The sequence below is a fragment of the Corvus hawaiiensis genome, chromosome 4 (assembly GCF_020740725.1).
Source record: "Corvus hawaiiensis isolate bCorHaw1 chromosome 4, bCorHaw1.pri.cur, whole genome shotgun sequence".
Taxonomy (NCBI): domain Eukaryota; kingdom Metazoa; phylum Chordata; class Aves; order Passeriformes; family Corvidae; genus Corvus; species Corvus hawaiiensis.
The window spans coordinates 43,668,515-43,812,693 of NC_063216.1; the positions used below are offsets into that span (position 1 = coordinate 43,668,515).

Sequence of the window (144,179 nt, forward strand, 5' to 3'; positions counted from 1 at the left end):
ATGAGCCTGCAGTAAACTCTCCTTCAGTTGTTACTGCAGAGAGCACTACATGTCTGTGGCACGAGTGCTTTCAGGGAGAAGTCCCCTGTGCATGTGTGATAGCACATTGCCCAGAACACTGAAGTTGTGACCTCAGGCACTACTGCTCACTATTCGGTACATAAATTAATACGAGTCTTTCTTCCATGTATCAAGATGTATAACCTTGGTGCCTGTTTTTCCCTTCTGCACTGAAGCTCTCATCAACCAGCTCATTCTTCCTTTGTAGGTATTCTCTTTCCCTTCATTATTCAAGTTGTAATATTTTCCTCCTAAAATAGCACAATTTCATTCTTCTTCCTTATGGTTCCTGGCTCTAATATTGCTTACCCTGTGGTGCACACATGCATGTAAAATCATCTTTACTTGCTTGTTTTCTCACCATTTCAATGTCCCAGCCATCACAATGCTTCCATCTTTTTGTATCCACTTCGAGCTCTCCACCCTTCACAAAACTCCATCACGCTTCTTAGTACCTCATAAAACTCAACCCATTTGCATCCTGTCTCTTGAAGCCCTCTGTTCTCCCTGAGTTATGCACTCCCCTATGCTTTGTCACGCTTCTGGTTTTTTCTCCTAAAGATAATTAATGGCTTTCTTATTCCTGTTCTCTGCTGGTCCTGTCCTACCTCAATAAGACTATTCTAAAACTCACCCAACAAACTTCTTCTCCACAGGCCCTTCTGGCAGAAATGATCTTCCCCAAACTAGCCTCCTCATCTACTCTGGGAACCTGCATGCTCCTTGCTAAAATCCATTTACATATAGGATAATTTTACTTTCTTTTTTTAAAATCTTTGTAATTTGTTACTTGCCATATGAAGTCCTGACTAAACAATTCCTTTCTGAGAGTTTTTGCTTCATTGGTATTTTACCTCTGTCTTTCAAGTACATCATAGAAATGAATTAAAATCCCCATCTCTGAAAAACCAAGCACATCTAACTGTCCTGTGCTGCAGAGCCTCTTAACAAGAATGCATGCACTGTTTCACCTCTCCCTGCTGCCTATAAAATGACAAGGCTGTGCTTAGCTGCTGCCTGCCTTTAATTCAACTGAGCTGGAAGTTCTGGTGCAGCCTGAGCAACCTGGCTCTTGCCAAGTCCTGTGTTTTAAGCCCCACCTTTCATTTGCCCTTAGCAACTGCATCCACTTCCAACCTGATGGTGCTACTGCCTCTCTGCCAAGATGAACTTTGCCAGCCTCTTTGGTTATCCCCTCACCTGCTTCACCTGCCAGATTAGGGGTCAGAGAGAAAATAAAGAAGGATGCAGGAGAATTTGCTGTCTCATTAGAAGCAGCAGCCTAGTGCAGTTGAATTGCACCTCTCATGTCTGTGGTCTGAAGGTTGTGGGTAACTTGTGCCTGACCTGATGCACACCCCTGTCACACAGCTGGAGATGCTGGTCTCACCTGTGGCAATTTTGAGAGGTCATCAGCGAGACACGGCAGCATGCACAGGGAGCAGGATCTGTTTGTAAGGGTCTGCGAGTGAAATTTTGGTAAAAGATTTAGTATGTGTTGAAATGAAACACTATTATTCTTTTGTTTTTTTTTTTTTTTTTTTTTTTTTTTTTTTACAGCACACAACCTGTAACTTATACTTTGTGAAGAATTTCAGACACCTAGGGAGGTTAGTGTAAGTATTACAATAACTCAGGAAGGATTAATTGAGAATGCACACCATTTTGTGAGGTGTTAGGTCAGGATTAAATGCTCTTTACTGTGGAGTCACATTTTATTACAACTTTCATATGTTCAGAACACATAGAAAAGAAAGCATGTCACCTATTTACAATCACTACACATTTACATTATATTATTTACAGATAATGAATTTAGTAACATATATGAGCAGAAAATATAGCAAATATCAATAAGAAACTGTACAGGGCTTAATCTCATGTCCTTTACTGTAGTTGCATTTCACTGTAATAATAAATACAGTTCTATATTTACACATTTTACTTTAAAAATCTATTAAATGAATTTTAACAATTTCAAGTTTAAAATATCTGATCAAAATATTTCAAACATGCTTATAAAAATAAGACACAAAGCCTTTAGGACCTTCTGCAAGCTATAAAAGTTCTGATAAAAGAAGCTTTCTTTAACTAGTCTTTAGAATTATAACATTATTTTGCTTCTCAAATTTCTTTACAAACTTCTTAAATATAGCAAGCTGAAAGGAACCTCACTGACATCAAGCAGAGCAGCACAGATGGACCCCAGTTAAATTAAAGCTAAGTAAACATGGTAATAGGTATTGTGCAATGGTTGACTGATCCTCTGTTTAATCCAAAGTGGTTTCAGGCATCATTTCTGCAGCTGTGTGCTGCACTGCTTCAAAAGCCACAACAGATAAGGATTAAGATAAGTACCCAGCTGACTTTATCATACACAATTCCAGAACTGGTTCATTTTTTTTCCCTGAAGGATGAATATGTCAGCCAAAGTCAACTGATGCCATCTGTAACTGCAAAACTAAAAATACGCCAGTGTGAATAGACAGGAAAATCAAGGCATATGCATTGTTGGCAGCAAATTCTTCATTGTGAAAATCCATCCTTGGAGTCCCAGTAATTTTTATATACAGGAACAGATGAACAACAGAGATCATCTGTAACTGATTACCTTAATTGCTGGGCCTAGCCTAACCTTCGTGATGTTAAAAAATTAGTCTCGTTCACCTGGAGGCTGAGTGGCCATTAACTGAGTAGTGAGTACTGGGTTATTAAATGTTACTCCTCAGGGAGCTCTTTCTAACAACAACAACAAAAGCTAAATTTGTGCATTTTTCTGTCTTAAATGATCAGCTTACTTAAGCAAAAGGTGCCAGCTCTGAGAAAAGAATATTGGAATATCTCCTGATGGCTTGGACAAGGTCAAAGAATTATATTCTAGGTGGCTCTGTTTGAGATATTTAAACAGTAGACTTGGCAAGGACGTGAAGTCTCTTCTTTCTAACTGGGATGCTTCTGATGTGTAAACATACATGCCTTGATTCAGCAAAGTATTAACAGATTCAAAGTCAGAGAACTCTGTTAATCTAATCAAGCCTTTTCCTAAACTGAAGCCATCAGAAGCCCCTGAATTTCAACAGCTGCTCCAGTATCTTTTTTGGCCATATATCCAATATGAATTTAGAGATTTTTGGTGACAGATAATTTCACTAGCTAATGACCATCTCTATCAACAACTTGCACCTTTATTTCTAGGCTGCTTATCCCTAATGTCAATTTCCAGTTGACCTTACCAGATTCTTCTCCTCTCAGATGAGCAGTCCTCTGCCTTCAAACTTCTGTATCCCAGAAGCAGCTACTTATAAACTGTGATCAAATCACTTATTTTTTAAGTTCCTTTAAATTTATGATATTCATACCCTTTTCAATTTCACAATGTTCTTTCCAGCATGCAAATGCAATAAGTGTTTGAAATATCCCAGGAGTGCTTTCATCAGTGCTAAGAAGACAGATCACACAACCTCTTCACTCCTACTTGATATTGCCTTAGCTAAGGATGTTGGCTATCCTTATCCAAAAAGACCCATGACCTCTAAATCTTCAACTGACTAGTGACTATGAACTAGCAGCTTTCTAGAATCATTGTTTCATGAGACAGACATCATTCCATGAGCAGGACTACAGTTTTTATTCCTGCACATACTACCTTAAATGAATGTTTCTGTCTGAGTGCCTTTGGTGTCCTTTAATAGTTCTCAGCATGCCAATTTTTTTATATCAATAACTTTCTATTTAGTATTTTCCACCTTCAAATTATATGAGTCATCTGCCAATTTTATCATCAGTAATTCCGGAAGTAATTCTACCGGCATGAAAGCAATTCAGGACCAAACTGTGCAGAACCTCATTAGAAAAATACCCATGTGACAATGCCTTGCCATTTACAATTACATTTTAAATGCTTAACAGGATTTTGACTACCTTCTTTCACATCATGCTAATTTTTAGCTTTCGCTGACAATTAAAAATGCTTTGTCAAGTTAGATGACTTCCAAAATCCAAACCCAATGCCAGTTAAACCCTTTAATCGGCTTTATCAAACATGGAACTTCATCAAAGGGTATTCTGCAGAAACCTTTAGGACTTCAACAGGATTACTCTTCCATTTAGATACATTGCTGAACAAAGGCCATACACAGATGCTTATAAAAACAACCATGGCACTGAAAAATTATTATTAAAACCAAATTGCAATAAACACGAAAAAAAATAACCCAACCCCTGAAAACATCAGGTGATGCTTTGAAAAAATGTTACAAATTTAATATGCTATTTTTGCTCTTGACCAACTGATGCCCTTTCTGAGTAGTGCTACTTTGAAAGAGAACAGCTGATACAACTGCACAAACTTCAACAGCTTTCTTTTCCTCTCTTCATCCCAGCATTCTGGGAGCAGGCTGAGCAGGCTCAAGTATTGGATTTTCAGCCTGTTGCAAGTTTTGTCATTGTCTGTTTTCTGATGCGTGTCACAATAATTTAGAGGCAGTCTCTAAACTCCTATGCACACATCCACACTTACTTTTGGGATTAAAACTTTTGTAAACAGAGATATTTTCTGTACTGCTACTGCAACTAGCGACAGGGAACAAATGCGACTGACGAAAGATTGCAGCCTTCTGTCATTTGATAAGATGGTGGCATTAATGAACTGCTGGTGGGCATATCATATGATATGCTGGCACTCGTGAAGGTTACCAATGCTTGTGTTGAGTCACAAGACTGTTTTTCTATGTCTTCTGAATTCACAGAGATCAGACTAGCATGTTTTGATCTCCTCCACATCAAAGTTTGCTTTCGCAGACTTCCCAAATCCTCCTTAAAATGTGGATTGAGAAGTATATAGAGCAGTGGGTTTAGACATGCTGGCAATGGGACAATCACTAGAAGTATTGACTTAATCACTTCTGGGCTGATAAAAGTGAGGTTTAGTAAAGAGGAAAAAGATAAGAAGGCCACAGGGCAATAAAGAATGCAATTAGTAAAAAGTAGCAGGGCTATATGTTTGACCATGGAGCAATCCCAAATGTTGTCTAGTTCTCCCTTTTCTAAACTACAGTAGAGCTTTGTATAAGCAACAGTCATTACCAGAAAACAAAGGGAGTTGAGCAGTACCAGTGCTACCATGTAGCCCATAGCAGTGGACTCTCCAAATGGGAGTGGCAAACAAAGTGGAGAAACTCCATACTCGCTTCCAGTGAGAAGGGGTATCACTGCAATGATTAGTGCCAACATAAAGCAAAAGGAAATGGCAATTTTTACACTGGCAATGGAGGATTTTGTTTCAAACTTTGAAGCATGCTTTACAGAGAATGCTCGTTCGAGTGCAGCTAGGGTGAGGAGGAATATGGAAGCCTCTGAAGCAAAAATGGAGAGAAGGCCTGTTATTTGGCAACCAATTCCACTTTCCCATTGTGCTCCGTACCGAGCAAAGCTACCAAAAGTGGATGCATCCACACTAGCCAGCACTCCGCTGGCCACACCCATCAAGGCATTTACAATAGCTATTAAACCAATCAGAAGTTTTATGGAGGACATATACAATGAAGATCTGAAAACTGTAGCAGACACCAGTGCATTGCAACTAAAGGTCAAACCCACTATGGTCCACACTCCAATTCTGATCAGCCAGCTACTAAACAGATGCTCACATGGTTTGAAGGGACCTGAAAAGACAAAATAAAAGGGTAAGGGGAACCTACGTAAACCAAAAAAGCCTCGTGCTTTCTAAGACACTAAAGTTCATGCTTCTTGCAGGTTCTCAGCACAGCCAAACAGTGGATGTTAGTCTAAAAAGTGAGCTGGAAATCTGCTCTTTCTTTGGAGTCTGAGACTTTGATAACACGTTGCTAAATGTGTGATGCATGTTGCATTACTGGTGCATGTAAGTCTTTGTCCTTCATCATGAGTAATCTGTGAGTTTCTTTTTGTGCCTGGCAGTACTGCTGCAAGTGTCAACTCCTGTAGTTTCAAGAAATGCTGTGATGTTTGTCAGTATGTGAAAAAAGCTGAAAACGTTACCTCTCACTAAATTAGAACAGGTTCCTAATGAGTCCTAGTGAAGTGTGATGGAATGAGTACAGACAGATGTATTTCGGCTACCTTACAACATGTCATTACACAGTCCAAGAAAATTGTGTCTCTCTTTGCATCTCTCTTAGAGTTGCTGTCTGGCAGTTTCATACCTGGAGAAGGTGAGCATTGCACTGAATGATGGGATTTCAAATCTTCTTCAAAGTCAAGAAAAAAGTCCTCAAAATCACGTTCATCTATAGGGGAGAAAATACCCAGAATTGTTACTGCATGTTCAGGAAGAGTTTTCTTAGTAAAAGTTGCAAAAATGCCTGTGCTATTTAAGGCCTGGTCTTGTCCCTTTGCCAGGGATTGTCATCTTTACTCCTCTGAAAATAATCACTTACAGGTACATTCTCTATCGCCTAATTTGAGGTGTGATGATTGCCTAGGAAGGAGTTTAAAATGTGCATTCTGCTGTTGTGCCATGCTGCTAAGAATTAATCAAGTTATCTGTGTTTTTTATGTCATGACTCTACCATGTATTCTTGGCTCTATTCTTGCTGAACTCTTGAGACTGGTTTGCAGGAGCAGAGATAGCACAGAAAGCAACAGGGTGGTATAAATGTATGTGTGCACCTACATAACAGATCAAGTAACAGACCTAGTGCTGAAGGGGATGAAAAATACAATAGTCTTGTGTCCTAGAGAACAAACGCACTCTCTGGAAACCCTGGTTATGTGCATAGACTGGGGAATGAGATGCTGGAGAGCAGCCCTGCAGAAAGGGACCTGGGGGTCCTGGTCTATGGCAAGTTGAACATGAGTCAGCAGTGCCCTGGCAGCCAGGAGGGCCAACCCTGTCTGGGGTGCATCAGGCACAGCATCACCAGCTGCGCAAGGGAGGGGACTGTCCCGCTCTGCTCTGCACTGGGGCGGCCTCACCTTGAGTGCTGGGGGCAGTTTTGGGTGTCACAATATAAGAAAGATATACATCTATTGGAGACTGTCCAAAGGAGGGCTATGAGGATGATGAAGGGTCTGGAGGAGGTGTATGAGAAGCAGCTGAGGTTACTTGGTTTGTTCAGCCTGAAGAAGAGGAGACTGAGAGGAAACCTCATTCGAGTCTTCAACATCCTCATGAGGGGAAGCAGAGGGGCCGGTACAAAACTCTTCCTCTCACAATCAAGACCCAAGGAAATGTCATGAAGCTGAGCCAGGGGAGGTTTAGCTTGGATATCAAGAAAATGTTCTTCACCCAGAGGGTGGCTGGGCACTGGAACAGGCTCCCCAGAGAAGGGGTCACAGCACGAAGGCTGCCAGAGTTCAAGAAGTGTTTGGACAATGCGCATGGCGTGACTCTTGGGGCTGTCCTGTGCAGGGTCAGGTGATGAATTTGATGATCTTTGTGGGTCCCTTCCAACTCAGCATATTCTATGATTCTATGAAAAAATATGCCAAAGTAGCCACATACTTTGGCTATGACTCATCCTGAACTGTGTGGGTAAGCCAAGGATGTGTTCCATTCTGAGGCTGGCAAGAAACTACATCTTTGCTGGCCTGCTCTCATATGGAGTTACATACCAGCTGAACTACCCTGTCTCTCATATAAAGGCAAGATTTAATTTACCCCATTACTATAGCTATTATTTGGATGAAAAGATGAGTGCATGAGTGAGTGAGATTTTTGAATGGCAGACCTAAAATAATGAGTTTGCTAAGCACAGGAATGCTTAAGTAACATTACTGGGCAAGAGGGAGCGAGAGGTCACCTCTGTGACTGTAAAGAGTATTTGATTTATTTAACATCACAGGTTGCTCCCAGCCTTCAGGCAGACTTAAAAGCCTAAGATGATGGTTACCTTGAATTTGTAACAGTCCAGCATCCTTTCTATGAAAGTCATCAATGCTGCTATTCTCATCTTTACTCCACTGGCTGGAGATTCTGTAGTGGTTCTCACAAGCTCCAAAGGCACAGCACTGATAAGCATAAGGCATTTCCATAACCCTGCAGAAGAATAAGGAAGCATGCCATGATACTGGTTAAGCACCAGAGTTACTGGATTGTACTGCTCCTCTACAGTTAGCACAAAGGAAAGTAAAACTATCTCCAGGTAAAAATCCATCATGATAATACAAAATGAGGATTCACAAATAAAATTCCTCATCAGAAATGCCAATGGTTTTTAGGCTAATTTTAGGAAAGACACAATGAAGTTTTCTTATGTGTTTTCATAGGAGACATGAAAGTGGGAGATCTGTGTCTTGCTGTTGAGTGAATGTTACTCAGAGTTGTATTTCTATTTTTATGATTTTCAATGACTTTACTGTGTAAATCAACAGTTTCTCCAACAGTTACTTTCTACTTTCATAATGGTTTGTTTAAAAAAAAAACCAAACACATCCAAAGATAACAACCTGTCTACCGGGCAAAACCAAAACACTTCCCAAATTGAATTTCTCCACTTTAGGGAGAATGAGATCTTTTGGAAGTCAAGCTTTATTCACCTCCTTCCACATTCAACTCTTTTCACAGTAAGATGGCAAAAAGGAGATTGTTTCTTTGCAGAAGATCAAGAAAGCAGTGTTCTAAACCAAAAGTGAATCAGGCACTGTGTGTGAAATAGATGTCACTGAGAGAAAGGTTTTACTTTATTCATTGTCTTAAAAATGAGAACAATCATTGCAGGACACAGGATACTAATTCTTAATTCTTTTAAGATCATGGCTATTCCTAACATAACATTGACATAACAATATATGTCAGTGAGTTCCAATCATTATGAAGGCTTCTGTTGTCAAAAAATTGCATATTTCTGGTATGCTGTAAATTTAATTCCTTTGGGAATGTGCAAGTTTTGGGGGAGCATAGAAGAACTACTATCTGAGTTCTACAGACTACTTCTATTCCATAGATATATTTTATGCTTCGGAAGCAGAGAGATTTAATTTGCACAGTTCACCAATAGCACATAGTAAAACCTAACAACTCACCTTAATTCTGAAAGCCCAATAAACCAAAAAGTTCAAAGATAAAGAAGTGATTAGAAGTTATTCTGAGTTAACTTAAAAGGAATAAAGTAGAACTAGATCCTCCTATCAGATTACTTTCAACAGGTTAATCATGTAAATTAACATAATGAGTGTAATAAGCAACCTCTAACCCCCAGGAAATCAGAGAAACCAAGCTGAATCAGGCCCAGTGCCAACAAGACTTTAAACTTGTGCACTAGCCAAAAGCTTGGTACAAAGGGGAACAAATGGAATGTTAAGTTCTAAAGTGATTTTTAAATTAGTGCATTTGGGGGCATTTAGATTCTATGCCCTTACATTTCTGTTGGAAATTAACCACAATAATCTGTACCCTTGTACCCAATACAAAATTTTTAGGGTGCTCAATAAAAGTTCAAGATAACCAAGATCTAACTGTCAAGCAACCTCAGGCCAGCAGATTTAAATATTTAATTTCTAACTCATTCATCTGCATTCCATCTTTTAACATGAGATTATCTTGATTAAACATTTTTGAATGCATTTCCCAGAAGCCCTTCTTAAATAAACTACTATTAAACCCACCGATTACTAGACTAACCCATAGCTAATCATCTGGGATAAACCCAATCCCAATCTCCAAACAGAAATTTCCTTTTTTTGGAACAAAAAAAATTATCAAAAGTAACACTGACAGTTCTGTGAGGTAATCCCTGCAACTTGTGGCTTCAGACCTTTGGAAGGACATTGATATAGCTGAGGGAATGAACTGTTAATGGATATTTCAGGCACAAGAGACTAACAGAAATATATTCTATTCTCTGGTTATTCAAACAGCTCTATGTACTCAATAATGACCCATTTCCAGACCCTCTTGTGCTTCTACCAACCTGCTGGTCTGTCATACACTGGAAATGTGGATGTCCCACATTGTACTGGTCCACTACTTTGATGATGTAGCAAAAAATATTCATGGCTTTTAAATGATCTTTAAAGAGCAAGACTCCAATTTCTTATCCTCTCTGTAGGTATTTCTAGCATCCATTCTTAAATCTGAACAGTTTTTGTTTGTTTTTCCCCCTAGCCTGTGTTATTAGGATATACACATAATCCTTAAATTAACAAATGTTGCTTAATCTGTGTGCAAAGCCCAACTGCACACAGTGGCTGCAACCCAGAACACAGAGGACAAACCATACTTTGCAAAGTGGCTAATAAGTATCAGATCTTGGTGACAGAGGAGCTTTTTGTCGCAAAAGCTACATTTAACACAACAACAAAAAAAAAAAAAAAAAAAAAAAGAAGGAGCTCTCAGGCATACAGTGCTGAAGGCAGTCCTTTTTATGGCTGGTGCTTATTTGATGTGGGTGATTAGATTTGGACTTTGTCAAATTAAACTCTTAGAAATACTGGCAAACTTTATTTTTATATACTCCTTATCTTACTAATGATATCTGTATCCTTGATAATTTTTTTCCTCTAGCAAGGAATGCCTCTTTTTTCTGTTTTTAGATTAAGCAGCAGAGAACACAAGGTCGTGTCCTCCCTCACAAAGGTGTGGAGTTAATGGTGAACAGGAAGGCACAGTTATGATGAATGGAGCAAAGCACTGAGTTCTTTTCAGCGCTGAATCAAAGCATCAGATAAAGAAGGAAGGAGTGGCTGGCAGCCTGACTTTGCTTCCTCAAGGCTTGCTGTAATAGGCTGGGCTCAGCTCTGTAGAGTGTCCTAGTGCTATTGCTGATGATGGGGAAGGGGATGCTCAGCTCTTTGATGTGTCTCTATTGATGAATTTAGATGAGTAGGAAGTTTTTATACAGGAATTTGTCTTTAATGTAACCATTGGCTAGTTACAACAATTGCAAAGGGTGAAATTTCATTTTGTTTTAGATCTCTGTTCAAGTTTGGTGCTTTGTGCATTACCTGTGCAGTGATCCTGTGAAATCCTGACCTCATTTTGATTTACGGTAAAAGTCACACAGACTGTAGGTCAGGATTTTACCCTATTCTCTGCTGACTGGATATAATTTGTTCTTACAGATGTAATTGACTCTAGATATATTAATCATACTTTGAATAAATTTTTTAAAAGAATTAAGTTAGTTTGACACATCCTTGCTAACAATTGTTACACTGAAATACACTGTACTTTCATTTGAGCAATGTACACCATTTTACTGATGGGAAATTCATATAAAGTGTAATTTTGAGAAAAGAATTAAAAAAATCTTAGTTATACATAATTCAGTTGAATAATGGATTTTTCTAGGATTACTGCAGCACCTCTTATGCCTCTAGGTCATGGTATATACATCATTACATACTTGCCAGGTTGGAAGTAATCCATTTTCTTGTGTGTACATTCTTTTAAAGAAACTTCAGTTATTTTAGAATTGTCACCTGTCTTAGCATTTGGGCAAAGCCAGTGAGAGAAGAAAAAGTATGATATAAGCCCAGTCTCAACCAATCATGATTTTTATGGTACTTGCTCCTTGGCCTCTGAGACCTATCTCAAGATCTCTAATGTAAAAGAGACCACTAGTACCTTGAATGTTAACGTTATAGTTAACATAAAGTGCAACATTATCTTGCACTTGATGAAGTCATTGCCTAATCTCCTCTGTGACAAACTACCAATTTTGGGTTTATTAAGACTTTTAGGGCATTGTTTCCTAACCTTGGTACCATTTTTTGCAGCTCTTATCTCAGTTTGTATTAATGTGCCATCACAGAATTGTTCTAGGGTGGATCCCTCCAGTGCTGTACACAGAGCTTTAATCAGCTCCACACTTCTATTCATCATTCCCTTATTGATAACTCCAAACACTCCAGTCCTTGTCATTACTGGTCACATATTGAACTGTCTGCCTGCTAAGACTCTTGGGCCTTTTCCAGCGCAAAAGGCAAATCCAGTGAAAACATCATAAGGATGGACTCTCCATCTTTGGAGATACTCTAAAGCTGTCTGGATGTGGTCCCGAGCAACGGGCTCCAGGTGCCCCTGCCTGAGCAGGTGGTTGGAACAAGACAGCCTCAAAGGTCCCTTGCAACCTCAACCACTCTGAGATTTTGTAACTATGTGCACACTGTTTAGTTGTTTCATATTTTCTGATACCAAACTTTTTACAGTAAAACGTGATAAAATATATGTTGCACTTAGCATCTTCTAATTAAAATATAAAAATGAAAGGAGAGTTAGGGGACACTCCCAAATACCCTGAAGTCAGAGACAAAATCCTCTTTGCTGTAACCCTGAAATTAGTTCAGTTGGTTATAGCATGGTGCTAATAATGCCAAGGTCTTGGGTTCAATCCCCACATGGGCCATGGTCACCCAGTGACTGGCAGAGCTGCAAATGATCTTTAGAGGACGCTTCCTTCCCATATTGCAGAGGACCCGCAGAAATTATTAGTATCAAAATGTGTTAGTAATACTGGCAAAGTATTATCTGAATCTTAATCAAAAGATTACAGAAAAATCATGTTCAAACAAAAGAGGTCAAATCTTTTGGTCTTTCAGGAGTATATTCTTCCCTTGTATTTGCTGTGTTCTCATAACATATAATGGGAGTTCTGTAAGCACAGTCCAGTAGAAGAAGGACATATCACTAAGCTGCCAGTGATATTGTTTTAACAGCTTTTGAAACATATCACCAGGAAGCAGATGTGGCTCGTACTAAGCAAGTACTGGGGTTAATATTTCAAAACCTTCACAGTTTCTTCAGTTGAAAGTGAGCATAATAAAAGAAGTCTATCATTTTTATCATATTTGCTTTACTTTTAATGGCACAGATCAAAGACTGACAGTACGAAGTAACATGCGTTACACACTGACACACCTTCCATTGCACATGAACACAAATGTGGCTTATTAGTTTTAATGATATACTCACTTGAGTTCTGGAAAATTTTCAGATGTTATCAAACTTTGTAGGGCATGATTTCCTGTTAATTTTAAATGAGTTAAACCATGTAGCCCAGTCACAGGAAAAGACGACAAAAGGTTGGATGACACATCCCTGCGTAACAGCAAATAAAAATCAGCTTACAGTTTTCATTTTTTTTTCAGCACTAGAAGTGTCACATTGAAAAAACAGGTTAAAGTTTTTTAACTCAATAAAAAATGCCTGTATTAAACAGAGGCCCAGTGAACGCAGCAAAGCTGCAGCACTGCTCAGGAGTACTCACCTTTATGTCTAGCAGAAAGCTAACAGTAACATCTAGCAGTTGGTTGGGACTCTGTTCCCAGATTTTGACTCCATTCATACTGCCAGTTTTGAGACCAGCAAGTGAATTTAAAATCTTCTCACTTGACTGTTTGAACTCAAAGGAGCCAGAACAGCTTCCCACAATTTAAAAGGTTTAGTGGGATGCTACAGGGCATGGCTGCCCTGAAAGCTCCCCAAAGAGCAGGTCAGGTGTATGGGGAAGATGTGCGTTTCAGGAAAGGACAGGTCTGGGCTGGAGCAGAGGGAGATGACATTTCCAAACTGAGGTTTGTCTGAGTGGCTGAGGGAAGACAGAGCAGATGAACACAGATACATAACTTGAGGAAAGTAAAACAGGTGAATGAAAAAGTGGTAAGGGATCAAGGAGATATTGCAAAGCTGTGAAAGAAGGGGAGTCCAGAGGTACTGTTTTCTACTTTGCGCTCTCTCACTCTCTCGCTCTCTCTCCCATTTATTCAATGAGTCTTTTCAGTCCTCCTCAAAATTATCTACTCTGCAATATTCTAGATGGTCAACAGTCAAGGAGAAAGAAGTGGAGTCTGATGCAGTTGAAATGCTTTTATGTCCGAGGCTGAACAGCAAAGTCTGGACTATATACTGAAATCTAAGGCCTAGGCATAAAATAAGGTATGTTGATGGACTGGGCTTCTACCTATCTGATTTAGTGTGTGTCTTGCACACAGCACCATTAAACACCAAAGGTGAAATTCAGGTCCTGGTGCAATGGTAAAAATGATTGAGTCAGACCAAGGTTAGAGACTAGCATTTCAGGAAACACTGGTACACCGTGTTACTGTCTGTGTGTTTGAGGGCTTTTTTCTTTAACCCCCTCTGACTGTCATATGTTATTGTCCAAAGCTACAATTTACTGCTCACCTCACAAGGTAGGTAAGCTCTCAGGAGGGCCCCAAAAGGGATATTATAGACAAAATTGTCTGTGTGGACATTTGTCAGTGCACCATTCAGAGAGCTTTGCACATCAACAGAAATGATTACCTCTCCAAATTTAGGCTTTTTAGCAGTTACCAAATTATCTGAGAGCAAATGCCCAGCATCATATCTTTGTGACAACCATACAGCACAATGACTTCAGAGGAATTTCTTTTCACATCTTCCCCATACAGCCAATGCCTCAGGGATTCATATTAAAAAAGCATTACAGTGACAGTTGGAAGAAAGAAAAAAATTAAGCACTGAGAAGTGCTTGTGAACAAGGCCTGCAAAAATGGCTGCTGATGTTTTGACCACTAACTGCTCTGGCTGCACTAACTAAAGAAGGAAAACTATTTCATCAAATGAGGAACAATGAAATAAAGATGCATTCTAGAAAAAGTTATTTAATTTTTAATCCAATTCCTGAGGCCTGAAACACAACTAACAGGAAATATTTCCCACTGCTAAAACAGACTAAACTGCTAACAAATTGAATAAAAAGAGGCAGATGCACTGATAATCTTCATGGACCCCAAATCATTACACAGTGTTGGATGCAGCTTTGCTGTAATACCTACATGAATTGGGGAAGTACAAGAAAGCAGACATTTAGATATGGATTCAAGAGACCAGATGATTAGAACAGAGAAACCCTTCATTTCTGCTGGGGCACCCAAGTTACTAGATTTTTGTATACTCTTGCAAGAAAAATGGAAAAATTTGAATGTATAAGATATACAAATACTTACAGTTTGATCAGAGATGGTAAAGAGGAGAAGGCATTGGGGTGAATAATTTTAATTTTGTTCCAAGCTAAATCCCTACAAGAAAAGTGAGTAGAAAATTACATACCCACTGAGTGAATATGGAAGTTTTCAAACACTTGATTAGGAGGCCTAAATATAAAAACGGTATTAATTACATGCCAATATTTTCAATAAGCTCCTGCATACCTCACAGTGCAAAGTATTTTTTCCATTTTTTAATTGTTAGTCAGTTGTGGTGCTATTAAACTGACAACTTAAAATGTCTTAATGCTCACCACAGCCCAAGGCTTTTCAATCTCCTTCACTGCCTCTTAAGACAGCAGAAAGAAGGGTGGGTTATACGGACTAAGTCTTCTAAAATGTTCTCATGTGACTAAGAACAGCAAAACCATGGTCAATAGGCTTAACTTCCTAATCTCAATTTTCACCGCCCCTGAAAAGTCAAAAAGACTGAGAGCAACTCTTAAAAAAATGTATGGGTTCAATTCTGCAAAAAGTTACAACCATGAGTAATTTCTTGACAAAATTACTCCTCTAGCACATGTGTCTGTGTGAAAACTGGAAACCTGCACGTGACTGGACTCTATGTCTTAAGATGCTGTTCTCTGTAAAAAGATTTCCCACTCCCTAGAGCTGATTATAACGTGAACCTGCCAACAGATACCAGCTCTGGCTCAGTAACTTTCTCCACCTCCATTAGAAACATTTAGAAGTAACAGTTTTTATGGCTATAAGCTTACATATTTTCATTTGTTGCTGCAGATGCTAAACTTCACAATGTTTGCTCTCCTTTCACAGTTATGAACTCAGGCAAAAGATCATAGCGAGAAAAAACTGAAATAAGGATCCTTTGGGGTACATCACGAACAGACATTGTATACCCCATATTTTTGAGAACCTGTGTGAACGTCTGCTAGGGGGTACTCACAGAGACCGAAGAGCAGCCAGCTGCCGAAACGTGTCTGCTTTGATTTCAGCGATTTCATTGTGATGCAAGTCACTGAAACAGCAATAAGAATCTCCTCAGTTTCAAAGATACTTGGAGGGCACTTTGAGGTGTTTTAGATTGTGTTCATGATCCACTTCAGTAAAGTGTATCTGGGGTATGTCAAATCAGCCAGCAATAACCAAGTTAATTATACTCAAACACACATAGATGCTTCTTTTTAAGCTTCTTTGGGTGGTTTGACACTTACATTTTCTGGAGTTTTTTACATGCAGTAAAACAGGGTAAATCTTCCAGCAGGTTATAAGACAGATCCCTGAATTATACGAGAAACAAACAGATTAACATCAAAGGCATGTTAAAAGAAAAATAGCTTTCATTGTGTACTTTCATGGTCAATTAAAAATAATTTGTTTTTATCCACAGTCACAGAAGAATAGAGGTGTACAAACTCACTTATTTCTCATCTGTCACATTTTGATTTCTAACTGAAGAGGAGAGAGGAGGTGAAAAGGCAAGATACATTAACTCCATATCCACATTTGCAAATTCCTTGCATTGTCTGAAGATTTCCTGCCTGAATTGTAGAGCTCTGCTGAGTGTTTTACAGTAATGATATTGGCCATCTGGATTTATATCACAGACTTCATATTTATAATGTTTACATTCTGATAAATATTTAAACCATTTAAAATAATCTACTAAGCATATATACTCATATTTTTTCAGAGAAGATCCTGTATTTTTCTGGTAAGAATCACAATCAGCTTCCCACTACACTTTTAATTAAGCAGTATTGCCTCTGATCCTTAGACTGCTACATCTTAGAACTGAGGGAAATGGTCGAAAAAATATTGGAACTAACTTTGAAATCAATCACTACATGGGGGCAAAAAAAACCTTAAAAAGACTTGAGCCAAAACACAACAAATTACAGAATAACTGAAACATCTGGACTGATTTATAGTATAATATAACTAATCAAAACCAAGCTCAGGCAATTTGCAGAAACTGAAGGGGAAAAAAAAAATGAACCAAACATCAGCCCCCACCACCCAAGAGTCTCATCCAATATATATATATGTGTATGTGTGTGTGTGTGTGTGTGTGTTGCTCAGGGAAACCTAAATGGGAAATTTGCTTGTGAAAAGAATAGAGAAAAAAAGCTTATGCCTAGAATTAGAAAAAATGTCCTTTTTCACAGTTATCCAGTACTATCACATGAAAGAGTAATCACTTTTCACTTCTGAAATTCTTCTCACTTCTCCAATTCTCTAAAACTGGTTCATAACCACCTATTTAATTCCTTGGTAAAACTGTATTTTCACTGTTATTGTTCCAACAAGGGCATTTGGACTATTTTATATATGATTTGTGGAAGGAGTGCAAGTAATGACTGTGTGTGTCTTTAAGGTATTCTACTCTGATTTTACTCTGTGCAAAGGCAAACATCAACATCGTTCTGTTTTGGGAGGTTTTTTGTGTACAAAAAAAGGAGCACTGTGGTCCAAATCAGACATTACAGAGGAGGATTCAAGTGAGGTAGAAGCTTTCAGGCCAAGGTAAAGGATGTTTCGTATGTCTGGCAGACAGTGGCTATTCTGTCATCCACAGGTTTATCACTTAGGTCTTCTTAAAAATATGTTACCAGCTTGAATGTTGTACATACTGACACTCCCTCCTCACACACCGAAAAAACCCCTGAACTTGAGAGCAATCTCCCCTCAGTTTCTGTCAGAGTGCCAGGAAATATTTTACTTGTTTATTTTTAAGGTCTTTTTTCCCCACTTTCTTAATACATGAGGCTCTTGGCAGCAGCAGAGGGCATGTGGTTTTGTTTCCTGTGTTGAGGTGCATTCCCAGCTGTGCTGAGGGCAGTCTTTGGAGGACTGCTGGGACAGTGTTCTCACACACACCTTTACTGCAGGTGTGCACACATCCAGGAAGCCTCTGTGTACATTAATCCACACTTGGAAGTGTTGGTGGCTGGGTAGGATGCACACATTGCCTTTCAAAGCAGTGTTTGCACTTGTTGTGTTTGAGAGTGCATCTGAGCCAGGGAGCCCCTGCAAGGTCTCAGTCTCCAAGCAACATGTGGGTTCAGTGCACCATTATCCTCCATGGCACAGCCAAAACTGATGTGCAAACTGAAATGGGACTTGGCAGGCTTGTTCCAATCTGGCAGCAATGGGGAAAGAGCAGCTCCTGAGTACTTGAAATTGCTGATAAATCAGTTCCCTGCTCTTTTAAGAATCGGCTGTAATAATATAGGCTAATACTCAAAAATAAAAAATGTGAATTTCCAATGCACAGTCCTACTCTACTATGAACTCTGTAAGTTATTCATTGCTATATTATTTGTTTGTCCTCTGTTTTGAGGTTATTTATTGTTTTTGAATGATACAGGACATACTTAAACTTAATTCTGTGGGTAGACTTTCTTCTGGCAGCAGACTCTGTGTTTTATCACTCTGGAAATGATTATATTGAGTCCATCAACTAAAACTTAATTTTTTCTGGAAATGTTCTTGACATTCACTCTGGTATTCAAATAATGCATTATAATTAGTGCTATTTCAATGTTGGCCAGAGAATTAATACCAAATACATTCCTAGTGATGTAATACATAGAGGAAAGTGCTCTTGGCTCATTCTCAAAGAAGTGGACACAATGATTACTTTCCTTAGTGATTAAGCAAACTCCAAGGAAATTTCCAAGTTAAAATAATATTGTATATTTAGCATATCAAATATGCCCAACTATGTCAAGGAATAGTTTATTAAAATTTCAGTCAGCTACTTATGTCTGGTTGGGAAAGAAACTAAAAGAGGAGCATAACTCATAACTGCAGTCCTTAGTTATATTTTCTGTTCACTTCAATGAATTATTTGCCTTAGTGAGAAAAAAATTCCCAAAGTACTGTATGAGAGACAGAATGCATGAAAATAAGGTAGTTCTGTGTTTTTTCAAACAAAATCAAGAACCTTTTTATCCTTTCCTAAAAATATGCTAAGTAATCATCTTTCTCAACAATGTATGGGAAATCCTGATTGCTAGTGGGTTGTAAAGTTTTTAAATAACTCAGCGGCCAGCTCCCTGAGCTGAATTCCTAGGAAGTAATGTGATACACAGAAATAGCAGTAATCAGGTAATTTTGAAATCATAATAGTTTCATTTGTCTATTAATCTATTGCATTAATGTCATGTTAATAATCTTACTGAAACGTACAGCACTTGGAGATTAGGTAACTGGTCACAAGCTGATTTGGGGAGAGAGGTGATCTGTGCTCCTGTGAGTGTCCTGTTGAAAGAATTTATGAAAAAAAAGAACTTTTTAAAGATTGAAAAACAAAAAAAATTTTTAGGACTTTTTTTACAATAAGTAAGCATAGAAGGAAATAAAACAAATCAAAAATACATCTCTAGCACTTACAAACTCTCCAGACTTGTAGTCCCTGTCAGATCAGGAAACTCTGTTAACTGTGAAGCACCATTTAAGGTCCTAGAATTAAAAAAAAAAAAATTTCAATAAAATTATGGTGATGGATGTGTGGGACAACTCTAGTATTGCAATATAAAAAGACAACTAAAATAAAAAAGTAAACACATACAGAGTTCTTAGTTCTGGTAAGTGTTGAAAAGCAGATTTTCCAACGAGCTGGATAGGGTTATCATAAAAATGTCTGAAAAAAGAGGATAAAAAAACATTTAATGAAAAATATTTTAAAAGATTCTAAATATATTATATTGTTATACTATAAACAAATGAGTAAACTCTCTGTGATGAATCACAGACTCTGCCCCTCTGGTTGTAGCAGAGGTGAACTTCTGGGCTTTTCTCATCCTCTAATCTATATTCACCAGCCACATTTCACATTTTGAATATTCAAGTAGTCACTGTCTTCCTGTTTTAAAGCCAGAAGCTAGTCAACAAAATATTCCCTCTTCCTCACAGGTTTGCAAAGATAGAAATTCACATATGCAGAATTTTCCTATGATCTGAGACAAATTTAAGGATAGCACATGAAGAAGTCACTACTTCCCCTATTAGGAAGAGGTTCCTTTGCCCTTTTGAAGTCATGCTGCTTTTGCTCATAGAATATTACTCGAGATGAGTCATTATTTTTCTCACACTTATTTTGCAATTTCTTAATTTGAAGTTGTCCATTAAGTGCATTTTCATGTACGATGATTGGAATTCAGTCCAGAGTCCACCAAGAGCAATTTTTACCAGCTTTTACATGGCCAATAATGCTAAGAGATTTAGAAGAAACCATTTGAATAAAAGGTCAGAGCCAGATACCACTACTTGTTTCCCTTAAACAGGGCACACAAACTGCCATTCTTTCCATGAAGCTGGAAAGATATGAGCTTGTATGCTTGCATGGTGCTACAAAGTGTACTCACAAGAGAAGCTATTTGACAATTAGCTGCAAATATGATACTTAGTTCCATGTTCTCTAATACAAAGAGTCATTGAAAATATTCTTATCACTTACATTGTAATAAGTGATGGATTACCCACAAAAGCATGCTCAGGTATTGACTTGATGTTATTGCTATGAAATCCCCTACAAAAGAAAAAATCGATCATATGGTAAGGAAAAAAGAAAAGAGAAGAAGAAAAGCAGCAAAATTGCTGAAATTCTGCACTTTTCTAAATGAACAAAACCATTCAGATGAAGCAAATTTCAAAATGGCATTTTAAAATTCAGAGTATATGCATGTATGTATATAGATATAATGTAAATATACACATGTACATGAGCTAATAACATTAATAGTTAGATATTAATAATTAAGTAGCTAACAATATATTTCCCCCTGTGCTTGTTAAACTGCAACTACTTCTTTTGCTGGATGGCCCAAGTTGATCAAGTAAATTATTTATACACCATATTGTAATGTTGATCCCTGCACAACCACCTTCTTGTTGAGATATTTTAAATGCGGACACAAACAAAATGTAGTTGTGCTTGCTGGATAGGAAGCCAAATCTTTGTCTCATCATTAATTACTGGATTTCAATCATATGAGTAATTCTCCACTGTGAAAAACAAAAGGAACAACTAAGATTTCAAAAGAACAATGATGATTTGTGTGGGAAACTCCCATTAGTTCAGTCGGGTATGAAGAATGCTTCCCAGCTTAAATTTATGCATTACTAAGCCTCCAATTGTTCACTGATGCAAGCACGCTTGGCCATTACTTGAACAGGTCCCACATTATTGGCTTTACTTGTTTAGGCATTGAGCTACAGAGCAAGGCTTTACATCCCTACTTGCTTTGCATGCAGTAACAAGATGTAGATGCAGACTCTAAGCAGTAACAGCATCTCATGTAGAACCAGCAAACTGACTGGTTTTGAATGGGATTCCTTGCAAGGCAGAAAACAAGGAAATGCCATGACTAGCTCAGAGAGCAATATGTGCTACTATCTGTGGACAAAAAGGTCGCAGTTTGTGTTTTCAGCCCAGGCAGAAACTCTGAGAGAGACATGAGGTCCCACCCAGAAACACCCTTACTAAGGTGACCCTGCAATGAGCTGAGCCTCTGTGGGGCTGGGCTCCCACGTGGATCTGTGGAAGACATCCCACCCTTACAAGATCAGCTCCCAGGGCCCACACAAAGCACGGAACCACATGGTTTCATGATCTGTGCTGGATTTGGGATGTCAGGTTGCAATTTCAGCCCCCAAATGTTTCTTGCACATAGGAGGTTGGGTGGAACAGTTTGATCCTTGGAGGTGAAATCCTGTGGGGGCCAGCATGCAACCTCAGGCACATCAGGCACTTTGCTGGACCAAGCGCATTTGCCGCAAACTGAGTTATCCATTTGTGGCTACTGACTCCAGAGGTCATCGAAAAGGCAATCCCTTGAGGTCACTGGATTTCACATCAATTACTTTATGGCATAAACAGCAGTTGAGAACGTTTGGGCTGAGAGACTCACAGTCCCGCTGCCGCTTCCAGAGCTGCATTCTGGCAACACTGGAGGTGCTGAGCAGGAGTCCACAGTGGCCAGGGGTCCCTGCTCTGGGAAAAATCTCAGGTAGCTACTTAAAATTGGTTTTTACATCAGTTTGTGATGTAGCAGGAGTACAACCGTGTCCAACTAGTATGTGATTACTTATTTTTGTCAAAAATCTATGCTGATAGTACCACTAACTTGGTAAATTAGTCAAATGGAAAGAATTCTGAAAACATGCATTGATGTATACATTATGTGTATGATGTATAAATATGATTTAATTACTTTTAATTTTTAATAACTCAACTGTTTTTCAAAATAAATTTGATTAATTTCATTTAATTGTTGATTTTCTTAATGCACACTATACCTGCGCATACAAAAGTGTTTTATTCACAACATTACAAAGAAGTGACTATACATATTGAAAAGAAATTGCTTTAATTTAATGGAAATGAGGGAGAGAAGTTAGTAAAATTTAATTAAACCTGACGGACTGGTTTAATAAGGATGCCATGCCTTCTTAGCTAGAAGACTATTGGATTGTTTGCAAAATCTAACTGTTATGTTTGGCACTAAAAGTGAATTAATTGTGTTTATTATTTATTGAATTCCAAAGAGGAAGTGCCTGGAAAAAACCTGCTGCACAAGGCAGTATAAAAATAAAAGTTGTCAGAACTTGAATGGTCTAAGTTGAACATTGAAAATTATTTTTTATGTATGTTGGCATGTTTATTAGTTTTTCCTAGGATATCAGTTTTTAAGGATTGCTGATAAAATCACCAGCATTAAAAAAAAAAATCACATACTAGACAAAACATCCTTCTTCCTAATATGAGCTCTGTACTTACAGTTCTTTTAGGTTTGTTAGTGTCCTGATAGCAGTGGGGAACTCGTCCAGACCGTTGTAATTTAAATCTCTGCATAAAAATAAATTTTATTATTTCGGTTATGCACTGCATAACAGATAACATAGCATTGCTGGCATTTGTAATGAACTACCATCTTCTGTGCATTGAGTAAATACATACAGCAAAAAGACAGGAAATCCTCAAAAGCGTATGGATATTTTCCAAAAACCTTTATTTTAGAGCACATTATCATTCCTGTTTTTTATCAGCATTCTATTTTCAGTCACATTTTAGCTATTCTGTAATAAAGACAATGTACGTGAATTCAAGTACTACTAAGGGATTTTCTGTTTTATAAATTGCCCAAACTTTTCATTACATTAAAGTATTAAGAGGGAAAAAGTCTTTCAAAAGAATATTCAATTACTTTGGTGAGCTGTGCTTTACATGCCTAATACATCTCTCTATAAAGATTTCTAACTGAATTGTTAATTTTAAGACTTGTCAATAGTCAAGAGAATACTTCTAACCACACGAATTGTAAAAAGGTAGTGACCTCTGCTTTAACAAGTGCTCATCCTGCAGCAGAAATTAGATTTTATTCTGGTAGGCTGAATGGATTATAATCCTACTTCTGCCCTCAGCATGACATGTGTATCCTTTAGCATTTAGGAGATGGCTGAAACTAAAACTGAGGTATGCCAGTTTACTGTGGTGCTCTCTGGCAATGCTTTGTGAGGAAAACAGTCTGAAAAACTGGTGCAAAAGTCTTTTTAAACAGGCAAAACCCAAGCCACAGTTTACAATAGATTGAAATTGAAATAGTATCAGGCTGAAGTAATGCAGGCAGGAAACTGCTGTCTGAACTCAACAAGGCTTTCCTTCCTGCTTGTAAATCTCTCCTGCTTATTGACAAGAAGAGATTACAGGCATGTACGGTTTGGTTTTGCCCTCCAGTGATATGTGATTTCCAGACCTACGCCTCAATGCAAACAAATGATCTTAAAGCTGGCGTCCGTCATTTACACCAAGATCTCTTCAGATTATCTTGAGACTATCTGGAAACTGGTCTATACATTATGCAATTACTGTGCTTGAGGCAAGTGCTACACTGTCCTGTTGCAGGGAAATGGCTGCACCTACATTCATTCCCAGGTTTGTGACTGTCCTCTGTATTTTCATCTTGCTCATGCCAGGTGGCTGGGACTGGGCTTGCAATTATTTATTCCATTGTTCTGTTTTTCCCCATTTGTGACCAAGTGCCATGTGAATATCACTTAAATAAACAAACCAAACCATTAAATTTTCCTTCTTCCTTTCCTGTCCCCCTTTCCGGTGCTACACTAAGGGACTTCCCCTCAACTCACAGACTGCTAAAAGTCCAAACTGTAAAATTGCAATTCAGTGGCAAGGGATCAATGCAATCAAAACTGGGGATAAAAAAACCCAAGAAGCCCAAACCTTCTTGCTTCCTGATCTTAATAAAAGATGAAAGTGCTCAGTACACAGGTTTGTGGATGAGAAAGCAAACAGTCACTTTTAGACTAGCAATATCCATGTCTGAAACTATTTTTTTCTCATAACTGGGTTTTTAACCTCTGTCCTGGTTGGGTAAAACATCCAAAATCTCTAGAAATGATGCAGCTGACTGCAGCAGGTGCTGGGGGAAGCACACGCAAAGTTTTACTGTCCCTGTATCATTTCTGGGGTCTGTGGGTGACTCTAGCAGACAACATCTGTATTTGACTAACTGTAGCAAAATACTTTCTGCTAACCATCAACACTGCGTTCCTGTTCGGCATTTTATGGAGAATATTTTTTGCTAGAAAACTCAAGAAATTCTGAATTGGTCTAAAAAGAATTACAGCAAAAACTTGAGGAAGTTTCAGTCTTTACCAGCGCTATTCTTTATCAGAGCTCTCTAAAGACAAAAACTTGTATACAACTGAAACATTTCTCTTCTCTCACTTGTAAAGCACATGCATAATTTGACTACCTAGAACTTTTGCTTTTTCCAGGTATAAAAAAATAAACCCATCTAATTTTATAACTCTCCTCTATGATAAGAGTTTCTTAATGTTAAAGCTTTTCACTGTGACAATTTCCCAATCTCGCTATTTGCTTTATTGATTGAACAAGACAAATAGTACTAAACTAGGCAATCGTAAGTTCATGAATAGTCACTTCTTTTTCAATGCTCAACACAGTTGAAAACTGTCTTTCAAACAATTTATCAATTGACAATGCTTATTAAAAAGGCAAACTAATTTTATAGTCAAAAATAGGATTTACTACATAGAGTCATTGTGAACTATCACTTAGATCCTGTAGCGATTAGGCAAGCCAAACCCTGCATTTGGCTTTTGGGCTATTTTTATTCTTTCAGAATATTAATGAAAACACTCTAAAAAAGAAGAAACAAATAAGAGGTCAACTCACAATGTCTCTAGGTTGTGGAGCCCATCAAAGCATTTCTTTCCCAGGGAATAGATTCTATTGTTATGGAGATGTCTGCAGGGGAACATTAAGTACGCAGTCAGGAAAGCACACTGCACAAAGTGGACTAAAGCAAAACATTTTGATGGTTAAATCAAAAGAAACTTATTTTCAGGCATGCATTGATTATATGCAATCATGCTTTTGCAAGAGCATGTATAGAAGGCACCTCTACCACCCTCCACCCTTTCTTCCAATACCTCTCCACCCTTCGATTTGGTTTCACAGAGGGGATCTGTTTTAAAACCACCTAGATAGCTCAAAAGTGTTATACCCTGGAGTTCCAGGCTGGGGTTTGCATAATGAGTAGACATATTCAATGATAGCTAATTAGTTAATTAACATGTCTTAAAAACCATGTGTGGGGTGTGAGGTGTATATTTGGAAGATGTATATTTAGGGGGTGTTAAGGGTATGGCCCAAAAGAGCAGCCATTGAGGAGGTGGATAACACAGCAGACAGGTAAGGAGCATTAGGTGTGCAGAATGCAAAAAGACAAAAAGCCGTAACACAAAAAGTTGTAGCTTCCCCATGATGAGTAAACTAAGTAATCTTAGAAGCACTGTAACTTGCCTTTCTTTGAAATTATAAAAATTAGTAATGGCTTCCTAAAATATTTAGCAATTGAAAGTAATTTTATATATTTTAACCAATTCTGCCCCCTCACTCCCCACAACTCTGAATTCTGCCCGTTTTTGTCTTTTAGACTGACATGGAAAAAACACTCTGAGTAAAGCTCATTAATGTGAGTAGATTCAACTTGTAGCCACTTCAGGTCATTTAATTTAAAAAGTATGCCTTCTTCCCAGATTTTTCCTTTTATTTTGTCCTCAAAATCCTACACCTATGGTGGAGGGAAACCAAGGGAGTAGCTTTAAGAGAAAAGAAAGGCTGTGAATGAGTGGCTGCCAGGCCCCTTAAATATTTCATTCTACTCTGAAAATATTGTTAAAGATCAGAGGCTCTCTGACTGCTCTGCAGAACCTACAGAAATCGAGTCTACCTGTCCAGCAAAGGCAGGGATTCTGACAGCAAAATGAAAATGTTCTGTGGGGTTTTCCTTCCCTAGGAAGAAACCTAATCAACTCTATTTTTAATGATTACTCTGACCTTTAATGCTTTAGTTAGTATGAAGAGTGCATTTTCAAATTCCATTTGGATCTTTAATTATAAAGATTTTAACCTGCTCTAATTGACCATGCACTTTTGCACTGTGTTGAAAATTTGCCAGACTGTATAGAGCAGCAACCCAGTGAAAGTGGAACCACACACAAAGATTTTGATGAGCCAAAAAGATCAGATGTTGCAGGTCATGAGGAATGATTCAATTATTAATCACTATAAAGCCCAGAAGATTAGAAATAAGCAAGGCAGACCTCAAATAAAGAAACCTAACTGAGCAGAAGCAAGCATGGCATGAAAGGAAATTATTTTCTCCTGCATTTCTTAACTGTCCTCTTACCACTGCATTTCTGGTGGGGATCTAGAGAACAATGTTCAAGACAGCCTTTGTCTTTTCCATTGTTGACATAAGCCTAGAAGGTCAATCAAATGACAAGTCCATCCATTCTTTAACTTGAATGGGTTGATACTTAATGTAAAGAGAAGGCAAAGGTTTTGCAGCACAAGTCAGCTGTTAACCCCCATTTTTGGGGCCCCATGTAAGCAAAGACAGTGACTATAACTGTCAATAAAGAACCCTGATGTGTGCCTGGTTCAGTGCTTACACTAGGGCTAGAGTATGCTAAAACATGTTAAGTGTCTTACATAAGACTATGGTTTCTGACAGCCTGTAAACCTCAAATATATAATTCTCTCTTTAATAATGCTAACATTTTCCAAAGCATCCTGAAGTTACTTCTCCAGCCAGTCTAGATTTTTTCCACTTGGTACATTCCCAGAAGATAAAAAGCTGAAACCATGTGCTTCATAGTATACCTTCCAGATTTTGGTGCCAGCTGTGCATGTTTCAGTTAGTTGAACCGGTATGCAAACATAACCAAATACAAAACTACATAGACTTTCTATGAAGAGAAATGCATATTTTTTCTACTGGATGGCATTCTTTCCACGTCCCCCAGAAAGATTTCCGTTCATTTCCTGTTTCTAATCTTCCCTCATTCAATCTTAGAGAGCACATAATTCATCCCTTCCTTTTTGTTTTGCTGACCAGATAAGGTGATTTTTTAATTCCCTTGAATATTTTTTTATTAAGATGGAAAATTTTGAGCTAGATCAAAACAAGTGGTTTAGCAAATGTTAGTCAAACTGTAGGAAGGTGCAATAAAATCTGTTTCTCCAAGAGGCCAAGCCCTGCAAAAACACATTGTGTCTAAAAAGCAATCAATAAAACTTACAGAACTACCAAACTGGAGAGGTTTCCAAAAGCATAGTCTGGTATGTAATGAATTTTATTCAGTGCCAATGTCATTGCCTGAAGTGCTGGTAAACTCCTAAAAGCTTGGACAGGAATTTCTGTCAAGGAATTATCGTCTAGCCACAGGTGTCTAAGGGAGACCAAGCCATTGAAGCAGTTGGGGGGTACATAGTTGATGTGGTTGGCATCCAGACGTCTAGGAGAAAAAGAAACAGAGAAAACTGACTTCAAGAAAAGAACAGCAGCTTTGCACAACGGCTAGCAGAAGTTATCACCATAAACATAACCCCAAAGGATGGACATGGGTTGCCACTTCCAGTTTTCATTTCCTGGAGATTCTACATTTCCATCTTGCTTGCAGCCTCACCACTGAGATCTTGAATCATGTTTACATGTCTGCTTTTCAGCTGGGTCTGCACAGACACCTCTCCTTTGGGGCCATCAACTCACTGAGAGCACACACTGATAATTTTTGAGCAGTGTCTCTAAACACTGGGTATGACTTTGTTTCCCTTCCCAACTGTTTGAATGTATGGAACAAAAAAGTGCAAGAAACTCATCCAGAGATTCTCTTTCAGAACCTATAAATCACTGAGCTGCAAGATAATTTGGATTTCTATATGCTAAACATCCATTCCAAGACCCATAAATAGAACTCACTTCTGAGTCTCTGGAAGTTCCTGCTTTACCTTTTCATAAATATTACAGAGTTACAGAATCACAGAATAAGCTGTGCTGGAAGGGACCCACAAGGATCATTGAGTCCTGCTCCTGGCCCTGCACAGGACTGCTCCCAAGAGTGACTCCATGTGCCCAAGAGCACTGTCCAAACGCTTCTTGAACTTGGTCAGGCTTGCTGCAGTGAACACTTCACTGGGGAGCCTGTTCCAGCGCAAATATTGTTTATTCTAATGATTCTAATGAGAACTGAAGTTCACATTTTTTTAGTAGTGGAACATAATGTTTTTTACATTAGAGATTAGTGCTGCCAATGTGATTTATTTGTGTTGAGAAAGAAGTTACTGAATGCACTTTAGCTGCTGCAGAGCCAACAGAGGGAGCTCAACTGCACGCAGTACCTTTGCAGAATCTGCAGGTGATGCTTTGTTCTCACACTTGGGTAAGTAAGGATTAAATCTGCTGAAACTTTTTCAGATGTGGTGCTTCAAATATAATGCCATTTATTCACTGGCTTTTGCTTTTGCTGTGTTTTGCTTTTTCATTGTGATTCTTTCAGGGAAAGATTTAAAAGTGCACTTCAGATTTCTGAAACTTCGTGAAATATCCAGTTGGGCATATGGGCCCTGATACACTTTTTCTGCTTTTAATGTGTTGCAGTGACTTGTACCTTTTCCATAACATGAAAGCTGTGCTCTAAAAATTTTCATGAAATGTGTAGAGAGGAATAATTAAGTGAATGCTAAAACAGAAATAAATTTAAATAAATGTTTGAAAACACTACAGAACAAACAGCCACACCCAGGGTACAAAGAAGTAGTTCTGTACAACCTAAATTTGGTCTGTTTGAGAGAAATGCAATACTCTTTGTGGTGGGCATACTAATCTCTTTATTTAAAGCTGCTTCCTCATTTACAGTCGTGTAAAATGTCAGGTCCATTCTATCTCCTGTTCCATGCTGGCCCTACCTACTGCATGAGAACAAATAATGACTGCTAAGGCTTCGTGCCAGGCTGGCAAATAACTGAGACAAGGTCAGTTGGAACAAATTTATAAGGTTCAGTGTCAAAGCCCTTGTACAATTAAATTTTCAGTATAATAACTGACATGTCAGGCAGCAGAGACAGAGCTTCCAAAATAACTCAATGGTCTGTCAACAAATGGGTTAGGCTGGAAATGTTTAGAAATACTCATGTTGTTCCTCCCCCTTTCCCCAGGCAACAACCATGTTATGCCTGTGTTTTCAAATAAGGTATAATTTTAATGAGTAGATGAGGTTTCTTTGTGTTCAGTCAGAAGTAAATTTCTTCCCTGGGTGATGCTGGTATGTAAACTAAGAAGTTACAGTTGCCTTAGTTTGACAGTTTCACTGATTAAAGAATGGAGGCTTTATTCAAACTACATGTGTTGCAGTACTGCAGTCAACATCTTGTTCAATAGGAAGCCTGCCTGTGCAGCCCTGATGTCCCCACTGACTCCACAGGAGTTACTCACAGGATGCCTGGCTGTGTGGAGAAGCCAACAGTCACTTGTTTGTATGTGACCCTGTGGCTGAAATGGCAATATTTCTGCTGTCGTCAGTGAGACCAGGAATTTTATCTTACCAATATTTTGTAGCAAATGAAGGGACTGATTTTTTTTTTTAGTAGCTGAAGTTTCCAAATATAAACCCACCACTGGCTATGTAAACAAAACACACAGAACAGAAAGAAAAATAGAACTGCTGTACTGTAAATGAAATTCTAGATAGTTGAATTATTGTTTAAATAAAGCTTGGAAGAAACAAAAAAGCTGCAATGATTTGTGCTTCAGGTTCTGTAACTGGATTACGTATCCTGCAAGTAGTATAAGAAGTACTGCCTCAAGTGCTCTTTTGTTATCTAATCTTTTTTTAAATTTCCAAGCACCGTTTTCTCTCTTGCAGATATTAAAAGGTTTCAGTAGTGGTTATATTTCCTGTCATACTGCAGGTAATGCACACTGATGTATAAAACACTGATCAAAATCACCCTTTCCAGCCAATTGTTTTACATCTGTTGATCAAAGTTTTGGCACTTTCAGAACTAAACCCATTAACTCACACACATGACCCTATTTATAACTGAAAATATATATAGATAACATGTGGTGAGTTTGAAAGCTGCTATTATATTCCAGAGAGGGCTAATTTAGGGAAACAGAAATACTTGATCTCTTCTGATAGGCAGCATGTAAATAAAGCAGCCACTATGAAATTCACCATGAGCACACTTAAAATGTCTAAACCTTTCAAAGCAAATGCTTGAGCTGTGTGGACTGTAACCCACTAGAGCTTCCTGTGACACGCTGTGAATACTATGACCATGTGCACAAATCGTGAAAAGATATTGTTAATGTAGAATGAAAACTGGACTCGTTTACTGGTACAGACGAAGGGAGATGTTTGAAAAAGATTTGATTTGCATTTTTTAATCAATTTATTATGAATGGATCTAAGTTTCATGCCAGTAGTAGGTTTCTAAGGGAATATATATGTACTTCCCCCCCCCCCCCCCCCGCCCCCCCTGCCCCTTTTTGGTATCTTCTCTCAAAAACAGCTACAACCTGGGTGTATCTCAAGACCAAGAAATTCCTTAATGTCTTGTTGGAGTGCCTTGCTCATTCATTCAGGTTTAAATCAAATGCTAGATATGGGATCAGGAAGGAGATTTCTCCCAGGTTGTTTTTCCCTCTGAAATAAACAGTTATTACATGGATTGCCTCATCTTGAATGGACGAGGGCCAGAATATGAAAGGTCTGGAGAGGAGGGAAGCCACAAAGATGGATAGAGAAGCCAAGGATAAAATGTTTCTTCTGATGTTGAAAGTAGGACAGGTAAAACCAAAGGAAAATGGACTGTACGTAACAGGTAGGGGAGGCAGAGAAGTGGGAGCACAGGAGGACTGATTTTAGACATGGTGGATTAAAGAAGCTGTGCACTGCTCCCTCTCTTATCACCTTCCTCTTCTCCTGACTCAGCTCTGTCATTCAGGGAGCCTCAGTCAAGTCTCTCCACGAAGTATGGAGCACTGATGGACAGGGGTTGTAGACAGGGCCTGTCTGGGGAGGGCATAAAGGGCAGGAGAGGGTCACTTACAGCCCACCATCTTTGTTAGTGTGTGGGCACACAGACCCTCTTAAAGGTTTGTTCACATAGGGTTAACTAAAGTCTCATTTAAGTAATGGCAAGTGACATCTAAACTAGCTCTGAAAAGTGAATGTAATGAAAATATTGCTGGCTATTGTAAGCCATGTTTTTCAAACCTGGTCTTTTATGCAGGATATCCCCTTCAGTCCACAGGGGAAAACGCTAGGACTATTGTAAAAAGCTTAATTACAACACACCAGCCCAGCAGTTCTCACATCTCACTTTTACAGTATTGATACAAAGAATCCTGTATGGCAACAAGAAGACCAAAAAAGACAAATCACAAGTCACAGTTTAGGAGCATTTGTTTCTGTCCCAGTGCTCTGTTTAACATGAGGAGGTTTCTGCAGCCATGGGAGTTTCAATCTGTAGTGTTTCTCTTCACATCCAGATGTGCTGCTCAGGGGTTTTGTTAAACCTGCATTCAAGACGATGGATGCTAGCCCACTACATACAGACAAGAAGCCAACAGCACTGCTGGGTTTATACAAAGATTGGCTCTGATACTGGGTACTTTCAATCCCCACAACTGGGAAAAAGTGGGGACTAGCTGGAGTTGTTGGGTTCTCCCAGGAGTCTGGCTGCAGACTCACATCATGACCCCACAGCTAGGCAGGCATGTTTGGTGTGTCTGGGAACACTCACAGGTCCTCATCCAACTGGCTCCAAGTGACCTCTCCTAGCCTCCCAAGCAAGGTGTCACCTGCTGGAGACAGTCCCAGGGGCATGTGATTTACCAGATGAACCCCAGGAATACATTTCCCAGTTCAGGGGAATTTGGCATGGGTCAAACGTGTGCCAAGGACTCTGCCAATAGCGCAGCTGGGCGGGCGGCCGTGGCCAGAGCCCGGGAGTGCTCTGAAGCACTGCCTGCTGTGCTCGGCTGGGTGCGATCACCGCAGCGTGTCACTGCATGGCCCCCAGGACCTGACTGGAAATCTGCTGTAAAACACTGCCAAATACTGCCAAACACTCCAACAGCAGCTTCTTGGCCTCCCAGATGTGCTGTACGCTCTGGTGGGCTTCAGCCATGCAGAATGATTTCTGGCTAGCAGTTCTGAGGTTGAGAAATTTGTCTGTGTTAGAGATGAGATAAATCCCTCCTCTTTTGAGGTTACTCATAAGACAGGAAAAAGTCAGATGCCTAGTACCTTCTACTGGATGAAAGAAAACATCACCTGGTGGCCTGGAATTGCTAATCTAATACAGTCTCTTTGCACCCCCCTTTGAGAGCAACTGGCTGGTTGAGTTCGGCACATAAAAAAAATAGTAGCAAATGCATTTTAGGGAACCTTGCACCTCTACCTTCCTCCCCTTGGTTATCAATCCAGAAAAATATCTGTGACAGAGAGGGGTGGTCTGATACTGTACTACTGCTTGATGTTTCAGTCACTCTTCTGTTGCCCAGTGCCCTGGGGCTGTAGCAGCTCAGATGGTGAAGGTGTGCAATAGAACAAGGAGACTGCAACAGCGACTTTTGAGACGTCTTTGTGTATGTGTACAGACATCTGCATGGGTACAAACAACCTCAATTTAAAATGTGGGAAACTCCTCCTCTGGGAGTTTGTGGGTACCTGTTGAGGTACCAGCTTTCTTAAGAAGGATAATACCTTCTGTAGCCTTCATTATCATGGGTGTGACATGGAAAACCACAACTAAGGTTCCTGTCTTTTCATGAAAACAATTCTCTGGAGAGAATGTAATTTCATCAAAGTTGTTTGGTCTTTCAACTAAAAATCAGGATTATTAACAGAAGCATCAAATTGGAAAATAATTGTTCAAAGTTAACATTTCTGGGGGAAAAAGAAAAGTGGCTTTTTAATTTCAAGCCTGAACTGGAAGCACTTCAGAACCATGTGCCCTCAAAGTCCCATTCCTTTTTAGGCCAAGCATGGAAACTTCCCTTGAAATGTCAAATATTTGGGGGAGTAGGGGGCCAATGAAAAATCCATTTGCTGACCTGTTCCAGCAAAGCAACTACTGAGAACGTCTGAGATGAATTCTAGATAATATTTAGTGTAAAACCTTGTGTCACCATCAGGTGGTCTATAAATACTGAAATATTTTATAAATAAAATTTAAGAAACCTACAAATTATGTTGAAAAATTCTAAAAAATTTCATTGATACTACTTTGCTGTTACTTGTAAAGTCCAATTAATTTGCTTAACTAGATTGAAACTTTGCAAGTTGTTAAGGGAGAAAAGATGGGTTTATTTTTTCCCCCTGTCAACTGTTTAAAGTGCTTTGGAAAATGGGCTATATTGCATTCTCCCCTGTCTTTGCTATTAAAGTAGAAGTTCTTTAAATATCACAGGAATGAGAGCAGGTGATACAGTAAATAATGCTTGCATTTAAATGTCCTTCATGACTGGTTTGACATGGGCAGTGAGACAGATTAAGAATCCAACCTGTTCTTAATTTTGACTACTTCTGTGTGTGACAATGCAGCAGTAAGAGCTGCTTATTAACAATGATGTCTAAACAAGAAAATAAACAGGGAATGAAGTTTCATCTGTACTATTCACTGCAAAGGGTGGTGTTACAATAGTTCCAGTAAAAGAATAGCAGAAGCTTTGCTTTTCCATCTGCAATGCCAATTACCCTTTCCTCCTTTTTTTAGCAATATTTGCAAATGGAGATTTGCAACTTTTCAGTGGCTAGTAATATAATATATATATTAATATGTTCAGGAAAAAAGTAAAAATATTATTGATATATCATTGCCAGTTTTTGACCTATCCCTGATTCTTCAAAAATACTGAAATTATATGTCAATTCTGGTGTATAAGGGGTGTAATTAAAAACAAGATGATTACACTAGAGAAACAAAGATACCTATTTAAACAAATACATGCATTAAATGAAAAAAGTTTGACAGAAAATAAGCTGCTCATTAAAAGTGACACTTGAAAAACAAATCAATATTCATACATAAAAAGTTTTTGAACTATACGTATATATTAAAAATCACTAAAAGTTTTTTTGATTTAAACACAGAATGGAGATATTGGTGATGTGGGAAACACAAAATCCAGAGATTTCCTACTTATAGTCTGTTGTAAAGAAATACATTTGCTTAAGGTGACTAATAGGGATGAGAGCATTCGATTGACTCTTTGAACCCTGCTGCCAAGTACTGAGTTGTGACACATCAGAGACTGTGTGTTCCTCCCTTTCAATCAATTTGAATTGTTAGGACTAGTAATCTGGATAATTTGTGCTCACACTAGATTTCAGAGGAAAATTATAGCCTACACAATAATACAGACACCCTTCTGCTCAAAACCACATCTCAAAATCAACATGTGCCTTACTCCTCCTGCCACCAAGGGAACTTGAGTCCTATGCAAACATTGTCCAAGCTCTGGTAGCTGAACGCATTTATTAATCAAAGCAGCACATTCCTGGTTTTGACTATTAAACTACAAAGACTTTTATAAAATTGTAGAATATTTTAACATTGTTCAATCTTATTTTTTTTGCTTCAGTGACAGAAAAAAATTGTCATTCATTTGTTAAAGTTTTCTCAGATTTTTCCTGTCAAAGGTGAAATTCACAAATCTTACATGTTTTTGGTTAACTTTTGTGCCTATTTCTCATTTTATAGTAATTATTGAGTAATATCTGCTGTCTGAAGAAGACTGATTTGTTCTAGAGGTAGGTCAAGCCTTAAGAAATTTATGAATATTTGTCACTCAAACTTATCATACCATTCTGCATACTGGCAATAATACAACTTGGACAATAAAGTGGAATAAATTGTTGCTTGTTCCTGCAATACATCAGTTCTTGTTCTCTGTACCACAGTCCATTTAACATCAATTAACAGTTCTATTAATACTGACAGCTTTACTGTAATTTTTTTGCCTGGAACGAGATAATAGCAAGAGCATATCATCCAGAAATACCCCGGATGCAAAAATTTGTGAGGAATTTGCATTATGAGTGAACATGGAATATTAGAGTGTGCGTATGTATATATTGTGTACGCATGCACAATTATATATGGATACTTCTATAAAAACAATTTTAACATAATCCTCTTCACATTGATTAAGGTATCAAGGCAGCTGCTATGGTTTGCTCCTTTGCATGACTGCCTTTCTTGAGTAAAACCACAAAAGGCAGAGATCTGAGTCCTGTCACCAGCTTTTTTTTCCCCCGCATATATGCTAACCTAAAGCAAAGGGTTAATGAGGCTTTGAGAAATCATGCCACCTGCAGACCTAAACATAATAAATAGAACAAGTTGTTATCTTACAGAAACTGCTTTTGAGAAGGCTTTTAACCTCTTAATTACACTCTTGAAAAGACTCCTGCTATTTCAAAGGCTTCAAGAAATAATTCCTATTGTAAATCAGAAACCAATGCAAAACAACCTTGTGAACAGAAAATTCCTAGACTATACGAAACAAGAAACTGAATCTGTGCACACCTTTATCTGACAGGCACAACCCCTTTTAAGCAAACAAAAGAATAATAGTTTTCTTTTTCTCAAAGAGGTCTCTTTTACCAGTGATCAGGTGATAGTACAAACCCATATCATTCCATCTTGGGTCTGCTAGACAGCTGTCTAAAGGTTTCTACTGACCATTCCTATTCTCCCTCTGTTTTAATTCAGTCCTTTACATGGACTGCACAAACTCTGGTTTACTTCTTCAACTTCACCCAAGGAAAAAAAATATTTGCAACAAAGACGGAGTGAGACTGTCATTTTGTTTAGAAACTGTACTGAAAATTCAACAATCTCTTTCAGAGCAACAAAGGAACTCTTGTTGGCTTGGCTTATCATGTTTTGGTCCAGAATGTGTATAGAGTGATGTGATCTCAGCAAGATTTTTTTTATTTGTTTAGTACAAAGAAAATCTAATATAGTCACTAGATCAGCATTTTCTCATGACTTTTTCAAAGATCAAAGGAAAGAACTGTAACCTCAAAAGCATATGGCTGAGATATTTCTGTCTGTGTCTGGTCAATAAAGAAAAAAGGCACTGACCAAATAACAATTATAAGATAATTAATTCTTAGGGCTGCTTCACCTTTAGAAACCTTAACAAATGCTTTGTATATTAAGGAGGTACATGTAGTTCAAGACAGACATAAGAACATGGGAGCTATTACAGTACAATGTGTATCTGTGTAGTGCTAAGTTATACACAGATGACATGATTTTTCTGAAAATAAATGAATTTCATTAATTTTGGTCTTCAGATTGCAGCTGAACAAAATGTATGCAAAATATGTTAACCTTCTGGTGGAACTTCTTTACCTACACAAAAAAGAACAGTATATTCAACATAGCACATTTTTCAACCAACACACCTTAACTCTAACCAGATCGGTACAGATGCTCATTCTATCCTTGTCATTGTTAGACTTTTACCTGTGATGTTGGTGATCAGTGCACACTGTAGCAACATTTCTTGTGAAAGCTATTTGAACTTCTGGCTTGAATTCCCTATTTGGATCTTGTAACGTTTTAGGAAAATAATTTTATCTGAGAGTAATTCTGTGACAATATAAGGTGGGCAACTAAAGCATAGAGAAGAGTCAGCTGACATTTTGACATCTCTGACCAAAGAACTGCTTCTCTGTTTTCAATCGTCTAGATATTTTATGCTGCACATTCAAAATCAGTAGATCCTTTAGAAAATTTAGTAATTTTTTGTATCATGTGACAATACAATTTTGTGGATAATTCAGAAACTAACTCAATTTACTGCATCATGTGTTTAGACAGCAAAAATGTCTTTGTAGTTTCAAATATGAACTGCAAGTGCAGCAGAAGAAACTCCTGACACCAAATTGCCTAAACAAGAACATGGCCGATGAAGTTCAGTATAGATCAGTGTCAAGAGAGGTACTTAGGGAAAAGGCAATTCAAACTTTACAGGACAAGTTCTTGAGTAGCTACTAACATGCTAGAAAGAGGTCCTGCAGTTGCAGTACGTATGAAAATAACAGCTCAGCATTCAGTAAAGGTTAAAAAATTAAACAAAATAGAGTTTTGAATTAGTAGGAAAGCAAAAAAAAAAGCATCCATTTTTGCCCTCTATAAACCCATGGTGAGCAAGCACTTTAACCATGCTGTGCAAGACTTATCCCTCCTTCACTTGTCTCAGATCAAACACATGAGAACTGAAAAAAAGTTCAGTAACATGACAAGGATGACCAGAAGAATGGAATAGCTTCCACAGGAGAAACAATCCTAACAGACTACATCTGAAAAGTTGACTAATGGAGATAAAAGAGCAGTATATAAATCTGGTGTACATGAATACGGAACTGCTGCTTCCACTTTCTTCTGATGCTGCAGAGTACATCAAATGTGGTGAGGAGTTCCAAGTAAATACCAGGAGGTACCTCACCATGCTGCACAGGCTAGCTGATCACCAGACATGCTGCCACAAAAAAATCATGAGTGTTTCACTGGCTCAAAAGGGAATTGTACAAACTCATAGAAAAAGACCCTTTAGCTATATAGACTCAGTGACTCCCTGAGTGCAAATCTCTGGCAGCTGGAACAGTTTACCAAAGCAGTATTAAACTTTTAGCTGGACCTTCTAGTTTTCCTTTGGCATCTGTTGTTGCAGGTTGGATGCTGGGCTAGGTCAGCTTTTAGCACAACCTGGTACAACCATTTTTACAGGGTAGAAGCACATCAAATAATTTTATTCATACCACGAAAACAGCCAATCTTCACTCTTGGTCTAGCAGTTCTGGCAGGAGGTCTGTTAAAACTGAAGCTTGTGGACTGAGTCAGCATGGACAGTCAAGAACTATAAATACAGAGGCCTGCCTGAAGCACAGAATATAATTAAGCATCCTCTAGTACACTTTGTTTCATGAGTTATTAGTGTTTTCCATACTGCTTAAAAAGAAAAAATTACACCAAATGAAAAAAAAAGAAGGGAGTAATTTGGGATTCTGTCTCTTCCCTGGTAAAGAATACTAACAAGAAACCATGTTCGTGACAGAAAGCATTGCAGGCCAAGGAGTGTCTTCTCAGATGCTGAACCAGTCTATAACGCTGCAAAGAAGCTGCCAGTGTCATGAAATTACTGGAATGAAATCAGCCACTTTTGATGTTTAATTGAGAGTACAATTCTCTCCAAAAGCAGGTCAAAGACAATTAAAAGAAAAAGTTGATTCAGTACATTACAAAGTGATATTAACAGATAATTATTAGGTAATCGTACATTGCTGTTCATGCAAGGTTGCAAATTGATTAATCAGGTATACTCACAGAGACTGCAGGCTGCGCAAGTTCTGGAGTGCTTCGGTAGGAACCTGGCGTAGCTGGTTATTCTGCAGCATCCTACATTTTGAGTAGCACAAAGCCCAGAATCAACACAGTAAAGATAATTTCTTCCTACTGCAAATTTTCTTCCAAGCTTACCTTCTTTGTACTGGCTGTGCTTCAAGATTACAAAGAAAGTTACACAAATACTCCATCCCCCTGCCCCTGTCAAAAGCCCACTCTCTTCAAAGCAAACAAATACCTGAAGCATATTAGCTTTGTTAACAGCTAGACATCAGCTTTGAGCAGGATTTTCAAAGCAGCCAAGGAAGTTAAAAGGATAAATCCGATTTGCTTTCAATAGGGCTTATAACCTCCTAATTGCCTCCAGTGATTCCAAAATTTTCATTCTCGTGTACTGATTTTGTTTTCCTTCTGAAGTGATTCTATTCTGATAAAGCTGCGGAGGACTGACTCTTGAAATTCTTACTCAGGAAAATGCAACAATGGCAAATATAACTTTGACCTGTGTGAGGCATTTATGATTTAGTTTGAATAAAATTTTATCTTTATAAATAAACTGCTATTTTTTTTCAATGAAATAAATTTTCTCAAAACAAAGGTTGTTAGCAATGACTTGACTAAACTTTTTTCTGAAATATCACATCATTTAGCTTGCAAAGATTGAAAAATCACTTTCTATTCCTAAAGAATATTTTCAATATAGTTTCATTCATACTACCTAACATCCTTGTTTGGACCAGCTCCTACATATATAAATATTCTATGTGGATAACTCTGAAGTAGTACATGCTGCCTTCAAAAGGAGGCATATTTAATGGGACACTGTAAATTAAATAATTTCTGGCAGGCCTAAATCTGCTTGGGCCAACAAGAGCTAGAGCTTGCCAATTTAAAAGCAGATGGAATGGGAATTCCTTCATACTTCTTTTCCAGCTCAGTATTTTTTCAGTAGAGATTTGTAGAGTAGCTTCAGGCCTGGCTTGATTGGAGGTCGGTGTTCTTGCTAATAATACAGTTTCTGTGAACTTTACATGGGCAAAGATCCCCTCTAGTGTAAACACTGTGAGATGTGGCCTGCTAATAATTTTAGTAACTGTATGTAATGTCTTATTACTCCAAATAATCCAGGGTTTTGTAATGTTCTTATAATACATGTAATAGTCATTACATTGCAAAGAACAAGATAGGAAATGTGACCAGTGTTTTAAACTACATTGTGTTGTATACAATAATGTTTTTTCCCCCATGTCTCTCAAGAAAAGGAAAAGGCAATTTCCCCCCAGTTTTGTGTGACCATGAAAAGTTCAGCTTAAATCAGGATTTTTGAGATAATAAAGAAACTATTAACTGAACCAATTTTTACCTTTGATATTGTACAGAGACATCTACTTGATCAGCAAGTTGTTTTTAGAATGCCATTAATGTTTTCCAACTTTTTTTTAGGATACTTTCTATGTGAAAAAACAAAGATTTAATGATGTTCATATGTATCTTCAATTGAATTGTTCAAAATGAGCTGATCAAAATATGTAATTTACTTGATCAAAACTTCACGGGATAATTAGTTCCCTAGAGCTTTTAGGAAATCAGAAATATATCAAACAACACACAGTTTACTTACAGCACTTTAAGACTGAAAAGGCCAGCAAATGCTCCCTTAGGAATGTATGTCAAGCCATTTCCTGCAAGACGTCTGCAAAGTTTGAAAAAGGAAAAGAGTGAATACTTTTTCTCTTCATGTGGAATTAATTTGGTTGCTAAAAAGTGCAACACAGCTATGTTTGAGCAACTGATGCCAGAGGCAGTAGTTTAAGAGCCTAGCTTTGTCATTAATACACTTTTAAAAGTAAAAAAAAGAGAGAAGCCTGTAACTGCACAGTTGATCCACTGACAGCTGGACTGTAGAGAAAAAAATTCAATTTCACTGCAAATTTTGTTTATGGTTTAGAATGTACATTGAATTCTTCATATTCTTTTCAGGAATTAGACCAATCCCAGCAACTAAAATACAGACATACCAACAACTATTAGCGTCATAGGATTTACAGGCATGCAGTTTTGGAATTGTGCATGTATGATGTCTGTGAACATTTAATTAATTTGCACTAATATAAAAATATATCCACATAGCGATGATTACAGTTTATTTTGAAATAACTACACATAAAACTGCTGTAATGCTGGAATAATAGTTTGCCCTGTGAGCAGATATGGAACAGGTTGACAGAAAGTGTATTTGTTAAAATTTGTAGGGCTTGCATCTTGCTCTCAGATTGCCTGAAGACATTTTACAGACCTAGGTAAGTACACCAAACACCTCTGTAAAGCATGTTACTCTGATCAAAAAAACCCAACCAAACAAAATACCAAAAGCAAAAACCCCCAAACAAACAAACAAAAACCCCAAAACCAAACCAAAAAAACAACTGCATCATTCTGTAATGTTTGTGTCTAGGAAAGAAAGAATCTATTTGATATGAAATAATGGCATTTCCATGTTCCCCATCAGTGCAACTCCAGATGATCCTGGAAATGCTCAAGGCCAGGTTGGATGGGGCTTTGAGCAACCTGATTTAATGGAAGGTGTCCCTGCCCATGGCAGGGGATTGGAATTAGATTGTCTTTAAAGTCCCTTCCAACCCAACCCACTCTGATTTTGCATTTAGCCTTCTGACATGGCAACTCAGCCTGAATTTGCTGTGATACCTGTACCCTGCCTGGAAAACTGACTGGTAAGGGAGGGCTTCCCAGTCAAGTTACTTTGAGTCAGCAGGGCCACAGTGTGTGCTCCTAGCTGACAAAAAATGCAAATTGGTATGATGTAACCCCCTTTGCAGAACAAGTTAAGCCAAGTGGAATTGCATGTCCCATCAGCCAAGATATTGCACCGGAATTGCAGAGCCCATACCCCAGCTGATGTGGTAACAGAGCTGATATTTGATTTGGCCTCTGGCCCCTTAGGAAAGAACACAGGACTAGTTCCAGAGAATTCCTTAGGTGCCATGCTGCCACAGAGGAACCTAGAGCACTGAAATAGGCACCAGATTTGCCAATACTGATCATGGAAAAGGCCAAGTACTTTTGACTGGAGTCCCAGAGATCCAGCACGGACTGGCCCTTAAATGCTGTCTTATTTTGGGGTTGAGTGTTCCCTGAGCTAACTGCAGGGTCCTGTGCACACCTTGTTTTTAGTCACCACTTTCATACAGAAAATAACAAGATAAATTTGGTTACATATTAAAAAAAGAAAGAAAAAGAAAAAGAAAAAGAAAAAGAAAAAGAAAAAGAAAAAGAAAAAGAAAAAGAAAAAGAAAAAGAAAAAGAAAAAAAGGATGAATCTAGATCCTCGCTCCAAAGACTTTTCAGGAGTTTTCAGTTAGCGGAAAAGATTCTTTCCTGTACAGACATCCCTGCTGAGCTAGGCAACCCGTAACACTGAGCTACGCCTCCCTGTTACATGAATGTAATTGTGCTCTGCAATGACAATCAGCTTCAGACAGAGCTGCTGGGCTTGTCTCTCACTGCAGAGTGTACTGGAGTCCGATCTCCAGGCATCTGAGAATTGGGCACACGTAGCTGAATTCCTGCAGGCAGATGTGCAAACCAAACCTGGCTCACTCTTGTTGCAAGATGAGGCACTCACAGGCTCAGATGTGAGGGCCTTTTTTCAGATGTGTGAGGGCCTTCTGCAAGCTTCAGCTTTCATTCTGAACACAAATGGCATTGACTTCTGGGCTGTTACTGGATCAAGCAGGCAAGTGCTAGGTTAGGCACAACAGATTGTGTTCCTGAAAGTAAATGCCTTTTGTGAATCGCTAACCAGAAGGGGCTGAGAACCTGTCTAATTCTGATTTCAGTTTTTATGATATAATTTTTTAAAAGAAAACCTAAAGACTGCTTCACCCCCACAACACCCTTTTGCTCTGCCACTTTAATGACATGACCGGACACAATTCTGGACATGAGCTTGGCATGAACCAGGAAACAATGAGTTTGCAAAACCTTACTGGAAAAAAAAGAAGGTGCAGGTATTGGGATTTTCACTTCAGTTACTGCTGTAAGTGTCATATGGAAAAATTGATGAAGAGCAGAGCACTAAACCCACACGTCTGAAGACTCGAGTGCTCTTTCAGGCTGCTGTCCCTTCTTCATTCATGGTTGAGGCAATGCAAACTGCTGAATGCACTACATGTTAATATCCCCTGTTGGAACTGTAATACTCTTTATAAAGTGGGCTAGCTGAGAAAATCAAGCGTATTTAAGATCTCCTGGAGAAGGGCTGTGGCAATTACCAAGCATGCACTCACCACCTGGCTGCAAATGCAGGACGGAAGCAATATGACTGGGACACTGTGCAGATTTAAAGTTTCGTTTCAATGTCTAAGCACTCACTTTCCCCAGCTTCGGAGCATCTTTGTGGCTCTTTGTGGCAAGCCTAATGTTTGGAATTTTTTGAAAATGTACAGCCATGTCCCTGAGCTGTTCTGAGTGGTAGTTACCTGAACTGTTAAACTGAAATGTGATTTTTAATTCTTGGGTTTTTTTCAGATTCCAACCCTTTTAAAAAAATTTTGCTTCTTTTCCTTTTAGATCACAACTTCTTAATTATTAAAATTGTCTTGTACAAACACTTAAGATAGATCTAGAAACAACATGTTAAACTTTTACGTAGGCACAACTTCTGTATTTACTCCTTATGAGCTTTTTTTCAGTCTCAGGTAATTCTTGAAGTTCTGCTTTGCATATTTTTCAGTTTGGAAAGAGCTCTCACTAATTTTACAGACAGTGCTTAGAACTATCTTATATGATATTCCTCTGCTGATGCAGCAGCAGATCACGCTCTTCATGTACAGCCCTACATATTTCAGCACAGGGCTACATCAAGTATATCACAAATGCCAAAACGCAAGTATGTCCTTGTAGCTCTCTCACCAAGCAACCTGACAGTGTCAGGAAAAGGCAGACATCTGGCAACAATTATTTTTGATGTAATTATGTTGTCTGACTTTCATTTACCATACTAAATTCTTTCTCATGATGCACTTCTCATGATTTTCTCGGGAACAAGCTCAGCAAAAGCACCTACCTATTCCCAAGATGCTCTCTGAAACCACTTCTGGCACAATAGTGGCATCTTCCCAGCCCTTTAGAATTCCCCAGCACTGTAGTACTTGGTAAAAATCAGCAAAAATTATTCATTTGGATGGTTGTCTAATTCTTTTAACATTCTTGGATAAAAGTTAGCACATCAGTCCTTTATGGCATGCTGCAAAGCTCAGGAAATTCAGCTTATTTATTCCTGATAATTTTTAATGTCTTCTTTGCAACGTTTTTTTGCTATTACTGTGTTTCTATTCTCAACCTTGGCATAAGGGAAAATTCATCCCTTTGTTGACACTACAGTTTGTATCAAGTGTCTACCAGGGTTCACTCCTCCACTTCGGGGATTTTGTTTTCCATTACCCAAATTATTTGAGGGAAGCTTCCCAGTATTTTATTGAATTTTGGAGGTACTTTGGATAGTAATTTTAGCCTGAATGGGTAAGTATAATTTTCCCTGAAAAAATGAAAATGGACAAAGTACCTGTCTCTATAGTTGAGCATTTAGTTACTGATTTCTGAGAGCAGGAATGAAATTGCACTTACATAACCAAATGGTTGACTTTTATTGTTTGAACAATTTTGAATCTCCATTTTTAAAAGTACTTTTATCTTACGCATTTCTGACATTATTTTAAAAATCTCTGATATTAGAGGTATCTCATTAAGTACATTCAGGCTTATACGTATCACATCTCTTTAATGAAAAAGTAATCAAAAAGGATCCTTTTTCTGCGCTATATTATTTTAGATTTAGATTTTAATTCCACTGTTTTGAATAATCTTGCAAATAAATGGAGTCTGGAAAAGTTTACAGAGAAGTGCCACCACACATCTCCTTCAGCATTTGTTATTTGCTATGCTTGGTGTCAAGATGCTTTTGGCTTAGGCATAGTTTTTATACTACTGCAAGTTTCTTTCTAAAAGATGTAAAATAAATGAGCTGAGAGAAAAACAAGTGGCCTCCATACTTTAAGTAGCAGCAATTTATAAAATATCTTTCCATGCCATTAAGCCCCACTGGCAATCACTGCTCACTGCTGGAATAGGGTGTAGTGCTGCAGGTCAGGTTCATGGCCTATGGTCAGATCTAGGAAAAAAGGTGCCTGGGTTGTCCTTTGAGTGTTTCCCATCTGTTGACTCCTTTGACATATTCTGAGCTCTCCTGCAGTATCATAGTTCTGAGAAATGGTGGCTATCCAGTCAAAAGAACATTCCCAGACAAGAGAACTAAAGCTCCAAAAATTATCAGAAACTTTTTTGTTGTTTTCCTTTGATTGTCTGAAAAGAAAAACTTCATTCATCAGAAAGAAGCAAATAAATATCAGTTGTGACTGAGAACAGTCAACTATTTCCTTTACATTTCTAGTACAATAATTTTTCTTTGCCAACTCAAACAGCTTTTTTGTGTGGATGTTTTCTGCATCAGGACAAACCTTACCTCGTACCAAGCATCTCCTCTGTATCTGCTGGGATGGAAGGTGAACTTCAAACACTAAAAAGTCTTCTCTACAGACCAAAAACTGTGGCATTTAATAAATAAAACACATTTCCACTACTAACCCAGCTACTTCTCAGTCTGCAGCAGACAGTGACAGTACAACATGGGTAGTGGCTGCTTTCCTTCTCTGCTTAAGTAAGATCTAGTGCAGCAAAAGCTGATCAAGCATCTGTGAAGTGTATTTCCAAATCTAGTAGTATCAAAACTAAAGAAAAGACATGAAAGGGAGGTATTTGTCTCCTTGGGAAGAAGCATATGTTTACACTGATCAATACTCATGCTGTGATATAACAAGATTAGCACAATGGAATTTTCTGGAACAAGCTACTTATCAAATCTTGCAAGGTGCTAAAATGTTGGAGAATAGATGACACTCTGGATCTCAGTGTAGCTCAACATATAATGGGAATAAACAATGTGAAAGGAGTCAAGCTTCACTATTACAAAATGAAAATACAGTGATAGTGTTGTAATTGTATTTCAGAACAGATACAATTAAGTAGAAATTAATTACACTCATATTTCTGATAAATATATTGGACTCAGTATTTGCTAATAAACTATGATATGAATACCAGACTGTCTCAATGTTTCTAGACTAATGCCAGTGCATGCCCTTTAATACAGATTAAGTTATATATCATTGCATCACTTGTGTTGCATTATATTTAATCAGTTCCCATGTAGTGCAATATCCTATACAGAATGTAATTGTGAGTGCCATCTGAAATCATTCTTCCACTGTGCAAAGATACAGAGGGATTTCTACACCAATAATTCTGTGAACTAGTAGTCTTTCTTTACGTCTCCTTGACTCTGCATTTTACTTCTGTTCACTAACTGGTGTGCTGATTTTATTTAAGGAATGAGAGCAACAACTGCACATGCTGAGACAATGTTATCATGGATATGTTTATATCTATATATCTATATTTATATATATGAGTAGGTTAATACCAACAGAGTCACAATCCAGTCAGTTTTATATTTGTCTGTTTCTTTGGAAAAGATGTTCTAGTCATCATTTGCTACATTATATGCTACAGCTAACAAACTCTCCAGACAGAAAGTGAAAAGAAATTGTGTAGAAGAACCTAAAGACTGTAGAAAAAAAAAAAATCTGTTTTTGTGGATAGAAACTGAAGCCTGAGACAGTGAAAAACCCCACCAGCTGGGACTGTTCTGCTGTATGTGGTACCGTCCTGAATTTGGTGCTAAAACACTAGCATGCGACGCAGAAAGTTCCATTAAAATTAATGTAATCATGGACTGTGTCTTTTATACCTTGTGTACAGATAAGAGACTCTCTTTTGTAATTTGAAACTTCTTTTTTAAAAGCCTGATCTGCCTCCTCCAACTGCCCTAATTGTTCTGAATGCCTGATAAAGATCCATGGTGAAATATCAGTCTCATTGAAGTCTGGGGAAAAATTTGTGCTGACACAAGTAAATATGGGGCTCTCATTTGCATCCTACCACAGTATCACATTTGCCAGTAATTTACTTCTCTCTGAGGAGTGGCACCAATAACACTACTACCAATCCTAAACCTACTACCCCAATTTCTAATGGAGGAAATGGCTATTTGGGGAGGAACAACATAGAAGTATAACAAGAAAACATAAATTTACAAATTTTTTTCTAAAACAACTTGTTCTAGTATAAAAAATTGCCTTTGTTCAAGGAAGAATTTACCAATCTCAGATCTTGCCTCCATTTTGTTTCCTGTCAAACTTTGTTAAAAGTACACAAGCACACAACTACACACATATTTACTCCACTTATATAAATATATAGCCAATATATAATTCATATATTTTTATTTCTAATTTTCTTCAGCTTACATGTACATCAATAAAAAGGTAACATGAAATGTTCTGGCTTCTTACATCAAAAAAGCTTTGACAATATGGATACTTATATAGCACTTAACCAAAGTCAACTAAAATTTTGAGATAAGAGTTTAATTTTATATTTATTAATGATTATTCTCAGGCTAATGCAATAGAAAAGTATGAATTAATGGGTGATTAATTATAATGTTAATAATTCACGGATGACATCAACACATATTTCAAAATGTTTTTTCAGAATTACTTTGCTAGCCTAGGAATTTAAATATTAGTCTGTATTTTAATTATCTTTTTATATTTCAATCTGTCATGTTAATTAAAACTATAAAATTACAGTAATATGAAAAGAAGTGTGAGTCAAATGATCTATTAAAAAATCTGATGCTCAGAAAGATCAAAGAAGAAAATACTCTCTTTAAATAAGGGGAGGGGAGTGTGCAAGTCATAATTGTGCTGTATGTTATATTTATTGCTGCTTACAGTTTAGTTGGAAATTCAAATATAACACAGTCTGCTCTTGCTTTAGGGCCTAATTGCCTTTTAAAATGCTTGTGCCAAATTCTCATAGGGTGTAAACTGGAATAACTCCAAGTGACCTAAAGCAGTTGGAATGAAATCAGTGTGTATTTGATCTTGAACTGGCTTTGATGAAACAGATCATAGATTTTTGTCAGTTAAGAATATGGTCTAAACCGTACTGTTTCTTTCTCCACTTATAAAAGGCACAGACTCTTTCTGCATCTGGCATGGTTGTGATCCAATAACTGCTAAAGACAACTGATCTCTTCCTTTGTGAAGCTGTCCCTAGCCAGCGCTGACAACAAGTGGGTCCTTCTGCTGAACAGGTATCCAAGTACCCGCCTTCCAATTGCAGCAAGGACAACTTCAGGAGGGACTCCAGCATCAGCCAGGACATCCCACACTGATTCCCAGCAGTGGATCCCATGGATACAACCATTAAGAGGCACTGCTTCTGTGTTTGAAGAATGCTGCCACCAAATCACAACTCCCAGACCAATATTAACATTGTTAAAATTTCTTTCTCAGTATTTAAATGTTACAGCAAGATGGAGCAATAAATGGAGAATCATATACATAATATTTCCTAGGCTGGGTCTCCCAAGTATCATTTACACTTCTGATGCTGGTTTTGGTTTTATCCCAGTAGTGTCAGTATCATCCGAAAAGGCAGAAATTAATAATAATAATCATTAATAGCAGGAACTGGCTGAAGTGTACTGCAACACCACACACTGTGATCAAACTGAAAATAATGAAAAATGTGTTAGCTGTTTAGTCATTTCAGTGTGATAGGCAAAGAACACAAATTGTGTAGATCCAAGTTTTGAGGCAGCTGCTGTTTTCTGAGTGGTACAATGAGGCAACAGCAATGAATTACTGGAGGAATTATGGCTACTCCTCTTTGGGAATTCAAAAAAACAGAGGGAAGAAGTTGGTTCTACTGTGCTCGAGAACCTATTAGATATAAATCTGATGCGGTCTGAATTCCTTACCCATAATCCTAAGCAAGTGAAAAAAATTGACCCATGTAGGTACCAAAAGTTCTCACCACACTGAAATCAAGCAGTCTACAAACAGACTGAACTTCCACTGACAAAAAAAGGAAATTATTTCTGCATACTTGCTACTGCAGTATGCACAGAATGTGTAAGCCTTAAATTAAAATCCTGCCTCAGGATCTACAGATACATAGCATGCTTCACCCTAGTTTAATTAAGTGTAATGTCACTATCTGTATTGATCGCAAAACACAAAAAGCACTTCCAATGACTCTTTTTGATGTGCTAAACTAGTTCCTAATGAACATTGCTGGAAAATAAATTACAAGTTCCAGAAAGCATTTATAAGCTGCAAGCCACAAGCAAACTTCAACAGACACTCATAAGAGTAACGTAGCAGCATTGACAAGATTTCTTGGATATCAACCTAGAACATTTATTGCTTCTACTTGCAAGCATATCTGAACGTTTTCACTTCTCTTTTATCTTTTTCCTACCCCATCATCTCCCGTTCTTCCCCTTTACCGCACGGATGCACAGCAGTCCCAGTGTCAAGGCTGCTCCATGCAATTTGCATTAATATTTCCAGAATAATTATCTGTCAGCACAAGCTATTCAACAAGCAATGCAAGCAGCTCTGATTTAATAAGGCATTTGCTCTGTTGTTTCTCTCTCTCTCTCTTTTTTTTTCTGTTCCTCATCTTGTTATTCTTGATAAGATGGCAAAAAGGGCAGTTTGGAGGATGTCACTCTGACACATCCACATGGGCGAGTTCTTTGTTGTTACTCGCTTTGGTGGCATCAAAGGGACGGCATCAAAGGCAGTGACAGCTCCAGAACACCAGGGCTCTTGTTTTGTGGATGTAAAGGTTACAAGTTGTTAGCTCATACAGTAGGAATCTTCTGTGCTTGGGTTTGTTCTTTTCTAGTAAACCTGAACTGTGCATGTAAAAACTAGGGGAGGAAAGTGTTGTCATCGTTTCCAACTGATTAACTAGGTAAACATCTTCTTACTGTTTTTGCCAACATATTTCAAGACAACTGGTGCACTTCCCCCTCTGTCAGGACTTTGAGTACAGCCCTATATTAAAGCAAAGTTGGGAAACTACAGTCCTCAGGTATCAACAAAGTCTGTCTTACAGCAAGAGAATTCACAATGTGCCATGGGCCACTTGCTGGGCTGGTGACAGGTAATTCTGGCTGACAAACACCATGTATTAAACATAGAGACACAGTTTGATCCACTTGGATGCGCACACTAAGTGAAGAAGCCAAATTTGCAATTTATATGAAGAAACTGAACTCACAACTTAGGTGTTAGATTGTGCACCGCTCTGAAATTATCTAGGGGATCACAAGTCATTTTGCAGTGACAGTTCTTGAAACTTTAGCTGATGGAGGTGACACAAACCAATTTCCACCAGGACCAGCTAAACCCTGCTGTGCAGGAACTGTAAAACTGGTATTGAAGCGACATAGGAATGTGTGGGCAGTTTGAGACCACTAGATAATACTCTATTTTTATTTTAGTTCTGCTTGTCAGCTGCCAGCATTTTCTACTTTATTTCTTTAGAGGTTTTTAAATTTATGCAGATTAACCTTTAAGAAATATTTTAGTATTTAACGCTAATGTTCCAAGATTGTTGAAATAAATTACAAGATTCCCCCACTTTGTCAAAAAAGTTTTGGACTATGGTTGCAGCACTTTCATGTTTTCTACCAACTTACATTATAGTTAAAAATCCATTTTCAGTGCTAGTCACAATGTGTCTGCACCAGCACAAAAATAAAGACTGTACAGGACCCCAAGAGCAAATGCTCTCGGTTTTCAAAAATGTACATGACCAGAGATCTCAGTCCCACAACTCAGAGTCAATGGGGAACAGAACACCCAATTCCCATTAACACTTTGAAAACCTCTTTGCAGGGAGAAAAGCAAACAGAGAGAGAAATAAAAAGAAAATAAATAAATAAGAACAGCTGATAATGGATCATGCCTGGTAATTTAGAACCTCATTTTCATATATACAGTGGCCTCTTGACCACTTTTGCAGTGCAGAGGGATTTCAACAGATATAATGGTAAGATTCATATAATACACCACTTATGTATTGTATCTGCAATTCTGCACTTCTGTATTGCAGTAAAATGTGCTTTTAAAGGCACTTTTGCCTGAAAGACTACTGTAATAATGTTCAATCTGACAAGATCTGTAGATATATTTATTTGATTTTAGGATTGTTTTAAAATTATCATGCATGTCAGAAAACATTCTTGCACTTGTATGTAGATTGCAAATAACTTAGGGTGACTTCATTGCTTGATTTTGTAGCAAAGAGATTATTTAGGACTGTCCTGCTCTGTAGTAAAGTAATTGCAACACAGCAGTCTTTTGTTGCTGTTTTACTAAAACACCCAATTTAAGTTGCTGAAAAATAGCAACTTACTAAAAATCACTTGAAGCTTCACTTATCTGTGGAATGTTCCTATGTTTAAAATTAAAATGAAAGCCTTATATGTGTGCATACGTGGGTGTCTGTGCATATATTTATGCATATGTATGGCTATGTGGATATATATCTAGTTGGAGTGATTTTGTAGGTAGGTCTGATTCAAATAGTTTTAAATTATTATTGGCTTTCTTCCTCACTTTTCATTGAGACATTAATTTATAAAATAAAATAGTTTCAGGCACTGCTTTGAAGTGTATCTAATCACAAAATGTTAGGTCTGCACTCAGATGTAGTTGTCTCTAAAACTCTTAAGAGTCCCACCCTGAGTAAGTCTTTAGATTTTTTTAAAAACCCTTTTTTCCATGCATTACTCTAATTCACTTCTCCATTAGAACAGGCATTCTACACATCCTGTATAATGACAAACGTCTAGAAATAATCAAAATGAGAGCGAGTTTTGGACTTGGTCAGACTGATAAATATCTGCAGTTATTTTGAATTTATAATGAAGAATTTAACTTAATAGTGTTGTACAAGTTCATGCAGAGCAACTTGCTGATAATCAAGCAGCTGAAACATACTTTCTTGGTGGGAGTTCTGTCATATATGCTTTAAGAGAAAATAAATCTGAAAAGCCCATAATTTTTACAAATAAAAGATTTTGCTCAGAATTAATTTTTTTGACAGTTAGAAAGTTCCAAGTATTTCAGAGTTTTCCAAAATTTTCAGAGGAATATGCACCTCAAAACCACTTTCAATATATTTTACTTCAGTGATGATAGTCTTTGGTTAAGAATAAATACCAGGAATGATCATCAGGTTTGCAAGAATGCTGCAGTTAGAGGTGTCTAACCTTGGCTGTAAAAGTTGATCAGATTCACTCTGGAAGGTCAGAACTGGCTGAACAGACCTGTCTTATACACTTCTGCTTTGGAGACAAAACCATTAGTTTAACTGTTTTAATAAAATCTCAGTTCTTTCAGGGTAATCACTTACTAGTATTGCCAAACCAGGCATCAAGTACGTAACATCTAAGCTAAAATTCAGTGATTCAGTCATGAGCTTTTATCAGATGTTTGAACCAGATCTCTAATAAAGGGATTAGTAACAGTTTGTATGCTAATTAGTTTTTTCAACACTAAAAACCCCTAAAAGCTGCATTTCAAGCTCCTGCTGTTGTACTTCAAAGACCAGACAGACATTTCTAAGACGGATTTAATTTTATGAAACATTGCAAAGATCTCATAAGATTCTGTGATCTAACCATGAAATGAGAGTGAAGGTAACCTGGCTGTATTAGAATTTCCTTCCAGGAAAAGCCCAAACTTTAAAAAAAAATTCTTTTCTTTAATGGCTGGAGAGCAATTGGGTTGGCCAGTTTTAGAAGGGTTATTACAATTGACAGGAGATTGGACAAGAGAACATGAACATGACGAAGAACTTCACAAGCAGTGGCTTTGTGGCATGATTCACTCCATATGCACTTGATACTGTTAACACTTGGTGTGTGACATCTCTCTGTGTTATGTTCCTATCTGTTACATTATTTGGAAGTTGCACTAATGGCAAGACAGATATTGATAATCAAAGAAAAGGGGTAAGTAAAGGAAGAGAGAGAAAAGAAAATGAAAGAAAGCTTTCCAAATAGAAGTGCTGAGAGTAATAAAAATAATACAGGAAAAGAAAAACCTGCCTCCAAATAGAGTACTGTCCAAAGTTAGCATACAAAATGTTTTCAATTTATTTCTTTTGTTTTGTTTTGTTTGTTTGTCTGCTTTTGTAGATGCTGGCTGGAAAGGCCAGGTGGCAAAATTCAAATGAGCATTATTAGCAAGGACACCAAAAGTTGTCAGCACAATACACACCTAAATTGCAGAGGACTGTACACATTTCATAGCTTAAAACAGACCGTGTCTTTGCAAGAGGGGTAGGAACATGATTTTGCATGTCTTACATGGATTTTATGGTGTGTTAGCAGACAAGCATGCTAAAAAAACCCCAGGTTTTCACTTCTAAAAACTTAAAAGCCACATGTCATAAAAGGCTTTTAATCAATATTTAGAGGTACTCATGCAAATACAGGCACCATCTTTTTTCCACAAGATCTATGGTGCATCAGTTATAGAGTCTCCATCACTCCTCAGAAACATACATTTTCTTTTAAGCCTGGGCCATTATAACTAGAGTCACTGCCAAATCCAGGTCTCATGAATGCACAATACTTTTCACTTTTGGTTAGTCACCATCACTTCAAGCCAACATTCCTCTTTTGATGTTGTGCTTGATCAGCTAGTTTCCACAAGGCACTTTTTCCCCCCAGTGAATGTAGTAGATAGCGTAACTAAGCTTTTTGCAGGATTCTGCATTCTACGGTCAGCCTTCAGGGATGTTAAGAGTAAGGAAACAGTAATTGAAAGTGATTAGGACAAGAAGCCTCAATACTATGAAATGTGGACTCAATTGTCCTTGACACAGGCAGAACAAGGCAGCAGGTTTTGGTTTTGATTACAGCTTTACTTGGGATTTTAATAAACATGAGCCAGTATTCAAACTTTTAATATCCTGCTGCTTAACTATTTCCAAAAGAGCAATCCAGTTCTTTTAAACAGTCCTTGTTTAAAAATTTTAATTTGTTTGGCTCTGTCTCTGCTTAGAGAAGTTGTAGCCTCATGGTAACTCTTTTATAAGTTCATTTCCAGAATCACAAGCAATTGTTTTTTTTTTTAACTAAGTGTTTCCGCATGTGCCAAAAGTGTCAGGCTGACAGCTTTCCTGCACTGTTTTATCTGGTTCCCACAGTAAGTATGAGAGACAAACACAGGAATGTGTCTAGAGCTGACTATGCCCATCAAGGATACAATGATACTTACAGCTCTTCCAGGAAGCGGAGATTGTGCACAGGGTTTGAGGGCAGCTTAGTAATGTTGTTCATACTGAGATCACTGTAGGGGAAAACAGACAGAGACTTAATATGGCATGCCACAACTGTGGCATCCAGCTGTTCATTCCACACTTTTTTAAGCACTACATTAATAAAAATTAGTTCCTCTGCCAGAATTGATAAATCATTATCTAGTTAGCACGTTCAACATTCCTATTTCGTATGAGCACAGCTTTGTTAAACCAAATACAGGCTTGTAGCATGTTCCTCATTTCCAGGGATTTTGAAATGTTTTATCACGCTCTATAAATCAGCTGGAACACTAAACAACACTTCTAGTTGACATAATTTTAATAAACCACTGTACTGTATTAAAATTTACTTGGAGTAGTAAAGAAAACTATTATGATATTTGTTGTTGTAGCACTGTAGTACACTTGGTTTACTAAAGCAGACAGGCAAAAGCAAACAGATACAAAGTATCTGCATCATCCTTAAAATTTCATGAACATGGAAACACTTCACTTTTGCCGTACAGCCTGTTGCATGGTCATACTGATCTGCCTTGCCTCACACAGGCACATCAGGTGTCCCCAAAACCCAACCTGATTTATAGAAATGACATATTTTCGAATAATAAACATTCTCTTTTTGAGTGCTCTTTTGTTACAGGTACTCAAATTGCATTAAATAAGTGAAATGAACCATAAAACAAGAGTGTAATGCGATCCTGCTCTGTAGCACACTTCCTGGTGGGGTTCCACAGTAGTTCCTGGTACAGGAAACTACCAGCCATATCAGCTCTGTCAGAGCTCATTCAAGCTATGTTTTAGACTAAATTTCATATAATACCCTTTTATTCTTAACTTGCCTTTTCGTTGTTTTCCATTGTCTTCCCCATGCCCCACAGTATCATTATAATTGCTTTTCATTAAGTACCAAGACTGTAAACAAATTGCATAATAAAATTCTGTGTGGAAGATACAACTGTATCAAAATTTCTGTAGATTCTTAAAATAAAATTAAGAGCTGCATATTTTATGCAAGTGTTATACAGTAACTTAAAACTCCCCACTATTTAAACGTAACTTTGCATTTGTAGCAGCACTTATAGTTTCCAGCTACTTTGGGTACTATTTAGATAACTTTATTTCTTCCAGCTGTTGAGAGCTTACAAGGTAAATAAGTTATCTGTACTTTGGTGGGTAGGCATCCTATTCCTACTCCATCTAGTTCTTATTACTCACAGTCTGTTTCATATTACAGAATATATGCTTGTAGTCAGCATAGTTAATTTAGATGTTTGATCTTTTGGTGAATTTTAAAATGTATAATTTAAAAACATACTTCACATAGAGATTTTGAAATAAAGGAAATGTGTTAATACTTTACAACAATTATCAAATCACTGTTGAGTAACGTTTCTGCATTCACTTCAAAATCAAAGTATAATTTGAGAAATGTGTACTTATTAAATTCATTTTTTACTGTAATACTTTATCACCTAATTCTTTCATACTGTTTAGCAGGTTATTGCCCTTTCACTTTGATAAAGGCTCAAAGGATTTATTCTGGCAAAGGAACAAGAACATGGATTTATTTGGCAAAAGAAAAACTCATCCAGGTAGTGAATTATGTACTACTGAATATTAAGATAAGCCCAATATTTTAACAAGATCATTCTGATGATGATATTTTCAACACATGTCTTAATGGGTTTTTGGAAACATGCCAAATCACATTTTAGACTTAAAAAGCTAGCCCTGGTGGAAGATGGGAACGATTTATCTTCAGATACACACATATTTAGGGCATTCTACAAATCCAGAATTAACTAGTGCTCTGGCTGACTAGAAAAACCTGAAGTCTGCTTTTCTAGCCTATTAACTTCTATTACTAGTAGGCAGTACTTGTCTGCTTGTATCACCCGCAGGATCCCATGATGAACCAGTCAGAAGCAGTCTACTGACCAGACCCTAATATCTTAAGAGGATTAGAATAAGAGAAGGTGGCTTTCATTACGTGCTTTGATGCCCAAAGAAAAAATAAAAAATAAGTGTATTTTCCTTAAAAACATCTTTAGACCCCAGAGGTGGATTTGCCAACAGTGACCTGCTATGTCCTAGTGTCCTTTTTGGACTCCACTCATGTGGTAAAGTATGTGTACTGCATCATATGACAGAGGAGAACCTCTCCTTTTTCCAGTACACCACAGCAATTTCTAACTCTTTTTAAACCTACCAGTTAAATAATTTCCTTCTGCTAGATTGGTTGCTTTTTTTTCCAGACGATTCTCTTCTTGGAACGTAACATATAAAGGTGTTTTTGTGCAACAGAACTACTAAACATTATCTATGCATATTTCACAGAATCATGGAATTGTTTGGGTTGGAAAAGACCCTTCAGATCATCCAGTCCAATCGTTAACCCAGCACTGCCACGTGTTCATCACTAAACCATGTCCCTAAGTGCCACATCTATGCATCTTTTAAATACTTCCAGGGATGGTGGAGGTAACAGAAATTATTTCCCAAGCTCTTGCTGAATAATGTCTTTTTAAATTAGCTTTTAACATACCAGCAACTAATACACAGGATGTTCCAATCTATGTTGGCAATGTGCTATTCTTGTAGCTGTAAGGGTTTAAGAATATAAGGCAGACTACGGCAGGGAGGGGTAATATATTTGATGAGGCTAGCTGATACAGATGGAAAAACTGAGAAACTTTCAGGCACAAAAATCAAAACTCTCTATTTCTTCCAGCTGTACCAGTTGGCTAAATAGGTGACATTATTTCTGCCTAAAAAACCACACATCCTTTACACTGGCAAAGCAGTAGCTTGTCTGTGCTCACAGTTTTTAGATTCGGAATATTCTTTTGTTTCAGAATTACCATGGATGCATTGAATCAAATTTTTGTTCACTGGAATGACTGAGAGAAGCGCCGTGACCCAAAGCTACTTCAGGGGGGATGTTCAGAGAGGTGAGACAAACAAAAAGAGTTAATGTAATGCAATCAGTCACTGGGTCTCGTGTGAGCAATACCGCAAAATTTGGGCTTCTGAACAGAAATTCCTCACAGAGCTCTAGAGACAAATAAAGGAGTTTCTCAGCATCTTGGTTTGCTAGCATTTTGAACCATGCTGCCAAGAAGACATGGCTAGGATGAGATTTACAGCCATTAGCTAGAACAAGCACAGCTAACAGCAAGACACAGCTAGGTGGCAAACTCTAGGGTTACATATTATTACTATGAAAACCAATAACAATTGCAGTGGGTGTGTCTTATGTCCTGCACCTATGATGGTTTCTTTCCTTCAAATGGGTTTTCTGATTTCTCCTTTCAGTGCTAGCCTGTCAAAATAAGCAATTTTCTCTGTCTAGGAAAGAGAAGGGCATGAAAGATGGCTTGTGCATCAGCATTTGCAATGAAATTATAAAAAAAATTAAAATCAAGGTACTGGGTCTTTAACTATCCTCAGTGGAATGGTTCTGATTTTGTATCAAATCTTGGTAGACTCTTACAAACTACAGTGATGAAAAACTTAGAATTATTTGAATACTGAAACCCTTTAAATAACTCAGCGTAACAGAACTACTCCCATCTCCCAGCATCACAGCACATACAAAGCCCACTGATGTCAGTAGAAGCAACATGGCATGAATACACCCTGAGTTTACCAATGCTCCTAATAGAGACAGCGATAGTACCAGATCTACCTTGGTGAAAACCACCATGAGCTGCCATATTGTACTGAGAAGGTAATATGTTATTTTGAACAGTGAGATGAACACATTGTCCCTTCTCCCATCAGCATTCCTGCAGCCTGTTTCCAGCTGCTGACTATAAAAGCAACATAACAGCAAATGAAACTTTCATCTTTTCAAAAGATAAGAAGCTTTGCTTCAGCGACTGCATTGGCAACATGGCTCACTATAACAATATCTTAATTATACTCTGCGCCAATCAATCACCATGCTGTGCCTCTGGTGACTTGTTAAAGGAATCCTATCTCTGATGAAATCTTTGAAGACCAGAAAATATTGAAAACTCTACCATGCATCTGTTTTTTAATTGATGAGCAGATGAACAAATTCTGAGCATTTGCAAAACAGCATCCAAGAAGGCAAATGTGACAGGCCTTTGTTCCCCCCAGTTTTATTGTTCATGCATATACATACTGAAAAAATATCCAGTTACCATCTTAAAACTGAGTAGTTCACAATGAATTCCAGAAAGCCAGTAAAACAAGTTAAGTGAATTAGTTCTTAACATATAATAGATGAGTCTGCAGGCCACATTACCAACCTTCTATTAACTGGTATTACAAGAGATCTCTCAGTTATTACAAGTGATGTTTCATTACAAGATGATGTTTCATCTTGGAAGATCAGGTTTTCACATTATATTTATGTCTTTTAAAGGAGAACAAAAGTATGCCTAGGGATACATGCAAAACTTCTACTAGGCTAAATGTCTATTATACTGAATGGTACCAACTTGTCTACTCATTCCAGGTCTAATACAATAATCCAATATTGAAGATAATTTTGTAGTCTCTTTTTTTAAACAGTTGCAACCTGTTTGATTTTTAGAAAATTATCAAGACATTATTAGGATCATTAATTTTGATTCTTCTCAGCTTGTCTTATCCCAACAAGATGTGTTAACAACACTTTTTAATGGAAGTCTTTGAAAGATAAAGCACTTGCATGGAATACTGACAATAGACTGAATGTAGTCCCTTAGTTCTTACCAGCTGAGAACAGTTTCTAAACTAAGACAATTTCCTTAATTCATTTACAGCAAAATTTGACACTAGCTTCCATGTAGCAACACAAAATAACAGAAACAGGTGAATCCTACTTCTGCTTTTTCCTTGCTCTGCCTATCTTTTTAACATGGCACTCTTGTTTCTAGTACTGGCAGAATACTCCACTGCATGATGGAAGAATACATTGCCTATTAACTGCATGTCATCTATTAATGCAAATGCTTCATCTTTTACGGAAAACATCTTCATCTGCTACATCTGCTTTAAGGAGGTAAGTCTATTTGCCAACACTGTAGTAATAGTAGCTCATATTTCTTACAAATAAATAGCTATAGATGTTTTCATTTGAGGGTATCAATAAATAAATACAGTAAGAATTACCATCATTTTGCAGAAAGGAAACTAAGACACGTAATGGCTAAGTGACATGTTCATGGTCAAACAGATGTTTATACAACACAGAGGAAAATGACACTGATGATGATTTGTCCAGCACCCTTTTCATTAGATCACACTGTCCAACCATGGAATTTACACCAATTTACCAAAGTACAATGCATAAGCTGTCAACAGACTCAGAAAAAAAGACCGTATTTTCATTTTAATGTTCCTAGATTACATTATCTTTCAAAGTCAACATGAAAATTGCTAGTCATGTATTTGCATGTTTAATACACCCATGCAGAGCAGCACAGGGCAAAGTATGAGCATGAATAAATAAGCATTGTAAGTGCTTTCTGACAATTAAACCGTAGCACTTCTTGTCATAATTAGCTTCAAACTTTATCTGTGGTTTTTTGAATGATCCTGTAATAAACTATGATTAAGATATGAATTTCCACTAAATGATTCACATTTGAAGAGTACATCTTTGATACTGGAAAAATCTTCTGACGAAGAAGTAGTAGATTAGCAGGAAGAAGCAGTAGAGAGAGCTATTATAGACATTACACAGAGTAGGAAATCTCACCATCAAGGTATTCAAGGTAAACAACAAGTGGCAATAGCATGGACATTTCTGCCCTTCTTCATATTGAAAATGACAAATGCTAATATTAAGTATTTAAAAATTCATTATCCTATGTAATATTATTTGCAATAGCAAATGAACAACACCAGATCCTGTGCTACAGGTTTACATGGAAGGGGTGTAAGGCTAAAAGAGGATTGCTTGTTACACATTTGTTACAGAACATTTCTGTTACTTGACATTGAAGCTCACTCTTTCCAGAGACCCAACTCCTTTGTACTAAAACATGCCTTGCAAAAAGCAAATGACGGTGTGTGGTCATGTGAGAACAGCCCCTGCAGTGGGTCTGCGTGCCTGCACACCTCACAGAGGGTTTTGCTCCAGTAAATGGACAGTACTCCCTCTGTCCCTCTCACACCTTTCCTCGGCACACCAGTGGTGCTTGTTCCAGCCACTCCAATTGTAAATAAATATTTATGGTAAGGATCAAGCACCTTGAACTTAGGGACACCTCAAAGGTGATCCAGTAAGGTCAGGAGGGCTCTGTCTACATCTCTTCTGTGCTGTTGTGTATTGGCCCATAACATTGGATCCTGGCAAATCAGGCTGATAGGTCACATCTGGATTCAACACAAAGTAACAAAATGCTTTGGCCAGACTTTTGCACTCCCAACACCTGTCACTGACTTCCTCTGATGTCACAGACAGCAAAATTTGGCTTGTTACTGCACAAGCTCTGTAACAGAGTCATTTTAAACACCATGCATTATTCCTGAACATAGGCAATTCTGCCATATAAACAACCATCAAAGTCTTACTTATATCTAGACTGCAGAACATTTGTAAAGCAAACAGTATGTGCATGATTAATCTTTTCAGGAAACAGTTTTGCCATTCAGTTTATCCAAGACTCCAGCAGAGGGAGCAGGGCAGAGCAAACAATTAGGGACAAAAAAGGTAAGTAAAGATCAAAGATCAGATCAAACACACCCAGTGCTGAATTAATCTGACAAGTATCTGACATTTCATTTTAGGTACAAAGATTCTGGCTGTCTGCTTTTTTTTAATATCAAATTCATGTTGCTCACTAGATGAAATTAACCATTTACTTTCAAAGCTGATTCATGGTTGTTCATTTGAGGCTGAAGACTCAGTTTGCTAAGGAGCAATTACCAGGCTAAGTTACAAAAACATTCCAACATGTCAATCATTTGCTGTACTTAACTCACATATTAAAAAACTTAAATAACTAAAGGAGCATTTTATAACACAGAAGCCAGCAGAAGCAGTTAAAAGAAGACTGAATGGAATTCCTCTTTCACCCATGCCCACAGACTGTATTACTACATTTTTACTTTGTGAGTTACTGCTTGTTTCTGCTGCACTAGTTCAAACGGATTGTATGAGTACTGCATACATGATTAATCTTATTCAAATACTGAAACAATATACAACGGGAATATATTTATGAAGACAACTACCAGCATGGTTATTGTGTTTTTCATCATTAGCTGTTTGTTTATCAAGTACTGTTTATCTTATTTTGATGGCGAACAGCACAATTAAATTGACAAAAGATATTTATTAGATGTGACCAAGTCTTGGAAGAAGAAACCCTTGGTTTCAGAATATTTTCTGCCACCCCAGATGTTGCTTATTTTTATAACTATTTGCAACATAAATTACTAAAATGCCTTCCCCCCCCCCCCGCATGACTGGACACATTCATCCATTTTAGAAACTGGGGGTCCAATTTTCTTCTAATTCCCTGTCTATAATTTCATCCTTCTGGTTTCAATGAGGCTTTTCCTAAATTATGGTTATTTATATGAGAGGGGAGCATGTACAAAAAGCACAGCATAGTTTGTTTATTGACATACAACATCTTGTCTACAGCAGAAAGTAAATCAAAATATATCTGAGTGTAAACAAAGATTTAAGATATAACCCTAAAGTTATAAAGTGCAAATTTCTAAATTAGGTATTATGGGTCACCAGCCAGTTGGTCTGAATACCTAACCATAAATCATGTGCAGCACAGATTGTATGTTACACAAACCAATTTTAAAACTCATCTTCACCAAAATACCCAAGATTACTTCTGCGAGGCTGCTGAGGGTGAAAATTAATCATGATTAGCCTGATTTTGTTCGTAACAAGATACAGTGTAAGTAATTTATTTTGTGCATCCTAATTTGCCTCAACTCAATTCCACAGCATGGATTTGAAGAATTTAAACTCAAACAGCGTTGAGAGCATCTGCTGCAGACACATTTCAACAGTGATGGTGTAAGCATGAGTATCTGGAAATCTGTGCACAACAGACCTGTATTCGGGGCAGGAAATACATGTCCTACATTGCACAGTGCAAAGGTCCCAGAGGTACAGATGAGTGAGCTGGGTCCAGAGCTGGAAGATACATTACCATATTAGGTGCCCCCAGAGAGACTAATTATCCCAGGTACAGCAGGATGATGCTGTGACTGCTCCAATTTCACAACACAGGGTCTCTTCACAATGCTACTTTGTGTGACATAATGTAGCAGGTGTTCTGAATATTCACATTTGGTATTCCCAAAATAGTTCACTGCAAAATACACATACTCTGGGTGAAATTCGGGTTTGGTAAGGAGGTGGCAAAAATATAAGTCAGCCAAGACAAGAGTCCATCCCTTTGATCTCCACTGATCTTCTAATCTTTTTTTTTCTTTTTTTTTTTTCCAGTGATTTTTTTGCTACTCTTATCCTATAAGTTTCCATTTTCCTATACATGGGTGCTGAATCATAGCATCAGAATCAAAGAACTGTTTAGGCTGGAATAGGCCATTAATATTATCATGTCCAATCATTTTAGCAGAGCACTGTCACTTCTGCTTTCATTACCATTTAGTTGTACCTTGTGTTGTTGAACAGTAATCGAAGAGTTTCAGCAAAGACAATGATGCTAATGCTACATTACACCTACTAGGGTTCTACTTTGAAGTACCAATTTAGATCATTTTTGTGCTGTTGCTTAGCTGAAATAATTATTTACAGAATCTTCTCTTTATTGTGCAGACAACCCAACGGCTGTCATATTATCAACACACTCAGTTTCATTCAATGTTGCTACTAAAAGAATTTCTCCTTATCTCCCCCCTAATCCAGAACTGCTCATTACTTGTGAGGATGCTATTGAACCAGAGTTGGCAACTGATCTGTATTTAAAAAAATATCCATCATGAAAAAAATTTGGTTTTAATAGAAATCAGTTTCCTGAATTGGTACCTTGGTGTTTGTGCCTCCACAAGCCCAAATACAGAGGAGAAACACATAAGAAAGGCGAAGCAGAACTGATTTATTTCAGTTGGCAGTTTTGGCTTGGACTAATGCAGGCTGATTTTATACCTAGGATGTAAATATTGTAAACATTCTTCAGATATAGGAAGTTTAAGATTTTTTTTTATATGCACATCTTCCCTTTATGTCTGACAGAGCTTGTTTGCTGAAACACAATAGGCCTCCAGATATGCCAGCTCCTGGCTAGTTGACAGCCTCTTCCAACACTTCCTACAGAGCTCAGAGAAGGACAAAGCTGCCAGATCTTTCCTGACAGATTGAACACCCAAATTTCTGCAACAGGAAGTGCCAAGAAATATGTAGCTTGGTTCTTACAAAGATAATGCACTTGAAAACACCGTATTTCCCCATCAGGTAATGATTTCTTTTTTATTAAGCACTCAAAATTCATTTTCATCATGAGATACCTTCACATGGACTGGTATAAAACAGTCTTAATATACACAAATACCACGTCCTTAATCTTATACTGGCATCACTTAGACCCAGTATTCACATATTTTCTTTGCTTGTAACTGATCAGCTGCCCTTCAGATAGGCAGACTACTGAAATACCTGAGCTAACTTTAAACAATTCAGGTCAAGGAGCAGGGCTGAGATGCTCTAAGTCCCCTTACCAAGGAGAAATCTCCAGTAAAGAGACCTCATGTGTTGTATTGGACTGGCACATATTTTTCATGTGCTTATACCAGCATAATCATCAGGGAAAAGAGCTGCACTCCTTCTACTATAAAAATGCCTTCTTTTGAGAAATTATTTTCTTTTACAACTTAAATTAATGGGATCAGAGCTTTACAATTAATATATGGAGGCGAAATACTTCAGAACTATTTCTACTGAGCTCAGCTGGGCTGTTCAGAGGATAAGCCAGTATTTAGTAGGAGTAGAGGCAGCACTGATCCAGAAAAAATGATTCCTGTTTCCTTCCTTTTATTCACAGAGTTTACATAGTCCACTGTTTGGCAACCTCATTTCGAGGCCAATGACCCACACTTCTTGTGATTGTTATGATGATCAACAGAAAATCTCTTCAGGGCAAGCAATTAACTGGTGCTGTTCAGCCAAATCCATTGCCCTGTCGCTGATTCAGGCTTTAAATATGAATTCTGGACCTTCCTGGAGACAATACTGAACAATATCACAAAACATCAGTAGCCAAAACAAACCTTCACCAAATGTAAACTGTTGCTGCCAACTCTATTGCACCTGTGTGCACATGTGAAATACTGTGTCCTTATACTGCACCTGTCTGGTCTGCCTATGTTGCTCAAAAAATGAACTTTCCAAGATCTCTTTTATTTGGCTATTCCAAATGTTATAAAAATGTTGGGAACAATCAGCTGCCCTATTATTTACACGTCTTAAAACCTCTAATACAGCAAGCCAATGTCAGCATGAGCACAGTGCCTGGGGGTAAACACCTGGCTCCACTGATGCTGGTAGCAAAACTCCCAGTGACTCCCATAGATGGAAGACATCATCCCAGGCCTATGAGTTCCTAATGCCAGGTTCTATCCAATAGGCAGTATTTCATGGTTGTGGAAATTATGCAACAGCACATTGGTGTGCCTGCAGTAGAGCATGTTGTACTGATAGGTTCATGGGGAAGTTTTCTACATATATTTTCAGCCCTTTTATAATTTCTAAAATCTGTTGAGTTAAAGGCAAGGTGTCATGTGGATCACTAAGGAGTGGAAATTTTGTGCTGCTACAGCCTTTCTTTGTTTTCTGTTTGGTTGTCACACCTGATCCAATTTTTTCAGTACTTAACTTTTCATTCCTGGTGTTTTTTCAAAGTGACGAGCTGATTCGGCTAATTTTTCCTTTGTCACCCTCTCTTTTCCACAGCCTTTGCTCAATTTGTCTTTAACATCAAGTTCAGGTTTCCAGTCAGCTCCATCAGAAAACCAGGATTACTCAGAATAATGTACAGTCTGATGGAGTGAGAGACTGAAATGTTAATGGTTAATGACTCAAACAATCGGCCATTTGCAAAAGCAGTGGGTGCTTTGCTGACAACGTGCAAGCAAACAGCCCAGGTGCAGAGGGTGTGAGCACCAGAGGATGACCACCAGAAATCACCTTCTGTTTAGCAAGAAGCTGGGATTTGAGCCAGGTAAGGGAAGAGGCTGATAAGAAGCAGATCCTGGGAGGTGGGTACTGTTTTTATCATGTCCTCGCTGACACAACTGGCTCAGGTGTAACACTTCCCTCTTGGGGAGATACTGGGACATTCATATGTAGGTCTGAAGGTGTTCATCTCTTCTGATGGAACATAATTGGCTCAACCACTCTAACAAGAGGAAGCTGTCATGTCTTAGGCATCATAAACCATCAAAGACTCCTGAAGCACCCCCCACTCATTTCTAGGTCTTTTCACCAGAAGACTGCACATGATCCACAGTGTTGCATCTGACAGCGTAAAATTCCATACCCCACCCCACCCCCCCCCCCACCCAGAGGAGGTACCTGGGCATTCCCACTTTTCCCACTTGAACCTCACCGTACCTTAACCCATTGAACTTTGTGTTTCGTGGGCTTCCCCCACCCCTGGCAGATCAAGCCTATGACCATCACTTGGATCAGCAGACATCTAAATTGGAACAATCAAGTTTTGTTGCTGGATCTACGGGTGGTAAAATCTTTCTACTCTTATCCTTTCTTTCTCTCTTTCTTCTTCTAACTTCTTCTCAAAATATACTGCAAGCTAGACAAAAAAAATTCAGTCAATGCCTTGTAAGTGCCTTTGTATGTCTGGATAAGTTAAAGTTCCCTAAGTTTATCTAAAATTTGCCAACTACCTTATTCTACCTTAATGTTCTAAAGTTTGCAAGTGAAAGTTTGGTACTGAATGTCCTGAGAATTCTGTTTACTCCCGCGCATTACCCAGAGCGAATCAAACAACATTTGCCCAAACCTGTGGAGTGGAGTGGGATTTAACAGATGGTTTTATCTGGGTGAAGATGCACCATCCTTTTTTAGGAATTAGAAGCCTTAGACAATATGGGATTTCTCCTACAGGCTTCATTTGCTTTGTGATGAACAAGTAGCACAGTTGAACACCACAACACCCAACTGCTACATGACGGCAGCTCCTTATGACCACCGGCCACCTTGCACAAGACAGTACCTGCCACACGCTGTTACTGCTGCTCTCCTTCCCCAAATGGTGGCAAAATGGATGCCAGCCTGAAAATGGTGCAGATAGAAATGAGATAAAGTCAAAGTCAATAAAGAAGTAAAGTCAAAGCCGTCACTAAGCAGAAGCAAGTCGTCTGCTAAGAGGTGTTGGCCTATTTTCTACATTCTGCAGAATGCTGTCAGCCTTCCTCTCCCTTCATGAGGAGTTTGGAGTTCATGGGATGTACAATGATGTTCTTCTCCACACCCCACACAAGTATAAAGACACTACAGAAGCCGACATCCAGGCTTTGTTCTCCTGTCCCATGTGGGGAGTGATGTGAAGATTAGAGGTAAGGATGCCCCCTCAGTCATGGCCTTGGCTTTTGAATCTCAACTTTCACATACTTGTGACAGACTGAAGAAGACAGCACCACATGGTTTTACATGCATAAATACTGTTCCTATTAAAAGGACCACAGTGGGCATTTGTTCTGACTGAAAACCACAAATCTCTCAGGAACTTAATGAATAAAGCCCCAGTATATCCTTGCATAATCCACCAGAGATTCCAGAGATCCCTTTTTCCAGAACTGTGCAGCAGGTTCTGCCACTTTTTCATTTGTACAATTTTATTGAGCTCTTCAGAATTTTCATCTTGAATCCTGCTGATACAGAACAGCATGAGCAAAAGCAAGGACTTCAAGCCACCCTGACCTTAAATTAAAACTCCTTTAACTAAAACATGATCATCTAACATTCATCATCTTTTTTTCCTAACTGAATCCCATAATGGACATCTTTTAATAAAAACATATGGTTTGAAAATGAGTTTTTAAAGAACCAAAGAAAAGAAATAACATAGAAACAGGTTTTAAAATGTCTGTAGAATAAAGGCCACTATTTCAAAAAATTAAACTCAGTTGATTTGTGTTGTCATACATGTATAATGTATGAAGTTCCTTTTCTCTGAAAGCCAGTGTTAGAGAAGGAAATGGTAGCATTGTTAACAAATGCTATAGGGCACAGAGTCTTTCTTGGGCAATTTTTCAATTCACCAGAATTTTCAAACTTGTATTTCGCCATTTCCAGCTCCTATATTAAAAATCTATTAGCAGAAAGCCCATTGAAAAACTGACCATGAGCACAAGAGACTTTTTCTGGAAACACTTCCATTCAGTTCTCATGCCTGAACAAAAGCAGATTGGCACATTCAGTTATATACAAACGCCTTTCAAAGGGGCCACCCCCTCTTCCCAAAGCCACGCGTTTCAGGGCTCTAAATGCTGAAGGAAGCCAGTGAAAGGTTTGAAGGGGTGGGGAGACCAAGGGCTTCCACCAAGATCCTTCAAAGTCCTCGTCTTCTATAGTGGGAGGATTTCCCTCTAAATCCCTTTCAATAGCATATTGATGGCTTTGAAAGCTTAAATGGCATTTGTCAACCATCAGTAAATCTTGAAAACTGTTTCTGCAAATAGCCCAACTCCAAGTCTCAGATTTTCTCATTAATCTGTACGTAAGGCCACTGAAGACTTTTTCAGAGCCTAGATAATGCCTAGATTAAAAGATCCATTCAGAAGGGAAAACTTTAGCATTCACCTTGTGTACATAGCCATTTCACCAGTGGTATTCATGGGTTGTTATTTCAACTCTGCATTTGTCCTGCAAACAAGACATTTTGCGACAAAGACTTGGTAGAGACATTCTTCAGTGAATTACTGAAACCTAGCCCCACTATTTGTCATGGTTTGTTATTTTTATCAAGTGTAATCAGTTCAAACAGAAACCCTAGACTGACAACTTTACAATCATGTTACTATTTTAAGACTGGAAGGTATGTTTCTTCTAATTCAACAAAGAAACTGATTACAGCACAACCTGATTGCTTTATCTAATGAAACAGTCTAAAATTTCCCTTAATCAGATGTCAAAAGTTTTTTATTTTATATTTAAAGTACAGACAAGAAATTGATATTAATCCTTATTCAACATTTATAATTTATGGTATTTTATAAAAACTTTATATACTTAATAATTTCTAATATGTTACATACTGCTTTGTGTTTGTCTTTCAGGACAATACAGTTTTAATTTAACTTTCTCCAAATAAAGCTAATGGACAGGCTTTAAACCCTGAAAACCTGTGCCCCTTACACACATAAACACTTTTTTTAGGCTGTTCTTACATCCCAAGGACGTTTATATTCTCTTCTTTTCTTTTTTTTTTTTTCATTTTATATCCAATGGCTTAAACCAGAGTCAAGGTATGAGATACTTTGACAGGCAGAAGGCATTATTATTATTATTATTATTATTACTGTTATTGAAATAGTATGGTAAAAATGTTTATGCACCACAGAAAAGAAGAAAAACAGAACAACATCACACATTGGAGACCCCAGGCAAAGTCTGAGATGCCAGTGATGCAATGCTAGTAAAATTTCTCAGTATTAAAAGAAAAAAAATTCAAACCCCATCAAATTTCCCCCAATCCGATGGGTCTCATTGTTTGAACAAGTCGACCTTTCGACCGCATTGTAAAATTTACTGTGTATGTCAAGGACACATAGCCTGGGGATCAGCCTGGGGATCACTGGACAACCTTCACCAGGATACACAAAGATTATCCTTCCCTCTAGGGCTTTTGAAAGGGAAAAGCTTAGTCAAATCTCTCCTCTCCTCTCCTCTCCTCTCCTCTCCTCTCCTCTCCTCTCCTCTCCTCTCCTCTCCTCTCCTCTCCTCTCCTCTCCTCTCCTCTCCTCTCCTCTCCTCTCCTCTCCTCTCCTCTCCTCTCCTCTCCTCTCCTCTCCTCTCCTCTCCTCTCCTCTCCTCTCCTCTCCTCTCCTCTCTCCTCTCCTCTCCTCTCCTCTCCTCTCCTCTCCTCTCCTCTGTCTACCCCTCATTCAAAATCAATGACCATGTGGATTATACTATAAGATAAAGGACTAACATACCAATTTCCATGCCAAGTTTATATTTTACGAATAAAAGTTCGTAAGTTTTTGCAGACACTCTGACTTTTGTCATTCCTTTTCAACCACAGGCACCTACAAATATTGGGTGCTCCCTTCTGGTCGGCGGTGTGACATCACAATGTCCCACACTTTTTTTGCTATCAAAGGAAGAAACCTTGTAATTTAAATTTGAAAACTCTGTGGAGCTTGGATATGGCACAACAGATCATCCACGCTCAGCCCAACTCACTGTAAAACTTATACGAAGCCTGTCGCACAAATTTAAAAAGAAGGTGTTTTCTACTCCAAATCTCCCCCCTCACACAGGTTACTGTGTTAACAATACTGCAATTCTCTGTGTGTCTTTAAGATTTCTGGGGGAATCATGCCATGGCTCTGGGCTGAGTAAAAGTAAACCAAACTGCCAGATCTTTTTAGCTGTGGGTCATCACTTCTTGAGATCACTTGCCTGGCTCCCAACCAATGCTATTCACACAGTAAAGGATGCACTTCCTGTAGAGTCCATACCATATGTATCCCATGGAGATAACCTGGAGTATCTTAAAGGACATAAGGCAAGTATGGGTGAGCAACTATATTAGAAGACAAAATGTATGCCCAATATTTATACTAGTGGTAGAACAAGGAAATTAGATTAAGAAATCTGATTCCTTATCTGCACCAATACAAGTTTTCTGACATCAGATGTATACTGTAATGCCTGGTTGGTTATCCAAGCTTTTCTTTTAGTGGAAGAAACTAGTTTTCTTTACATGGAAAAGTGAGAAGCTGTCTTTACTCTTGTTAGTACATGTTAAGACTTGTGATTTGATTGTTGGGCCTTCTTTTATAAAATATAAATGGGTAGATATTCCTAGAAATACAGGAAACTTAATGAAAATTAGTAAAACCCTTAAGAAAGTGAATGCAATTTAGGCTGTAACAACAATTAAAACACTTGTGAAATCTTTCCTCTCTGTAAATCAGTATGTGTTTCCCAAAAGCAGAACTTAGAGAGCCCAGTTTCATGTAGGTTTCAATCTTGTTGGCAGACTCCTTTAGGCTCAATGAGGTGGAACAAGTTTCTCTCCCATGCAGTTCCTTAGGTGACTCCAGATAAAAACCATCCTTTTTGGTAAGGTTAGTGCTCAGGTAAGGTCAGGCTCAGTGTTTTGCTGCTGGTTTCCAGATGGCTCAGAACAAGGACAGAGCTTATGCATATCTTCCTATAAAAGTTGACATAGATCTGACTTCATCTGTGTATTGAACTCTTTGGGACTAGAAATGAGTGATACTGCAAAACTGTCAAACTTGTAAAACTATTTTTCTGCACCATTTTGACAATTGTGTATTTCCATATTACCACAAGAAAGGGGTAGTAGCTCAGCCTCATAATGAACAGAACACTATGGAAGAAGGACAACATTCATAATTAGAGCCAGTGTTTTACAGGGTTTATCCATAAGAATTACAGATAGTCAGATTTCCTCATGGTTTTCATTTGGAAAAACTAAGGATTTAGGAAACTAATTTCTGTGCAACTCAAAAAGAGGCACAAAAGTAATCTCCAGTCCTTCCTCAGGTCTGTGAATAACAGTTGTAGGAATCTAAACTCTAGCTCACATCCTACAGAAAAAGTGATGTCATTCCAAAGTCTGAAACAGAATTGCTGTGTCTTCTCTTGAGAGGGCTGAGGGAGCAACTTCTGCCCACCCATATCCAAGAAGGATGTTTATTGCCAACAGGTGGGGGGAATTACGTGCTTGCTGTCTTTTCCCTCCTGCACTTTTTGTACAGCAATATTCAATTACACAATACTTTTCAAGGAACAACATAAAGAGTTAACTGCTAAGTAGGAGTTGAGGAGACGGTAGAGTGGGAGACAATTTTGCTGTGGCACTAAGCAATGCAATAAGGAAATAAAGAAAATATAGGTTTGAATATCAAATCAGTGCGTTGTCTATGAGGTGATGCTGCCTTCTTAAGCAAAACGAATAAATATTCCCAGGCTAAACACAACTCTCAGTGGTATTTCAATAAATGCTTCTACTTTTTTTATAACTCTTACATCAGTTTTTATTTTTGTTACCATGTTCTCACATTCAAACTAACATAGCTTTTGCCATCACATGGGTTGGAATACAAACACTGCAGATGATCACAATGTCAGCATATTTTAGGACATTGAAAGACAACTGAAAAAATTTTTATGTACTTCAGTTTAAGACTGCTATCATACAGGAACAGAGCTTTTTTCCCCCCTCCAAATACTATTCAATGCATCTTGCTGGCAGGGGAAATTAATTTTCCAAACTTTGTCTTTAAAGGATATTATTTTTTTAATAGGAGCGTCTTTGAGATAGAACACATGCCCCTGTTTCTCTATCCACACCATAAAATGTTTTTCCCATTCATCACCAATAACTGCTTTTTTTTTCCTATGAAAGCTTTTACAGAGCCTGCCCCTATATTTTAGCTGTTCCTGACATAGTGGATCCACAATCCCAATTATGGTTGTGGACTGCAATACAACTGTACCATTAATGATAAACAGAGTCCTTAAGCCTATCTGACTTTTTAAATGAAACTTTGAAAATACAAAGAGGTAGGTGGACAGAATTATTAAGCAAGCTGGTTGTAACTGCCTGTTGAACTAATCAATTCATATAGAGATGAGGAAATGTAGGGGAAGACATTAAAAATTAGGTATTCTGCAGCCTATGGAATTCAGTAAGATCTGAATGAACAGTTTGCCTAGATAAAGATGGCATTCCATTATGTTTGCATATTAAGGGTTATACTGTGAAACTTAGCATTTTGCAAGACATTTTGATTTATACTGAAGTAGAATGCCCAAAGCCAAGGAGGAGTGACAGCTCCCAGGAAACTCAGCTGAGGCATACTACACCATAGTGCATTTATGAGGCTAACAGTCACAGTTCAGGGACACAGAACCACACAATTGTTACCTAATAGAATCAGGAGACTTAGATATCCAGTAATTTGGCTTTGGCTATGGCTACAGAGTTTTTCATTTCACTATTATGGCCAAAGAAACCCTCATCTTGAAGCCTTATGGTAGCAGCAGATCCGGACGTTAACTAACCACTGAATTATTCTAATGCAATTGTGGAAAAAGGTATTAAAATGCCTTGTGAAATCAAACAGCATCCTCTCAGAATGGCAGACATACTGTTTACATGGGATATGCTTTTTCCATAAAAGAGAACAGAAGCTAAATATACTAAAACTCATGTGAAATTAGTCTTCAGAAACATTTAGCTGTGTAACATCATAGACCATGGTGAACTGATATCCCAGCCCCAAAAAGCACCTTAATCAGGGCCTCTCTCCTATGGCACCATCCTATTTTCAATTAACAATGCTTTCAGATGAGCCGAAAAGGGTACTTTGTTCCCACCATTACAATTTCTGCTATTCTTTTATTTACCCTTCACAAAAGCATGAAAGCATTGGATTACTAATTACTTTTATCTAGCCTATAGGAAAATTAGTTTATCTTCCTGATCAAAGCAAATTAGGCAGATCATGGCTGATTAGAATGCAACAGTAAAATCTCCATACTTTCTATTCCACCCCCTTTTCTCTCAGAAATGGGGCCTGTGTCAAATATGTAGGTATTTCCCACGGCCAGTCTGGACTTGGTTTCCAATGGGCTCGGGGGCTGGGACAATGGTTCTTACACAGACACTGAAGTTCTTTAGTTCAGTCATTGTGCAAGGAAAGAACTGGTAACCCCTTAGCTAGCATTTGATGAAACATCTAGATTTACATATTTCCCTAATTGCATTTTTTGAATGTGAGAGAGATTTATCTGACCAGAGTTAAATGCCTCCTTTATTATACTACTGAAAATACAAACCTATGCTCTTCAGGCAGAGTTGCACTTGGTTCTAATCCCAGCACTAAAACATTGCTTTCCTCTACACTGGGACAAAGTGGTGTCTACCTTTACTTCTCAAAGCACTATCTAAAGAAGGCTTGACTACTTGCTCCCAAGGTGGCTGCTGCATTACATTGCAAAACTGAATACCATTACTCCTTCTAAGTAACTGCATTTTCTATCACTCTACTATTTTACCCTTCATTTTCTACCCTTCATAACTCATTCCCTCTCAATTTGTGTTCTATGGCTTTAATAGATTAAAGCCAAGCTATACTGCTACTTTATTTATAACCAATTACTATAAATTAACAGTAAATCTCACATTTAGCTCCATTTAAACATCACTATGCAGCTGCCCATTTGAAAATAAAATGGTTGCCTTCTTTCACTTCAGTGGGCACAATACAAAACATCCATTGAGCTTTTCCTTTATTGCAGCTGCCAATGCCCAGCCGACTTTTAACAAACCAACCAAGCGGAATAACAATGCAGCTGCAACATTTTATGGTATTTCTGTTAGTTCTCTTTTGAGACTGAAGGTGTTAATTAGGAATCAAAGAATACAACCCTGCCAGCTTTCTTTCACAAACTATACTCTGGCCATTCCAGTTTTCAGAAGGAAAATAAATCTAATAAAGGGACAAAAATGTTGTTTGTCACACCAGTAACGTGTATTTAAGATCCTTTGATCACAAGCTTTTTATGTAGTCTTGTCAGACAGGCTGAAAATATTTTTTCCTCTCTTTTCTCCTTTCTTCAGGCTTTTCTGAATACTGATTCTAGGATTGTCTGGAAGGGTGAAAAAAACGATAGAAACTGGAATGCTTGATGGGTTAAAACTGGTTTGCTGGGCAAACCAGCTTTAGATCAAATAAAATAATAATTGTTCATTTTTCTATTCAGGTGTAAGTTATTTTGAAATACTAATGATCTGTTCCTGTTACAGAGTTTAGTAATTCTGTAATTAAAAAGTATAATTTAATATTTCAAGCATTTAAATATATGCAAGTGTTTTAATATTAGTACATCGATAGTTTTGTGGAATCTACTTTAAACCCCAAAATGTTGAAAAATATCTGTAACATACATATATTCGTGTGTACCATACAATATAAATTTGATGTCTTAGTTACACTTAGTAACCATGATCATGTTAGATATATTCAAATGCAGCAGCATGTGTCACTATCTTTAATCTTTAGCCAAAGTTAAAACCTTAAAATAGGTTTATGAAGTTAGCACAACTGAGAATTAGTCAAGCCTGCTAGCTTACCCAGCAAGAGCTTTCACTGTTAAATACACAAATCACACCAAAATCCATTAATCCTGCCAGGGAACGGCAGAAAGAAGATCTGGTTGTTGATTTAATGATAATGAATCGAGCAGGCTCTTAAGGCTACCTGCAGAGTTTTCTAAACTGTAAAACAAAGTCCATTTTAATAAACACTTTTTACAGAAGTATATGTAAGTTTTCTTTGCCTTAAACACCACATAAGAGAAATAAGAGTCTAAAATACAGCCCTACTTACCTGGTTATACATTTAACATCGCTTCTTAAAATGTTAAGGGTGATTCTAAAATGTATCTGAGGGTTTAGATACTTGATAATCCAGAAATACAGAACAGCCTTGAAAATGTTGAAATACAAATCTTAGCAAAAAAAAGCAGTTCTGATGAATGTTGTCATGCTGTATGTCTCATGTAAGTGCAGTTTCTGGCTACTGTAAGAGACTCACAATGAGATGATTCAGTTATAAAGGTACATTTCTTTAGTGCCCCAAGTGTACCATTTCTCACATTCCTGAATTTTAGAAAAGCAAAACACAAAATTGGAAGATTTATGTGGGTTTTTTTTTTAAAAGCAAACATGTTTGCCTTTTTGTTTTTTTGGTAAAGTGATAATATGAGATGATAACCTATTAATTTGGTTGATTGTGGTATTTTTATTTGTTGAGCATTGGTTGTGGATGCAGAATTTGGTTGATTTTCACAGCAAGCAACGGCACCTGGAAGAAAGAAGAGAATATTCCCTTTCTGCATATGGAATTTGGTAAAACCAGCAAATATATTTGAATCTGGCTGCTGCAATCACTTCTTAAAATGCTTTTGTTCTGTTATTGTATCATAATAGTGCTATGGTATCCAAAGGAATGAAATTATTTTTGTAGCAGGATGTCGAGCATATACACACAAGCCATACTTCTTTCTACAGGGTTAATAATTATTATTACGTTAATAATTTGTTCTGGATGATATATTTCATGGCTTTTTCAGAGCAAGATGACATTTTCAACTGTAAGGTCATATCTGATGAATCTTTCACTTTCTTAGACATGGCCTTGTGTGCTCTTTAGGCTAATTATATATCTCTCTCTCTCTCTCTATATATATATATGGGGTGAAGTTTGCCATTAGGGTGACAAAAATGTTTTTCCCATACTTCAATATGGAATAAAGAGGATTTTTTTTCTTATTTAGGAAAAAGTTTTTTCCCCAGTCATTATTTTGGAATTATCTGTGTGTATATATATGAAATTTGGTGTATATACTTCACAATTTCTAGACTCACAAATTCAAGAGCTGTGACTTATAGAGCTAAGTCTGCGTGAAAATATTTCTCTCGGTTGACTACTAAATTGAAGCACTGTAAATGAACTCAGATTCTCTACAAATGTTTAGCTGCTCAGTTTTCCTGAATTCTAGATTCATCTGCAATACTCTAAAGAATTTATACTGTGTCTGTTATAAGCATCGCCAATAAAATTTTTACAAAATACTGTTCATCAACTATACCAAGTTAATCAAGGGCAAAGACTTTTGCTAACGGGCACATGACTACAACTAAACCAAGGATAAGAAAATCCCATCCTTATGGTTTTCTGTAGGATCATTTTTGCACAGGAATCTACAGTGGTGCAAGGGAACTTGAAAAGCTTTCTGATCCCCTTCATCTGCTCACTGAACTCCCAATCTGTTGTCCCTGTCCCTTCAGCCTTGCTGGTTTGGCTGCTTCTGTGGCTACATTCTAAAGCATATCAGTGAAATGAGATACATACTTTTCAACCAGAAATGTGTTTCTTTTTAAACTAGATTATTTCACAGAACTGATTAGGAGCACAGTCCAACAGAGCTGAGTCAGTGCAGCTGAAAGACATGGAGCCTACAGCAGGAGGGTGGGAACAACTGGCTCCAAGGGGAGGGAAAGGCCAGTATGGACACCTAAACACATCTCTGTTTCAGAGGGACTCTTAATATGGAAGCACATTTTTTCCTGAGTTTCCTATTCCAACTCCAATCTTCCAGAAAATTTTGAGCACTATCTTCTACCACTTCTGTGAATTCAGAAACTTAACTAGCAAAGACAAGCAACTCGTACACACGGAATTCTGCTGCGGAAAGCAAGTTCTTTTCCCAGTGCCCTGCCCTGCTAAGCAAAATCATCAACTGTGCTTGAGCCAGGGCTCTCAGGAGTCAGCACACATGCTGGCACCTTGGAAGTTCACTTTTGGTGCTCTACTTTTTCTAAGTTGTTTTTCCTCACAGATCTAGCCAGTCCTAAATCTGTTTCCTTTCACAGCTTGGAGAAAGAGCCCATTTTGGTTTCTTCTACTTTTGAATGATGAAATTCTGTGCTCATGGGACTGAAAGTGTATAGATTAAATCTATTAGAAAATAAAGCATACAAATCAAGCTATTCCTGCCCTCTTTCACTAAAGCACTAATGCTGTAAGATTTCATTACATACCCTCAAGTACAATCTTTGGACTGAACCCTACATGTCCACAGTGTCTTCATTCTGCTGTCCTTTCAGGCAGAGTAATTAGAGCAGAGAACAAATTGGCTCTCAAAGGCAGCTTCTGCAATGGTGGCACTGATTTCAACTACTCTGTATTTTTTTCATTTTGGTAAGTAAATAATTTTTTTTAAAAATTGTATTCACTAGACATTCACTATTTATTTTGAGAACTTTAATTTAAAGGCATTTTAAAGATCCCAAACAACTTACCATAAGAGCATACAACACAATAAATATTATAAGGCTCAAACATATGCCAAGAAGCTCTTTCCCAGCCTGTATACAGGCACATACAATATCTCTATGTATTGCAACAAGCACAACTTAGAAAAGAAATAGTCTTCTTTATCTTATCAGGTTATGTCTGAAAAAAATGAGATGTAATTCAGATTCAATAGCTACAAAAATCTTAGGAAAAGTCTCTTCCTAGATCTGGAATAGTAATCTAAGAAGCTTGAGAAAGCTTTGTTTTCTGGTGTAGGGCATTAAAGATGGATGGATAAAGGTCTTAAAAGCTGTGTCGGCACTTAGAGATGCAGATGGCAAACACAGACATACTAGGAAGGGACCAGGCACTGAGCAGAAGATACGGAGGTAATAGTCTCCACAGCTGATTGCCTGATGTCACCCCAGTCACAGCACAATACGTCTTTCCTTCTGATGCCTTTTCCTGGTCTTAAAATCAAGAGTCATACATGGTTAGAAGGGGAAAAGGGATTTTACCTTGGTATTTATTTTAAGGATCCTTAGGTGCACACGTCCAGGTTGAATGCACTGAAATGCACCCCGCAAAATGCCCCCCCAAAAGATCTGGTATAACATTATAGGTTTTACTAATTAGCAGATCTATCAAAGATTCCCCAATGAGAGGCTTGAGTGAGCCCCCCTCCCCAAGGAGCCTTCCCCTGGATGGTTTTATCTTGGTTTACAGAATGTGTTCTGGAGAGGACCTTGGGGTCTGGGGCACACTGATCCCTAACTACGAAGCTTCTCAAATGTTTAGTCTCTCAGCTTGACAAACAAGTCCAAGAATGTAGGAAAAAAGCACTAAGAATACAGAAGCTGGAAGAAAGGCATAACAGGAGTATAAAAGAAAAGGCAAAAAATCTTCATGGCATCACTTCCAGACACAAACCAGCTAGGTCAACAGCTGTATCCAAAATAATGTAACTGCCAGACTCCCATGAACACAGGATATCTTGGCATCCAAGGAAAATTTAATGTACAGTTGAGTAGTATTTCCCCTTTGGAATGAAGGATTCAGACAATGAGAAAAAGATACACTAAGTTTTATATCTTAACATATTTAACACTTGAAAGGTAGGATTTAAAGGCCATGTGGAGGCACTGCACTATAGAGAAGCACTGTGGCTGAAATCATTACCCTGAAGATGCACACATTGGTAAGAGCCTACAATTGGAATATGTAAAATAAATCAAATAATTTTACTGGCAAGCTTTTCTTAGAACTAGCAAAGCTTGTAGTTACATTGTCATGCCTTCTTCATGTGAAAGTTTAAGAACATAAATGTAATTTCTTTAAAGATCCAAGAAAAGCCAATGATTTGAACTACTAAACTAAACTCACAGTTCTGACAGACCATCATTTTTAACAGAACTGAGGAAGAGTGGATCAGTCTGAACAGTCCTCATTCACCTCTAAGTAGCTCTCTTGGGACAAGACAGTGGTATATGGCAAACCTCCTCAGAAGCCAGACAAAGACATTTTACATTCTCTGCTTGACAGTTCCAACTAGTGAAACAATTCCCTATATATACATGAGCTGACCGCTTTTCTAAGAAGCCTTTCTTTGTGAGCTGTATTGCTGTCTTAAGTAACCTACAAAGGAAAGTATTTTAAAATAGAAAAATATACCTCTAGCCACCCCTGCTCCTGAATTTTAGAAGCAGCATGAACTCTACTCCAATATCCCTTACTGAATTCTTCTTAGTAACTAGCGCAGTCAATGGCATCACGTGTTCTGTGAAATACTGATAGAGCAGCATGAGGGACAGAACAGGTATTCAAACTGGTAATCAACCTTTTATTCATTTTAGTATCACTCAGCCTTATGTATATACTTACCCAGCGACATCCCAGACTTGTTTCTCTCCAGCAGCAATCTATTCATAGAAAACTGCAGGTCTATTTAATGTCATATGTTTAAAGATATTATTCCATTGCTCTAACGTGCACTTTCATTTGCCCAGTTTGAATTTTTATCCATCAATATTGTGTCTCAATTAATGTTAATACTCAAAATATTATGTTAATACAATTTATTCTCTGAGTGCTTGATAATAATTTTAAAGTTAGTTTATGATGTCATGCCATCAGCAAACCTAACCATCACCTTGCCTACCAAAACATTTAATTACGTATTTTTACTAAAACTGGCAGTCAGAGACAACTGCATGAACAAGATTATTATGACAAAGAAAGAAATAAAATCAATATTCACAGGAAATAACTCTTGATTTTACATGACCTGCATTATCTATTTTGGTGGATGATGACATTAAAAGGAACATAAATATCTGAATGTTGTTGGGGTTTCTTTCTCCACTTTTAAAACCCTGTGTTACTGAAATCAATCTCTGTGCATAGTTCTTTCACTATACTTCCCCCAACACGGAATAAAATACTCAAAACATGTCTTTTTTAACTAGAAGTGAAAACATATATATAGTACATAATTTAAATACTAACTCAGGAATTAAATGCTCTGAAGCAGCACTGCAGAATCATCTTATGATGCAATTTCAAAGCTTCTATCTCGTACTTTAACTGCTGAGAAATTCCACTTCATTTTTTGTCTTCATCAATAATTGTGCCATAGCGTATAAAGAAAAATTTTGAACTCCCTTTGTCCTCTGTCATTCTTCCACTTGGTGCCAGCCCTGTTTGTTTCAGGTCATCTTGCACAGCCTCGGACTGTGCATTCCCAAAGTGCATCCAGGGTCACTGCAGGAGCAACAGGCCTGCTGTAATTGCACCTGAGGGAACTGACTTGGGCGTTTGCTTCTCACTCTGCTTGAAGACTTCAGTTTGCCCAATGAGCCAGGAGCTGCTCCCAGAGTTAAACAGCATACAGATACACCAGTTGCTTGGTCCACTTCTTAGACCCATCTTCTAGTGTCCCATGGGTTAGTGCTGGCCCAAGGCATTTCATTGTAAACAGACTCAGCAACACAGAGGAACACTCAGTTAATGTCTAAACCTGCTAATAAATATTAAATTACTAAGCCTTTTAATTTCTGGAATTTTTTTCTGATAAGCAACACCATTTTACAGATAGAGAAAAAACATTTATCTTTAATACTAGTAGTGATATTACTAACTGAAAGAACACAGATATAATGTTTTGCTGGTAAGGTGTATTTTTTTTCCTTTATGTCTTTCTGTTATAATTCTCCTGTGGCTGGGACATCCATCCATTTACCAAATTCATAGTTACATGATGATACACAGATTTCTTATTTTCATTTGGTCATTATCGAACAACCACCTTAATACTGCTTTATAAATATGGTGAACACAACTTAATGGAAGCTCTTCATGCTAAGATAATCCAAACCTCTAATGAATGTCATTAACAATTAATTACTATAATTGCTACTTAGGTAATTACTCATTCACCAAATACTAAAAAAATATCTGCTTGTGTACTCAACATACGAAGATATTTGGATAAAGAGTGAGTAATTTCCCTTAGATTAGACTCATACCAACAGAATCCTCTACAATAAAACTAACTCTGACATACCAGGGGTCCAACCCACATGACTGAAAGGAGTTTCAGTTCTAGCTTCATTGGGAACTAAACTGCCTCATAATTAGTTTTCACAAACCCTTATCAGAAGGGATTAAACTAGCAGCACATTGAGAGCGGGCAGCATTTCCTTAGAGACTTCCCACACAGAGATACAACACTGCAAATAATACCATCCAGTAAATCTGGATATTACAAATTCCTTGTGAAATCTGATGCTCTTCCCGCACTGCATTATGGAAAGACAGGCAGGAACATAGAGCTACATGACTACAAGATGCCGTGTCCATGATTGATGACAAATGTAGAAAACAGCCCACATCTGGCTTCAGGTTTACAGGATTCTTCACAAATTGACCAGAGACAGCCATTGAAGGCAGAACAGCTGAGGCACCAGTATGTTCAGAAATGTGATTTTGATAACTCTATTTGGTAAGACAGTTGTTTCTGCCTATGATAAGTGGAATGAATGTACCACAGTGCTGTGTAAGCATCCTCCAAAAAAACTGTTGCTCTGTTCACTGAATGCTATCAACAATGGCCACAAAAGGACTGAAAACCAAAGAAATTCCTTCCTTCCTCAAACTACTGCAAAATCTGTAGAATTGACACAACTCCCTGACACAACACAACTCACCTGCCAGAGTCTGCATCCTCATGCAAACAAGGCAATAATAATGATCACTTGTTTGTATGCCTAAAATCTTTTTTCTAAAGAAAAATTGACTTTTATTTATTTCAAAAAGACAGACACTGTGCATACTAATGACATAATAGAAGCTTTTCTGTCAAGAGTTGGCCCTTTAAAACCAAAGCAGATGCCTAGATTGAATTATATTCACTGATACTTTTCAAAAATCTTCAGATTTTTCAAATTCAATTTTTTTTTAGCAGTACCAATTCCACACAATTAAGTTAGTTCCATTAGTATAAGTACCCCAGAAACTATGTGAAGTCTTCCTTGGCATAAATCTACTAATTTACATACATGGAATAGCACGTGGAGATGGATCTGTAGGTGTCTTAGGTTGCTCAAAGAATCACTGGCAAAAGCAGGTTTAATATTAAAGTGAAAGCGTGACAAAGCTCATTGGCAAGGTTCACTCTACTGCTTACACACAGAGATTAAAGCACACAGAGAAAAATCAGACTGAAATCTAACTGAGCCCTAGACTTAATCAGTGTCTTATGCCTAAAGATTTTAACCACACTTAAACTTAGCAGCACTTAACCAGTAGCCAAATTTAGACAATTTATCAAAAGATTCAATAGAATTTACTAAAAGTGCAATAGCACCTCCATTATAGAGCTACCTTATGAATCTAACCTATTTAAAAATCTAACATTTGCAGCACATTTTTACAGCATAGTCACACTCACACACATGAACACCTAAAGGAGCATGCACAAGGTATCGATCTGTGAAAAATTCCCCTTTAAGTGCAGTACTCATATCAGATGCCACTGCATCTTCTCTATGGATGAAGGTTTGAGTCTCAAGGAGTGGGGATATTGACCCAGGTTCCATGGGCGGCATTTGGCAGTGATCCTGCAAGTATAGCAGACTTGAGAGTTTGCTGGCTCTGAGAGGTGTCCCACTCAGAGGGAGATTCCTGGTGAACCAGGAGAGCTCAAAGGGTCTCAACTTAGGACTGCTGTTTATAGGGTCGCAAGGAGTTGGCTTTAGTCACAGTAATTTTCCATCGTGGTCACAATTCGGGTCGGTAACTTCCTTTGAAAGTTTGATAACAAAAATGTTGTTCCACTTGGATTGTCATTCAAGCAAGAAAAATAAATTTCCATGGCTGTTCATTAAAAAACAGGAGCTCATTAGACAGAACTAGTTCCTGGGAGCAGACAGGGTTTCCGATAAGAAGAAAATGAGGCTAGCCCGGGTGCTGTTCAACAAGGCTGAGGGCTAACAAACATTTCTGAGATCATAGTGCATATTCAGTAAATATTTTTTTATTCTAAAAACATGTACATCAAGATATCAAGAATGTGTTTAGCTATGTTCTGTACTGTCTCTGGCCTTCAGGCAGTTAGGATGTTCCAAAGTGCTTGTTCTGGTCTTTCTTCTCACATCTTCTGTCTTGGCCAGAAGGAAGTAAACTTCTGGCACTTGACAGTTCACGCTACTTTACATATGTGCAGGCAACAGGTAAGAGACAACGTGAAGCCTCCATATGCTGGGGAACTCACAGTCTTCCCAGATGCTATTCTCTGATCAAGAGCTTTCACATTATCCCTTTTCAGTGAGAGGCTTAAAAAAGACCACATGAAACCCCTTTTCCCGCTACCAATTACTCTTCCACAGTGCCTCATGCTCAAGTTTTAAAAACACTATCAGGAGTACTGCACATCCTTACTCTTCACCACACCACACCTATTATCCTCAGGTCTTATCTCCACTAAAGAAACAAATGTTTCTGACAATAACTCTACCACAGTAACTACGCTACAAAGTCTTACTGCATACACATGGCACAAATGTGAATTTAGAATTCAGTGCTAGACTAGAGTGCCACTTCTCCTGAGGATTTAAAATGTTTAAAGTTGGTTAAGCTGCCTGATGAGAGGTACATTTCACTACTCTATGGCACCGATATAGGCAGATTCCCAAGCAACCTGCTTTCTCTTTGCTCTCCTGGTACTTTTTGTTGCTCTGTTAACCTTCCTGTAATTGTGTGTGCCTGTTGCAGGTTACAGTCAATACAGCAACGCTTTATGCAGGGACACTCTAGGACAGGAATGTTCTCTCTGAGACCCTTGTCAGGTCACAAGGTTGAACCTGCACCTCTTTTGGATTGCTTCCAAATCCTTGTCTTTGCACAACTTCAGCATAAGCACAGGCAATACTTCCATATAGCACCAAGCATATGGATCCTGTATTTTCTTGTCAGCAGGTCAAATATTACTCTCAGATGCCTGCAGAGACTTTAGTCATTCCAATAAGAATCTTATGTATCACAGAGTTCAGCTCACATAGACAGCCAGGAGCAAAACAGCAAGGCAAACATACATCCTTGTGAAGAGAAGAAAATTCCTTGGGACTTCCCCTATTTTACCATGTCATACTCATAATTAGCATCTAATTAAGTACTCAATCTGCCAATCTCCAGCTTTTTTCAGCTACTACCAAATTAGTCAAATTCAGACGTAGGTAGTTGTCCCAGCCACCACATATGCAGAATAAGACTAGAGAAAAGTTGCATGATTTACTTGAATTCGTAAATTACTATATCCAGGAGCAGAACTTAAAGGTCTCACTACCTGAATCCCAATTATGGCTAACTGGTAATAGTCCCTGTTCCCAGAAGCAGTTTCTGCCCTTTTCTCATGCTTCCAAAATGACAATCTCGGTGAATCAGGGTGTTTAAGAAACTTTGGTTTCTATGCCTTCAGAAGGATGAATATTATTTCTGGACACTGGAGAACTTGGTCTCGCCCTCCACCACAAACATAAATGCAACCTCATCATGTGCGAGACCAACAGGAGAAATATTTGATTTCTGAGGCAGCCTCCACACCAAGCTGATTAAGGATCAAGCTCAAAGGCAAGTTACTCATCAAGGTGGTTCAGAAAAGGTAACTTTCAATTGTGGATGAGAGAGAGCTTTGTCTCATCTTATTGCTTCCTTTGCCAGCTATGACCTACTCCTCCCCTCAGGGTACACAGAGACTCATTTACAAACTCAGTGAATGCCAAATCAGTGCAGCTACACTTCCCTTGATGCTGACATCACCTCACATCTGTTCTTTCATTCACTTACACTAGCATTTTTATTATCACAGGATCCAGAAGACATGGTTTAATTGGCATCATAAGATGCCTACTGCTGCAGAAACAAGGGCTAGGAAAAGTCCTATTTCTGTGTAATATCAGTGCGTTAACTGTTCTATCCTCAAACAAAGCAGGCTGAAGTGTTAGGTAAAGAAACTAACAGCAAAAAAAAAACCAAAAAAAAACCCCAAGAGAAGTAGTAGTACCAAACATCAGCTTTACTCTTCTACCTCCCACTCCCCCTTCATAAATATCAGTATCAAATTATTGTACACTTTTCATGGGAAAATCTGTATGACACAAGCACAAAAAAAGGGTTAAGTTTATTCACAATCATACACATTAAGTCCCAATCCAAAAACTACTTCTGCATTACTTAAGTAATTAATGCTTAAGTATAATAATTTCACTAAGCATGATTACTCTCAATAAAAAGGAAATCATTTAATCAAGTGCCATCAAAAGAGGGGAGAGATTTTGTGTGGTGGGAGGTATAGTTGTTTGTGCTGCTTTAGATGGATAGATTCTTTCTTTAATTTGTCCCAAGTCTGTCTATACACACACATCTACATGCACACCATATCATATCACCTGTACAAAACTGACTCTACTTCTAAAATATAATGCAAAATGTTTTAGCAATTTTTAACCAAAATATGTCCTTAAAATTATTTCACTGCAACTACATAACTTAATACTGTTGGAAGACAGTGAAGTCCAGATAAAACTAAATTCAAATCCGTGTAAGATTTTGAAAATTTTTGAAAAAAAATTGTATTAAATTATTTATGATATACATGATGCTTTAGGCTGTGCAATGAGACAGTGGAGCAGAACAGCTTAATGAAACTACTCCCCACAAATGAACTGATACTTGGGAAACGGATAATTGTTTTAGAATTACCAAAGGCCTTGATCAACAAACATTTGCACATGTGATTTCCGTGGAACCATTCCTGACAGTAGAGTTAAGTATCTGGATAAGTATTTGCAGGACTGAAGCCAAATCATACAATTGGACCCAAACTAAGAGCCCATTTGTTACCAATAAAATCCCAGTTTGAGAGTGGCTGATTATTATAATTATCATTGTTGGATAACACTGCAGTTCAGATTAATTATTTTTTGCACTAGACATTTCAGGGAATGATCTCAGTGCCGTGGCCACGGCCTCCAAAACCCAAAGCTCATAGATAAAAATTAATAAAACACAGCAAAATAAGAAAACTGGAAGGTGATACAGAATGTACTGTCCCAGCAAAGCCATATAAAACTGCACTAGTTCCTGGGGACTTGCACTGTAATCCCACTGCATTCCTGCTTAGAGTTCCAGGAATTGCTGGTGCTTAGTATACTACGAGCTGGCTGGGGGTCTTTTTCATCTAAATGGCAAAGACATTCCAGGACAGTATTTTATTTGGGCACTGCTGCTTTAATATTCATTCTAAGGTCTCCAGTTAAAAAATAACAAGCTATTCCCTGTAGACTTTCAGGGAAAAAAAAAAGCACAAGGACTATGTCAGGGTACCATGAGCTGCTGTCCTATACAGCTGAAACAGTTCACTATGTTAGTTTTGTACATTTCGTATTTTAACCTCAATTCCGAAAGATAGAAGGAGGTAGCACTCCTTCAACAAGTGTCAGCAACATAATTTCAGACCCTACCCCTCCCCAACCACACTTATTTCTTTTATAATTCTCCAGGCAATAAATTTCTCTCATCTGATCAGTAAAATTGTACAGGAGATTCTCAGGTTTTCTCAGCCAACAGTACAGAGCGTATAGCATATGGATTGGCCACATGAATTGCTAAATCTCTGAGGAGCAAGCATGCTTTGATCACATCTTATTTTTTTAAAAGATGTTAGGGTATTTTCTTCTAACTGAAGTCTAAAGCTGTTCTGGTATGTCAAAAACACCACATCACGTCCTGCCTTCAATCAGTTTACTTGAAGCCGAAGTAACCACACCTTATTTACCATGATTTTTACTGGGAAAAGAATCAGATCTGCTAGACAGTTCAAGTAAAGAAGTCAGGGAAAACACCATAAATTGTCTTAATCATGACCATTTAAATAGCCAACAGAGAATTAAGAAAGCAGTACATGCAGATGAAATATTATCTTGGCCAACAAACAGAATAAAACAAAGTGATCTGGACTACTGAAAAATTGGTAGCAATTTTAAGCATTTGAAAGACAAATGGTATTGCAGGAAAGACTGGGTTAACAAGGGAGCACTTGAGGAAAGTCTAATCTCCGCTGGCATGCTGACTGGGAAGGTCAGCCCGGTGCGCGTGTTCTCAGCTGGAGTCAGGCTCCCTCTGCCCGGCCAACTGTCCTGTGCACTTGAGATACCAACCAAATTGAAGGTGCCTTCACTCTGTCAGCGCTTTATATTCTACCAGTTTAAAGACAGCTTCCTTTTCCCTGTCAATATATGCAGTGTTTCCACAGAGCAAATGCTAAAGGAAAGAGGTAATGTGTGAGAGCCTTTTTTTTTTTCTCCTCTGAGCAGCAAGAGGCTCTTTAGGAAGCAGTGTAAAGAGTTATTTTTAGCACTGTATTCTCAAGTGAGAAAAATGACACTTCAAAATACATTTTCAATCCAAATTTTTCTCAAAGAAACTAACTTTGACTTGACAAAGTACGTTTTGAAATTTAAAGCAAATCTCTTGAAAACTGTCAAATGTGAACTTTACATAGTTTGTTACTTCTTCAGTTTTTGTTTACCTCTAATTTATCTCTGTGTATATTTCACCTTTGCATATGTGCTATCCCCACAAGTAGAGAGGAAATGCTATGTTTCCTTTTCAAAAGGGAGATTTAGCACTGAATTCTAAATCCAGAACCTGGATGCATCTCCATCCTCAATCAGGACAAGATTCAGATTACTAACTGAAACCACATGACAATCAGTTAATTTAAGGTCTATAAAGTTTGTAGCTATGTAAAGAAGAACTTTCTAAGAAAAGACACACATTTTATGAAATACCTAACTCCTAAATCTTGTCAGGGGGTCTGGAAGGTGTGAGAGACTTTATAAATCTCACTTCTTTGTAAGAAGATACACTGCTGTTTGATCGCTTTGAAAAACCATGGTCATTCCTAAAATACCTCTGATGAAGACACAGACAAGACTTGAGTTTGCACTGTGAGATCAGAATGACTAAAAGGGTGCAAATTTACCCCAAAGGGCTGGTCTTAATGATTCTGGGTATTCCTGTCACAGAAATTACTATATTTCTTATTTCAGAAGCTTTGTCAATTTCTGGGAACATACTTCTTTACCTTTAAAATAGTAAGTAATTTTTTCTCTCAGGTTCATTGTATTTTTTTTTCTTTTCATTTTTTATGTTTAGTAATCTTAAACACTTTCAGATATCCTAAAGGGTTTTGACTGTGCTCTACAGGAATAGTAATCATCAAATACAATAGTATAGCAATGAATAAAGTGGAAGGTCAAAATTTACTTGAAGACTGATAAGTTTGGAACCTTATAATATGCACTGATTTCTTCTTCACAGGTTCTACTGTAATAATATCAATGTTATTAAAGTTTTGAGAAATAATTTTTCCTTAATAAATTACTTCTATGAAAAATCAAAAATTATATGGATCATATTTCATGAAGTGTTAGCATACATATTTAAAATGTACTTAAATTTAAACCTTTAAAGTAAACTATAATGTAAAAGGCAATATGCTGCAATATTTATATTTGTATTCATGCATGACTCTGTCAGTCTATGATGACAATATTTTGCAAACATTCTGCTTATCATTGACAGGTTTTGATCACAAACACGACATATGAATTTTTAGACAGCCATAGTATTTATAATAAATTTACTTTTTTGTATTGTCCAGGCCCATAACAAAGAACCTCAAAATCTGTAAGTGCTGTCTTCTATATTGTCACCACACAAGACTGAAAAGAAAATCTGTTTTCATCACTTGTAATACTAAATATTCTTGAACAGGAGATTCCAGATTTTACACAATTTTTAACGAGTAATTAACGACAAGCCTGTGGTTAAACAATGGAGTTAGGATAAGGCATTTTTTCTTTAATGACTGGCTTTACCTCTAACTTTGAGCAAGTCCTGCTCCACTTCAGTTTTCCGCATCACAGCAAATAGTAACAATATTTCACTTACTCATGGGTTTGGTTTGAGAATTAATGAGGGTCGCATGTGCAAAAGACCTGTAGATTCTGGCTGCTTCTTTCCACTCTGAACTGATAGGAAAGTGACCTGTTCTTAATTTGAAAAAGAGACTCAGTGCTGCCCTTCATCAGCACATGGAATTCTCATTTATGTCAACAGGAGTTGCCTTGAATACATTGAATACATTACTTAGCCTAAAAGTAAATGAAGAAAAAGGAACGGAAAGAAACTCATGGATTCTCCTTGCCTGTTCTTAAAAAGTCTAACAGTTCATGACAGAAGACACATAATCATAAATAAAAATATTTTTGATGGGAGGCAAGAATTGCTGCCTGGGATTATAAATGAGAATGGAGAAAATTGTAGCAGGTCCATCTGTAGAGTACATTTAGCTCTGCTGCAAAAGCACCATCATAAAAAAAATGATGGTACATGCAAAATTCAGTCACCATAATATATCATATTCTGTAGACATTTGTCCTAAAATAAAACAAACCTTTAATGGCCTCAGCATTTCAGCTTTTCACACCATCTCCAGTACACACCAAGAAAACAGTTACCTTTTTCTCCTATGCAAGTGTTAAACTAAGGTAAAAATGTCAGAAATTTAGAAAAAATCCCCAAAGCTTTAAAAGCTCAAACTTAATACAAGGCAGTACTACACACTGGTTTTGGTCAGATATATCTATGGTGCAAGAACAGAATTGACTAAAGAAGATTTTTTTTTTCTGGAAAGAGATTAAATGTGAGTACATAATTTTAATCTCCTGCTTTGATCAGGGGTAAAAATTTTCACAGTGGAAAGAGACATTTTTGGTTTTTTAGGGAAAAAAAACCCAAAACAGAAAGGAGAATAATCAAGGAGTAGCTGGTTGGCCATTACCAAGCTCAGGGAGGCAAACATGCCTGTAACAAGCAGGCATGTTTAAAAATTTGCCATTGCTTAGCCATCTACAGACAATGAGACTTGACAGTTCTTTACGGAAGGCAGGCAGGAGCTACAATTCTGCATAATTAGGCAATAATTAACCAATCCGAGGATAGCAACCTTGTGAATTTGGAAACGGTAAGTGTAGCTGCCTATGTGTATGAACTAGTGTTTTATACTTTATACTGCCTGCACGCAGTCTCGGTCTTTTAAAAGTCTGCCTGTCCAAATAACATTTTTTCACTTCAGGGCGTATGTTACTGAACAACAGAGGATTTTTGACTGGAGAAAGACATTCCTTCTGAAGGACAGAAGGATTTAAAAACAAAAGGGCAGACTAGATCACAATCCTCCCAAGAAGCAGGTTATCAGAGCCAGAAGACCCCCAGCAATGGTATTTTGACATCATCATGCATATGCTGTCTTCTTCTTCATAAATAGTCAAACAGTAGATTATCTCATGTTGCTCATTTTAGCATTCCTCCAAACAATGAAGAATTTAGGGTCTCTACTCCTTAACACAGGATATGTGCAGCTTAAGTATACCTTTATACCATCACTATCTACCTTTCTGCTTATGGCTTTCCAAAGCACCAGAAAACATAGTATCTTATGTATACCCAAAATCCTGACCTGCTACTTTTGGAACTAGTGGCAGACCTTGTATGTCTCTTAAGGATTGTATCTTTATTACACATAGCCAAAGTTTTGCTCTACTGTAAGTGGTTGTTCAGGAATGCTGACTGCTGACTCCTGCCTCCTAACATTATTAATAGCTTGGACTTTGAAATGTTTCTGATAAAATAAGCTAAAACTGATCTTAAGAAAAATTTCAGAATAGTATTTACATGCATAATATATAAAAAAGTCTTTCAGCTGCTCATCTTCTTTATAAATTAATGCTATTTTCATTAAATTAGGGTTTCCCCTAATATATACTTGGATTTGGTTGGTTGCATTTAATTTCCACCTTGTCTATGTTGTCATGTTTATACTTCTCTTAGAAGTCCATTTATAGCTTACTTTATTTTTTCAGGTGTAAGATATGTTTTATGACATTTGAAGTATGGTATTAACAGAGAAGTGTGCTCAGAATGATCACTTTAGTACCCCACACACATAACGCTGTGAAAGCATCTTCACAGTAACTATAGCAGCAAGCATGTTAACAGCATGTCAAAATACGGAGACTGGACAAACACGTTCAAAACAGACATACTTTATGCTGGATATGAAAATAAGCAGTAAATAAACCTACTGGTCATGCAACCACAAAAAACTATGGAATCAGTAAGGAGAACACCAAAGGAACACTTAGAGCACCAGCACTTTGAACACACGAAATCACGAGAGGCTAAACGATGAACACTGAGCCAAAAATAAGGAAACAAAGAACGTTTCACCACAGTTTTGGGTGGGTTTTTTGGCTAATACAAAGTTACTGCGTTCTCGCCGGCTCTGTCCCTACACGCTGTAACTCAGCGCGCCCGAGATACAGCGCAGTCCGCAAGCACCGCAGCCCGTCCCGGCGGGCATGCCCTGTCAGACGGGCACTGCGAGGCCCGGGGGAGCCTCCGGAGGGGCGGGGTGCGCCAGCCCGAGCCCGGACTCTGGACACAGGCACCTGTATCTGGGCACAGGCACTCCGGTCCCCGAGCGCTGCCCGCCTCCCGGGAGCGCGCTTTAGTCACTGCCTTTGCTCCACCCGAGGGGAGATCTGTTAACGATTAAATCAGCAGCGGCCGCAGTTCAAAGCCCTGTCCCGGGAAGCAAAGGTGAAGATAACGACCCCGCGGATCGCATCGAGTTTCTGCCGTTGCAATCCCTTTTAATTACCCTTCAAACGGCACATCACACAGCGATCGTCCGGGCGCCGGACCGGGCACCGCGATAGCCAGATACCTACAAACCTTTACAACGCGCCCGCTGATTAAAAAGCGATTAGAAACTTATTTGAAGTCGGCTGTTCTCTCCGGGCACGGAGCGCCGCCTGTCAGCGCCGGGGCCGGCCCGAGCCCTCCCGCCGCCGCCGGCGCGCCCTGCCCGGCCCGCCCGCACTTACAGGTAGGAGGTGAAGACGCTGAGGTTGGCGGGCACGGCGGTGAGCCCGCGGTCGGAGCAGTCGGCGCGGAGCAGCACTCCGTCCAGCTCGCAGCGGCACGGCGCCGGACAGCCCCGCGGGCGCTGCGCGCCGCCCCGCGCCCCCCGCCGCAGCCCCGGCGGGCACAGCAGCAGCAGCAGCAGCAGCGGGAGGGCGCGGGCAGCGCGGGACGTCGCCATGGGGCCCGGGGGTACCTAGAGCCGCGGGGCGGCCGCTCTCATGCCCCGCGGCGCGGCGGGGGCGAAAGGCGGGCGCCCGTCTGGGCTCGAGGAGCTCCTGCGGCCGCCGCCGCCGCGCCGCTGTCTGTGGTAGCATCTCAGCTTACACGCTGCTTTAAAGCCCTGGAGCCGGCACCGCGCGCCCGCTGACGCCGCCCCAGCCTTGCCCGCTGTAGCGCGCCGGGCCCTGCCCGCGCCGCCGTGCGAGAGAGCGGGCGGGCGGGCGGGGGCGGCCGCGGGCCCGGCGGGCAGGAGGGAGGAGGGAGCGGGGGAACACCGCCTTCCGCCAGCCCTCCGTGCGGGCGGCGGCCGCGCCTCGGCCCTCGCCTCGGGCCGTGGTCTCGCACATTCACACAGTGGGTCAGGCTGGAGGGGACGGCAGTGGGGCATCTGGTCCAACCTCCCTGCTCAAGCAGTCATCCCGGAGCACACTGCACAGGATGGCATCCAGGCAGTTCCTGAATACCTCCACTGAGGGAGACTCCACAACCTGTTCCAATGCGTGGTCACCCGCTCAGTAAAGAATATTCAGGTGGAACTTCTGTGCATCATACAGCCAAAGCACCATAGAATAAGCTGAGTTGGAAGGGACTCATCAGGACCATCAAGGCCAAATCCTGGCTCTGCACAGGACACCCCAACAATCTCACCATGTGCAAGAGCATTGTCCAACTTCTGCGTGTGTCCTTGTGTCCTAGTGGCTGGGACCACTGAGAAAAGCCCGGCTTCACCTTCTTGCCACTCCCTCCCCCGCGTCGGGGTATTTATACACATTAATGAGGTCCCCTCTCAGTCCTTTCTTCTTGAGGGGGAATGTCCCCTCGGGGCAGGGATGCATGTGGTGGATGTTTCTGGAAAGTGGGAGAACAGGCAGTTGTGGAAGTGAGGGTAAGGTCCTGAGGCCATGGGGTGAGGGGTGGGTCTCTGGGGAGATGGGACAAAGGCTTGGGTGCTCCAGTGGGCTGTTAGGGAGATCTAAACTCTAAGGCCTTATTTAGTTGGACAGCAGTCCAGCTGCGGACCATGCTCCTGGTCAATGATGGGGATCCACTCGCTTCCCTCACCACAGGGTCAAATCACAGGCTTGCCAACAGGCAACAATTTTCTAAAGGAGACTGGCTGTTGAGGGAAACTGAGTTCACAGTGAGGCTGCCACTGAAAGCTCTTGAGATGTTCCTCACCCATCTTCTTGCCAGAGGTTCTCCTTAGGTAGTGCACTTATGTCATTCTCCTTAGGTAGTTCTCCTTAGGTAGTGCTACTCCTCTGTGACTGAGTGAGGTAAAGGTGAGGATGGCAAGTTTTTTTAAAACCTTTTTCCTCCAAATCAATTTTCAGAGTGAACAAAGTTGGCCACAAGCTCCAGATTTGAGACTAGCTGAGAGTTTAAGAACCCAGTCCCGGCCCAATTCCTGTTTAGACTGGTTACTAAATTGTTGGTCCGGCTACTCAATTTGCATTGGAGAACATTAGTTAAAGGTTTTCTGCTACGCTCTTTGAATCTACAATTAAGTCTGAAATGAGAGCCTAATGAAAAGGCCAGCAAAATACATGCTTTTATATTCTACCCAGTTCGTAACACGTGTTTTCACCTCTGGACCACATTCTGGTATAATCTGAACTACAGACTTGAACTCAAGACTTTTATCTGAAATAATAAAAGAGGAATTTGCTGTCTGGCTGCTTAGACAGGCCAGAATGTTTTGGCCTACTGGGCTGCTGTGAGACTTTTCCCCAAGCATCACCTTGTCCTAAGCTAATAACAACAGTGGTTGAAAGCATAAGGCGTCCTTGAGAAATGCCCGAAGAGAAAAATTCTCGAGGAAGAGCATTTTTCATTCTGTGCCATGATATGTGTCCAGGAGACCTCTTTCCCCAAAAGTTCTGGCTGTCTTTTGCCCACGTCTATAAGTTTATATTTTTCATAAGTGTAGTGAAACAGGTTTTTTTGTAACCTGAGGCTTTTATACACTTCTCTTTTTTTATGTTCTAGAAAGCCAGGAGTATATTGTTTCTTCATTTTCTGTTGAGGGTTTATCAGCTTGCACAAGATACTTGAAGTTAGACAGATATAGATTAATTAGTAGTGAGGGTTCAACTGTAAAAGTCCTTCTCTGTATGTTGTTTATTTTGCATAAATACATTTGTTGAGCTAGTGACTTTCTTTAAAATGTTTAATGTACTTCTATACAATTATACTTAAAGATTTTTTGAAAGAAAAGTAGCTTGAAGATTAAAAGAAGGATTTTGTAGGAACAGATATGGGTAATTCCTACCTTTGTACTTTTAAACTAGGCTGTACAGTTTTTTCCTTGTCATATTTCTTGTAGGTCTCTGGTTCTCCATAAAGGGAAAAGGAAAAACAACAGTCTGTTTGGCAATGTCTCTGGGAGGTGCTGTTACTGTTCCAAAAGGCCATTGGGACTGTCAGATTTCCTGCAGGTTCTAACATCTCACCATAATGTCCTGGTCACTTGAAGTGACATCCATGGTACAGCCATCAATGGTCTTCGGCTTTCATCGAGGCAATAAATAAAATCCCTCAGGGATCTCAGCAGAATGCTCTCTTGAATCTGTCTTTCTGATACTCAGGGAGAACCCCCTATCTTTTGAATATGATATATGATGTGATGATGCTCCAGCCTAAGGTCTAACAGTATCAAAGGTATCTTTATGAAATGTTACCTACAAGTAAACAAAATTGTATGTTGTGTTATATATTCTTAGCACACAATTCATATGTCACAGCAGATATATATATAATGTATATATATTTAACATGAATCTTTCAGATCATTACAGCATGGCAGATTTTAGATTTTATGTGAAATTTGTGTTTAAAATATTGGACTGTAAAAAGAAAACTGTCTATCTAAAATATTCACTGCTATTTCTGTTTCGTAAACTTAAACTGAATAGAATTATTTTTAAAAAGTGTGGCTAAGACATTTGACAATGGAAAATTATGCTTAATCCTGAAATGATCAGTTGTCCCAGCCAAAATGGAGTTTAAAGCAGAAGTGTTAACAGATCCTGGACTAGCAAAGGTAGCAGCTAGTTTAAATATTAAGGGAAGTCCAATACAGAGCCAAAGTAAAAAGCACAGCAGCAGAGGACAAGATAGTTTATAGTTGACTGTAGCATGTCTGTTCCTTTCCTGCCTATGGATGAAGGGTAGTTTCCTAGAAGGCAGTAAGTACAACTGTGTGTTTAGACTGTGGAGAAAACAAAGATCCTGAGCACAGTGGGAATTATTTTTCTGCCTAATGGGATAAGAAATTAATTCTTCAGTGGATGTGTTGAAGTCCTTACATTGCAAGGGTTCAGTGGGCAAGTGTGCAGCTCCACAGCCCTAAGGCTGTTCTGCTGGAGAGCAGTACAGCAACTGCCCAGTGACGTGAGCAGAAGGATCCTTTCCTCCTTGCATGACGCCTGATTTGCCCTTTTATCCCAGCTAGCCCTGGAGAATGGGTCATGCCTTAAGATTTATCACTATACAGGCCTTTTATAGATAGAACAGAAGGCTATTGATATGCTGGGTTCATTTGCCTATTGGTGTATATTCACATTCGTTTGCATCACGTTATCTGTCCCGTTTCGCGGAGGACCTTGAGCTAACATGAGTATTTACATCCCTTTATTAAGCCATACAGTGTTCTTCAAACCAAGGCAGATTGCACTGTTTCTGTTTTACATAGTGATAGGAGCTGGTACCTGAAATGGAGGATGGTCAGGGTAGAGTCACTCTTTGAACCAGAACGAAATAGAAGATTTTTCAGTGCCCTGGCTCAATTTCCCACCTGGCTACAGCTTTTCAGTGAAAATGATTTTGTGGAAGATTTTATTTTATCATTATGGATTTGATTTTTTTGTTTTTCATGCTATTTAAGGCATACTATGTCACACATTATTAGAAATAGTCAATTTCATATTGATTCTTTAGTTTGGCACACTGCCATCTACCTGCAGGTTCCCTCCGCAGTTCTGTAGTCAGTGTGACGGTAGGACTGAGGTGAAACCTCTGACAGCTAAGATTTACTTGGATTCTTTTGAAATATGCTTCAATAGTCAAGTTTCTTCTGGGAAGAAGGGACAAAAATAGAAAAAAAAGTATTATTACTGTTACAATTCATGAGGTGACAGTTGGCTTATACATATGATTTTGAAGCAAATGATGGCAGAAACATTATTTTTAGTCTGAAAATATCTGATTGTAAAGTTGGCAACATTACTGCAAAAGTCAGGATTACCCAGGCACATTTTAATAGTTAGAAATTTGGAAAAGAAACAAGGGAAAAATGTAAATATGTGGGCTGCAGATTTACTGAACTTTTTTTGGAGGAAATGAAAGCTGATTGTTACAGTAATTCTCTGTTTAGGAAATAAAATCCATGTGTTAGGGTGAAAATAAGGTATATGAAGAGAACCTCCTAGTATTTTGAGTTGAGGTGGATGTGATATCATTCAGAGAATCACAGCCAGGCAGCAAAAGCGTTAAGTGAGTATTTCACCAACACGGAAACGATGTGCTTTAAACTTTACATTAAATGAAACTTTCAGACTCTAACATTTACTGGCCTGTTACCTTATCCTTGCATGTCTCAGGTAAAGCCAGAAGAAGAAAGAGGAGAACATGTAAGTTATATCTAAAGATGCATGAAAAATGGTAAGGCATTAAATGAGTAACGAAATTTTTATCAGAACAACTAAACTTTGAAAACAGACAAGAGCTTTCTTTTTGGCTCACTAAGTCTTATTTTCTCAAGATACATCTAACTGCACATTCGAAGTTTGTCTCACTTGTAGCCCCAGACATTCACATCCACAGCTAAGATATAGTTTCTTCAGAAAGGTGCAGAACTGGGAGTGTGGCAGCAAGGCAGGTCAAATCAGCTGTTGCCTTCCTCTAGTCCGGTGTTTATGTCGTAGCCTTAACCGTGCCTTCTTATAGTCAGTAAATTGTTGCAGCAGGTCTCTGGACTGATTTGTCCTGTTTTTTCATGGACAGAAGAACACCTAGTAGGTTTGAATCCCAACACTGAGTGGGCTCAAATATTTCTCTGAAAGGACTGAAAGAAGGACGTGAATTTTGGAAGGGTATGCTGTGGTGGAGGAAATCCCATTGACAGTTTCCTGAATTGCATAGTCTTGGATCTCTACTTTCTCACCCCACAAAAGTAATCAGTAACTACCTGTTCCACATAATAGCAGGTGTCAGAACCAAACATTTAGAAATGCACTACTGTGCATTTTAGCACTATAGCTATGTTCAGAGACCTCTGCATTCTGTGGTGTTTGTCAGTGGGACTTTGAGGGAGGTCTTCAAAATATTTTTTACTTAATGCAACAAAAGTTCGTCACTCCGATGGAAAGTCAGTACCTCCACTCCTGTGAGGAAGTTAACTCCAGTTCACAGAGGGTTGCAGGGTTGTTTTTGTTTTCCTTAAACTCTTGTAAGATGTCAAACCTTTGAATATGTATGCATGTGGAAGGGCATGATGTATTTCTGTGTCCGGTATGTGCTGTGTTAATCTGCATTCTGCTCTGGGTAAAAGACAAGAGCTTATACCTACCATGCACATGAATAGAGTAATTTCTTAATTTAGAAATTCTGTCCTGTTCTTTCCTCCTTGTCCCACTGTGTCTGTGTGGCAAACACCCTGGGGTTCCTTTGGTTTTGAAGTATATGTGCATGATACTGTATAATGAGTGATTACAGTGTTTTGTAGTTGTTTGAAGGAGGTCACAATAATATTTTTTGTACTTCTTTTTCTTTTTTGTGGTGGTTGTAATAGCTTTAGTCATTCTGGGATCAGCTGCCATACAAAAGGAAGAAATGTATGTAAGAAAGAATCACCTAATTGTGACAAATTGTCAGAAGGCTTTATATGTGGTGTAATACTTTGTTTTCCTGTAAATTCCCCTCCAGAAGGAGGGAGAGGCCTGTATTTTTATTTCTTTCTCTGTGTATTTGTCATCTGAGGTGTAAGCATAGAAAAAGCAAATTTCTTTGCAGGGAGGGAAGTCAAGATTTTTTTATTGATGAGTAAGATCAAAATATTTCAAACATCTCTGTCCTCTTGACAGCAGAGCTTTTCCTCTTATTGATTAGAATTTTGGAAAAAATCAGATGGGAAATGCCTTATGGGACTTAATTTTCTAAGAAGGTCTTGAGATCTATTTGTATACTGGCCGGTGGAAAATTAATTCCCAAAGCTTTATAGTTAATCAGAATAGTCGCTGAAGTGTCCTTGTATCTGTGCTTCATCCACACTTTGTACCATGGTGATAAGCTGTCAGGATACACCTCTGTTGAGTCTCTGAAGCTGATATAGTCCCATCTGCAGTAATGTAAAATTACACAAAGGGAGGGAAGGAGCAAAATATAGATCTGTGACCTTCAACATATCCACAAAGCTTTCACCAGTGCCTGCCAGAGATACATGGATGTACAAGAAATGCTATTTCTTCTGCATGGCTGGCAATCATGCAAAGCTCTTGCTGTAGGTGGAGGAAGGTCAAGAATTTGGGTAGAGCAACCATCAGAAAGGAAAACTGGTATCTCTTCAGCTGCCAAGGACCTGAAGAGAGAAGGAGCCTTATGCACAGGGGCATAAAGCAAAAGGAGGAAGAATGATTGCAGCACACATGTTTATAGGAAGATGAGAGTGAGTTGGATGATCCCTTGTGTTTGGAAAAAGAGAATGGGGACACTCAGAGAAAATAGGAGTTTTAGGGCAGGTGAATGATAGGGAGATCTTTACAGAGAAGAGGAGAGAAGGTGTCCCACAAAACACTTGCAAGAGAAAGAGGCAACAGGTCTTGATACATGCAATGAATTCAGTCAGCTGAAATATACAGCTCTCAAGTTTCTATGCTCTTTCTTCTACAAACACTGCCCTGATAGTATTAATACTCTGTGAATTGCCGTGTATTTGTGCTAAATTTTTTTGAAAGATGTAGAGATATATTTCTGGACTGAATGCCAGAATCGAGGCCTTACATAACATGAACATGTTTATAACATGCATTACGTTGCGTTGCCCTTCTGTTCCTTGGCAAGGCTGGATAGCTGACTTCAGGGCAGGCACATTTGTTTGTGATGTGTTTGTCTTTGAAGCAAGCTACTTATTTGAGAGAGTTTTATATTTATAAATCCCATCTCAACAGAGTCCCAGCACAGAGCCATGACACTAACCTCTTTACAAAACAGGAAGCAGGGTGTTGCTTCATTTAGCTTCATCTATCATCATCAAAGACAGAGTGGTACCTGCTCAAGGCAGTTTCTGGCTTCTGGCTTCAAGCTGGGAGAACTCTTTTCTCTGTCCATTGAAATCTCCCGGGGAACCTTAGAGCCTCTTCATCTAATACAGTTTCCCATGCTGGATGGTTGGGATATCCCTCCAATTGCTGTCATGAGAACTGAAATTTCCAAATGCATAGTTGCTTCAGGAATTTTGTTTTAAAAGACTGCCTGAAAGAACTCCAAATTTATATGGACCTAGACTACAGAAGCCAGTGTATTTATTTCTGTTAACAACTTGCTCCTCTGAGGGTTTGGCTACATTTCTTTAGCAATTAATGGAGACAGTAGGATATGAGGAGAGAATGTTTATACCACCCAATTTAATCTCCCAGGCATCTTTCTGAAGCTGATTAAGTGTAATACACTCCTCCAGAAGGTGGTTCAAAGCACCTACATTAATGATTTCATGTATTTGTGGATAGTTAAATCAGAGCTGCTATGCAAAAGTATCCTGGCATTGATTAAAATTGGTGTTGCTGCTGCAATAGATCAGAACCCTGAGAAGTTACATACAGGAAATACTGGCAGACAAGGACTAATATGAAAAGGTCAGGTTCAGTATGTTCTGTTTATGTACATTTTTTGGTCTGCATTTGGCTCAATATATGAGCCCCTGAGACTGGTGAAACAGAAGATTGAAAGTAAATCGGTACTTATCATTTTGGTCTAATGCCTCTTGGAATCTGGCAGAAGCAGCAGTGGTATAGAAAGGAGCACTAGGTCAAGTTTAGTTTTTCTCTGAAATATTTCTGTGAACTATGGTAAAACCAGATGGAAATGAAAATTTAGAAAGAGAAAGAAAATGACAAAAGGAGAAAGCAATGCATCATATTGAAAAATAACTACTTTTCAGTTTGGCCCCTTGGAATGGATTTCAAATGCAACAAGTCAAAAGCAATGTATTTGTATGTTTCCACTTTCATTTCCTTTCCTTTTCAGGGAACACATCTTCATCTGTAAAACAAACACACACTTAATGCACTTAATGATAATAATGATAATGATAACAACAACAACAACAACAACAACTACTACTACTGTAGTAGTAGTAGTAGTAGTAGTAGTATTACTCCCCATCCAGAATTTTAGAAAATCCTATTACAGAAAAAGTAATAAATGGTAGGTCTGTTGGCTGATTATCTTAGGGAGTATTTCTTTGGACATGGGCACTTAACACAATTGAAATGATTTGGAAGGAGAGGAAGATTGCATAAGGGATGTTGTGTTGCTTGTGGCCATGCAACAGAATTCAGCTGTCCTCTTATTTTGCTTCAGACTTCTACCCACTCGATAACTTACAGCTTGACCCATTTGTAACAGAGAGAAAAATTTGCCCCTTCTATACAGTGTCAGAAGTCAAGGATGAGTTGTCAGATTATGCATTATAATATGTGTATACATTAACATTGTATTAAACTTTATTTAGGGCAGAAGCATATTATTTACAGGTGAATTCTGGGTGAATACAGGTGTCAAATCAGACACCACTCTTTAGTAATGCTCATTTGTGCTCAGAAATCTTCAAAATGTGGTATTTCTATTTATTTGCACTTTCAAAATCTAACTGCTAATTTTGACACAAGCAGTTTTTACTTTCTAACTTTGAACAAGTTAATTAAATTAATGAGAACAACTTAAAAGGAGTTTCAAAAGTTAGACTATGTAAGGGTATTTTGAAATCCTAAATTCAGATTTACTGTGCTGATTGAATTAGATTATTTATGATATATTTTACTTTGGAGCTTTAATGTTTCGAATTTCCTCCTGTTTTAGAGTTGTCCAGCAGTATATCAGCAAAGTTTTTCCCACTCCATTTTAAAAGAGAAGCTTCTTCTATGTAGTAAGAACTCTTAATTTTTATTTTTTGAGAATATGTATCTAAGGGACAGTATTAAATTTAACATTAAGTTAATTTTATCAAATTATTTTGATGTAGAGAAGTTAATGTGGTGAGACTGAGTTATTTCATCTCTTACAGCTGCCTTGGGTTGATAGATACAAAGAAAATGTTATAACAGGTACATAGATATTTCTCAAATGCAACCTTACTGCTTACTGTGGTCTGTCTAAATTATAGAGGCTTTTGTGGTAGTGCCATCATATTTGGCAAAGCTCTTCTTTCTATCTCAGTACCTTGCCAAAGTAAAACCTAGCAAGTTTAGAATTGTGTTTAAGTGAATTGAAACTGTTCAGAGAAATTTCTGTAAAAACATACCCCTAATACATGAAAAGCATGTTTATTGTTGCTTTCACACAAAGACTGTGTTGCAAAAGAGCTATTTGAAAAAAAAAAAACCAAACAAAACCAAACACAAGCAATTAGATTTCATTAAGACATTAAAAGGATGAACTAGTTTGTGGAAAAGTCACAGGTATGTATTATAAATATATTTCTTGTACATTGTATTACTTCTTTGGGAATCTTCATATGAACAAAATAAGTGCATAGATTTGCTTGTAGCACTGGAGTCTAAAGCTGTGGTTGAGCTGACAAAGGTGAAGCAGTAGCTGAAGTTGTTAGTTAGTTTGACTTTTGAAAAAGAAGTGACAAATGAAAAGGCATATGAGGCCAAGGGCTAATTAATAGATTCCAACCATATCTGCAAGCTTATCCGTGCAGAAGTTGAATCGTTTGCCATATATTTGTGTATTCATACCAATTAATTTTTTTTAAACAGCTTATTGCTGGAAGGTGTGGATTTTATTTATTGTTTTGCCAAAACCACACACACCCGAGAGAGATACGTCTGCTTGAATTAAAAAGTAATTTGGCTACCGTGTCTTATCAAAACTAGAGTTTATCTGTTCAGAATCTGTACGCTTGATGTTGCCTTTTCTCACTGCTCCCTCCGTCAGTGAGACAAGACCAAGCTAAAAGCATGGGCTCCCTCTCCTGGTTGCTGCTCGAGCTCCGAGCCCTTTCGCCTCCAGCCGCTCCCGGCAGTAGAATTGAAAAGACACGAGTTGCAGCTTAATTCAACCAATTACACTTTGAGGCAAAAATATAGTGAAGCGACTATTAAAATAGATTAAATATAATCTTTAAAATGAATCAGAAATATAAAAATTGCATTTGAAGTGCTCAGGTACTCTGAAGCAATAGTAGTTTTATGGTGAAAGAGCACCAGATAGACCAGAAAAGAAAATACTTGACAGAAACAAGTTTTTACTTTCTGTGAGTTCAGGTACTAAAAAAGAGGAGTGAGAAGTAGAGAAGTGAGGATGCAGACTAACTCTTCCTAGCTCTTCTGTAAAACTCAGCAGTACACTAATATTCCCTCTCTCTCTTCTTTTTAGCCATCCCTAGATTCTGGGGATAATTTATCTCAAGATCCACTAATTTTTTTTTAGATCTTAACTGAATAAACCATGAGACACCTAATCTAAATTTGGTCCTTGAGCTGGAGAGGGAACAAGGTAATCTCTTTAAGTCCTTCCAGCATACATTGCTCTGTGTTTCCGATCTATATGTAAGAGAAAGATTAAACTTTTGAACAAGAGTTTGTATAATATAGCCTTTAATCCCATGTTCATCTTGAAAGGCCTTTTAGAGTCCAAGATAGAAAATGGTATTTTGCTTGTGTAAAGAGAATTCTTCCTAGGTCCCCTTTCTTCACTTTGACCCTTTACATACCGGCAGGCCTTTGCTAGAGGAGAGGTGTGATACAGGTGCAGAGGACAAGGCTGCAGATTGGGCACCTCCTCGGGCATTAAGGAAAATGGATGCATGCCCCCTGTACTAACTACCATCTATTAATAAAGCTGTGGAAAACCACATACAGCTCATTTCAAAAGCAATCCTGCACATTATCTCTTAGACAGAGTACTCAGGTACTCAGGACTCCTCTTTCTACACAAAGGCATCACAGGCTAGATGAAAGGGAATGGTTTTAACACCCTTCATTGTGACCAACAGTTATCACAGACCTGCTTGACACAACCATTCACTGCATGGGAGAGAAAGCAGATGAATGTGAACTCTCCTTAATTCCCCAAAATAGTGAACAGAAGCACATTGTTTGAAAGAGAGGTTTCCAGTGTCAGAGGAAAACAGGGCACCATACAATACACCAGAAGAAGAAGATGGTACAGAAGTAGAAGCCATCATCTAGGCATTCTTGATATTTCCCTTCAGGACTGCTTACCTCCTTTTATGAACAGTGAAATTAATTTGAAAGTCTGGTCTTTGAAGGCTAAACTTAGCCTTTGTGAATGCTTCCTTTCCTTCTCTCACTCCAGTGTCCAGTGCGATTTTCTCATTTCTTTAGGCTGTGGATGGACATGGAGTTTGTTTTTCACCTGATGAGTTTGAATTATATGTGAAAAAGCAGTGAGAACATCTTGACACAACAGATTCCCATCATCCTGCCATGGCCATGTCAGGTTACAGGTGTGTTTGGGCCTGTGCTCTGATTTCCATTAAGGGTAACTGTCAAAGATAGGACAAGCTTTTTCTACTTATCTTCTGGAAAACTGTCTTTACAAATGTGATGCCAGAATTATTATGAGATATACTTCAAGATGGGCTTTTTTGGGGAGTTACTAAAACCCAATATAAAAGGGGCAGCTGTGAAGGAACCCTCTGAACTTTTTAAGAAACAGGGTGACTAAATCTGTCACATGTTAGCAGTGAGGAACCCAGCTACAAGGTAAACAAATATGAGAAGGAAGGTTAAAAAAATTGATAGTTCTATGATGATAGTCCTGATGAGAACACTGTATCCTCAGATAGCCCGGTCACAATACCCTTGATTTACTAGATGGTTTTTCAGGGAGAAAAAAAAAAAAAATCATAATCAGAAGCTACAGAGGTAACTTGGAGAAACCTCATCTCATTATTTTTACAAGTTGCCCCTCTATTTACCCAGAGGAACTGGCATTACAAATGTCCTTTGTAAAACCGGCTTTGAAGTCAGTGTATGTTTTACAGGTTATTATGTTTGGGGATACTTGTTGAACATGCTGAACCTACAATGTAGTCCAAGGGATTGATGGTAGTACTGACCCCTAATGGAGCCTATCAGAAAAGTGAGGACAGGTGTGCAGCTGCTATTACCATTTCCAGATGCTGTTGTAACACCTGCCACAATAGCTCTTTTTGATTTACTTTGTAGTATAATGTAAATGCACTTCAAGTAATTTTAGTTATAATAGCACATCTGTAAGTTTTTTATCCTTTTGATACTTAAATGGGCATGATAGTAGTAGGTATTACACAGAAACCAGACAATATTCCTTCAGGTTTGTTAAGCACCTGCATCTTCAGTATTTCAGCAGTCACCCAGATGTTGCCAGGACAACAGAATACAGATATAGTTAGTCTTCATATTATAAAATATATATGCATGTATGTATGTATGTATATGGATTTAATAAACTGGAGATTTTTAGAACTCACTGCTGTTATGTGATTACCTTAGAAGCTTACAATGTAAACAGCATTTATTAGATAGCTGTGCACAATTCACTTACATTCAAACCATTAAGGCACCATTTGCCGCTCTAAGCTCTATGCAGGCAACGAATGGAGAAAAAAAAAACTGCTTTGAAAGCATCCTCACCTAAGGTACTTCTCTGTCCTTATACCCATCTTTGAGACACACGATGGAAAATACTGGAATTTGAAGGGTGAGGTTTCAAGATTTGGGTTTTCTGTCACCAAAGAAAAAAATCTGATAATAGAAATAGAAAGCCAATCTTTCAGTCCATACTCTATTATGCCAATTTTAATTTAAGTCAGTGGAAATTTTGGCTCACAAGAACTATATTATGGCACAGAATAGGGGTGTTTATATGTCTCTGTATTTCTGTATTGAGCTGGCTTTGAGCAGATAAATCTTTCAGGACACATGCAAAGCTGAGCTAATTCATGCCATAGAATCACAGAATCATTTAGATTGCAAAACACTCTTAAGGTCACTGAGTCCAACCATTAACCTGACACTGCCAAGTCCCACTAAACCATGTCCCTAAGCACCACATCCAGAAGTTGTGTAAGTTGCCAAGTGGCTGCATTAAATAGTTCTGCAGAGTAGAGATGCACTTGAAGAATCAAAGATGTTGCTTTCTGAAACCAAAAAAGGAGCACAGGTTTAGCCATTAGATTTATTAGGCTTTTTATTTTCTAGCACGTTTTCGATATACTGGAGAATGCAATACTCTGTTGACATGAATGCCTGGGTTTTCAAGATGTGGTGTAAAAATATGAATATGATTACCCAACTCTCAGTTCTATCTGTTTTAGCCTATTTCATCCTCTCACAAAATGCAAAAGATAAAAGTATTCCATATGCTGCCTGAAAAAATCCTGTGAGAAGTATGCACTGTTCATTAAGATACAGTATACATTCTATGAAATCTAGGGTTTTTTCTAGCTTCATTTTATATTAGGTGTATCTGCTTTGCAATTGTAGATTCTTTTGAAATAATTTCTTCTGCACATTATGTTTTTCTACTGTAATAATAACATGGGATAATGTTTGCTGAAATGTACTGAATCTCAGCCAGTAGCTTGTGCCTTTACAGTCATCAAGTAGGTGTTCCAAATTATGAATAATAGGTTTTAGGGAAGAAGGCAGGTGAACCAACATCACTGGCTTTCCTTAGTAACTTCTTTCAGAAGAGACAGAAAGACCACATTTGGAGATTGAAAGGGTGCACTGCATCCTTCAGCCAAGACAAAGAGAACCAGCCAGCATCTCAGACATACCTTACTCAAATTATTTAAATAGAAAAAAAATTAAAATGTTCTTTAAGTTGTAAGTAGCATGGATAGAGTTACTTACAGGCAGAGTTACTTTATTATTGTTTCCAGATGTAAATTTTTAAATGCAGAAAGGGCAGTTAGCATTTGCGTTCATTAAAAGTGATGTAGTTCAGGACTCATGCAGCCTCATACTCTCTTTTGGATGAGAAAGGGAAGATGGAAATAAGAGTTTAGTACAGTTGAAGGCTCTGGGCATGGATGGAGTCATAATGTGGAGCTTGGGTAGGATGTGTTACTTGAAAAGCAGCATCTGGACACATACACACACAGCAAAAGTAATCGACAGTTTTGTTCTAGGGCCAAAAAGAAATTGGAAAAAAAGGGTTCTTTCAATCTGATGTTTTTTTCTTGCTGCTTCCAAACTAATGTGCTGAGAGCCATTTTCAAAGGAGGCAAAGGGAGACACAGCTTCCCATTTCCCACTGAAATTCAGAGCCTACTCCTCTGCATGTAAGCAATTCTGAGGAAAATTACTGTGAATAAACTCAAATTCACAGTAATTGTGCACTAAAAATGATTCTTTTTTCCTCGGATAGTTTGCCTCTACTATCTGGTGATCTTTGCCATCTTGCTGTGCTGACGTTAAAGATGAGTGTGGTCCCTAGAGGGTCATTCTCATGTTTGCCAGAGGGCCACAAGACTCGTGCTCTATAGTTATGGGCTTCTCCAGGGTTCGTGAAGGCGCTGAAGCACTGCTTGAGGAACTCTGAAGCCTAAAATGACACAGAAAGCAAGCCAATGGAGGACAGAATACAAGCTGAGGCACCACCAGGCAGGCCCTGGGAAGCAGGCTGCAGCAGATCCTTCTACAGTCATGTGTGAGCAGCGGTGCTTGCAGCTGTTCCAAAGGTAGCACAGGCCATGCCAGGATGTTGTAGCTGCTTTTTTTTTCTGAAGAGCCAATAAATTTAATGAGAGGGATTTGATTCATTTTCAGTCTTGCACAATAGCATTTCTAATGGAGCTTCAGCTGTGAAGCATCTTCTACTGGTGATACTGATGAGTATAAACTTGAGAAAAATCTATTTTGACTTTTACATTTCAGGCCTAGTTTGGAGGAGCGCCATTTACAAAAGGAAGCAAAAATGTATTTTACCTTGTAAACTGAATTAAATTGATACAAAATGTACGACGTCTTTGTGAAACAAAAAACACTCAAAGACCAGAGTTTTACAGGGAGTATTTTAGTAAAGAGCTGCATTAGTGAGGTATGATTTATCCTGTGAATTCCTTCAGGATACTGACTGTTTATATCTTTATCACTAAGGAATATATGCTATATTCCTAATTCTGTGACTTTAGACTCACAATTGCTGTAGTTGTCAAGGGGGTGCCACATGTGGAACTGAGTAACTCAAATTATAGGATTGTTATAAAAAGATTTCTATTGAAGTGTTCCAGCTTTTAAAGTTTGTCCCTTGTTTCAGCACATAAATTTCTATGAAGGCAGATTTTGTCTGTAAATGGATGCAGCCAAATGTGTAGCATGTGTACATATATATACATTACTTAACCAAAATAAAATTTTCATGAGTAGAATTTATTTTGGCTTTTCTTTATCCTGATAGTGTTACTAGTTTAAAAATATTTAACCAAAATGCACTAACTGTACTTCACGTGAAACCCTCAGAAGGTACAATAATGCACCACAAGAAAAGAGAATGAAATTAATAAATTAATAATTCATAACATTTCAGTTGCTGTAGCAATATCTGCTATGAAATTAATAGAACAACCAACTCTACAAAAAACATAACAAAAATGTTATGCCAGCACTGCCTCTCCTGAAATCATTCTTGGATGACCTTCAGTGTAGGATTTTCACAAAGCAAGCCAGACATCACAACGTATCTGACTCCATCCTTGTTGTTTGTTTTATGCAACTGTCTACAGAAATCTTTCCTTTCTTAATAAAAATATGATTTTGCTGTTGACATTAATCCCACTGAAATTGGTGGAAAGGTTCATACTGAATTCAGTAAGACCTCACTGGTCCTTTAGTCACACAAATATCCACGTGTTTTCTCGAAATAAAGCTGTGCTTAAGGATGCAATTGTGGCATTTTCTGATGCAGAAGTTAGGCTCATAAAATACATGGCTATCAAGCTTTACCTTATGAAAATCTGGCCTGCAGTGCAAAGGGATAGGGAAACTTAAAGGCACTAAATACTCTTCTGGTTTAAAGATGACCATGAATAACTCATTTGTGGCTTTACTTCATTCAACACCCTGCCCTTTTATGCATAAAGTCATCCAAGAGTCACTACTAAAAGGGGCATATTCTGGAGGGCCATAATTCCTTTGACACCTCTTTAAAATTATATGATAAATATAAATTGCAACTGGGAGAATCTGGTAAACCTGATGCAAAAATATCTAGACTGCCACACTCTCCTAAGTACCTTCAGATGGCAATAGGCATGTCTGGAATTAAATCTTTCTAAGCTAAGCTATTTTACATTACCACCACTTAGTTCCCTAAGCTGAAGATTGCTGAAACTGCATTAAATGAGGTGCCTAATTCTTGAAAAGCAGCCAAAAAAGCTATTTTCCACCATTATCTCCATTACATCTTGTGCTGCTTTATACTTCTCCAGTGTGACCCTGATTACCCTTGAAGTTGCCACCAGGCCTATGCAGAAGTGCCCCCCAGGGTGTGTAAGAGCTTGCCACATCTGGGTTCTGCTGGCTTGCAGGACTTTGGAATTCCTGCCTCACACAAAGCCACCCTTCCATTTACAGTCAGTGGTCACACCCTGACCTCTTGTCTTCTAGAGCCACGCCAGTGCTACTGTCCTGTTTGCTTGCAGTGTTCTGCCAGGAGGTGAGAAAGAGGAAGTCCAGGCTCTCTGGAATCACTCGCTGCCTGTCACACCCTGGGAGTGCAGCAGCTCCATCTTCAATGCGTGACAAAAAGAGAGCCCTTTGGTTAAACTCAGATCGCTATGCTGCTGGGGATGCAAGAGACTGCATCCAAGGGGAACCAATAAAGTGTGACTTTGCAGCTTACCAAGTTGGGAAGACCAGGTCTCCTGGATCAGGAGAGCACACACCTCTGCCTGTTAATGCTAGTGACAGATCTAGGCTTGGAATAACTGCTTTGTCTGATGGAGGCAGCAAATTGTCAAATTATACAGGAGCTGCATATCCTTTGTTTGGGAAGGAGCAGGTACCCTATAAGCAGAAATGTTTAGCAAGGGCAATAAGAATACTTCTGTACAGTATGCTTTCAACTATTCAGTTAATTCGAATTCTGTTTGGTTTTAAGAGAACAAATAGTCTCTCCTTTTAGGGAATTACATTGCATTATATTGCCTGAAAATTAACTTAATTGTTTCATATAGCTTAAAATGATTTTCCATCCTGGGAAGACTTTCAAGGTTTTGATGGCTCTCTTCATCCATTATCAGGGCACTATATTGAAATTTCAGAATGGTTGTGAACTTAACTATTACTTTGACATGAATTGCTCTTTTTTATTGTCTCTAAATATATAATTCCATTTTAAAGGGTATTATTTCAGCTATTGCTGCCTTACATTTTCAGATGATAGCTTTGAAAGGAAAACTGAACTAACTGAAAATTAGTTAGAAAATAGTCTAAATAACTTTACTCAATGTTTTTGAAATGTTTCCCCTTTTTAATAAGAAATTCGGTGCCTTTGGCTCATCTCCCCCAGACAATTTCAGTTTAAATCATTTTGTATCTTGTGGTAAAAGCCGCTTTCTTTAATTTTCCATTCAACAGCATTCCTAGTCCTGGAGGAGTAGGAGCTCATTATTATTTCTTCCAATGTGATGATGGATAGGCAGTCTACTTTTGTACTTTTAAAATGTTATCTGATGGTTAGAAACATAAACATAATACAACATCTTGAAACCCACACATGCCTTTGTTATTTAATAGAAGAATGAAACAAAAATATAGTTTGTGTTTTTTTCCGGCATTGAGACCATGCAGTCACATTATAAAGATAACATAGTATTTGCGCTGGTGTCATCACACAAGTATCTGTATCAATATTAGCTTCCAAAGTAATTGATTTTCAGGTCTCCTTTTAAACATCAGAGATCTGTTAGTTTCAGTCTTATAATAAAAATGTTAAAAAATCCACCAGGTGAAAAAAAAGACTTATAATGAGATGAAACATGTTCAGTTTTTCGGTTTGCAGAGAATGCTTCAAGCGTTTTATGTTTTACAAACATTGTTAAAATCCCATCTGGTGTTTGTGAAGTATTTTACTATCTCCTGCTGGGCCAGGCAGACATTGGTTTTCATGTCTGTGTGTTTCCAAAACACGAGGAAAAAAATTGAATGGACCTGGACCAAGCACAGCATAATGATAGAATACTATATTTCCATTCTTCTGCATTTGGGAACAGAGACAAATGTCCTTGATTCCAGAAAAGATCCATCAATTCCCATAATGCAACTTCACGTGAAAAATGCAAAGGAGTAAATATCTCAGAGTAGTTCAACATTCAACATCTTGCACATGATATATTTTTGTGAGCAATAAATATATAATTTCTGTTTCAATTATGTATTTCATTTTCAAGGGAATTAATTTAGAAAATATAAAACCCAGATGAAAATGTGTTCCATTTTTATTAATGCATTTTTCCTTTATGCAGTTGATTTTACTAATGAATTTTGCATGAAAAATAAATAAATGTGAAAGCAGAAGTGCAAAGTCCTCCTAATTTTGTATTCCTGGAGCCAGCATCGTGCATACTGATGTCCCATTTTCTCTAAAGTCAATGGGAATAGCTCAATTTCTGGTCTTACACTGCCTCTAAAACTGGTATAGCTTTTAATTATTTCAATTTGGTTACTGAAGCAGAAAGAGAGGAGAAAAGAGAATTAGTTCAGAAGGGAGAAGGGTCAGTGGGTCTGCACTAGCTGTTATTTGTAGAAGGGAGATAATTATCTAAAATGACATGGCAGTGATAGCATAGCTACTGCTTACAACTGCATTTTAATGGCTTACAAAATATAAGTATTTCCAAACACATTTGTTGCACTGAAGGTCCTAGAAAGCTTTTCCCACATTCACTGATAATTCACAGAAAATGTAGATACATTGCCAAAACAAATAGACGAACAGAAGGATAAAAATAGACTGATTGCTTTTTAAGATGCAGTGGTCATAACATTGGAATACCAGATGGAATTTTCCACAGACACTCTTGTGGCTTTTACCTGATAAATGGCTGGCATTATATCAGAAAACCTTTTCTGTGTGTGCTTTTGATGGTATATTTGCTATTTTCTTAAAAGACAGACTTTTGATGGGAGTGTAAATCTTGCTGCATTGGTTCATCTTTCATTCCTCCACACAGAATTTGCACACACAGGACCCATCTTCCTGCCAGAAAACATGGGGAGCAGGTCTACATGCAGACACACGTTTCTATAAACCTGATGTGTGAACAACCCAAGGGATTGATTGTGTGTGCAGATAGTCAATAGGCACATCCCCCCTTAGATGCAGTCTTGACATTTGTGAAACACATTGTCCCTCTCATTCCAAGCCCTTTGGTCTCTGTCTTTGCAGGTATCATGTCCATTCTTAGAGCCAAAGAATGAAGTTGAGAATGTGCAAGTCAACAGATCTTCTGATATGTATATAAAAATCATGGAAATTAGATTGTTCTCTGCTTCTCACTTTCTCTGACCAGTTTAAAAACCCAGTTCCTTTGTTATTTATAATGGTATTTTCAAATTGTTACAGCAATTGTAAATGTCGTGATAATCAGAATTCTGGATAAAAGGTGTTTATTTCTATTTGAGGCACTTTGCTAAATCTGTATACACAGAGTTTGATAGCAGCTTTATGCTTAGCCACAAATCTGTACTGTTAACTCTCTGGGAAACAGAGTGGGTGGAGGGGTGGACAAGCTCAGCCAAGCTAGTTGCTGTCACCTCCGTTAGGCAGATGTGCAAAATAGGCATTTGTTCCACGAAGATCTTCATGTATGATAAAAATGGAACTGAAGGAAGAATTGGAGAAAGGTAAAAAGCTGAGAGAGAATAAGAATTGCTGAAGTGTGTAACAGCAAGGAATCAGTTGCTTCTTCCACCCCCTTTACTCTCTTTGGGGGGAAAGTGGTGGTCAGTAGTGAGCTGGTGACCAGCTGTGGAGGTGGGGGTGGGAGGAGTGAGGGGAGGAGTGATGGGAGAAAGGAGACCAACTGCAGCTCTCCAGCAGGTGGGAATGATTATGGAAAGAATGACGACCTGCCCTGTACAAGTTATTGATGGTAGTTCCCAGAGGAGCTGAGTTAATAAAGCTGCAGCCAAAATAAACCACATCCCTTGCATTTTGTCTTTCTTCCTGCATGTCTGGAATAATGCAATGGAAGTCTATTGCCTCCTCTTCCCCCCATGCCTTCTCCAACATGATCAAGTTTTCTTCTACTCTGTTCTACACAGCTGTGCCATGAAAGAATTTAACTCTTGTTTTCTGTTAAAAGTACAAAAATATGAAGATTGAGTAGATAATGATTCTACTTTTTCAAAAGGCAGTATGTGCTCAAAGTGAGAAAAGGAGTAGAAAGCAAACAAGCAGAAATACTACCTGCTTGATGTAAGAGTGTCTTGGTTTTACCTTTAGCATCTATTCCTAGATCGGTGCTAAGCTGCATTTCTCGAGACTGGGTGGAAATTACAGTATTTTCATGGTATGATCTGTGAGAGCAGCTGACAGCCAGCCTCCAAATGATGGTCTTTGGAAGTCGTGCTTTTTAGTGGTATGGACGTGTAGAAAAGGAGTTGTTCTGAACAAGAATAACTGTAGAATGGAACTCATCAAAGGGTTGAATACTAATCCAAATTCCAGCCCTTGGTGTTTCCTGTTGATTTAGAGCTATTTTTTTTAAGGTCTTTCTTGTAAAAGTTTATATATTGTCCATTTTATACACAAAGTTACTTTCTAGGTTATTTTCCACAACAAACAGCACATGGCAATCCTGATCCTACATCACATTTTTCCATTTGCTTTTACATCTCCAGTCTTAATTTTCCTTATTTCCACCACTGATGCTAAATGGCATTTTTGCTATGACTTGTGTTGCAAGCCCCGTCGGTATGGAAGACCATTTGAACTCGTGAGGACTGAATGACTGGCTTCAACATCATGTCTATATTTAATAGGTTTGGCCTGCTATTCCTTTGAAATTTGGTTTGTCTTCTAAGTCCATCACAGGAGCTGCACATGCCAGAATACTGTTTTATTTAGATGTCAAACACTGATGCTGTTGCGCTGGATATGATTTTTTTGCACAATTATTTCTAAAGTCCTCCTAGCCCATCACTGAAGTATCGAAGTTCATCCTGAGTATTTAGAAATAAAAATATCTGTAACAATATAAGCTTATCCTTTTTTCCTTTTTCTTTGTCCAGGGTGTAGGAAAAAGATCTTCTTTAGGATATAGATTGGATGAATGAACACTTGTGTACCTGTGTATGAGATTGAGCGTGTCTGTATTTATACTGAGAACTCAAAGTGAAAGGTATATTGGCTATACACCTGTTTCTGACCGTGCTGACATTTCTGCTTATTCTTCTATAAGTCTTAGAGTCAAGGTGAGTGTTTCCCAGACAGGGAAGCTGTAGCTTTTATGGGGAGTGATCAGCCAGAATTGAGTTCATTGTCCTGAAACTAGGTGTGCTGATAAAGAGAGCTTGGGAGTCACTTATCTGGGTCAAACCATGGTTAAATGACATTTGAATGGAAGATATTATTTATAGGTAGGTTTATTGGTTTATTAGTAAGGAATTTTCTTTCAAGCTCAGGAGGCAAGGAGTTGAAAATTGAGAGTTGATAATAATAGGCATGGGTTGCACAGCTATTTACTTGCAAGTCAGGAGTTTTGTGTGTACTGCTTTGTTGCTATTTGGGCATCTGCTGTTACTGTAAAATCTTTACATCTTCCTGTAACAGTACTTCTCAGTCTTTTAAAAGCTGAGCTCATTTCCAAAGTGAAATCAATTGATCCCATTGCTTTTTCATGAGCTTTTTACTTCAAATACCGTAACATATGTATATTCTGGTTTTTCCTTATTATATGCCATTTTTTACTGTTTACACTCAGAACCACTGGGTTAAGGATCCCTTCTAATGTACATTTTCCTTTGTTCTTGCATTAGTAGTGAAACAGTGGGCAGTACTGGCATCAGCACCTTTTCCATTTGGTGGATTTAGTGCACATCTAAGAGTAAGAGCTGCAGGAAGACCCTTCTGAGACCATTGCTCCTTTTTTTGCAGGCACCTTTCACAACCACAGGAGTTAGAGCTTTGATTTTTAGTAATGGCTTCTTAGCCTCTGTTAGGAAAGTTGCCCACCAAAATTAGTCTATTTCCTAAGGAATGTTCTACATCTTGAGAAATGTTGTTTTATAATTACTGACTTAATGGTAGGCAAGTGGAAAACTCTTTTCACACTTGAGGACTAAACCTTTTACAAAGATAAAACATTTTGCAGACTGCAGAAGTTTTGCAGTCTTGATGATGATCTTGGATAAAGTTAAAATGAAGGTATTTGCTTCTATTGATTGAATTCCAACATTTCTTCAGACCTAATTGTACTTAGCTCTAAACATCTTGATCTCTATTTGCAGTAAGGGGTGCAAAATTTCCTTAAAGTCCCTCTTGTCAGCCTGGGTTTTACCTGATTTGTAAATGTAAGAGTCTCCCTATGGTGAGAAAGCCTTTAGGGAGGGGATCACATCTATGTTCTATGAAGTGTGATTGTATTACTGAAGCTTTAGATATCAAAAGTTTTGAATTTGTTGCCGTACAATTTTTCCTACCAGCTACTGATCCTCAGTATGTAGGAAGTTTGGCTAGTGGATCCCAAGAGTGGGGATAAGTGAGCAGGCCAGATGTGGATCCTTGCCACCCTGCCTCAATCTCCAGATTTTCTTAGGAAATAATAAAAAACACAGCATGGATGTATACCAATGAAGGGTCTGTTGCAGTCTGTATACAGCAAGATCTGCCCCAGCATTAATAACCACAGTAGAGACCAACATTCATTTCAGCAATTGTTTTTAAGCAACTGGGTCAATGATATTTTTGACAATGTGAATGGTAAGCGTTAAAATTGCTTTCACAAAAGCGGTTAGCACATTGTACCACTAATTATATGATTACAGGGGAGCTATTTATCAATTTACTTTTACAGGAACTGTTTATTTTGGACTTAGCCTTTGAGTTTTGCTGTAGTTCGAACCAGAGCCTTTCACAGAAGGAAGCTGTTAGTAGTGGCTAGTTTATAGAGTTTGGGGCCCAACAAAAATACCTCAGAATCATCCAAGGCCAGACGAGGTTTTACAAAAGTCTCCTAATTCCACACATGAAACATGAGTTCAGTTTCAGTTTAAAAATGAGCAGATTTTTTATTTCTAAACTTTCACCTTTCTTAAAATTTGGGTTTCAGATTATGCAAGCATAGGGTGACAACTGGTGACACACGGAAGAGGATGTGTCCTTTGCTGCATCTACCTTAGTTCCCTTCTCACATAGCCACCTATTCTTTGTTTTTTAGCAGCCATGAGAAATAAAGACAGTCTACTTTGTGCCTGCTTTCTGGCACATAATGGCTTTGAATGTAAATACTTTGCTAGGTACAGAGAAATAAACGAAGCTGCCTTTTGTTAGAACTGTGAATAAGGGCTATAATATCTCCAGATCTCCTGGTAGGCCTGCTAGTGATGGAAGGAGGAATTTTGCATGATAGGTGAGATATGAATGTTGCACCAAAACTGAGCATGCACAGTGCTCAAGTGAATTAAGAATGTAGAGCAATAAGGTACTAGAGGGAACAGCATGTACTAAACCCGTAGTCAGAATGGCATTAACCAACACTGGCTGGCCTTTTTGGAAGTTAATTCAGGATTATATGGAATGGACTGTTCTCAAACCTGGAATCTTATGCCCTGTGCTCCCGTTGGAGAAGTCTGTATATGCAGAATAAATGCAGGGCAGCATGCCCTGAGCTTGTAGAAATATGTTGCATTGGTTTAACTTAAATTTTTAAATAGATTCCAGTTAAGCACTCTGTGAGGATGTTTCTCTTGGTTTAAGTATTAGATAGGTTCCTGACTTACTGACCTGAAATAGCAAGGTTTTCAGAGCTTTTTACATAAGAGGTCTCACAGAGTATTGCAGATACTATCTAGCTGAGCCATAACAGAAGAGCATAGAATTTATTCACAGACTCTTATTTAAAGAGCATCTTTGAACACACTTATACTTTCATAAGAGTTGATAGTTGGTTCAGTGCAGAGACTAAGGGCTAACCCTTGTAAATGTTGCTTAAAAATTAGGCACTTTTAAATTAGGCACTCTAGACTGTATCTCACATCCTGTGCTAAGTGCTAGGGTTAGCTGTGCTAACCATGGGGAGAGAGGAAAAACCAAAAAAAACCATCTGCAAGAGACCTGTATAGGCAACTTTCTGCAGAGGGCCAGAAAGAAACATTAGGAGTCTTGATTCTCTGCTCCGACTTACAGCTTCAAAGGGTTTATATTTCTAACCTTGAGTGCCTGTCTAGAACCCTTTTCGTGAAAGACCTTCAAATTTCACCATATTTGATTACACATTTATTGTTAGTGTGACAGCCATCTGCTTCTCTTAATTGGCTGACAGCTTAAGGAATAACAACCTGAGGACTTGAAAGAGTTGGGATCACAGCTGTTGTCTTGAGGGGCAAATCTGCATGCAGGGAAGTGGACTCTGAAATGGACATTGCAGTCTTGATCTCTTTATGATCTCATCAGGAACTTGGCCATAACACACAGAGGCTTTGAATTCAGGCTGTACTCATCAGTTTTGTTCTGCCAGGGGGACATGGAGGTGATGGTGTAGAGCTGCAGTTTGTTCCACTTTGGGTTGTTGATGTGGTGGAGCATTTACTGAGATTCAAGAGTTCCATATAAACAGGGGCAGGAAATGATAATTTCTTACTTCCCACAAAATGCCACAAAACACCCTGCCTATACTACTGAAGTTGTGACTCCATCCAGAAAAGCATTCAAAATTCATTGATCCAAAAAAGCCAAGAAGAAACCTGTTTGGTATGCTTCTTATTTACATACATCATAGTGATGATTCTGGATTTTTGTCCTTATTCCAGCCCCAGGAGTAAACAGAATACTCCATCTGGTTGGCAAGTGGTCTGTACTGCTACCACACAGAAAAATACTCTGTGCTGTAAATTGCTGTGTCACAACTGATCTTTGTATGAATGATAGCTTCCATGTTAGCCAACAGTGCCAAGGGCACAATCCAAGTGCTGTCAAATTATGTTCTTAAGTTTTTGGATTTGCATTTCTACCTTCCTGGGTAAATGGTGTAATATCTTCTTTAAAAAGGAGTGCACCCACCTCTGGTTGTTAAAAAAAATAAACGTGATGGCTCAAAACTCCTTCCTCTAGAAAGCCCAGTTCCATAAATATGTGTTAAATGTCTCTCTGAATGTCTGTTGCATTTAGTTACTCAGAGGTTTTAAGCTAGTGGAACATGTTTTTTTCTTGATCTTGACCATATATAGGCTGGAAATATCAGAAAAAGCACTGAATCAATCAGATATTCATATACTGGGTAAATTTAAGCAACTTCAAGAGAAGGCAACAGTCAATGAGTCTTATCTGGATTCCAATTTTAGACTCAGGGTCTCAGTTTCAACTTCAGTCTTGCTTTAAGTGTTTGCATCCTTCCTGAATACAACACAAAGGCTTTAGAGAACACTAGTGCCTCTGTCCATGTGTGCTTTTGCATGGAGGCCCTGAGGAAAAGAGGATATTCTTTAGTTTTTCTCAGGCTCTGTACTATGGTATATGTTGTCTCTTTTTCACTTTTGAGTAAAAAAACCTGATAGGTTAATGGTGGTCTGTACAGATCTCAAATGTAATTAGTTTTTTCCTTTCCCTACGCTTAGGGTTCAGCTACTCCAAAGTGTTTGGAGTATTTTGATTTCTCCAATATGATGTTGTTCAGGTCTCATTATTGCTTTTGTGAAGTAAGGTATAAGTTAGAAGAGTGTGTAATATGTGTTTCATGCATGTAAATTAGATTTTTTGGAGCTAATTAATCTAATCTCAAATACCTACAAAATCCCTACTTCTTAGCATTTACTAATCGGAGATTTGTAGTGTGAATGAAATGAAAAGAAAGGGCAGTTGTTACAAAAATACACAGGGACCTTCTTTCCAATAACATTGACCTAGAAGCTGTGTACACATATTTCTTTTGTTAGAAGAAATGTTCTAAAAGGTGAATACAATAGTTCTGTAGTTTCTCACGGAAACTTCAAGTAACAATTATATTACTAATATTCAAAATTATATGTATATAACTTAAAATGGAAACCGTGTTACATTCAGTAACTTGAAAATAATATTCTTGATTCTAAAACTTCTTCTAAATCTCCCCCTCCTTTCAAAGCAGAGAACCTGCAGTTAGTCTGTTAAGAGCACTAAAGCATTAGACAGATATCATCAACCTTTTAGGTTGCTCTCAAATTCTAAACACTGAAATTGTGAAAGTAGCTGATTTGGGTTTAAGAGCTTATTGCTCAGGTTCATTTTATAAAACACAGAAAATAAAAAGATACATGTTGCCTTTTGGTAATTATCCAATGAAAAATTTCAACCTGTAACATACAAGCAGTAGAGGAACAGATATTTGAGTCATAGAAAAGACTGCAAAAAGATAGGTGCCATTTTTCAGTCACTCATTCTGAGAGACAAGTGTGTCTGATACTTACATTGGTTTACATCTATTCTTTTCTAACCCAAAATTAAAATTCACTTTAATGTGAATTAAGTCCTTTGTCAAGAGGACTTGTGTGTTGTATATCCATAAAAACCTGTGCCAGAGAAGTCATCTCTGACATGGCTTTCCAGCAGCTCACAGGGGTGATCTAGGCAGGCAGAAATCCTGTGACTGGAAATCCTCTTGCTGGAAGGACTACCTAGCTTGCAGCACGGATGGCAGAGAAGCTGCTGTTGATAGCTATGCTGCCCCTTGCAGTCTGGCCAGTGGTGTTGAGAGGAGCTGAGGGAAATGGATTCCCAGGCCCACAGCAGCATCATGCATAGTGCCTCTTTTCTTCATTTAGAGGGAAGAAAAGGAAGAGTTACTTTTAGTCTAACATGCAAAACTTGTCTTTCTGTGTAGTGCGTGAAGCATAAACTCAGTGGGAGGTCCATGAAACAGAGCCTAGCTCTGCCCCATTAGCATTCTGGTCATACTTTAGGACAACATAAGCAGACTTACAGCTTTTAAAAATGTTGTTTTGCTCTCATCTGCCCCACAGCTGAATTCTGTGTTGAGAAGGGGTGTTACGCTGTGCTAAGGCTGGCGTATTTAGATCTCATTCTTCCCTTTCCACCCCTGTGCAACCCCAGCTTTTAGAAATAAGTGAGAAAACTTAACGACCATTAATTCAGTCCAAGATTTATATCTACCAAGTCATTCCCTAACCTATGTTCATCTTTACAATTTCCTTTTTTGTTTTAAATAAATACAATTGATAGTAGCTTTTATATAATAAGTATTGTGGGTTTAGTGTCTGTTCGTGAACAAGGTCATAGGAAACTTCACTGACCTCCCCTGGCTTTCTCTGCAAAGAGGGAGAAAGAGTTATGCCTGCTACTTCCATCCCCACAGGTTGAAACAGGCTGTGTTGTCTTCAGAGCAGCCCAGCCATCTACCCAGGTGAATTCTGCATCTGGCAAAGTCAGAGTCCCTATGCAGGACAGGCCATGTTTTAAAGAAACCCTTGTAATGGAAGCCAACTCAATCCAAATGACCCCTACTGCAGATTCTCTTAAAATTATGAATTATTTCTCTTCTGTAGGGATCAAACTTTTGTATTTTTTACTTTTTATTTTCTGAACACTGCAGTAAATGTATCACATTGACTGAATTGATTGATTGACTGAAGGAACTGAAATGGTTTACTGCTGTTTTGATTAGAAGGCATGGAATAATGTGTTTCATAGCAACAGTTTATTTTGTTTAATTCTTTCCACAGGCAGCTTGAACTAAGTTTTCAAATTCCTTAGATAGGCTTTTTTTTCTTTCAGGCAAAACTATTCATGCAATTGGGTTTGCACTAAGCAGAAAATAAAATTTTCAGAACTGTTTTGGGCTTAAGCCCTCTAGAACCACAATTATGTCTCTAAACAAGAAGTTGATTTTGAAACAAGCCACGGGTTCTAATAATTCTCAGTGTTCCCTTCAGGTTCCCATTCTGTGTAGGGAGTGTCGTAACTAATTGCATCTCTCAGATCAAGGCAGAAGTACCTTAAATATGGATCAGAAACGGATCTAGCTGCAAAGGCTGGCTCTACACTCTCACAAAGCTTTGGAGGCTTTAGATCTTGGAACCTGATTTTGGTCAGGATTGTTCTTTGATATCCTCAGATGAAAGGCAGACTATAAATGTGAAGAGAAAATTCTTCTGCCTCAGTTACACCAGTGTTACCGAATTAGTGCCAATGTGGTCACATGCTGTAGCAGGGTGGAAAATTTGGCCCAGAGTGTTTATTGTAAGTAGCAACAAGGAAAAGAAACCTATTGAAGAGAAGAAACACAAAACTGTAAATGGCCAGGCAACAGGCCTCATGCTAACTTTATTTGCCAAACTGGTGGTTTACTCCAACATTAACATTTGACGCAACCAAGCCAAATTCACTGTGTAAAACATTTTATTGCAGCAACCCTGCCTCTCCTGCTCTTTGCCTTTTCTAAGAGATTGAAGGGCACACACAAACTGCTAAAACACCCAAAATTGTTTAGCCATCTGTATTCAGTATCCCTACAGGCTTATTTACTACATAAAGAGCAAAGAAAACCAGCTAAATATTTTAAGAGGATAGAGAAGTTTTAGTTGTAAAATATCCAGAGGCTTTATTGTAGACTTATGGGTCTGCACTACTGATTTCTAATAGCAAACAATAGAAGTGAAAAATAAGAGGGTTTAATGCATTAGTTATGGGTTGGTAATGGACAAATATGTGGTGCTTATTCTCTGCCTAGCGTGGCATGGCATCAGCCTTGGGTACCCACTAAAACAAAAAAGCGGAAAGTCAAACAACAGTCATGTCAAATTAAACCTCTTTTTGTTTAATTTTTCAAAGTGATTCATTTAGCTGGTTGGCAGAGAGTCAAACTGATAGCTAACAATAGTTCATTTATTTAATGTTGCTTTCAGTACCCTGTAGCCACTTGACTGCATCAGAACTTATCTTCTGTAATTCTCTTTGAGCTGTGAAGATAGGCCAGGAAACTGGAGTAGGTCAGGTGTGCATGAAGGCACAGCTCATATGGTGGGGCAGTTTGTGCTTCATGAACCATAGAATTGGGAATGGATTTTCAAGAACAGTTAAAGCTTACTTTTAATCTGAAAAGTGAACAAAACTGATATCCTTATGTTCCATGTTTGCTGAGTCTCAACAGTCCAAAAATAAAAGAGGTCAGTTTATAAAGTAAAAAAAGAGTGTTGTATAAACTGCCAAAGCTGCAACTTGTGAGAGCAAACAATAAAAATGAGATCTTTCTTGACATTTTCTCACCAGTTATAAAAATGTGGGTAAGTTAGTCTCTTGGTCATTTCCATTTAATTCTATTTTCTTAATAGGATTGAAAAACATAAGTCTGACTAGAACAAACAAGCAACTCTTTAGTTTTGCACAAATGTGAGTAAATGTAGTAATAAGCACCTTTTTGGTTTGTGGGGCTTATAGAAATAAAGTTAAGCAAAAGTTTTTATGTCAATAAAGTCTGTAGATACAAACCTAATAATCAGAGAGGAAGCAGATCAGTTGAGTAAGAAGATAATATTTATAGGAAGTGTAAATGCTGATAGCAAAGTTTTTTTCTGTTCTGTTTAATAGATTTTCATGTGACTGTTGCATGGTGTTTGATCAAGGAGCTCTGGCTAATGCCCACCTAATGAAAACAAGTGTAGTGTATGACAGTTCTCTGGCATTTTAGAATTGTAAATCATGCTGTAAAACTACATACAGAAACACTATAGGGAGTGGGAAAATATGATCAGTCTCCACAGGTAAGACATCTGTTTAAATCCCATGTAGTTCTATACTTTTCCATATATTCATGCTCACTCAAGGTGATTGGTTAAAAAAGATAACATTTTTAAACATAAGAACCATGGATTGTATATTAAATAAAATTTTCTATTATTCAAGTCTGGTGAGGATTATCTATGCTTGCAAGAGACAAGTTTTCCCAAAAGTCAAGTAATCCTTTCAGTGCTGCTCCTATAAGTATGTTCTATCTATGCCAAAAGCTCTTGTGCCTGTGGTTCATGTCTAGTTTTGTGAGGGTCTTTTACCACAGGAGATTATTCTAGAATAATTTCCAAATGCTATTTTTTCTTTAAGAAACATAGTTATCTGTTATTCAACTTATACTAATGACAATAAATCATTCTGATAGAATAAAAGCTTTTTTTTTGTTTTCATAAAATGTGTATTGCTGTTGCTAAGTAGAAGGATTCTGTCAAAAAAAAAGACTGGAGAAAGAGCACTGGTTCATCATCCCTGATTCTCTGGGGCTATCTTTATGTGATCCTTGTGTTAAAACCTGTAATTTTTCCTCTCTGAATTGCATTTTATTATTCCTTAGTATCTTTAATGTGCTGAAGAAGGCTTGTGTTCACCAATATCATGGTGAGCCAACCCCATGAGAATTTTTAGTAAGTAGGGGTCTGCATTCAGTCAGATGAAGAGTGAATTGTGATCAAAAGGAACCCTTCAGTCTAACAGGGTAAAGAAAATCTCTTCTCAAGAAAAATATACATTATAGAAACAATACAGTGTCCATTAAAAAGTACTTTAGTTATTTCTGGTGGGTTTTACAGTGATGTGAACAATAGTGGAGTAAACCAAATTCTAAATGTGTATTACTCACCACACTACAATAAATGTATCACAAGCACTCTACTCCAGTGAAAGTGCTGGAATGGCTGTTGCTATTGAGAACATGCCCATTATGACGGGGGTCAAGAGCCACTCTGCTGTAATAAAGGCCCGCACTGCAGAGGACTTCAAAATAGAAAAACACTTAAGAAATGTAAAATCAATACAGCATTGGTTAGGGCTAACATAAAGCAATATATAAAGCAAACCAAGAATAGCTGTGTTGTTATTTATTACCAGTATTGTTTATACTGATGTAGATGTTATGTAGATACAAATATAAATAACATTTTCTCCCCAAATTTAAAACTAAATGCCTATGTACAGAAAAAGCAAAACCACAGGAAGGGAGGTGCCAGCATTATTCATGCCAATGCAAAAATGTTCTACTATGTGTGGCGCTGGTTGTGTTGGCATGGGATTTTCAGGATATTTTATACTGTTGAAAGGTATATTTTGAAAATATAACCCAGAGGGTAAAATCCAGTCATGAAACTTAGTTTTGTCTTTGACATCAAAAGGCCCATGATTAAACTCAGGTAGGTACTTTTGTCAAAGTATGAGAAAATGCATGCCTGGGGACAGTATTAGTCAATAACTGAGAGAAGCTAATAAAATTTTGTAGTTAATTTTTTAAGAAGTTCTTTTAGTTCTGGAAATAAACAGGAGCCAGTATCAAGGTAATGCTTAAAAATTGCAGCCCAAAGTATGTGTTTCACCTTCCATAGTCAAAAAGTGTAGAAAGTGCAGTTGGCTTTTGTTCTGGAATCACTTCACTTAAATAAAAGGCAGGGAGAGATAACATGAGGAGATCACAAGAGACAGGAATTTTAGCCAAAACTTAAGAGTTTTGAGTTCCACAGACTCCACACATAAGCATGCAAAGTTGACAAAAGGAAGTAACTACTAAAAGAAGGCAGCTTCTAGAGTGGATTATAGTTTGTGTTCTTTATTCAGTGCAATGTGATGCCTCCTGGACACTGCTGGGGTTAAAACGATTAGAAAACCGAATGTAAGTCAACCATTTCCACAACAGTCTGAGGGTTTTTTCACATTTCCCACAGTTTTAAATGAAAGTGCAAGGACTCATGCTTTTTACCACTCTTACGTGCAGCAAAATATAATTGCTTACTCAAATAACCTGGTTCATTGCTTATACTAGGGAAGGATATTTTGGTGAGAATATGTCCTTATGACAGGCTTTCATTTAATATTTCATTTAGTTGTATTTTAAAAAATATCATTCTGAAGACAGAGTTACATCTCTGTGCTGTTACTGTACACACATTTCTTCACCAACAATTTCTGACACAACTGGAGACATTTGAAAGAGTTAATAAGCTTATAAGTAGTTGGAATAGTTTTGGGAAGGCATTATAAAAAATAACTTTAGATTGGGCAATTGGAAATTCAGTTAGAAGAATGCAGAAATTTAGACTTGTAGGTGGATTTAGTATTTCAAAAGGCCAGAGTTTGGCAAGCTGTGGGTACAGAACATGCCTTTGGTGAATAGCAGCAGCTCTGTAAGTGACCATCTGTCATCTGAAGCACAGAAATTATCTGTAAACACACCTCAATCATGAAAAAACACACCAGCTCAAGCCTCACTGGGAGTAGTCAGCTGCCTTGCATTTAACCACAAGTGGGCATAGATGACCACAGAGAAGCAGTTGACAAACTATAGATTAAAAAGATGATTACTCTACAGCAATTCTTCACTGTGTTGATGCACTAAACAGCAGGATAGAGATACCTAGGGATGAAGACAAGCTAAAGACCTAAAATAATTAGCTGAATGGTAAAGAGGTTAAAGAAACCATAGCTATTGACACAAAATGAAAGACTAATTTGCTCTGCTTTTTAGTAAGTTGATGATTACTGGCTACAGGAGAAAAATGAAGCATAAATGGGAATGAAATAATGGAAATAACTATAATAGAAATACAAACAAGATTACAGGTGATTCTAATCAGAGGGTAACAAATCCAGCAGTGGCTGTCCTCTTAGAGAATTTGCACCAAAATACAGATCAAGTAGTAACTGTTATAAATCAAGCTTGCTGAATTAGTGATAGTACTAGGTCTAAAGACAAGTGCTTTGCCTGTGTGTAAGAAGAGGAAGCTGCTGTGTGCAACTGCACGTTTGTGAGTCTGGCTCAGTAAAGCATGTAGTTTTAAAACATGTTTTGAAGGGAAAGACCATTAAAGCTACAGATAAAAGGGAAGTGGAATATTGGTTTACCAAAGCAGGATGTGCCAAACTAACTTGATCTTTTCTATTTTTTTTTCTTTTCTTTTAAATAGAATGACTTCATTTTCTAGAGACAGGAAATAAAGGGGGCATATTCTGTCTGTCCTTTTACAATGCACTCTTTATGCTGCTGAGAAGAAAACTGCTTACTTGCTTGGAGAAAGTGGAATTTAAAAGTACAACTGTGAGATGACCATGGTAGGTGATTTAGGACAATATTGAAAAGGAACAACCTGTATTAAGATAAATGTTTTCCCTGATAGTCATAAAAGAAAAGTGGGAATGAAGTATCCTGATAGTACAGTATTGGGAAGCTTAGATAATCAGGATAGCAAACGAAAATAACTTCACTGCCTTGAAAACCTGGGGAACTACACATGAGATTCAGCAGTAAGAGCTGAAAAGCATTTCAGAAAGGTACTATAGAGAAAATATAAAGTGTTGTTGTAAGCTGAGAACTTGTCAACTGGAAATGGAGATTATGAGAAGCCTGATTTCTGTTTATCAAAATACTAGATGGCTGGAAAACTCCATTTACCATTTAAAATATAATCTTTTGGTCTTTTTATGCCTTCCTTTGCTGTGCTAAAAATTGATTTGTTATCAAAAATCTCTTCCTCACGTGGATATTTGAAGAATATGATCCAGTCACTTTCTTAATTAACTCAATGAATAGAGCTTCTGTCACTCTCTCGGTGCAAAAAGCCTATTCCCAGAACATTTTCTATTCTTGTAGTTCTTTTCTGAGACTCTGCCACCTGTGTTTCATCAATGGTCTCATTAATACCATATTATTAAGAAATTACCGCTCCTGACACTGGTAGACATCCCTCTATTCAAGGAATGTGTTCTCTGTCTACACCACACTGGAAACAGACATTAGTCAATAATCATGAATCGTGATGCTGTGGTTTAGGATAATAACCTTGTTCTTTTCAATTTTACTTGTAGTCTTCATTCCTCATATCTCTCTCCTTTTATTTAGTCATACTAAACAGCTTGTTTATTTATGAAGCAATAAAGATCAGCCTGTAGAGGTGGTTTGACCCTACTTTTGCACATTTTTCCTGTATTAAGTAGAAGGTTATTTGCAATAAGATGTGAAAATAAAATGCCAGTTGAGATACAAAGGGATTTTCCTTGGCTTTATTAGAAATTGATCCTACTGGTGACAAAGTAAGGATCCAAAATTGTTGATATCTTTATGTATCAATTATTGTTATTTATTTATTTATTTATTTATCTATCAGTGTCTTTTGTATGTGTATGTACACATATATATATGGAGGACATACATGGCTATGTCTTCATCTATTTTATGCATACATAATTAAAAACAGTGTTGATATGTGTAAGTCTTCATAGATATCCCCATTATAAAGCACCAAGATTATGAGATTTTGATCTTGTTTATTACCAAATTCTTAGTATTAAAAATAATAATCCTCAATAATGAAATTAATTAATAGGTCCTTAACAAATAAGTCCAGTAAGTTAATTCTCATGAATTTTAAAAATAGGATAAGTTATTATGAACTGACGTTAAGACTAGAATAGCAAGAGCTATATGCCATGCAGAAACAGAAATCTTGCCTTCAGAATTAAATCCGATATATTTTTACCATTGTAAATCTGTTTTACTGTATGGCAGTGCAACCTGAAGACATATGAAAGCTGCTGCTACCTGAACTCCACTTCTTTATAAACTGTAGTTCTAGGCTGGCTCTGTATGGGTAGGCACATTGTTATGAATGGATGTAGGGGTTTAAATAATTCCCTGCCTATTGCCCAGGCCTCTGGCAGCAGGCAGTAGCTTTACAGGGATGGCCAGCACCCCAAACCCACTCTCGTTAGCAAGTTCTTTAATAATGACTGATTCAGTCTATTATAGAGTGAGTTATTTATTTGATAGACACAAAACTAACAGACATAAGACTCAAAACAGACTGTTACTACTCAGGAATAAGACAAAAAGAGACAACCAGTGTTACATGCAGGGTGAAAGGTACCCTTAATTTTACAGCTGGTGAAGAAACAGTATAACTTAGGATTCAATGTTTCTTACCATCCAATTGTGATGGAGCACACATTGAAACTCTTTCCCTCAGTTTCCAGAAAAGTAACCATGAAGTTGTGTCCAAGATTCGGAGAGAAGTCTCGCACGTTCCCAGGGAATGTGAAGAGACTTCTGCCTCCCTGATAATCTGCAGTACTTTTATAATGTAAAGCAGGCCTGTTGGTCACCTATGGTCTTTTTTTTTCTTTTATCTCTTCCCACAGCTGTTCTCCATACCAAGGTGTTGATTCTTGGTTAGGCTGGCAGACCTTTTGGTGCCAGGAGACGATACCCGCTGCGTCTTGCCTGCCTGGGTTATCTCTCCTATCTGCACCGGCTGTGGTGGGGAGAGGGGTGATATGCCCTGCCACACACATTTAGACCAGTGCCCAAAAACCGATCACAAATGAAAAGTTTTGGAGACAGATGAAATGGAAAATGAGAGGAAGCCAAAATACGATTAACATCATAAAAATGCAAGAATTGGCTTGAACTACTTTTTGCCACACTGCCCAGAGTACCCCCAAAAAGTAGACACCTTTGCTGTTTGCTGCTCCAAAGGGGAGTGGAAGTGACCTGGGCCAGGTAGTAGTGGTAGAGCCATTGAGCCATTGACCTTTTACAGGTCTCCTTGCTTGCAGAGGAAATAAGGTGGTTTTCTCTGCCCATATATTTTTCACTGCCCCAGCTCCTCCTGAGAATACAGAGAAAGTGAAGAGTAAGGCTGACACTGTCCTTCCAGTCCCTGCAACTCATGCCATGTACAGCAACCTACACGATCAGTGCCTAAGCCCAACATTTTCCCTAGGCAAGCAGCATCAACTCAGACAAAAGATATGATAGGTTATGCCAAAAAAAGGGGGAAAAACCATTAAAAGGGCATCTGGAGACAAAAAGATCGTCACATGGAAGTGAGAAATGAAGGGCTTATGTTCCACAGTGGACAAGGAGGCACAGCCAACCAACTCACTGTAAGCCAAATGCCATTGTACCATCTATGTCCATGGTTCAGCATCTATACATTTCTCTTAGATATGTCATATTCTATCACCATGAATGACAGTGACAAGGTTAGACTAATAAAATATGGTACTCTTTAGGACACCAAATTGGAGCTGTAAGTCATGATGTGGCTTAGGCCCTTCATTTTTAGAAATGTAATGCATGTTTGAGTAACTTATTATCTCTTATGCCAGGCAACAGATTCTTGGAAAAACAATACAACTTTTCCATGAAATTAAAATGGGAAATAGTCATAACAAAGACTTAACTTCAGAAAAACAGTTTTACTGGCGTTATGCACTATGAGAGGTATACCTTAGTCAGAAAATTTAAAAAGTTTTGAGCTGGTGTTCAAAAAGTACTTTGGAAATAATTTTCTATGTTAAACATAAAATTACTGAGCAGTTCATTACTGTCAAAGTCATTCAATACAGATTTCATTGACTCTAATTCAGATCTCCTGAGTGTTGTATTTTTGACAAAATACGTGTGAACTGTCCATTTTTGAGCATCCCTGTAAGCCATCTGCAGCAGGAACACTTCACGGAACTTTCCACTGCTCGTTGCTTTCCTCCTCTCTTGGTGATTTCTTTTATGTCGTTATGCCTCAGTGGCTGTTAGGTGAGGGAACTGGATACAATGCTGGTGCTCTAATTAGGCTGTGGTGATCAGTCAGTGGAAACTGTTTTGCTTTTCTTGCACTGCTTTGTTTACCTTCCTGTTTGAAGTTCTAAATCTTTCCTGTCAGCCTCCACATTCCATCTTTCCGTGCACTTTAAGAGTTGAGTTTGGGGTGGGGATTACTATCTCCAAAACCGCCTGGGTATACAAACCTTTTTTCCTTTAAAAAATGCCACATTTTGCTAAGAAAACATTGTGAGAGATTCTTTGTATTTGGCTAAATCCCTCTGTTCTTACTGAGGATAATATGTACTAATGGTGATAAAATCTCACACACTCTAAGATCCCTTGGCCCCAAATAATTTCCTCTACCATAATCCTCAGGAGTGAATGTGTTTTTGAATTAATTGCCATTATGTGATCAAGATTTCTCCATATTAAACTGCTTTGCTGTTCAAAAGAGCTTGAATCCAGCCTTTTGATTGTATTTGTAGTTTTGCATATGCAGTTCTTCTTGTGCCAACTCTTGATATTCTTGATTTTTTTTCTCCATTTTTCTTATTGAAGTAAAATCCAATTGAACATTTCAGAATAAACCCTGGTATTGTCAAACTTCATGTTTACATGCGCATGAATCACACTCAAATCAAGTAAAGCTGCTGGGCATGACACCACAGACTACAGATCTGACCGACAGAGGAACAAAATAGGGACTTGTTACATATCCTTTCTTTCAACTAATTTTATGCAACACTTTTCAAGTGAGAAACAATTACATATTCAATGCCTTTACATACATAAAAATGAGGAACCATTGAGCTCTTCTGTCTTTTACTGACTTGATGCTAAGCGTGGAGTGGATTAAGCCCTTTGGTGAAAGCCATTTCTACTGCCATAACTTTGTAAGTATGAGCTATAAAACTATAAATCATTTTAAAACAAGGAGTGTCGAGCTGATGTGGCATATTTGTAAATCATTTGTATCAAAGAAAAATCTGCCAATCTGTGTTTCATAATATAAACCTAGAGATAATTCAAATAGAGATGTCTGCAGTTTTAAAATATTTTTTAGAATAAGATACCAGTTTGTAATTAAAAAATGTGTATGAAGAAAATTTTTATTATTATTTTTGGAACTAATTGTAAATATTTCATTTAATATCTTGAAGTCAATTTTAGCTGCTTGCTTTCTGTCAGTGAATTCAGCCTGTATTAATGGACCGAGAAGAAAATAATTTTTTTCTGCTAAATTATTTGAATATTGAAGAATAAAAGTTCTATAGGCCACTTCTGTAAATTTTTGTACTAGAAACCTCATGCTGAGTTACACTTAAAAATACTGAAAACAAAAGTAATGCTAGATTGCTTACTTGGTTAGAAGTACAACTTTAGATTTTTTACTTGAGCCTACAGAGGAAAGGAAAGGTAAATAAAAATTATCAAATGAGGAAAACATTAGGGAGGTTACTGAAAGATTCAGGAAAACCACCAAAAATTTTCCAGGAACTGGATCTTATAAATTACTTCTTCCTCTCTGATGATTTCCCGTATGATTGTAATAAATTTAAGTCTTGTATAGTGCCGACTGTCAGCATTTAATAGCTAATCAGGAAAGGAAGCAGAGTCCCTGATGGTCATCCTACATAATTTCACTGCAAAGGGCTTTTTTGGTTGTTAATGTTTCTAATCAAACTTTATCCACTGGTGCTGCAGGATATAATTGAGAAGAGCTCCCTGTAAAACTTGAAAATCCAAGCCACTCTGTGTTTTATCTTTCACAGCTCTCTTCAAAACTTGTCCTTGCTGATACCTACAAAAATCCATCAGTGGGTAGACTTCTAGGGTGCAACCATAACTGTGTAGCAGACGAAGATTAATTTCACTTCTTATCACCATCTGAAATATTTTCTAGCCTTTTTTTCGTCTCTATCACTTTTCTCATCTTTTTAGAGTAAGGTTTTTGGAGGAGAGACTGTTTTTCTGTTGTGTTCTACAGTCATGATCCATGGCTAGGGCTCCTATTTGTTAAGTTAATGTAAGTGGAACCTTTTTATGCATTCTACTCCCTGAGAAAATACACCAAATATGCTCACATATGCTAAATATCTTACTTTTCTTTGCCAGTGATGCTTCAGATGGCACCCTGAAATACTTTGGTTTTTTCCCCAAAGATAAGTAAATGAGATTCAGCAAGGCATGTGAGCAGACTGCCCTTCAAGCATGTAAAGCATGTCACTGCTAGGAACCAGTCCAATATATGTTTCAGTGCATAGTTATGTGTTGTGCTAAGCTGTGATAACAGACATCTGCTTAAAAGTCAGCATGAATTCAGAACTTCACTGCCATGGGGTCTTTCTATGCTTAAAAGGCATTAAAATCCTGGGATGTGAAAGTGTACTATCAATTCAGGCCCTTTGCCCACAAGATGTTACACAATTAAGTATATTTTTCACTGGAAAAGATGGAGGAAGAGGACACTGGACTTATGATAACAAAGGAAAGTAAATTTGTTTGGAAAATTGAGACCAACCACTGTGTAACTCCTGTGTCTGTTTTCAGATTCCACAGGACATGAGAAGAAAATGCAAGCTGTTTTCTTCCTCTTTCCAAAACTGTGTGCATCTGAGTGCATGGATAAAATCTCTGGACTTCAGGGATCTTGAAAAGAATTTGATTCTTCAAGTATTTCTCAATGTAGGTCACCTACATTGAGAACATAGCCAGGCAAGAAACTGTCCCGCTTCACATACTGTTGAAGATTCTTGTGAACTACCATTGTGAAATTTTTTGGGCTTATACTCTTGTCTTATGTATGTGTCACACAAAAAGGCTGGAGCACTTTTTACACTTCATGAAATCTTTTAAATTTTTTCTTCTTTCTTTTCTTAGAACACAGTTCTGGTTCCTAAAGTAGAGTAAGGAAAAACAAATATGAAATAATCCATCAAATGGATATAAAACACTGAGTTGTACTTCTAGTTTCTTTCAACAGTTGGAGAAAAAAACTCATTCTTATAGTAATGAAATCCTGAAGTGTGCATCACAAGACTGATCAGTCTTCCTGATCATAAACCTCAACAGAAAAATTATGACCTCAGAGAGTTAGTGAATGTCCTCATGCAGGGCATAATACCAATTATCATTCAAATGTAGTCAGATCTGATTAGCCTAGGTGAATGGTAAGCTCATTTTATATTTAAATTATGGCACTAATAAAAAATGTATGAGGGTGAGAGATTGAGAAGAGGGGGCTGCAGGCAAGTGCAAGAGGAAAAAATTCCACACTCTACTTTTCAGAATGTATTTGGAGAGTGCAAAACATGTCTGAATCCTCACATACATTATCTGTCTTTACAATCAAACATATGAAAACTTACCATTGGTAAAAAGAATGGCCTAAAAAGTATATAAACAAATGAATACTGCCTTTGACTTAGAGAATGAATCAATACTTTTGCAATCCTGATGAAGCTCTTACTGATCATTAACATTGGTGTGAAAAGAATAGGTAATGGAAGCAATGTGTTGGTACAGATTTGATTGAATATACAGATTTTAATAAACCACTAAGTGAACTAACACAAGGACAGTGCCTGAGAAGGTACAGTACAGCACAAAAATGTATGAAAGGGGGGAACAATCTAGAACAATCAGAGACAAGGTCTTGTTTCTTCTTGCTCCTTTTCCCTATTTTCTTCCTTCTCAGAAGAAATAGGGTGTTTTAAAAGATAGTCAAATGGTCAAGGAGGAGAGTCATGGAACAGTACTGAAGAAATTGGATGGAAGCTTTGATAAGAAATCAAGATCTAGACGCTGGTGACATCATTAATGAAAGTCTCTATTACCTATTTTTAAAAAAATTCTATTTGGTAATTATATCTCACTGTGGATCCAGTACCAGGTCATGCAATGCAATAATTTCAAGACATGACTGTTTTTTTCAGGAAAAAAAAAAAAAAAAGAATTTTAGAATTCTTAAGGTTAGAAAAGACCTATAAGGTCATCAATTTCAGCCATCAACCTAACACCACCACCATGTTCACCACTAAATCATGTCCTCAAATGTCATATCCACATGTTTTTTGAACACTACCAGAAATGGTGACTCAACCACTTCCTTGGAAAGCCTGTTCCAATGCTTGGCAACATTTTCCATGAAGAAATTTTTCCTACTATCCAATCTAAACCTCCCCTTGTGCAACTTGAGGCCATTCCTCTCATCCTGTTGCTTCTCACCTGGGAGTAGGGACAAACTCCCACCTCACACAAGCTCCTTTTAAGTAGATGTAGAGGGCAATAAGGTCTTCCCTCAGCCTCCTTTTCTTCACTCTAAACAACCCCAGTTGCCTCATCTACTCCTCATAAGACTTGTGCTCCAGACCCTTCACCAGCTCCATTGCCCTTCTCTGGACACCCTCCAGCACCTCAATGTCTTTCCTGTAGTGAGAGGCCCAAAACTGGACTCAAGACTCAAGCTGCAACCTCACCAGTGCTGAGTACAGTGAGACTATCTCTTGCCTGGTCCTACTGGCCCCACTGTTTCTGATACAAATCATTAATTTTGTACAATATCATTGATATTGCTCATATTTCAGTGTTACCAGTCCAATTCTGCTGGTTTTACTTGGAAAAAATAGCTGTCTTTTTTTCCTGGTTGGCTTTGGTCTATTCTGTTTCCACAGCATTAGGAAAGGTTGCAAAATAGAAATAGAAAATTTCTGTACAATAATTTTGCAGTCTTTTCTTAAGTGTTTATATTTATCTTTCATCCTGTTATTCGTCATCAGTATTTATTATTCATAAAAGTAGTAGTTTGGAGTTCATCCAAATGTTGGATGTATGTTTACATAAGGTCAGGAAAGACCTAAGTACAAAGACAAAAGACCTAAGACAAAAACCTCAGTAGACTTAACTCTAAAGAAAGGGTGTGAAAGAACCTGTAAAAGGCCAAGTAAGAAATGTAGGATTTCTTCAGAGAAGGGAAAAGGTGAGACAGATGTCCATTCCTGGGACACAGGTGTGTGGACCTGACTATGTACAGTATATGTTCAGTCACTAAAAAACAAATTTTGTATAATTATCTCTATGCAGCCAGAGTTAAGCCTATGGCTGCAAATCTCATTACTTCTGCATTTTCTTGGAAACTATGACCAGACTTCTGAATACCCTTCAGAGAGTACTCAAAAGTTAGTTCCTGCAGCACCTAAGGCATATGTTGGATATAGGAAAGCCCATTCTGGCAATGGCACTTTCTTGTGGTGGTCAGACTTGTGAAGAATAAAATGATGTAATGTTGTCATGAACCAGGCCAATACTTATCACATTTAGTTAGCCTATTAGATGGTGTCTTTAAAGAAATGTCACATTATTTCTGTTAATATCTATATATTTTTTATTTCTAGTTTTATGGATGGCAATCCATGTATGGCAGCTAAAGGTTATTTTAATTGTAATTCATATTTAAGGGCCTGCTTTTGCAGGAATTATGTCAAGAAAAATGTTGGCAAGTTCACAACAACTGCAAGATTGGGCAATAAGGGAATTAAAAAGATTTGTAAAAAATCCCAGTGACTAAGTGCCTATTTCACTGCCTGTTGTATCCTGTTATATCCAGAGAATGGAAAAAGGAAATTCCATATTGACTAGATTGAGCTGTACTTGCCATCTCAGTAATGAAACCATCATGCAATTCCTTCAAATGAAACCTCAGTTAAACTGCACAACTATTTCTTTTTACTTTCACACTGTAAAAATCCAGAACAGCAAGTGTCCAGGAAAATGTATTCATTGGAAAGAAGCTACCAAAGTCTGTGTTTTTGACTGTCATCTGCAGCTTATTTCACACACCTCCCAAAAAGCAAGAAGTCAAAAATGGAAACTGCATGGGTGGTTTATTACTCAGCATTGGGCTCCAACTAAGTCTTCTTGATGCAATTGTCTTCTTGATAGAAAACAGATTGATTATTTGTTTCCCAAGTCCATAATTATTTGAACTCATTATATTTCAGAAAATTTGAAAATGTTTCAGATTGTGCATATACTCTCACACACTCCTGTATTTAATTTTTGGGCCTGGCTCTCCAGTTTCTGCTAACTCATATAGTAATTTACAGCTTTGCAGATGTAAGAGGGTGTATCAGGTAAACAAACAGATTCTGATTTGCACAGGCCCTCTGTTACACTGAATTTGAAATATTTTTACCACAATATGACACCTGCATACTTAAATTTCCAGTGAAGTTCTTTTCCATGATCAGTACCATCTAACATAGTTTTTCAGTAAATGTTCAATGTGGTGATGTTAATAGCAACAATTTCCCTTGAAAAAAGGCAATTTCTTTGTTTCACTCTGTTTTTAGAGAGATCTGTCTGCTCAGTTCCTGTGCCACTACAGTTTCAGTGCCACTACAGTTCCTGTGCCACTGCAGTTCCTGTGAAGAATGTTGTAACTTAGGGCAGCTATGCTATCCACACAAAGAATTTTGGACAGGTTAATACTATTGTGCAATATTGTGCAATATTAATGCATTGTACTATAACCAGCACAAGTTCCTGGGCATTGCTGTGCCAGGAAGAAATATTTTTGATGCCTTGTTAAATAGCATTTTCTACTCTCAGGATTTGTGTGTGTGTGGAAAAAAAAAAAAATCTGTATATTCTAAGAGAAAAAGAAACAAAAGTGGGCAAACAAAACTAAAAAAAAAGGCCCTTTAGGCTTCTTTTTCACCACTTTTCACCATAAATTTGATTTTAAGTGTGTTTTGTTTTACTAGAATATTATCTTTATACTGGAGTTTAGTAGATCACATTAGAAGTCAGGAGTCAATGACTGACTCCTCTATGCTGGGTACAAAGAAAGATGAAGAAGACTGATTGTTACACTTATGTAGTCTTTCCTGGAGTTCTCTTGGTTCTGCATAGCTGCTTATCCCTCAATATTAGCAGTACAGACCATTCCAGCCTTCACAAAACATTGTCCAAATATCTGTTTCTGAGTAGGTCATTAATTTTCAGGGAGTTGCCAGCTATGGTACACAGTAGGTGGGAAAAAATGTTGTGGTGCTTGGGTGTGATGCCAACAATAACTAGCTATTCACAGCTATGATTTCTCACCAAGTAATTATAATTTTGCTTTACTAGGAGAAAGAAAATAATACTAAGAATGAATTTTTTAAACACATTTACTTATTACCAAATCATTCTTAAGTTTTCTTTGGGAAAAGGAGCTAGAAGCCCTTCTTATTGGGTGGAAATTTCCACTAACTTTCTTGGGAACTCCAGACGTGCTAAAAATACAGTGTCTGTACACCTCTGTGTCAAGGATTATCCTATTTTTCTAGTAGGATGCATTCTCTATATAACATAGACATCTCATAGCTGTATCATGGTGTTTATGAGTTTTTTGGCACTGTTTCCTTCCCAATTACACTTTGGGAATTCCTGAAGGTGGCTATTCTGATATTCAGTAAACTTCCTCCTGAAAACGTCACTGCTTCTTCGCATCATAACAATGTACTGTTAGTGTAACGCTGTTTGTCTCAATTTATCATTGCTACCTTTGTCTGGTCAAGGACCATGAGGATACAGTGACAGTCAGGTTTGTGTCCTCTTTTTTTTCCCTATGTAACTGCAGTTTCAACTACTGCTAGACTGTATAATTAATTTGCAGTCCTTGTAAATGCAAAGCTTCCCAGTAATATCATAGAAGTGAATTTTGCATTTTTTTGATCCGTATTTTTTTGCAGATCCTTTCTAAGTCATTACCTGTCCATTGTTGCAGGCATTTCTTCACTTCCACATTTTATATGGACAATGTTTGTTCTTTTAAATTATAAGAATTTTGGTACATCGTCTTTGGGCAAGATTTTTTTGAGGTGCCTAAGGGTAAGCCCTGAAGTCTCCATTTTGCTCCAGTTTAATCACTGGGAAATGTGGACAGCCATGCATTTGGGAAATTCCAGCCATTGTCCAAATACAGACTTGGGAGTTTAAACTCCTATTTTTGAAGACTTTGACCACATTAATTACAGATTTTGATTTATGCAGAGGGACCACTACTGTGTCCCTACTCTTTTAGATAATGGAAAATGTGTAAAAACATTAAAGAAGATACAGGAAGGGATTATGTGGTGAGGTCTGCATTTTGCCCTGATATTTTGCTAATACTAGGGATTGGGAATGAAAGATGTTAGTGCCTCAAGTAAGACAGGAGACAAAGATTACCAGCTGCAGAATTTGTGGGATGAGTATTATCTTCCAGAGCATTTATGGCAGAAGGTACTTTTGGCCGAAGTGTTACTCGCACTCCTAGAAGAGAAGTTGGGACTACTATAAGAGCAACCAAAAGTCAAGTCCAACATCGGGGATGGGACATTATGGAGCAGGAGAATATGGCACAAGTAATGGCAGAGGTGCAGATAACTTCTGATGATGGAGATGTGGAAAACAGAGTTTGGTGGAAAGAAAGATCCAAAGAAACATCCAAAAATAAGTAGTACTACCTAGCAGAAGAAAAGCAGGATATTAGAATAGAAATAGGATAACAGAACACAGCTGCTACAGAAAATATGAAAGGCAGAACAGAAAGGAGGAAGAGAGTGCTGATGCAAGAAAAAAAGATATGAGTATGAAGGATAGCTGTGGATTAGAACCCAATGGAGAAAATAGACAACACACGTCTGATTTGAAAGAGAAACACAGATGAGATGAAATGAGTTTCAAACAAGAAGAAGGACCCTCTTTAGGGCCCTCATGGAAAATGATTGTGTGATTGGTATTCCTCACTAAGAAGAATCCGTGGGCTTGTGTCCAGAACAGGCCCAGAGAACAAAAAGGCATGCTGGTTTTTAGGTTCTGGGATGCATAGAAGTAGAGACAAATTGACAAAAGGTCCTTATTGTGGGAAAAATATAAACAGCATTGCTGTTTGCATTAGGCCAGACAGGTAGCATTTTAAGAGAAGCAAAGCAGGGAGCCTCAATAGCATTGCTATCTTTTCTAGTGAAAGAGAAAAAAACAATGACAATATAAAGAACTGGGCTGCTGAGATGGTTTGTGGGTTCCAGGTTATGGAATTAAGTTGGTAATTTACAAGGAAAATTTTAAACAAATAGATGCAGATAGAAGGTTGAGCGACACATAATCTCCAAAAAAGCTCATATTTTATTTCACAGCAACAGTGAAACTAGGTAAAGGGTAGAAAAAATACACCTAAAGGGTAGAAAGTTTAGGAATAAAAACAAATTATTAATGCGTAGAGTCACAGTCAAGTGGATGCTGCAGCTAAAATAATGTAATTTAGCCAGAGAATTGAATGAAATCAGAAAATAGAATTGAAACAAGTAAAGACTGAAAGAAATAAGGTAAAGAACCTAAAAAACATAATGAAGGAATGTGAACAGTGGATGCACATGAATTTAAGTATTATAGAGAAAAAAAGATGTGTAATAGAAGAGCCAGAAGGACTGAGAAATACTTGCTGAAGGATATGCAGTATTCAGAGAAGAAAGCAAATGCATCGGGCAGGCATGACATATTTAGATGTAGAATGCTGAAAAACAGTGAGATAAAGGAGCTTGTATAGAAGACATTAGATATTCAATCTGGGGAAAAAATAAAAAAAATTATTTTATGAACAGATCTTGAAGGTCAGTTTCACATGTTGCAACTGTTCCCTTTAACCTAAATATAGAAATAATTTTACTAGGCATTGTCTTGGGGGACATTAATTTCCCTAACACAAATTGCAGAGCAAATGCTATTGGTAGTTTTAAGACCATCAGTAGTGCTGAGAAGAGAACAATGCAGCACATTTGGGGACAGATTTTATTTAGCAGTTTTACTGTAGAAAGTGGTACAAAAGTCTGGAGGATGATTATGATGTCTCATGATGCTATAAAGTGAAGAGGTATTGCCAATATTCAGCACGATCAGACTGTCATATGAGGAAGATTGTAATACTTTGAGAATTACAATGACAGATGGAAATGGGTGTATGTTACAAGGAAAAGGTGCAGGTGTTTTTGAAATGAACCAGGGATTCATTAGCTAAAGACAACAGAAAGATGGAAAGATGTGGAAGTGCTCACTTAGGGCTGAGAAGAATCAGTAACACTGGCTGAACACAGGACCACCCTGCAATGCAGAAGTTGGAGAAGACACATGTGACCATAGGACATATTATTAATGAAAGGGGAAGAAAGGCAATCCTTGGCTGAGCAACTGCCCTCACCCATACCCATGGAAGTGAGCGCCCCCAAAGCAGAAAAGGGATGCCTGATTGACGGGGAGTTGAGATTCTTAGGAAAAATTTAAAATAAATTCTAAAGGGGAAGAAGACTGAAAGAAAATGTCGTGGTAAATACACTGTGTGTTCAAATCAAACTGGGAAGAAGAAAGAAGCATTTTAGTCACTAAAATTGCAAGATTGTGGAGCAGTCCTGCTAGTGCAACAGGCAGGATGCTAGCAGTTTTAAGAGCAGCTTAATGAATGGGACATGTCTGGAATGTAGGGGACTCAGTGACCCAGACCCAATAATACTTGTGTTGGTTATAGTACTGAAATTATATTTTAAAAAGTTCGGAAAAATCAGTCATTGCTCTAATGGCCAAATTGGTCTGGATGGTCTCAGAAAAAGAACGTCGTCCCCATATTTGGCTGAAACTCCTTAGAATGCTTATTTCTCTTGCATTTTCATGAAGGCAACACTTTTTCCTGTCTCTTCCACTCAGGAAATAAACTCTTTTCCAATGCTGTAATGGAGGACTGTAAAACCCTCCATCAGAACCTGTGATGGGAACCAGGCATCTATCCTGTTGCACGACACAGCATATCATCTGTGTCTTGGATGCAGTTAAAAGTAAGAGCTACATCCATTAATGCGCTTGTTGATGCTTTCCTTGCAATATGACTCAGTGTTGGGGAGTACATTCCCTGAATTACATTTTTTAAAAAATCTAATCACAACATGTTGCACAAGGATTCAGTTGACTCAGTTTTCCATTTTTTAAATGAACTAAATATCAGATTCTTTGATAATATAAACGACTTTAGCTTTTGGAATGGCCTATGCCAGCTGAGGATATGCCTCCATCTCTCCTAGCAATACCTAACCTCAGCTCACTCTAGTATTCAATGCTTTATCTGGAACAGGCTTGGCTAAATCCTTCTGCCTTCTTATAAAGTACTAAGTGATTTTAGAACTACTAGAGCAACCAGCAGAACTTTTCCTGTTGCAACAGAATCCTCTGCCTGCAGAAAAATCATGGCATTATGGAAGCATTTTGTGCACTGGTCATGTTTCCACACTTGAAGTAGATAAAAGCCATTTGCCATATGTGAACAGTAGAGTAGGCTAGCACTGAGGTATGTTTGCTGAGGCTCTTCATCCAGTGGAAAATAAAAGGACCTACTTCTAAATACAGATCTCTTGGGATTAAGGAATTAAAATCAGATTTTTTATTTTTTCCACCCTTTACTCTACCATCTCCAAATATAGACCAGTTAGAGCGGAAAATCTAACTCTTAGTGCAAATGTATTGAGTACACAAAATTGGTATGTGCCTATATATTGGTAGGTTAACCACTTTTCATGCTCTGCTGGGACTTCTAGACACATGTACTCAGACAGATATTTATGTGCTGGGATTTTTCACATAATTTAGGGGTATGCAAGCTCCTACTGCTAGTTTAAAAATATAAATCCATTTATAAAAACATGTGCAGCCAACACAAAATTCTGTACATGTGACAGCACTGAAATCATGAGTTAACCAAATGAGATGAACAAAGTTAAGTCTGAGAGTGTATAAACTCAGCAGGATTTTAGACAAAAAACAGAGATTTTAAAATAAAAAAGGAAATGTTTATGTTGGATGATACTGCAAGTAAAAGCAATACCAGCAACGACAGTTCTTTCATTCTATAGCACCCAAATGTCCCAAATTCTCCATGATATCCAGCCATGTGCCATTTTAAAACAAAATTGCCTTCCCATAATTACTAATTTTAACTAGTAATATGTGTTCTCAAGCACACACTTGTATTTATATGTAGAGAGATATCACTGACCTGTGTTTTTTGTTTTGCTAATAATTTAAAATATAAGAATTCAAATTAATCTGTGTTTGTCTCCTTGGTTAAAATAGTTTGCTACTCAAATATCTGAATGCTGTAGCTTTTAAGAAACTGTACGAAACTTATACATCATGTGACCACAATTGCTGTCTGATGAACGGAGATTGTACGTGTATGTACAAAGAATTTTTCTGATGGTTTGAATAATTTTGGAGTGGCCTTGTAGTCCTTATTCTACTCATTAAAACTAAGAGGCATTTGGGATGAATGATTATACTACAGGAGCAAGTTTCTCAGATGTCATTTACTCTCAGGTGCTATTTTGCTGGCATACAATGATTTGGGTTATCACTACCTTGTAGCATGTAAATACTGAAATTTGCACAATTTTTTTTTTTTTTTGCAGTATTAATGCAAGAATAATATTAAAGATGGAGGAAAGAGTAGACTATCTGTTGTGCTCCTACCCCCTTGCATCTGGAAATCTCTTAATTTCATATATTGAAAGTGTTTGTGGAATGTTTTTTACAAAGTGTAAATGGTGGAAGAGGATTTTCTGAATGAGGAAGTAAGATGGGGCACAGAGGACCATAAAGTCTGAAAAGTCTAGTATAAAGCCCATTTGCCTGTTGAAATAACTGCTATTTGCAGCTGAGAAGGCTCATCAGGTTCCAAATATTTGGCTGCTATTCTCTTTCCATAAACATTGGAGTCACATCATTCTTGTCTACAGGGCTCAGCCACACCTCTTCTGCCTTTGCCTGCCTGCCTCTAGTGGGGCAGCCAACACTACAGTCCAGAATACTGTCCTTATCGTTCTTAGCTCCTCCTTTTAAACCTTCTAAAATTTGTTTTGGGGCTGCAACAGGCCATCTTTCCCCCACCTCTCTCCAATTTGGAGTTGCTGACCATTGGCAAAACAGGTTTTTCTTATGCTTTATGTGACTCTGATCTTAACCTACATGTTGATAGAAATAGCTGGTGACATTTTAACTTTCAAGAACAGTTTGAAGCTCTAAGAGCTATCTCCACCCTGTTGACCTATTTAGCCTAAACAGATTGCCAAAACTTTGGAGATGCCAAAGGTTGTGCTAGTGAGTTCCATTTGGGTCTCCCACCCAAATAAAAGGGTGGAGAAATCCAGATGCAATGTCATTCGGGAAGGCCAAAAGCCCTGTAAGACTCCATGAAAAATATTTATTTTTTATTTTTTAATCCAAACCAGAATAAACAGCACCACATCTTTTTTGCCTTAAGCTCAAGCACTAGAGAAATTTGGACCACCACTGAAGGTGGAAATTCTACATACCTGACCTTATTGTCATGTTTTTAAGCAGAACCACAATGGTTTTAGTGAAGTGTTTTGCTTAAAGCAGAGGACAGTCTAGCACTTGGGAAGTTTTGGCTGTTTGCATTTTAATGTGCATGATAAAATATTTTGACAGCTCTTTGCCTGTGTGTTGACAACATATGTGCAGATAGTATTACCTATAGTTACCTTGTGAAAAGCGAATTCTGGAAGGTATCTGCTTGATCCTGTCCATGGCAAGAAAGTCTTCTCACTTCTCTGCATTTTAAGTATGGTATAGATAGACAGACAGATAGATAGATAGATAGACACAAAACTCAGCATGCCACCAGTGCTAGTGGCTGACACTAGTGACTGACAGGCTCTGCCAAAATGGACTGCTCTCATCCTTTCCCCAATAGCTGTTGGAGGAATCCTGGGAAGGGCTTCCTTATGCCATGGATATCCCGATCAGAAATGCAGCTACAAAATTCCTCTAGAGCATTATGTAGATGATGCCTACTGATTGCCTCCTGGAGGTTTTCCTTATTCTGATTGGTACTGGGTTTGGTTGGGAGAGAGTTAAATTCATTCATAGAAGATGGTGGGAGGGTTGTGTTTTGGATTTATGATGAAAACAGTGTTGATAACATTGGGATGTTTTGGTTACTGTTGAGAGATTAAACAGGGTCAAGGCATTTTCTGCTTCTCAGACTGCCCCACCAGTGAGTAGGCTGGGAATGTGCAAGAAGTTGGGAAGGGACACAGCCAGGACAGCCAACCCCAACTGAGCAAAGGGATATTTGAGACCATGTGGTGTCACCCTCAGCAATAAAATCTGAGAGGTGGAAGATTCATGGGGGCTTCCATTACTAAGGTACTGGCTGGACGTCATTAGGTTGCTGGTGTGCAATTATTTTTCTTTTGAGTCATGTGGTTTTTTTAGTTGTCAATTTTCCCCTCCAGTTTTTCAAATAATTAAACTGTCTTTATCTCGACACATATTTTCTCACCTTTACCCTTCCGATTCTCCCTCCATCTTGCTGTGAGGGTGTGAGAGAGTGACTGCATGGTACTTAGCTGCTTACCATGGTTAAGCCATGACAAGAATTGAACTGCCATACGAGCCCATTAAGTTCCCTTAAATCCCTGGAAATCATAGTTCAAAATGTGATTTGGGTAATTGTCATGAATGTGCATCTACAGTGCTTAACTGGCCTTGTTTCTGCTCTGCTGTACTCCTAACCAGTATTATTCTAATAGCAGTCGAGGAAAAAAAAAGAATGGATGAGATTTATCTGACTAAATACAAACACCTAAAATAAAAATAATCACTTCTGGCTGCCTTTGTAGTCAATGGAGAGAAACAAACATTTATAAAGTATGATTTATCTCATTCTTAGGTGGGTGTCTTTGCTGGTTTTGGGTGGGGTAGAGTTAATTTTCTTCACAGTGGCTGGTATGGGACTGTGTTTTGGATTTATGCAGAACACAAGGTTGATAATATAGAGAAGTTTTTGCTGTTGCTGAGCAGGGCTTACACAGACCCAAGGCCTTTTCTTTCTCCTTTTATGCTGCTGCACAGGTGAGGAGATTTGGGGTGCATGTAAGGATGGGAGGAGACACAGCCAGAATAGGTAACACCAGCTCACCAAAGGAATATTTGAGACCATATGACATCATGCTCAGTGTATAAAGTGGGGGGAAGAAGGGGGAGCTCTTTGGAGTGATGGTGTGGGGCTGGTTGCTGGTTGGGGTTAAACCACAATAGTGTCTAAACTAGTTTGTATGAATCATGTCCTAAAAATGCCTGATTCTCAACATAATAGGAGCCTCTGATGACAACTTCAGGTGTAGTTTTCTTCACTTTAGAAATCCTTATCCAAAGGGAGATGAAGTGAATCTCACATAAGGAGATCCTTAGAAGAGATAAACTACCACATAAGGCCAGACCACCTAGCTTAGTACCACCAGAGGC

The 144,179-nt window shown here is 38.1% G+C and overlaps 1 protein-coding gene across 1 annotated transcript; it reads right to left on the minus strand.

Annotated features, from left to right (window-relative positions):
* Positions 1-1,740: 1,740 nt before the first annotated feature.
* On the minus strand, positions 1,741-91,957 carry LGR5 (leucine rich repeat containing G protein-coupled receptor 5). Its single transcript, XM_048302226.1, has 18 exons — positions 91,624-91,957; positions 54,037-54,108; positions 40,362-40,433; positions 38,723-38,794; positions 27,610-27,825; positions 25,196-25,267; positions 22,757-22,825; positions 20,435-20,506; positions 19,547-19,618; positions 19,369-19,437; positions 19,165-19,236; positions 16,185-16,250; positions 15,917-15,988; positions 14,971-15,042; positions 12,953-13,078; positions 7,932-8,077; positions 6,243-6,326; positions 1,741-5,723 (listed from the first exon to the last, which is right to left on the minus strand). Exons 1-18 carry the CDS (start codon positions 91,839-91,841, stop codon positions 4,633-4,635), a joined length of 2,733 nt encoding a protein of 910 aa, XP_048158183.1. The 5' UTR covers positions 91,842-91,957; the 3' UTR covers positions 1,741-4,632.
* Between the last annotated feature and the right edge of the window lie 52,222 nt (positions 91,958-144,179).

Bases quoted from the DNA above. Each gene is read 5' to 3' on its own strand.
- LGR5 (XM_048302226.1), bottom strand. From the start codon at position 91,841: ATGGCGACGTCCCGCGCTGCCCGCGCCCTCCCGCTGCTGCTGCTGCTG. The intron at 38,795-40,361 runs GTAAGTAAACTG...CTCAAAATGTAG, and splicing joins CTTTTCAGTCTTAAAGTGCT to GATGCTGCAGAATAACCAGC. The intron at 19,438-19,546 runs GTATGTGTTTAC...TTTTAATTCTAG, and splicing joins TTACCAGAACTAAGAACTCT to GACCTTAAATGGTGCTTCAC.